At 47.7% G+C, this 142,307-nt stretch overlaps 5 protein-coding genes and 1 long non-coding RNA gene across 8 annotated transcripts in view; 3 read left to right on the top strand and 3 right to left on the bottom strand.

Moving 5' to 3' along the window:
* The window catches only part of LOC308358871 (uncharacterized protein), a 22,633-nt gene extending 1,989 nt beyond the window's left edge, over positions 1-20,644 (top strand). Inside the window, exons 2-3 of the mRNA XM_080829358.1 lie at positions 1,297-1,423; positions 15,926-20,644. Of these exons, the coding sequence (XP_080685484.1) occupies positions 1,297-1,423; positions 15,926-18,726 (2,928 nt within the window). The 3' untranslated portion in view covers positions 18,727-20,644. The remainder of the gene's footprint in view (positions 1-1,296; positions 1,424-15,925) is intronic.
* A 13,151-nt stretch (positions 20,645-33,795) lies between these two features.
* LOC308358869 lies at positions 33,796-41,699 on the top strand. Of its 2 annotated transcripts, XR_013968346.1 has the most exons (5): positions 33,796-33,995; positions 36,568-36,644; positions 37,814-37,931; positions 38,888-38,953; positions 40,015-41,698. It is a non-coding gene; the product is annotated as an uncharacterized lncRNA (long non-coding RNA). The 2 variants fall into 2 exon arrangements; XR_013968345.1 differs by lacking the exon at positions 37,814-37,931 and having other exon boundaries at positions 33,805-33,995; positions 40,015-41,699.
* A 2,195-nt stretch (positions 41,700-43,894) lies between these two features.
* LOC308358864 (zinc finger protein 418-like) lies at positions 43,895-71,262 on the top strand. 2 transcript variants are annotated; one of them, XM_080829344.1, is made up of 5 exons: positions 43,974-44,166; positions 66,823-66,967; positions 67,490-67,730; positions 68,682-68,808; positions 69,298-71,262. In XM_080829344.1, the coding sequence occupies exons 3-5, from the start codon at positions 67,698-67,700 to the stop codon at positions 70,572-70,574; spliced, it is 1,437 nt and encodes a 478-aa protein (XP_080685470.1). In that variant the 5' UTR covers positions 43,974-44,166; positions 66,823-66,967; positions 67,490-67,697; the 3' UTR covers positions 70,575-71,262. The 2 variants fall into 2 exon arrangements, with proteins under 2 accessions (XP_080685469.1, XP_080685470.1); XM_080829343.1 differs by lacking the exon at positions 66,823-66,967 and having other exon boundaries at positions 43,895-44,166.
* A 10,637-nt stretch (positions 71,263-81,899) lies between these two features.
* On the bottom strand, positions 81,900-108,281 carry LOC308358473 (uncharacterized protein; the record flags this gene model as incomplete). The annotated part of the gene is made up of 4 exons (XM_080828650.1): positions 81,900-85,266; positions 86,734-86,860; positions 89,823-90,061; positions 108,161-108,281. The coding sequence occupies 4 exons, from the start codon at positions 108,279-108,281 to the stop codon at positions 83,786-83,788; spliced, it is 1,968 nt and encodes a 655-aa protein (XP_080684776.1). The 3' UTR covers positions 81,900-83,785.
* Positions 108,282-120,057: 11,776 nt separating this feature from the next.
* On the bottom strand, positions 120,058-126,475 carry LOC308358863 (uncharacterized protein). Its single transcript, XM_080829342.1, has 3 exons — positions 126,220-126,475; positions 123,519-123,645; positions 120,058-122,206 (listed from the first exon to the last, which is right to left on the bottom strand). The coding sequence occupies exons 1-3, from the start codon at positions 126,250-126,252 to the stop codon at positions 120,810-120,812; spliced, it is 1,557 nt and encodes a 518-aa protein (XP_080685468.1). The 5' UTR covers positions 126,253-126,475; the 3' UTR covers positions 120,058-120,809.
* Positions 126,476-129,878: 3,403 nt separating this feature from the next.
* On the bottom strand, positions 129,879-131,801 carry LOC308358472 (zinc finger and SCAN domain-containing protein 4-like; the record flags this gene model as incomplete). The annotated part of the gene is given in 4 exon segments (XM_080828649.1): positions 129,879-130,198; positions 130,201-130,605; positions 130,691-130,856; positions 131,406-131,801. Coding segments are annotated over 4 exon segments (1,287 nt in total).
* Between the last annotated feature and the right edge of the window lie 10,506 nt (positions 131,802-142,307).

The following is a 142,307-nucleotide window of genomic DNA, read 5'->3' as shown; positions in this document are numbered from 1 at the left end:
GCTGATGAAGGAGGGAAGTGATCATGGTAACCATATGGGAGAGAGAATGGTCTGGTAGGTGATCAAGGCTTCCATGGGGTGAGGGACATGAGATGGCTGTGGGGGCATGGGAGTAATTGAGACAAGATGACACTGAAGCCAGGCTCCTGCTTATTCACTACCGAAGTTTCACTGGAATTTTATGGTGAGCTTTGGTGGAGTCTATGGTGTTAAGTCTTGATGGTAGATAGGTCTGGGGCAGACTTTAAAAAGTGGTGGCTATTGTGAGGACCAGGATGGAACTGTGGATCACATTTAGGAAGTGCAGTGTAGGTTATAGTGGTAATGCTGTTTGCAGGTTGGAAAGACTAGGGTGCATGCTAAGAATGATGAGCACAGGGGAGGGAGAGAAGTGATGGTGCGAATGGTGCGGGAGAGAAGATGATCCGGGAGGTGGCTAAAGCTTCCATGGGATGTGCGGGTGCAAGATGGCTTCAGAGGCAAGAGAGTAATGGAAGGAAGATGAAACCGAGGGCAGGGCTCCTGCTGATTCACTACTGTATGGATTTACCAGAATTTTGTCGTGAGTTTTGATGGGGTCTGGGGCGTTTTGGTCTTGGTAGATAAGATCTGGGGTAAATGTAATCATTTGTGAGAGTCCTTATGGCTAAGGGAGACTGTAAGGGAGGGAGACTCTAAGGACTGGGGTTTTAGGGCAGGTCGAGTGGAGGGTCGGGATTTGGGACTGCTGAGGGGACAGCAAGTGCAGCACGGAAGTGGAAGTGGGCCATGGGCATCTGTAATTTGTATGTACCTCTGGCTAGTATTGAAGTAAGGATCGGAGGTACAGAGGAGGCCTTCAAAGCAGAATCCAGGGCTTTGGCCAAAGTAGAGCTATGGGAGTGCAGCTGAGGGGACTGAAGATGTGAGAGAGGTACAGTTTCCAGAACAATGTGCACAACAAGAGGAGGTGTGAGCCAAGGGCCTCACTCTGTTGGAGCTGAAGGGGAGAGCATGAGCCCGCATTTCATTGTGTCTTGGGAGTCTCAAAATAGAGACCCTGAGGGAATGGACAGTAGGGACCCTCCACGCCAGGAGGAATTTGGATGACATCTCTATTCCCTCTGCCTGATGTTGCGGAGGGCAGAATGCACTGAATAAAGAGAAGCCGAAGATAGGGCGGGCGTTAGTGGCACCTAGGCCTGGCGTTTCTGAAGCGGAGAGCTCTGAAAGAGGGTGAGTGTGGGATACATGTGTGGTGAGATGGACTGTGGGACCTCAGGATGTTCATGGTTTCATCTGTCCCCATCATAACAGGATAGTGTGACCTTTGAGGACATTGCTGTGTACTTCTCCTGGGAGGAGTGGAGGCTTCTTGATGAGGCTCAGAGATGCCTGTACCACGATGTGATGCTGGAGAACTTTACACTTGTATCCTCACTGGGTAAGGCCCTTCCCCTCCCCAGTGGCCTGAAGTAGGCTCTGTTCCCTCCCCGCCCACCATCTCGCAGTGTCTCTCACATGTGGACCATGGGCATTGCTTGCTTCTCAGCTTTCTGGGTAATTGCTGTGTTGATAGGGCTGGTTTATTTGCACTGCCGTCTTCTCTCCCCGACAGCCGCTACACCTGCTATACTGCTATACTAAGGAACCCTCTTAGGAAAGGGTTCAAGGTTAGTAGATCTTTAGTGAGCTCCATGGATTCCACCATGCTTGGCCTTTGTTTGGGTCATTGTGCACAGATCCATGTCACTTCTGTATCCTAGCATTTGTTTGTTTGTTTTTAAAGTAAGCTCTGTAGCCTTGGGGCTTGAACTCGTAACCCACATGTCAAGAATTGCGTGCTCTACTGACTGAGCCAGACTCTGTTTTCCAGTTTTGGATCCCTTCTCTTAGCTGACAGTTCCTTGTGTCTGCTTATGCCAGCTTTGCATGCATTGTCATAGTCACTACTTACCTGAACCACAGGCTGCTTTTCAACACACTCCTGCAAGGTTTATAGTTTAGGTGCATTTTCTCTACACACACACACCCCCAGCCTTCTGGAGATAGAGAATTATATAAAAGTGCACAGGGGGTGCCTGGGTGGCTCAGTCAGTTGAGCATCCAACTCTTGGTTTCGGCTCAGGTCTGATCTCAGGGTTTTGAAATTAAGCCCTAAGTCTGGCTCCACACACAGCATGGAGTCGGCTTGTCCCTCTTTCATCCTCCGCTTGTGCTCTCTCTCTCTCAAATAAATATGTAAAATCTTTAAAAATATACATATTAAAAAAATTAAGTGCACAGTGTGATGATTTGATACATGCATACATTATAATGTAATTTCCACAACTGAAGTTCATTAACTATCTACCACCTTATAAAATAACATTATTTTTTTTGTAGAAATGCTTAATCTCAGTAGATTTCACGTATACCGGATCATTAACTGTAGCCACCATGCTGTATGTTACGTTTTCATAACTTTTCAATCTTATTTTTAAAAATTTTATAATATTTTATTTATTTATTTCAGAGAGAGAGAGAGAGAGAGAGAGAGCATGAGCGGCAGGGCGGGGGAGGGAGAAGCAGACTCCCCGCTGAGCAGGGAGCCCGTTGCCGAGCTTGATCCCAGGCCCCGGGGATCATGGCCTGAGCCGAAGGCAGATGCTTAACAACTGAGCCACCCAGGTGCCCCAAGAGTCGGACTCTTAACTGACTGAACCACCCAGTGTTCCTGCTTCTACTATAGTTTACTAAGTGTGTCCCAGAGCATTACGTCTAGAAAAAGAAATGTACATTTAAAAATATTTTACTGCTGGGGCACCTGGGTGGCTCAGACTGTTCAGCGTCCGCCTTCGGCTCAGGTCATGATCCCAGGTTCCTGGGATGGAGCCCCGCATTGGGCTCTCTGCTCCGCGGGGAGCCTGCTTCTCCCTCTCCCACTCCCCCGGCTTGTGTTTCCTCTCTTACTGTGTCTCTTTCTGTCAAATAAATAAATAAAATCTTTTTAAAAGAAATTTTCACTGCTGAAAAATGCTACCGTCATCTGAAATTCCAGCAAGTATCTTCTTTGCTCCTGAAGGCTCTTGCCTTGATACCGATAGCTGCTGACTGGTCAGGATGGCAGCCTGCATGGTTAGGGCAGCTGTGGCAGTTGCTTAAAACAAGACAACAGTGAAACTTGCTGTGTTGATTGACTCTTCCTTTCCTAAGTGATTTCTCCGTAGCAGCTGATGCTGTTCTGTGGCGTTTTACACACAGTAGAACTTCTTTCAGAATTGTAGTCAGTCCTCTCACACCCTGCTGCTCCTTTATCAATGAAGTTTATGTAATAGTCTAAATTCTTTGTTGTCATTTCCGCAGTCTTCATAGCATTTTCACCAGGAGTAGTAGATTGTATCTCTTTTTGAATTTCTAAAAAATTTTAACTCCAGTATAATTAAATAGTGTTTGTTTTTTTTTTTTTAAGATTTTATTTATTTGACAGAGAGCGATCACAAGTAGGCAGAGAGGCAAGCAGAGAGAGAGAGAGAGAGAGAGAGGAGGAAGCAGGCTCCCTGCCGAGCAGAGAGCCCATGTGGGACTCGATCCCAGGACCCTGAGATCATGACCTGAGCTGAAGGCAGAGGCTTAGCCCACTGAGCCAACCAGGTGCCCCTAAATAGTGTTTTTTAAACATGTTTTTAAATTTTAGATTCCATTTGAATAAACTTTACTTGCTCATCCATACAAAGCAACTTCTTATCCATTCAAAAAATTTTTTTAATTTTAATTTTTTAAAATTTAAATTCAATTAATTACATATAATGTAGTATTTGTTTTAGGGGTACAGGTGTGTGATTCATCAGTCTTATATCCATTCAAATGTTATCATGAACTTGTAGCAATTCAATCATATCATCAGGCTCCATTTAAAAAAAAATTATTTATTTGACAGAGAGAGATCACAAGTAGGCAGAGAGGCAGGCAGAGGGAGAGGGGGAAGCAGGCTTCCTGCTGAGCAGAGAGCCCAATGCAGGGCTCTATCCCAGGACCCTGAGACCATGACCTGAGCCAAAGGTAGAGGCTTAACCCACTGCACCACCCAGGTGGCCCTTTTCTTTTCTTTTCTTTTTTTAAGATTTTATTTATTTGGGGAGAGTGAGCAAGAAAGTGGGAGGAGGAACGGAGGGAGAGGGACAAGCAGACTTCATGCTCAGTGTAGGGCTCAATCCCAGGTCCCTGAGACCACGATCTGAGCTGAAATCAAGAGTTGGATGTTCAACCAAGTCATCAGATGCCCGCAGGCTCCACTTCCAATTCTAGTTCTCTTGCCATTTCTATCACATCTGCAGTTACTTTCTCTATGGATGTTTTGAACCCTTCAAAGTCATCCATGAGGGTTGACATCAACTTCCAAACTCCTGTGGATACTTTGACCTCTGCCACCCATGAATGGCAGCTAGAATGATGCATCCTTTCGAGGTTTCGATTTACTTTAACCAGATCCATCAGAAAAACCACTATGACACCCCTTGCCTTATACATTGTTTGTTTGTTTATTTGTTTCTTTGTCTTTTTTCGTTGTTGTTAAGATTTATTTATTTGAGAGAGAGGGAGAGCGCATGTGCATGTAGGGGGTGGGGGGAGCAGAGGGAGAGGCTGTGTGTGGAGCCTGACGCAAGGCTTGTTCTCAACAAATTGTATTTCTTTCTTTCTTTTTTTAAGATTTTATTTATTTATTTATTTATTTTTAAAAAAGATTTTATTTATCTATTTGACAGACAGATCACAGGTAGGCAGAGAGGCAGGCAGAGAGAGAGGAAGGGAAGCAGGCTCCCTGCTGAGCAGAGAGCCCAATGTGGGGCTCGATCCCAGGACCCTGGGATCATGACCTGAGTCACAGCAGAGGCTTTAACCCACTGAGCCACCCAGGCACCCCAGCAAATTGTATTTCTTAAATAATAAGACTTGAAAGTCAAAATTGGGGTGCCTGGATGGTGCAGTTGGTTAAGTGTCTGTCTCTTGGTTTCGGCTCAGGTCATGATGTTGGGGTTGTGGGATCGAGCTCCTCTCCCTCTACTCCAACTGCTTGTGTGTGCATGTGCACTCTCTCTCTCTCTCAGATAAATAAGTCTTTAAAAAAGTCTAAATTACTTGGGTTACGTGGGCTACAGAATGGATGTTGTGTTAGCAGGCATGAAAACATTAATGTTGTAAATCGCCGTCAGAGTTCTCAAGTGACCAGGTGCTTTGTCAATGAGCAGTAATATTTTGAAAGAAATCTTTTTTTCTGAGCAGTCCATCTCAGCAGTGTGCTTAAAATAGTAAACCATGTAATAAACAGGGTGCTGTCCTCCAGGCAGAGTAGATTGAGCCTAATTGGTAAGGGTCCTAGGACGTCCAGAATGATACAGGAGCGCTGGCCCCCGCCAAGAGAGTTGGCCCGTCCTTTGAAGCCAGGCTCGACGTCTCTAGCTCTGACAGCGCTAGATGCAGGGCGTCTTCCCATCGCAGGCTGTTCTGTCTGCTGTGGAAATCTGGTCTGCTCTGAGCTCGATCTTGTGGATCACTCGCCGCAGCTTCTGCGCCAGCACTTTGTACGTTGTGCTGCGATGGTGTGGCGATGGCGTCTTTCCCTCAACCTCAGGACCCAGCCTCTGGTGACTTCCAGCTGGTCTTCTGCAGACTCCTCACCTCTCTCAGCCTTTCTAGAAGTGGAGACAGGCCCTGCTCTGGATTAGGTTTTGGCTTAAGGGAGCGTTGGGGCCGCTTTGATCTTCTTTGCAGACCACTAGAACTTTTTTTTTTTTTTTTAAAGACTTATTTATTTATTTATTTATTTGACAGAGAGATCACAAGTAGGCAGAGAGGCAGGCAGAGAGAGAGGAGGAATCAGGCTCCCCGCCGAGCAGAGAGCCCGATGAGGGGCTCGATCCCAGGACCCCGGTATCACGACCGGAGCCGAAGGCAGAGGCCTTAACCCAATGAGCCACCCAGGCGCCCCAAATAAATAAAATCTCTAAAAAGAAAAAGAGAGACCCAACATTTACCATTTTTTGATGATGTTAAATGTTATATGGGTACAGTTCGTGGCCTCCAGAACAATTACAATAGTAATAAAGGTCTCTTCTGGAAACATTTGAAATATTGCAAGAATTACCAGAATTTGATATAGACATGAAGTGAGCAAATGCTGTTGGAAAGATGGTGCCAGGGCTCCTAGGTTGCTCAGTGGGTTAAGCCTCTGCCTTTGGCTCAGGTCATGGTCTCAGGGTCCCGGGATTGAGTCCTTCATTGGGCTCTCTGCTCGGCGGGGAGCCTGCTTCCTCCTCTCTCTCTGCCTGCCTCTCTGCCTATTTATGATCTCTCTCTGTCAAATAAATAAATAAAATCTTAAAAAAAAGAAAAGATGTTGCTGATAGACTTGCTTGCTGCAGCCTTGCGACACCTTCACTTTGTAAGAAAAACACAGTATTTGTGAAGCATCATAGAGCAAAATTGCTGTAAAACTAAAAAATAAATAAATATGCCTATACTCTCTGTTTCTGTGATTTTGGCTTTTTTTTTTTTTCCTAATTATTCCACTCACAGTGTACAAGGGTTCTTTCTACCTTCACTCTCACCAACACTTGTCTCTGCTCTTTTTCTTTGTTTTAATTTTTTTAAAATTTATTTATCTGACAGAGATCATAAGTAGGCAGAGAAGCAGGCGGGGCAGGGGTGGGGAGGAAGCAGGCTCCCTGCTGAGCAGAGAGCCCGATGCGGGACTCAATCCCAGGACCCTGGGATCATGACCTGAGCCGAGGGCAGAGGCTTTAACCCACTGAGCCACCCAGGTGCCCTTCTGGTCTTTTTGAAGGTAACAATTACCAAGTGCTGGATGATAAATCACTGTGGTTTCACTTTGCATTTTCCTGATGAGTGGGGAAGAGCATCTTTTCATATACCTTTTGGCTATTTATAGATTTTCTTTAATGTCTATTCAGGCTCTTTGCCTATATATTAATCTGTTTTTTTGTTACTGAATTATGGGAGTACCTTATATATTTTAAATGTTAACCATTATGAGGTAAAGCGTTTGCAAATATTTTCTCCCTTTATATATTGTTGATTGTTTCCTTTTCTATGCAGAAGATTTTTAGTTTGATGCAGCTTGATTTGACTTTATGTTTTTTTGTTTTTTTTTAAGATTTTATTTATTTGACAGAGAGAGAGAGCACAAGCAGGCCAAGAGGCAGGCAGGGAGAGAGGGGGAAGCAGGCTCCTTGCGGAGCAGAGAGCCCGATGCAGTGCTCGATCCCAGGACCCTGGGATCATGACCCGAGCCAAAGGCAGAGGCTTAACCCAGTGAGCCACCCAGGCACCCCTGACTATATGTTTTTGATGTAATTTGACTTTATTTTTGTCTTTGTTGAATGTGCTTTTTGTTTCCTGTCTGAAAACTCAGTATTAAGACCAGTGTCGAGGAGTTTCTTCTCTGTTTTTTTCCCCCAAGAAGTTTTACATTTTCGTGTCTACATTGAAGTCTTTAATACATTTGAGGTAATTTTTGTGAGTGGTGTAAGGTAGGGTCCCAGTTTCTTTGTTTTGTTTTGTTTGGCATGTACATGTCCAGTTTTCCCAGCACCACTTATTTTTTATTAAAAAAATTTTTTTAAAGATTTTATTTATTTATTTGACAGAGATCACAAGTCGGCAGAGAGGAAGACAGAGAGAGGGGGGAAGCAGGCTCCCCACTGAGCAGAGAGCCCCATGTAGGGCTCTATCCCAGGACCCTAGGACCATGACCCAAGCCAAAGGCAGAGGCTTTAACCCACTGAGCCACCCAGTTGCCCCTCCCAGCACCACTTACTGAAGAGACTGTCCTTTTCCCGTGTGTGTTCTTGGCACCCTTGTCAAAGAATAGTTGAATATATGTGTGTGGTTTTGTTTACTTCTGGGCTTTCTATCTCATTTCATGAGTCTGGATGTCTGTTTTTATTCCAGTACCATCGTGTTTTGTAGTATAGTTTGAAATCACAAAGTCTGGTCCCTCGAATTTGGTATTTGTGATCAAGATTTCATTGGCTATTTGAAGTCATTTGTGGTGCAAATTTTAGGATTCTTTTTCTGTTTCTGGTAAAAATGCCACTGGAATTTTGGTAGATACTGCATTGAGTTTTAGGTTGCTTTACGTAGTAGAAGCATTTTAATAATAATTCTTTCAGCCCACAAATATGGGATATCTTTCCATTTATTTGTGTCTTCAATTTCTTTCGTTGGTGAGCCACCCAGGTGCCCTGGTTTGCTGGTACTTTGTTGAGCTTTTTTACATCTATGTTCATTAGGGATGTTGACCTGTAATTGTGTTTTCTTTTTTTTTTTTTTTTTTTTTAATTTTTTTTTTTTAAATTTTTTTATTTTAATAAACATATAATGTATTTTTATCCCCAGGGGTACAGGTCTGTGAATCGTCTGGTTTACACATTTCACAGCACTCATCATAGCCCATACCCTCCCCAATGTCCATTTCCCCACCACCCTCTCCCGTCCCCCTTCCCCCCCGCAACCCTCAGTCTGTTTCTTGAGATTGAGTCTTTTATGGTTTGTCTTGTAATTGTGTTTTCTTATAATGCCCTTCCGTGGCTTTGCTGTCCTAATATTAGCCTCATAAAATGAATTTGAAAATGTTCCTTCCCTTTCAGATTTTTGGAAGAGCTTGAGAGTTTAATCCTTAAAATGTGGATAGAAATCATCACTGAGTCTATCTGGTGATGACCTTTTCTTTGTTGGGAGATTTTGATTACTGATTCAATTTCTTTGTGTATTTGGATTTTCTATTAAAATTCAGTGTTGGGGGTCGCCCGGGTGGTTCAGTCTGTTAAGCGTCTGCCTTCGGCTCAGGTTGTGATCCCAGGGTCCTGGGATGGAGCTCTGCATCAGGCTCCCTGCCAAGCAGGGGGCCTGCTTCTCCCTCTCCCTCTGCCGCTCCCCCTGCCTGTGCTCTCCTGCTCTGTCAAAGAAATAAATAAATAAATAAATAAATATCTTAAAGTACTCAGCATTGGTTGGTTGTGTTTCAGGGAATTTATTCTAGCTTATCTAATTTGTTAGTGTGTAATAGTTCATAGTAGTTTTTTATGACTCTTTGTGTTTGCTATCAGTTGTAATTTCTCCTCTTTTATTTCTGAATTAATTTATTTGAGTCTTGCCTTTATTCTAAGCTAGTCTAGCTAAAGGTTTTTCAGTTTTATCTTTTCAGAAAAACAGCTCTTTTTATTTTTCTAGTTTCTGTTTTATTTCTGTTCTGATTTTTGTGTTTTCCTCTGTTTCACTGACTTTGGTCTTAGTTTGTTTTTTTTCTAGTTCCTTAAGGTGTGAAGGTAGGCTGTTTATTGGAGATCTTTATTTATCTTTTTAGTGCTCACATTTATTTCTCTGAACTTTTCTCTTAGAACTGCTTTTTCACATTCCATATGTTTTGTTTCCACTTTTGTTTTTCTCAACGTATTTTTTTATTTTGCTTTTGATTTTTCCTTTGGCCAGTTGGATAGGCACGTGTTGCTTAATGCCCACATATTTGAATTGTTAAGCTTCCTCATGATTTTTTTTTAAAGATTTTATTAAAAAAAAAGAAATCTTGGGGCGCCTGGCAGTGGGTTAAAGCCTCTGCCTTCAGCTCAGGTCATGATCCCAGGTTCCTGGGATTGAGCCCCGCATCGGGCTCTCTGCGTGGCTTCCCCCCTCCCCTCTGCCTGCCTCTCTGCCTACTTTTTAAAAAAAAAAAAGGAAATCTTATTTTCTAAGTAGTCTCCACACTCAGTGAGGGGGTCGAACTCACAGCCCTGAGACCAAGAGTCACAGGCTCCACTGACTAAGCTTGTCAGGTACTCCCTCCTATGTTACTGATTTCTGGTTTTATTCATTGTGTTAGGAAAAGGTACTTGATAGAATTTCAGTCTTCTGAAGTTTAAGTTTTGTTTCACATAACATATGATTTACCCCAGAGAATATTCTGTGTGCTCTTGAGAATGTATATGCTGCAATAGTAGGATGGAATGTTCTATATATGTCTGATCCATTTGGACCAGAATGTTCAATTCAGATATATCCTTGTTAATATCTTCTGTCTGTATATCTACCCATTGTTGAAAGGGGGATATTGATAGTAATATTCCGTTGCTGTCTTTTCTGCCTTCAGATCTAGTTGAGTTTCCTTAATACTTAACTTAGATGCTCTGATGTGTCATGCATACATACCTACAATTTTTACATCTTCTTGGTGAATTAATTCCTTTATCGTTATATAATGACCTTTTTTGTCTCTTACGACGGTTGTTAACTTAAAGTCTGTTGTATCACCTATAAGTATAGCCACCCATATTCTGTTTTGTTTTCCATTTGTCTGGAGTATCTTTTTCAGTTCCTTCACTTTCAACCTTTTGTTTTGTTTTGAATTCAGCCATTGTATCTCTTTTGCCCTCTTGTTAATTATTGTCTGAGTGTTTTGTAGCACCTTTCTTCCTCTCTTGCAGTCTTCCCTTGCGATCTGAGGATTTCCCATGGTTTTATGCTTTCATTTGTTTATCTTTTGTTTCTGCTGTGGTTTTTGCTTTGTAGTTACCATGAGGCTTATTTAAAGCATCTTAAAACATTCTGTTTGAAGCTGATAACTTTTATTGCATACAAATCTTTTTTACTCACCTCCTTTACATTTTATGTTTCTAAATGTCACCATTTACATCTTTTTTTTTTTTAAAGATTTTATTTATTTTTTTGAGAGAGAGCACAAGCAGCGGGGAGGGGCAGAGGGAAAAGCAGACTCCCTGCTGAGCAGTTGAGTCCAAGGGGAGGTTGTGGGGGGTTCAACCCCAGGACCCTGATACCAAAGACAGATGGTTAATCGACTATACCACCCAGGCACCCCACATCTTTTTTATTTTGTAACCATTCACAGATTATTCTAGATAGTTATTTTTAATACCCTCATCTTTCGTCCTCCATACTGATGTTGAGTGATTAACACACTGTTGAAGTATTACAGTATAGTAGTGCCCTGTTATCCATGGGGGAATATGTTCCAAGAATCCTAGGGGATGCCTGAAACTTCAGATAGTACCGAAACCTTTACATACTGTTTTCTCTTACATGTATCTATATCTATATCTATATCTATATCTATATCTGAATCTATGTATTTATGATAAAGTTTAATTTATAAATTAGGTACAGTAAGAGATAAACAATAATAAATAATAATAAAATATATTAATATCAATAATTAATAAAAGTTATGTAAATGTGTTCTGTTTCTCTCAAAATATCTTATTATACCATGCTCACTCTTTCTGAAATGAAGTGAGGTGAATGACATGGGCTTCGTGACTTAGCATTAGACCACTACTGACCTTCCGACAATATGTTACAACGAAGTAGGGTCCTTTGTTTTTGGACCATAGTTGACTGTCAGTGACTGAAACCATGGAAGGTGAAATGAATAAGGACGGACTCCTATATTTTGAATATGACTGTGTAATTTCATTTATCAGTATGTTGTATATTTCCATGTTACTAATTAGCATACTTTCATTTTAGTTTGAAGAATTGTGTTTAGCATCTTCTGTAGGGTAGGTCAAGTGGTGATGAACTCCCTCAGCTTCTGTTTGGGAAAATCTTTCTCCTTCATTTCTAAAAGACAGCTTTGCTGGTAAAGTATTTTTGGTTTCCAGTTTCTTTCTTGCAGCATTTAGAACACATCATCGCACTTTCTCTTAGTAGTCAGTGTTACAGTGGAGAAGACTGCTCATATCCTTATGAGGGGAAGGGGAGTTCCCCTGTATGAATTTTTCTCACAGCTTTCAAATTCTCTTTGTCATTGCATTTTGACTTTTATCATATAGTTGACCTTTGAACAACATGAGCGTTAGGGGTACCATGCAGCCAAAAAACTGTATATAGCTTTTGACTATCCCCAAAACTTAGCTACTAATATCCTATTCTCCACCAAAGCCTTGCTAATAACATAACCCATGTTTTGTATGTTATATTTATGCTATATTTTTTTTAAAAGATTTTTATTTATTTATTTGACAGACAGAGATCACAAGTAGGCAGAGAGGTAGGCAGAGAGAGAAAGAAGATATGCTGTATTCTTACATTAAAGTAAGCTAGGGAAGAGAAAATGTTAAAATCATAAGGAAGAGTAAATGTGTTTATAGTTTTTTACTGTATTTATTAGAAAAAGTCTGTTTATGAATGAATCTGCACATTTCAAACCCTTGTTCAAAAGAGTCATCTGTAATTTGTTTTGGTGAAGTCCTCTTTGGTTTGAGTCTTTTTGGGGACTTACAAGCATCATGTTCCCGGATATCCATGTCTTTCCCCAGATCTGGGAAGTTTTCATCCATTCTTTTTTAATCCATTATTGTTTTTTTTTTTTTTTTTTTTTTAATTTACTTGAGAGAGAGAGAGAGAGAATGAGAAGGGAGAGGTCAGAGGGATCAGCAGACTCCCTGCTGAGCAGGGAACCTGATGCTGGACTCAATCCTGGGACTCCAGGATTGTGACCTGAGCCGAAGGCAGTCGCTTAACCAACTGAGCCACCCAGGTTCCCCAGTCCGTTACGGTTTAAATAAGATTTCTGTCCCTGCCTGTCTTCTTCAGGGCCCCCGTAATGCAAATAGGATTCTGTTTTCATGATGTCCTGTAATCCACATAGACTTTCTTTATTCACTCTTTTTAGTTGTCTTTTTCTAGTTTGACTGAGTGATTTCAAAAGACATATCTTCAGGGGCACCTAGGTGGCTCAGTCAGTTAATTGTCTGCCTTTGGCTCAGGTCATGATCCTAGGCTCCTGGGATCGAGTCTCCCATCAGGCTCCCTGCTAAGTGGTGGGGAGCCTGCTTCTCCCTTTCCCTCTGCCCCTCCCCCTGCTTGTGCTTTCTCTTTCTCAAATAAATAAAATCTTTTTTAAAAATGCACAGAGCACTATTAAAAAAGGAGAGGGTGCCTGGGTGGCTCAGTGGGTTAAACCTCTGCCTTCGGCTCAGGTCATGATCCCAGGGTCCTGGGATCAAGCCCCGCATCGGGCTCTCTGCTCAGCAGGGAGCCTGCTTCCCCCTCTCTCTCTCTGCCTGCCTCTCTGCCTACTTGTGATCTCTGTCAAATAAATAAATAAAATCTTAAAAAAAAAAAAAAAGACCTATCTTCAGTTTCCGACGATTTTGATTGATCAAGCTGGCTGCTGATGCTCTCTATTGCATTTTTCATCTTCCTTTCCTTTCCCTTCCTTTCTTCCTTTCATTGATTCATTCAAGTTGGGAGCAGGGAGAGGGAGAGGATCTCAAGCAGACTCCATGCTGAGTGCAGAGCCTGACACAGGTCTCAATCTCACAACCCTGAGATACGACTGTAGCCAAAATCAAGAGTCAAAACACTTAACTGGCTGAGCCACCCAGGCGCCCCTGCGTTTTTCTTTTCATTCATATTCTTTAGCATAACTTTTGTCCAGTATAATTAACATACAGTGTTCTGATTGTTTCAGGTATACAGTATAGTATACCATGATTTTTTGGTCCTTTTTTATATTTTCTTATCTATCTGTTGAAAAATCTTATATTGTTTATAATTGTTTTCCTTATTTCATTGAATTGCCTGTTATCCCTTAAAAAATGATTTTGAAGTCTTTGACAGTTCCTAGATCTCTATTTCTTTGGGGTGACTGATCAGTTACTGAGTTTCTTTGGGATGTCCTGTTTCCTTTATTTTTTTATTTTTTGTAGCCTTGCATTGATGTCTGTACATTTCGTGGAATAGTCCCTTCTTCCAGACTTTACAGGAAGGTTTTGGTGGGGAAGATCTTTACCCGTGTGTGGGTTACCAGCTTGGTGGGGTGTGGCAGTTCCAACTACGGCTTGGTCAGGAGGCTCAGTGTCTGTGCAGCTCTGTTACCTGAGATCAGTGTCATCAAACACTATAGGAGCCCTCAGTAGCCGAGGCATTGTGTCCACAGTAGTAGAGAATGCTACTGGAACCTCCTGATCTCTTTCTCCCACGGGAATGTTTTGGCTCTGGGGTTCCCTTGATGCCAAGTCCAGCTCTTGAGTGTGTGTGTGGTGGTGGTAGCATTGGTGTCTTATGTGCAGGCACCTGTGGAGTGTGTACGTGTCTGGGTTCTAAGAGTGTGAATAGACATGAAGCAATAGCGGTTCTAGGGTCCGTTTCGGAATAGCCTGCAACAGCGTTGACTTGCTGTGTGAGGTGCAGTTGTACTCTGAGCATTGATGGTGCCTGTGATTGGAGCATGGGTTCCCTCGGTGTCTCTGGGATCAGAGAAGCAGACTAGCCCACAAGGGCCATGGCTCTCATGCCTGAGACCCGGGCACTCAGGTGACAGCCATGGAGTCAGGTTATGGAATATAGGCAACCACAGAGCAGTTGCGGGCTGGGGTCCCCAGTATTGGTGGGGTTGGTGTGAGTGGCAGCTCTGGTTATGGAATGGAGCGACAGCTCCTTTTTTGGTGGAGGGGACAACTCAGTATATTACTCTGTGGCGGGTCCCCCATGGTGATAGCTATTGATTACCTTACTGCAAAAGCTGCTGGGATCTTCTGCAGAGCAGGCCAGTGGGGTCCATGCCTGCAAACGCTTGGACGCTCTGCTGAGTGGTCTGTGATGTTCTGCTGCTGTAGCAGGACTTGTTGGCGTTCTCCACAGCAGAGGCTGCTGAGGTCCCCTGCAGAGTAGGGGAATGCAGTAGCATCAGCCCTTTGGCTGACACAGCCCCACTCTTCTTCTTATCTGCCCACAGTCAGCTGTCTTCACTAAGCCAGTGTCCCCAGTGATCTTTCTGTGTCGTTATTCTTTCTGTGTTCTCCATTGTGTCACTGTAGTATCTTTTTTTTTTCCTAATGATTTTATCTATTTATTTGAGAGAGAGCATACACACAAGCAGGGGAGTGACAGAAGGAGAGGGAGAAGCAGGTTCTCCACTGAGCAGGGAGCCCGATGTGGGGCTTAGTCCCAGGACCTTGGGATCATGACCTGAGCCAAAGGCAGATCTTAACCAACTGAGCCACCCAGGCACCCCTGTGTTGCTGTAGCACCCTGATTTAAGCCTGCCAAGGGCAAAGGCTGGTTTCCTCTGCTGTTATACTGACATCACTCACCTTGCCATCTTTTGTGCTGAATAGCCCGGGACAGTGCTGGCTATTCGTTTATCCTCTTTCTCCCTTAGGACTTGTATTGTCCATGTCCCATGTAGTTTCTCAAGGCTTACAGGGAAGAATCCTTTGTGTATCACAGGATGGGCAGGACTCCAGACATGGCAGAGTGGACTCAGAACGGCGTGGTCCTGGTCAGTGGCTGGAGAGAGTGTCCACATCACACCAGGTCCCTCATGGTGATCCTGTCTTTATTCACCCACATTTTCATGCCATTTCCAGTGACCATGCTTCATTTCTACCTTTTCGTCTCCATTTTGACATTTTGCCGATTTGTCTGTTCTTCTCTCATTATTCCTACTATGACTTCCAGCACAGGGGTAATCTCTGCCTCTCTGGACTCCACATGTCTCCCATTTCTCTCATGTCCGTGTATTCCAGCATTGGCCGTGAGATGTTCACGTACCGTAAATTGACGTTGAACAGCAGGTAATCTGTTGCAGTTGGATTGTAATGTGCTTGGAGGCATGCTTTTACCCAGCCTCACATCAACGGTAGCAAAGGTCCCACCAAAGACTTGGCAGAGAAATGAGTTGTAGTCCTTGCCTCTCTTTCTTGTCTCATACCCTGTCTTTGTATCCTTCCCCTGGTGAGGTCTCCACCATTCTGTGACCTTAGGGGCCAAATAATGGACAGTGGCTGCTCCTACAACTGAATTTCAACCGCTGTGTCTGGAAAAGCATGGCATACACTCCTGCCTAGATAAGACGGATGCCTGTGTGTGCCGGGCTCACCCCGCGCTACGGCCAGCACGTGTTTCACCAGCGTTTCTCTGCCTTCAGGTTGCTGCTGTGGAGCAGAGGACGAGGAGGCCCCCTTTGCACAGAGCGCTTCTGTAGGCGTGGCCCAGCCCCGGACGCCCAGGGCCGCTCCGTCTTCCCGGAAGACCCACCCCTGTGAGATGTGTGGTCCCGTCTTGAGAGACATTTTCCACTTGGCTGAGCTCCAGGGGAAAGAAATCATCCAGAAACGGTTGAGGTGTGGGGCGTGTGGGAAACGATTTTCTTTCAGTGTGAAGTTGGAGCAGCAGGAGCATCCCGCGGGAGCAAAACCATTCAGAAGCCGCGTGGACAGGGCCTCTGCTGTCAAGAGCTGGGCATCCGGTGGTTCGGGAAAGCCCTTTACCTGTGGTGAGGTTGAGAAGGACTTGCTGTCTGGCTCAGGGCATCTGGGGCAAGAGGCCACTCGTACTGGGGAGAAGCCAAAGGAAATCACCCAGTGCAGGGCAACGTTACAAAGCAGAAAAAGTCATCACACCTGGGGAGAATGCAAGAATGCCTTCGGTCCCAAACATGCGCTTGTTCAGGACCACTGTTTTGTGTGCAGTGAATGTGGGAAAACATTCAGGTACAAATCTTCATTTGCCATACACCAGAGATACCATACTGGAAAAAGACATCATGAGTTTGGTGAATGCGGAAAATCCCTTAGGCAGAGCTCTTCCCTCAGTCAACATGGAAAGACTCACACTGGGTCCAGGCAATACAAGTGCAGCAAATGTGGGAAGTCCTTAAGCCACAAATCTGTCCTCATTCATCCCCAGAGATGGCACAATGGAGAAAACAGTTATGTGTGCAGTGAATGTGCAGAATCTTTTAACCATGGCTCCGTGTTGATACCATGTAGAGTTCAAACTGGAGAAAGGCCTTTTAAGTGTAGTGACTGTGCAAAATCTTTTACTTCTGTCTCTGCCCTCAGTTATCATCAGAGATCTCACACAGGAGAAAGGCCTTACGAATGCAGTGAATGTGGGAAATCTTTTATCTCTAGGTCTGATCTCCGTTATCATCAGAGAGTTCATTCTGGAGAAAGGCCTTACGAGTGCAGTGAATGTGGGAAATCTTTTATCACTCGTACTGCTCTCCGTTATCATCACAGAGTTCACACTGGAGAAAGGCCTTATGAGTGCAGTGAGTGCGGCAAGTCCTTTACCCGAAGAAATAACCTCATTATACACCTAAGGGTTCACTCAGGTGAAAGACCTTATGAGTGTAGTGAATGTGGGAAATCTTTTACCTTTAGCTCTAGCCTGCGTTACCACCACAGAGTTCACACTGGAGAAAGACCTTATGAGTGCAGTGAATGCGGGAAATCGTTTAACAATAGGTGGACGCTCATTCGACACCGGAGAATTCACACAGGAGAAAAGCCTTACGTGTGCAGTAAATGTGGGAAATCTTTTACCTGTAGCTCCACTCTCCAGTATCATCATCGAGGTCACCTTGGAGAAAGACCTTATGAGTGCGATGAATGTGGGAGGTCTTTTACCACTAGCTCTGCCCTCCGTTATCACCAGAGAGTTCACACTGGAGAAAGGCCTTATGAGTGTAATGAATGTGGGAAATCTTTTATTTCTAGGTCTGACCTCCATTACCATCATAGAGTTCATTCTGGAGAAAGGCCTTATGAGTGTAGTGAATGTGGGAAATCCTTTATCCGAAGAAATAACCTCATTTTACATCAGAGAGTTCACACAGGAGAAAGGCCTTACAAATGTAGTGAATGTGGGAAATCTTTTAACAATAGATGGACACTCATTCAACACCAGAGGGTTCACACAGGAGAAAAACCATATGTGTGCAGTGAGTGTGGGAAGTCTTTTACCTGTAGCTCCACGCTCTGTTACCATCAAAGAGTTCATGAAGGTAAAAGGCCTTATGAGTGCAGTGAATGTGGGAAGTCATTTACCTCCAGTTCCACTCTCCGTTATCATCAGAGAGTTCACACAGGAGAAAGGCCTTACAAGTGCACTGAGTGTGGGAAATCTTTTACCTTTAGTGCCAGCCTTCGTTACCATCACAGAGTTCACAGTGGAGAAAGGCCTTATGAGTGCACTGAATGTGGGAAATCCTTTAAGGATAGATCACAATTCAATAAACACCGGAGAACTCACACGGGAGAAAGGCCTTATGAGTGCAGTGAATGTGGGAAGACATTTAGCCAAAAATCTTCCCTGTCAATACACCAGAGAATTCATAATAGTGAACGGTCTTATGAGTGTAGTGCTTGTGGGAAATCTTTTACATCTATATCTGGCCTTGGTTATCATCATAGAGTTCATAGGGGAGAAAAGCCTTATCAGTGCAGTGAATGTGGGAAATCTTTTACCAATAGCTCAATACTCATTCGACACCAGAGAGTTCACACAGGAGAAAGACCTTATGTGTGCAGTGAATGTGGAAAATCTTTTACCAGTAGTGCTACCCTCTCTTACCATCAGAGAGTTCATGCAGGTAAAAGGCCCTATGAGTGCAGTGAATGTGGGAAGTCATTTACCTCCAGTTCCACCCTTCGTTATCATCAGAGAGTTCATGCAGGAGATCGGCCTTACGGGTGTAGCGAATGTGGGAAATCTTTTATCTCTAGCTCCAAACTACGCTATCATCAGAGGGTTCACACTGGAGAAAGGCCTTATGAGTGCAGTGAGTGTGGGAAATCCTTCAGGGATAGTTCCCAATTCAGTCAACACCGGAGAGGTCATACTGGAGAAAGGCCTTATGAGTGCAGTGAATGTGGGAAGTTTTTTACACGGAAATCTACCCTCTCTCAACATCAAAGAGTTCACACTAGGGAAAGGCCTTAGGTTGCAGGGAAGGTGTAATTTCCTATTCACTGTAACAACACTGCAGGGAACTCTGAGGAGCCATCTGTCTGCCCTGAGTCTCAGACAGCTGAATGTGCACAGTGGGATAATCCACGTAAGCTTCCATAAGATAGTAGGAAGCTTGTGTAAATATGCTGCACTTTCTAAACTGTCCAGGGCTCTTTCTAGATTTAGCTCACTGCTAGATTTTGTGACCAAAGCCTTTTCATCTCTCCTGACTGGCAGGTCCACAGGGTGCACCAGTCACCTCCAGAGTGTATTCAGGGAAGGTGACCTTCGTTCTCTCGTGAATTGGAACAAATTAGGAGTGACCTGAGCCCTTAGGGTCAGTTTCCCCATCTCCTTAACTACCTTGGGCATGGACCTGAATCACTGATGACCCAGGGAATAGGAGTTTGGCTGGCAGCTTACAGAGAATGACTATCTTTTTCAGGGACATGTTGGTTTTGTGTGACATTTGCAATCAGCTTTTCCAGCTTCCAATTCCCAAATGTTAACCGTCTGCCGCACGTTGCTTTGGGTTATGTGATGATCAAGGCCTTATTCTTTAAGTCCTCTTTAATCTTGATGTTCTGCTTACTCTCTGCGGTAGTTTATGTACGGATTTGGGCTCAACAAGCTTTGCTGGGTGAACTTTTTAGGAGTCTCAAATTGTCCATGCTTGAGGAGGGAGAGAAGGATGGCAGAAAATAGCTTGCCACTTTGGCCGAATTTGCATTGCTGCGTCACCACCTCTGAAAAACTGCAGGGCTTTCTGGTTTTCATTTGTGATCTGGATGCTTTGTGTTTCAGGAGGGGGCAGGTGTGAGACCCTCAGATGCTTCTGAAAGGAGCATGAATTTTTTTCACTTGCTGAAAGGAGGTCTCACAGGGGATGTCAGCACTGTTGGGGGGCTTACTAACCCCGGCTTTACACACAGCCATGTGCCCTGATGTCCACAACCTATTGGGCTCAGGTCACTGGTCGAAAGACCACAGTGGGCAGGAGAAACCATATTTGGTACAGAAACACTGGCTTAACAGGAAGCGGAGGAGGCTTCAGCCCATTGGATGGAATGTGCCTCTTCTAAAAATGCATCCGGACGAGTTTCTGTGACAGTGACTGTAGGATCAGTGTGTACGCAAATCTCAGGACCTCCAGGCGTATTTATCTTGTGTAGGTAAAGTCATTGTCGGAGAAAAAAATAAAAAATAAAATAATCAAAAGGTTCTGTGGTTTCCTCTCAGTGATGTTTGCCTCAAAGCCACTACCACAGAGGCGGGGAAAAAAGATAAAGGAGGGTCTGTGTACCTGGGATCTGGCACTTGTGACCAGGAAGCATTCCTGTTGACTTGTATGTAAATATTCTTCATTGTTCTCTACATTTGCTGCCACTGACATAATATACCCCCATAGGCATGAGAAAGAGGAGTCAGTGTGGGGTTGCCAAACCTATTTTCCAAAAAGAGTAGGACACAGACATTCTGTCTTGAGCCACTTTTAAAGCTTTATTGGGGTATAGTTTATATGTACTAAACTACGTATGTTTACAATATAATTTGCTAGGTTTTGACATAGTTATGAATTTCTGAAACCATAACCCTGATAATGAACATATCTGTCACATTATGTTTATCTCATGTCCTTTTATAATCTCCCCTGCCCCTACTGGTAAACCAGTAAACCACTGGTTTACTTTCTCTTACAAAAATGGATGGGTACCTTTGAATTTTTTGAATGTTTGGAGTTGAGTATTTTGTTGTTTTTATGTGTCCCAATTACTTTGAGATTCATCCATGATACTACATGAGTAGTGGGGTTTTTTGTTTTTTGCTGAGTAATATTTTTACATATGCCAGTTTATCCATTTATCTGTGTTTTTTCTAGATTTTGACTATTGAGGATAAAGCTAGTTTAAACATGTTTTATGTGAATGTATGTTTCTTTGAACTTCTGTTGGTAACATGACGTCTGGATCACAGGGTAGGTAAATGTTTTACTTTGGATCACACCTTTTGCATCTTCCCAGCAGGTATGAGAGTTCCATTTCCTCCACATTCTGAATATGTGGTTTAGCCAATCATTTTAACTTTAGCCTTTTTAATAAGTTTTTAGTGTTCTCTCAGTTGTATTTCTGTAAGGATTGACGATGGGCATTTTTCCCAATGCTCATTTACTGTCTGCATCTTTGGTAAAATGCCTGCGCACATCTTTTTCTTATTCTTTGAGCGTTGGCTATTTTCCCTTAGAAAGGACAATGAAACAACTGTGTGTGTGCTCACATGCACTGAACAGCTGTACCATTTTAAATTTTTTCTGCATTATTAACATGTTCTCCATCACATTTTTAAAAATTTTTAAAAGATTTTATTTCAGAGAGAGAGAGAGAACAGGTAGTGGAGAGGGGCAGAGGGAGAGAGAAAGAAGCAGACTCCCTCCTGAGCAGGAAGCCCAGTGTGGGGCTTGATCCCAGGACTCGATCATGACCTAAGCTGAAGGCAGACGCATAACTGATTGAGCAACCCACCCCATCACATTCTTTTTTTAAAAGATTTTATTTATTTGAGGGAGAGAGCAAGTGGGGGGGCGGGGGGAGGGAGAGGGAGAAGCCAACTCCCAGCTGAGCAGGGAGCCCGACTCAAGGCTCAACCCTAGGATTGTGACCCGAGCCAAAGGCAGACACTGAACTGCCCAGGCACCCCTCTCCATCACATTCTCCTTAAATCCAGTTGTTGAAGAATACAATAAAGCCTTGCTTTGTAGTGGTTACCATTTCCTGAGTTATCACCACTGGGGTTGGGCTGGAGCAGATGGGGGAAAAGGCTGCATCAGAATGGGCTGGGCTTTTGAGTCCCAAAGCCTGGCTGGGGGGTGATGTAGACGTCCCCAAGTCCTGGTCCTTGGTCTCGAAGTTTAATTCCTGGATTCCTGGTCATTGTAAGGACCCACAGGCAAATGCCCCCATCCAGGGCTTCAGTTTCATCCTATGTAAAATGGAGCTTAGGAGCTGCCCTATTCCTGGTCCATTGGAAACTGAAGATTTGAGATGTCCATTCCTCTGTAGGTCTACCTGTGGGGAGCATCCTAGATCCAGGCACCTGTAGCTCTCCCTGTTACCACCAGACCACTGTGCCCCCTGGCGTGTCAGGAATCGAGCTTCTCAGGAGCCCCTGATACAGGTCAATCCCCAAAACCCATCTGCAGGGAGGAGGGTCTGCACGGTACTGAGGTTTCTATGGATTTGGGGAATATCTGGGCAACTCCCCAGAGCTCCTTGAACCTCGGTTTGCTGACTATGACATAGAAGTGATGATGGTGTTTACCTTGGCTCCTGGGAGCATCAATAAAAGTAGAAAAAAAACACTGAGCCAAAAAACACTGAGCACTTACTCGTGACATAATTCCATGGGATTTTTAGCTTGTATGTTTTTATATTAAAATAATTATATTTCTATAACTTTCCTTTTCACAGTTCTGTGCTTAGCTCTTAGTTATTGGCATTTATATTGCATTAGTAATATCCTAGTTTTGTTCATTCTATAGAGTGCCACATAAATCAGTATATTTACTATGGAATTTTGTCCAATCCACATGTGTGACCTCGCTTATTTTCTCTTCTGAATCACTCTATAACTGAGACCAAGAGCATGCTCACCAATAGGTGGATTATCATAGAAATAATTTGATTCATCTTTTTTTTTAATTGAGAGAGAGAGAATGCCCCAATGGGGGGAGGAGGAGAGGGACAAGCAGACTCTGTGCTGAGAAGAGAGCCCCATGCAGGGCTTGATTCCAAGTCCCTGAGATGATCTGGGCTAAAGTCAGATGCTTAACCAACTAAGCCACCCATTCACCCTGATTCATTTTCGTATCTACAGAGAGAGCGCTCCTTATGGACCTCTGCTTGCCCTAATTGCCAGATTAATTCTCTTCAGATTCTCTAGACAAATTTGATTTATGATGCTTAAATGCACAATGATGAATGCTATTAAGGTATGTTATTCCACACAGCAGAGATTCTTGTCACATAGCTATGTTTTGTTTCGTTAAGTGTCCTTTGTTTTTCTTTCCTAAAAATTCAGTGTGAGTTTTACTTATTTAAAACTTAAACTGTTTAATATGATGTATGCAACAGATGACCACTTGGAAAAACAAATAGCATTTTTATTTTAATGAATTTTGTTAGCGTGCACAGGAAAGGTTCCAAATACATTTTTAAAAATTTCAGTGAAGTGTGGGTGATATAAAGTAGAAACGGTAAAGTAATAAATATATAACTCTGTTAAGTTTTCTACAATTAGAATGATTTTGAAACATTCAAAAACTTCATTCCACTTTAGTTTTGAATGTGTTAATGGTTAATTTTGAAATCAATGAAATTTTCACAAATTAATATATTGTATAGTTGTATCTCCATATACTGGATAATTTTCACAAAAATTGCCTGTTTTAAAGCTTTTCCTAATATTTTATGGCTTATATGGATACTGAAAATATTATATTCTTTTTTTACATTATATAAGTTATTTTTGCAATTAAAGTTTTTTAGTTGTCTTTGTATTTTGCATCAATTTTTATCTTAAAGTGACAAGCATATTTTATGGTTTTAAATTGGGGTCTTGTTTTGTAATGACTTGCACATTTCAAGCGCAGGTTTAAAAAAAATTTTTTTTAAAGATTTTATTTATTTATTTGACAGATAGAAGTCACAAGTAGGCAGAGAGGCAGGCAGCGAGAGAGAGGATGGGGGGAAGCAGGCTCCCCGCCGAGCAGAGAGCCCGATGTGGGGCTTGATCCCAGGACCCTGAAATCCATGACCTGAGCCGAAGGCAGAGGCCTTAACCCACTGAGCCACCCAGGCGCCCCTTTTCTTTTCTTTTTTTTTTTTAATAAGCTTAGGCTTTTTGTTTTCATGTTAGGGTTGCTGCAGCTTATTTTCTATTTGACCTGAGATATAAATGGAGATTCTTTGTTCCCTTCTCATTTGCAACCCATCTTAATATTTTATTCCATTATCTATTTTCTCTACAAGTTGATAATCAAATCGAATACATATATGTTTATAAAAGTTTACCAATATATAGATAACAGGGGTGTCCCCAGGCTATCTCCTGTGTACCACCAGCCTGTTCTGGTTTCCTTTCCAGAATAAATTGTTAGATTTAAATGTAAGATTTCTCAATAAACTTATATTTATTGCCCTTTAGAACACATTTCTTCTTTTAAACATTTTTTAAATTGAGGTATAGTTGACATGTAATATATTTCAGATGCACAATTTAGTGATTTGAAACAAAATTAACCATCATGAAATGTTCACTGTATGTGTAGTTACCATCTGTCACCAAAGTCATTACAATATTATTGACTATATTCCCTATGCTGTACTTTTCATCTCCGTGACTTGTTTTATAATGGCAAGTTTCTACCAATTAATCCCCTTCACCAATTTTGCCTATCCCCCTACTCCTTCCTCCCTGGCAATGACTAGTTTTCTCTGAGTCAATTTCTCTCCTTTGTTTTTTTAGATTCTACATGTAAGTGAAATCTTACAGTATCTTTCTCCATCTGACTTATTTCACTTAGCATAATGCCCTCTACGTCCATCCGTGTTGTCATGAATGGCAGGTTTTTTCTTTTTTATGGCTGAGTAATAGTCCATTGTGTATATATATCACATCTTTATCCATTCATCGATGGACAGTTTGGTTGGTTCCATATCTTGTCTGTTGTAAATAATGCAATAAATAAAGGGGTGCACATTTCTTTTTGAATTAGTGTTTTGTTTTCTTCAGGTAAATATCCAGGGGTAGAGCTACTGGATTGTATCATTTGATTTTTGGTTTTTTGAGGATCTTCAATATTGCTTTCCAGTGGGGCGCCTGGGTGGCTCAGTGGGTTAAAGCCGGTGCCTTCGGCTCGGGTCGTGATCCCGGGGTCATGGGATCGAGCACCGCGTCGGGCTCTCTGCTCGGCGGGGAGCCTGCTTCCTCCCTTCTCTCTCCGCCTGCCTCTCTGCCTACTTGTAAATAAATAAAAATAAAAAAAAAATACTGCTTTCCAGAGTAGCTGCAGCAATTTACATTCCCACTAAAAGTGCATGAGGGTTCCCTTTTCTCCACATTCTTGTCAACACTTATTTCTTGTCTTTTTGATACTAGCCATTCTGACTGGTGATATCTCCTTGTGTTGATTTGCATTTCCTTGTTGATTAGTCATACTGAGCATTCTTTCATGTTTGTTGGCAATCTGTATGTCCTCTTTGGAGAAATGTCCATTCAGATCTTCTTCCAATTTTTAACTCAAATTTTTAGGGGTCTTTGGTGTTGAGGTATGTGAGTTCTTTATATATTTTGGATATTAACCCCTAATTGGATACAGTAGCTATTATCTTTGCCTTTCTGTTTTGTTGATGGCTTGCTTTGCCATGAAAAAGCTTTTGAGTTTGATTCAGTCCTTTTTATTTTTGCTTTTGTTTCCCTTGTCTAAGGAGACAGATTCAGATAAATATTGGAGATTGATATTCATGCCATTACTGAAAATAGGCAGTTTTGAGTTTCATGGTTTCAGGTTTCATATTTAGGTCTTTTTTTTTTTTAATTTTATTTATTTGACAGAAATCAGAGCTAGGCAGAGAGGCAGACAGAGAGAGGGGGAAGCAGGCTCCTGCTGAGCAGAGAGCCCGATGCGGGGCTCGATCCCAGGACCCTGAGATCATGACCTGAGCCGAAGGCAGAGGCTTAAACCACTGAGCCACCCAGGCGCCCCTCATATTTAGGTCTTAAATTTAAAAAAAAAAAAAATTAAAAGATTGTTTATTTATTTGACAGAGGGAGAGAGATCACAAGTAGGCAGAGAGGCAGGCAGAGAGTGAGGGGAAGTCAGGCTCTCCGCTGAGCAGAGAGCCCCATGCAGGGTTCGATCGCAGGACCCTGAGATCATGGCCTGAGCTGAAGGCTGAGGCTTAACCCAGTGAGCCACCCAGGCACCCCGTATATTTAGGTCTTTAAACCATTTTCAGTTCATTTGTTCTGAATGGCGTAAGAAAGTGGCTCAGTTTCATTTTTTTTTCATGTAGCTGTCCAGTTCTGCCAATACCATTGATCGAACAGATTATCTTTTCCCTACAGCCTCCTTTGTCATAGATTAACTGATAAGTGTGGGTTTATTTTTGGGCTCTCAATTTGAATTAATAGCCCAGGAATATTAGCATTTGTGTCTAAAATACACAAATTGTCTTTTTTATAGTAGCTGCATTTATAATATCTAATCGTTCTACATAAAAAATGGCTTGTATCTATTTTTATTTAGGTCTGCTTTTCACAGTTCCTGATTTGTTTTTTGATTTCTTTCAATTCTTGTCACATTTCTTATTATTAATTTGTTTTTCAAATTTTTATTTCATTAAGATATTTTCCCTAAAAGACAATTATCATATGATCTCTCTGGTATGAGGAATTTGAGAGGCAGGGTGGGGGGTGAGGGTAGGGAGGGAAAAAATGAAACAAGATGGGACTGGAGAGGGAGATAAACCTGAGAGACTCTTAATCTCACAAACAAACTGAAGGTTGCTGGGGGTGGGGGGAGGGATAGGGTGGCTGGTTACGGACACTGGGGAGGGTATGTGCTATGGTGAGCACTGGGAACTTTGTAAGCCTGACGATTCACAGACCTGTACCCCTGGGGCAAATAACACATTACATGATAATTAAAAAAAAAAAAAAAGATACTTTCTCTAAATGTTTAAACAGCTGAAAGCTTCATATAGGATTACCATGAGATTTTTTTTTTTAACTTTTATTGCATTTTCCTAATTATCTTGTTAGTATTTCATAGGATTTTAAAAGGATACTAAGCCATAGAAATGTCAACTTTGAGTACTTCATTTGTTCTAATTCATAAATATGTCTCTAGTCTTAGAGCATTGACTATTCCGGACATATCATATCATCTGTCCTCCGATCCGTATCTCTTATGACTTCCAGAATAGACAGAGAACTTCTCCGGTAGCAATTCGTCATGCCTTCACACCTGCTTTTTCTTCCCACACAAAAGACAGGCTAGGCCGGTGGTTTCCTGACCACCCCCTACTCCGTTTTACCAGAGCCTTTATACATCTTCCTACCAGTTCCCGACAGAACCTTCCGCACCTGTTTATAATCGTTGCAGGTTTCACACCCTGGGCTTTGGGTTTCTCCGTGGTCTCCAAACTCAAGAACTGGGGAAATGGAATTTCATAGGAAACCACAACCCGGAGTGTAAGGGCCTACTGAGCCAGAGGGAGCCATTGGGGGACCGATCACTGAGAACATGTTGTGTGAGGCTGCACTTGTATCTTCCTGTTCATGATCTTCCCATGGGTCCCAGGGCCTTCAGGACTTAGGTCCCGCACCTCGGCCGCCCGCCAGTCCAGGCGTGACTCCGCCTCACGCTCTCGGTCCCCTGAGGGCAGAATCCTCCAGCCTCAGGCCCCCTCCGGCCTCCCGCCCAGCGGGCCCAGCTCGGAACCCGCTCCCGCACGCAGCCGGCCGGCGCCTCCCAGTCCCGGATACCGGGGCCCGGGCCGCATGGACGCGAGCAGGTGGCCGGCGCTCGGGCCTTTGGGGTCTGGGTTGGGGGACGGCGGGGAGGGCCCAGGGGACGAGCGCTTACCTCAGCCGGGTCCCTGGGCGCGACCGCCGCCATTCGACTGGGAGGGCGGGGCGGACACCCGGGCCGGCGGTCCCGGTCCAAGCCCCGGCAGCCTGGAAGGCGTCACCGAGCCGCAGACCCGCCTCTTTGCCGTGGGGACGACTCCCACGCCTTCACAGTCCAGTCACTTCGGTCTCGCCCCCGCACGCCCCAGAGCGTCATGGAGGAGGCCGGAAGTCCCGCCCCCGGCGATGAATTACCCCGGAAATGCTTCCATTGGCTCAGCTGCGCGCCTGATCTTCTGGGTAATGTAGTTGGCGGCCCGCCAAAGGCTGCGGGAAACCTAGAGGGAGGGAGGGGATTTGCTTCTTGTGAACTACAGCGAGGAGGCATAATTTTGAGGGAATACATGCACGGAGATTATTATAAACAAGATAACTCCTGATGTTTAGAGTGCACTTTTGAGCCAGGGTCCCTAAGACCAAACCAGTAGGTATAAAAAAGGCCTTGTGGAAAGAGTCACCTTTTAAGTCATCAAGTGGTTTGTTCTGTGATCTTACCCAGCTGAGTTTCAACCTCTGCAGGTGTTAATCCAGGTACAGTAGGTGGTGTTGGTCGTAGCACAGATGCCTCCTTGCTCAGCTAAAAGATATTCAACAGCTCTTCTGTTATTAAGAACAACTTTGGGGATGCCTCGGTGGCTCAGTCAGTTAAGCGTCTGACTCTTGATTTAAGCTCAGGGTAGGATCTCAGGGTTCTAGATCAAGCTCCCGCTCGCGTGCGCTCTCTCTAAATAAATAAGTAAAATCTTTAACAACAGCAACTTTAGTCAGAGTCTAAAGTTCTATTTTGGAAGCTATTGTCTTAGCAACAAATTCTATATCTTCCAGAGTTATGGAGGGGTTTCTTTTTTTTTTTTCTTTTTTCTTCTTTAAAAATTATTTTTATTAACATATAATGCATTATTTGCCCCAGGGGTACAGGTCTGTGTGTCATCAGGCTTACACACTTCACAGCACTCACCATAGCACATACCCTCCCCAGTGTCCATAACCCAACCACCCTCTCTATACCCTCCCCCCCGCAACCCTCAGTTTGTTTTGTGAGATTAAGAGTCTCTTATGGTTTGTCTCCCTTCTGATCCCATCTTGTTTCATTTTTTTCCTTCCCTACCCCCCAAACCCCCCACTCTGCCTCTCAAATTCCTCATACCAGAGAGAACATATGATAATTGTCTTCTCTGATTGACTTATTTTGCTGAGTATAATACCCACTAGTTCCATCCATGTCATTGCAAATGGAAAGATTTCATTTCTTTTGATGGCTGCATAGTATTCCAGGAGGGGTTTCTGATCATAACCATCTTTACATTTACTCCTATCACCAGGAACGTGTGGCCTTGCTAAGGGAAGCAAATCCTAAGCCATGAATGCCTTCTGGCAGGTATGTCTTGACAATGTAAATCCAGGGGAGTTGATCAATAAGATGTCCTAGTTTGCTTGTGAAAAGTTAGGGACACCTAAGAGGCATTGCCCAGCTGTGTGGCAGCTATGTAGGCATCCACAGGGCCGAGGAGAATGATAACAACCACAGGGAAAGACAGACCCTCTCAGAGCACAAACCGTTCTCATTAAAGTGTTAGTGTTCATGGATTCATTTGTAGGAATTGGTGTGTCTACCCATTCAAGCCAGGAATAATTTAGGTTTTTAGCTCATATGGAAAGAAAATCTCCCAGCATAAAAGAATGAGTCATTCTAAATACCTTGCAAAGATGTTTACTGCTGCTGTTTTCTCTTAGTGAGTAGGGGCAGATCTGAGCCTCCTATGGGAAGGCGATGGTGCAAATGTACAAAGACTTACATTAAGTCTTTGTGTCTAATTCAGTACATACAGTTATAATTGAAGAAAGGTAAAAAACAAGGCACCGGGGGGCGCCTGGGTGGCTCAGTGGGTTAAGCCTCTGCCTTCGGCTCAGGTCATGATCTCAGGGTCCTGGGATCGAGCCCCACATCGGGCTCTCTGCTCCGCAGGGAGTCTGCTTCTTTCTCTCTCTCTGCCTGCCTCTCTGCTACTTATGATCTCTGTCAAATGACTGTCAAATAAATGAATAAAATCTTAAAAAAGAAAAACAAAAACAAAAACCAAGGCATCGGTTGTTCTGGTCATAAATGTGAAACTTGGTAAGAGACTTCTTCAGGGGCAGCAGGAGTGGGGGTATTGATTGTAGTTAGCATTTACATTGGGAATAGAAGAGTAGTTGGTCACAAGGAGTACCAGGAAGTCTCTAGCATCATGGGAAGATTGGGATCTTTGATGGTGAATCCAGCAGTCTGAAAGGTTACCCCCTTTCTAACGGCCTGGGAGATACTGAAGGCGTTATCTTTCCAGGCCAATGCCACAGTAAAGGAAAGAAAATGAATAAAGATTTCATGCTTAAAATCTGAAGTCTTGATCTGGCCTCTTGGGTGGAAGCAGTCTACCTCAATGTCAGCTGCTTCTCTTGTTGGTTTTATTTGAAGGTCTCTAGCATCTATACAGGGCCAGAAGGCAGCTGGTGACTTTAGCTGTGAGAGGTGTATTTAAGGCTCAATGCCCTCTAGTTTTCCATTAGTGTCAGGGGTCAAGAGCACTTGAGATGGTCCTTTGCAATGGGGCTCAAGAGCTATTTTTCTCTTGTGATGTTTCCAAAATACCCAGTCACCAGGCTCTAGACTACAATGAACAGAATCATTTGAATTGGGAACAGGAAAAGCTGCTTTAACCTGTTGATGATGGCTTTAGCATAAGACATTAAAGTCTTACAATCACTGGTTATATAAGTGTACGATAACAAGGGATCAGCAGAAAGTGGGATCAGCCAATAGGCATTGGGTTACATTGGGTGACTATCTCATAAGGAGGGGGTTTTCCGGAGGGGGTACTACAAATGGTTGGCAGACTCAGAGGTAATTCCTTAGGCCAAGGGAGTATAGTAGTTTCAGCAAGCTTAGAGATTTTTTTTTAAGGATTTTGTTTATTTATTTGACAGACAGAGATCACAAGTAGGCAGAGAAGCAGGCAGAGAGAGAGAAGGAAGCAAGTTCCCTGCTGATCTGGGAGCCTGATGCGGGACTCGATCCCAGGACCCTGGGATCATGACCTGAGCCGAAGGCAGAGGCTTTAACCCACTGAGCCACCCCGGCGGCCCAAGCTTAGAGATTTTAAGTTTAAGGGTCCCATTAGTTTTCTGAACCTTGGCTGATGATTGAGAGTGATAGGGACAGTGATAATTCCAAGAGATTTACAAGGTATTCATTAAGGCTTGTATGATTTGCCCAGTGAAGTGTGTGTCTTGATCACTGAGATTATGGAAGGTATATCCCATGTGGGAAACATATTTTCTAAGAAACATATTTTCTAAATCTTTCTTTAAGATTTTATTTATTTGAGAGAGAGAGAAAAAGAGAGAGGGTGTACATGTGTGCGTGCATGTGTGTGCAAGTGCACACACACACACACACACACACGAGTAGGGAGGAGGGGAGAGAGAGAGGAGCAAGCAGACTCCCCACTGAGCAGGAAGCCAGATGCAGGGCTCAATCCCAGGACCTAGAGACCGTGACCTGAGCTGAAGGCAGATGCTTAACCGACTGAGGCACCCAGGCGCCCCTCTAACAGTTTCTTTGCCACTGTGAAGGTATCAGGTATCAGCTTTGTGGCAGAGGAAAGTTTCAACCCATCTGGAAAATGTACATATAATAACATGAACATATTGATAACCCATCCTACGTGCCAATTGAATGAACTCCAGCTACAGGTGTTCAGAGGATACAGAGAGAGGAGGTTGAGGCCTCTGGGAACAAAAACAGTTTTTCTAGAATATGGGCCTGATGGGTTAGATGTTGATGATAAACTGTTTATGTAATTTTTTTCTTAAAGATTTTATTTATTTATTTATTTATTTTATTTTATTTTATTTTATTTTTTATTTATTTATTTATTTATTTTAAAGATTTTATTTATTTATTTGACAGATCACAAGTAGGCAGAGAGGCAGGCAGAGAGAGAGGAGGAAGCAGGCTCCCCGCTGAGCAAACAGCCCGATGTGGGGCTCGATCCCAGGACCCCAGGATCGGGACCTGAGCGGAAGGCAGAGGCTTTAACCCACTGAGCCACCCAGGCGCCCCTGTTTATGTAATTTTTTAAAAAGATTTTATTTATTTATTTGACAGAGACACAGTGAAAGAGGGAACACCAGCAGGGGGAGTGGGAGAGGGAGAAGCAGGCTTCCCATTGAGCAGGGAGCCGGATGTTGGGCTCGAACTCAGGACCCTGGGATCTTGACCTGAGCCAAAGGCAGACGCTTAATGACTGAGACACCCAGGTGCCCCTTTGCAATTTTTAAAAAATATTTTTAAAAAGATTAAATTTATTTATCTTTAAAAGATTTTAAAAAAGATTTTATTTATTTATCTGTCACATAGATAGAGAGAGAGAGAGAGAGTGCACAAGCAGGAGGAACAGCAGGCAGAGGGGGAAGCAGGCTCCCTGCTGAGCAAGGAGAAAAATGTGGGACTCAATCCCAGGACCCTGGGATCATGACCTGAGCTTAAAGCAGATGCTTAACTGACTGAGCCACCCAGGTGTCCGAAAAGAATTTTTAGCCTTCACAGACTGTTGGTAAAAGTGAACATTCACATAAATAACCTGTAATAAAAGGCAGAATGAAGAAAGAATGTGAAAGACACAACCATGGGGTACAACATGGAGGAGAGGCCGGATCTACCACTTACTCCTCTGCAAACAGTGTTCATCAGGTCTCATCTGCTGCTCCCGTGTGAGCACTGTGTAGAGAGATATGTCCAGGTACTAGCGAATCCAACTGCAACAGAGCAGCTGGTGTTTAGGGACGATTTGAGAACATGTGTACATCTCATGACACAACACAACACATAGAGCTTAATGTTGGAGCACACTGCTGGTGGAGCAGTGAGGAGAGTGAGTGACACCAGTCCAGAGATGTGAGGATTAGCCCTGGAACTGGAAGTAAGAGAAGGGACAAGTAGTACAATTGAAAAGTCAGCAGAGCGAGAAGATTGGGGAAGAAAAGGCAAAAATGGGGTGTGGGCACAATAATGGCACCAAAATACTAGTTAAACAATAGATTTCTAGCACTGATTTGTATACAATCCTGATGTCACGTCCTCCTCCAGGGACTTCTCCTTAGGGCCAGACTTCCTCTGACCCCATCTTGCTGTGGCTATTTTTATATGCATCTTGTGTACTCCCGGGGGGGGGGTCTCCATTCCCACCCCCAAGATAAGTAACTGCATGGGACCTGGATGATATAATTATTAAGGGGAAGACAGAATAGAACAGCAGCTAACGCTGGTCAAGAATAGCTCAGGACAGGACAGCCTACAGGAAAGAAAACTATTGAAAAGAGAATTTCAGAGGGAGGGTCTTGCAAGAAGAGCCCTTGGTCCGAGTAAATCATGACTGAGCTGAGAGTGAATCCTTATACAACTATGGGCTTTGGGTGATGATGATATGTCAGTGAAGTTCATTAATTGTAACAAATTACTACTCTGCTTGAGGTATACCGGTAATGGGGGAGCTTTGGTTGGCGGGGCAGAGCTATAGGGGAAACCTCTGTACCTTTTGCTCAGTTTGCCGTGATCCTAAAACTGCTATAAAATATAGTCTATTACCCAAAAAAGATAGCATTAGTTAAGTTGTTCTCAGATTGAGCTGCTTCTCAGATTGCTAAAAGAAAGTGAGTATATCTTAGTATATGGAGTAAAAAAATGTGGATAGGACATAATTCAGTGTATAGGACATAATTCCCGATGATATAAGCAACTGAGAAATTTTCTGTGGGATTCAGATGCAGAGCTCCTACTTGTTCACCGGCTTCAGGGCAGTCTAACATTCTTCTTCTTTCTTCCCACTCATGGCCCTCTTTGGAGTTTTTTCTATTCTTCTGACCAAACATAATGAAACACTGAATAGCGCTTCAGTCCACAGCATTTGAAGAACAATAACATAACGTTTCCAGCTATTCAAGGACACATTTTATGACTGATTATGGGATGATTAGGCTGTTTATGTTAAGTAGATCTGGGAGCATCTCAGGTAAGATTTTTATCCTCTTGGAGTAGGCTGATTTTGTGGAGTCCGAAACAATGTCCTTTTAATGCGTTTGACATGGACAAAGCCTTCTCCCCTGAGGCAGGAATATCATTTTCCAGCTTCCCTCCTAGTGCCGCGCAGCCTATGTTGGATACTCTGGTTTATCAAGGGTGGAGAACCCGCTTTCCTGCCATCGCCGGAGCGCTAGGACTACATTACCCACAAGATCCTGCGTGCCGAGGAGCCGAAGACGCATCAGGACGAGCATATCTGCGCATGCGCATTGCGTCAGGGCGGGACTTCCGGCCTCCTGCTCTGGGCAGGCGTGTTTTGCGTTCTGGGGGATCCCTTCCGCAGGGCTGAGGCGTAGGTAACAGAGGGGAGTAGGCGTGAAAAGGCTCGCCCTTACCGCAGAGATTTGGATCCCGGGCAGCCCCGCTCCGGGCCGGGACCTGGACCGCCGGCCCGGTGTCCGCTCCGCCACCGAGTCCGATGGCGGCGGCCGCGCCCAGGGACCCGGCTCCGGTAAGCGCTCGTCCCCCGGGCCCACCCCGCCGGCCCCTACCCAGACCCCGAAGGCCCGAGCGCGGGGCCCCTGCTCGCGGCCCTGCGGCCCGGGCCCCGGTGTCCGGGACAGGGAGTCGGGGGTGGGCGGGGGCGCGTGTGGGAGCGCGGGCGGGCTGCGTGCGGGAGCGGGCTCCGGGCTGAGGGGCCGCCGGGGCGGGGGCTGCAGGAGGTCTGAGGCGGGAGGATTCCGCCCTCGGGACGGAGAGCGTGAGGCGGAGACGCCTGGATTGGTGGGCGGAGGTGCGGTACCTTCATGGGAGGACACTAGGCGCCAAGGGGACTTTGGCCAAAGGAGGGCCACGATCTCCATTAGCGTTTCAAGATTCCCCCAGGGAGTTCTAAAGAAGAGCAGTTTGGAGGTGGGAGATGAGTGCTCCGAGGAACTGGCAGGCTGAGTCTCTGTTCAGGGTCACGCAGCCGGTAAGACAGCATTGAGCCCCGAGGCCCACTGATTAGACAGCCAGCCTGAGCTCACTTGGCTCCAGGGCCTGGAAGAGTGCAGAGAGGCACGAGCCCATCATCCTTTCCCCCGTGGTGGCATTCTTCAAAGGCCTGCCTTTTCCCGCAGAGTCCCAGGACTGCAGAAGTACTTGTGGAACCAGCACGGGTGTGTAGAGGGTGTCCTAGTCGTTTACTAGCCCTGACTGACACCCAGATGTTCTCTGGACTCTTACGTGCTGTTTTCCTAGTCCTTGAGTCTGAAGACCGTAGAGAAACCCCAATCTCAGAGTCCTAAGTTGATGTCAGGGGTTATATGACGGTGTTCCCATTTTTGTCATCCAACATAAACGAGTGTTTAGGGTTAACCCAGGAGCAGGTACCAGGATGTGCAAATACAAGGAGGTAAAGCTGAGTTGGAGGTGTTCAGGAATCACAGGTTTCCTTTTATGATGTGAACAAAGAGCAGGGGAACACGTGTCAGGATAGGAATGACTGCCTGAAAAAATTGGGTGTCTCTTCTGGACGTCATAGAAGGTTTGGTCAGAAGAGAGAGATAATGTTAGAAAAGTCGAAAACAGTCTCCTGTAAAGCAGAGAATAGACCATGGAAATGAGGGAGGGACAAGGGAAATCAGGGCAAAGGCTACTACCATAAACCAGGTGAAGGTTAATTGACCAGGACTGTGGTTTAGGGTGGTCACATTTTTGGATGCAACCATGGACTCATGCTTTAAAATGGGAAACTAGATTTTTAATGTGGGTGGTGAGGGGGAGAAACAGAGGTATCAGGGATAACCCCAGGGTGTTTGATCTTTGCAGCTGTAGGGATGGAAGTTCCAACTGAGGAGGAAGTCGGTAGTAGAAATAATGTTCACTGGGGATATCAGGAGCTTTGTTTTGGCCATGTTTCGATTCAGAGGTATTTCAGAGACCACTGAGTGGAGGCATCAAATTGGCAGCTGGAAACACAAGTTGGGAAAGCAAAAAAACAGTTCAAATTGGAGACATTCAAAATGTGGTATTTACTGTGTGGACCCAAGGAAGTGACCTGTGGTTACATTTAGGAGGTACAACCTTCTTGTTGATTGGTGTGAAGCTGTTCATAGGCCAGGAAGTAGAGGGTAGGGGCTGAGCACTGGGTCTCTCGCTTGGGTACTTGAGTGATGGTATTGGAATTCATAAATGCCAATTAGGGAGATTTGTGCCCTTAAAAGTAGGGTGTATCAGATACACTAGTCTAGCAGGTGGCCAAGGCTTCCAAGATAAGAATGGACGTGAGAGAGATGCAGAGACAAGGGGTAATTGAGGCAAGATGTCACTCAGGTCAAAGCTCTTGCTCATTCACGTCTCTGTGGATTCCCAGTGATTTGTGAGGACTTTGGTGGGACCTGGGTTATGTCATTCGTACTGGTGGTATGCTCAGGGGGAGATTATGGTCGTCTGGGAGAATCAGTGGGACGGGGGTGTGTGACAAATGGACTGGGCTTTGAATGGGGGTTAGGTGGACAGAGACGATTGTCATTGCGGAGGGGACAGCAAGTACAGCACAGAAATGGAAGCGGGCCATGGTTTCGACCACAACTGGTTCTGTGTGGCTTGGTCTCAGGCATGGAACAGAGCCAGGGAGGGAGGCCTCCGTGGAAGGATTAGGCGTTTCCAATTCTAGCAGGAGCCATGGGAGCTCTGGACTAGTATTGGGTCCTGTGGGAATTTGCCAAGGAACTCTGGATGTTTTCTGCTAAGTTGTATTTCATGGCCTAAAATTAAGGCCCATTATTATGTGCTGCCTTGGCACCTGTTGAAACTCTGAGTGCCTGAGATGGCCTGAGTTCAGGTTCTCCTCCCCACTCTTGGACAGGTCTCCTAGCCAAGACTCCCCTTTTCATCAGGAGGACCAGAGCGTTCCTACTTATACCTTTAAAGTGTGTTTCAGTTCTCCACAAGCCCATGGAGTTCCTCGCACAAGCCCTTCACATCATCCTATGGGAACCAGATTATACCTCACCTCTTGATCTTGTAAAACTTGCCTCTCGTGGCCCCTGGTTGTTCACTGTACCCTTAGATGTTCTCTGCTCTTCCCTTTTTCCCAGGGGCTGGTCTGGCCTTCTCATATCGGGCCCATGGACACTGCTTGTTTCCCTGATTGCCTAAGCACGTGCTGTGGCTGGTAAGTCTGAGGTGTGTGCACTGCCCTCCCCCTGAGCAGCCCCAGCAACGGGTCAGGCATCTGGTGGTCATTGTAATTGATTGTTCTTGATTGCCCTCTCCCTGGCCCGGGGACACTGTCCAGATCTAAGGCACCCGAATACACCAGTTGCTACTTCTTTCCTCTAGCTGACATTTCTTCATGACTGTCCATGCCAGGAATTGCTAACACCAACGTGATTACAGTTATGGGGACCATGATCTCTTCCTGTAAGACTCTCCTCTAAAACACCCCACCCCCCACCCCACACCACCAGGCAATCAAATACTGAGTTGTTCTGGCCCAGTACTTTCTGCTCTTCTGTGACGTCTTCCCCTTGGTGATTGCATCATGCGGGTGCCACGTAGTTGCTCATCTTGGGAGTAGGTTGGAGAGCCTTTATGTGGTTCACAGACGGCTGTTGATCCAGCCACAGCAAGATGGGCTCAGGAAGATCCTGATCTGGAGGATTCGTCCCTGGGGGAGGGCGTAAATCAGGGCTGTGTTTAAGAAACAGAACATCCGTTGTGACAGAAATGTGTTCTGTGCGATTAGTATTTTGGTGCCTGTGGGCATACCTCATTTTCGCTCTTCCCTCACCAGTCTTGATCCTCTGCCTACTTGTCACTCTACATGTCACTTCTACTCTCATATCCTGTGCGTGACCAGTCCCTGCCTCTCTGGACTCCACATCTTGCCTGCTTTCCTCACCGCTCCGTCCGCAGTGCTGCCCGCATTGGCCGCTGCGCATTTTGTCATGAGGTGTGCATGTCTGCTCGAATAGGCCTTGAACATGAGCAACTCTATTGCAGTTGAATTTTTTTGGTCCTGGACTTACCCTTCTGCATAATGGGCATGCGTCATCAGGAACCAAGAGCTGGCTGGAGGTTTTTTGCCGAGAAACAGATTATAGACCCGGCTCTCCTCCACATGCCACACGTCGTAGTTGTGTCCTTCACCATTTGAGACCTTCCCCATTTTACGCTTTTTATTTCCCTGGAGCAAAGACACTCTGTCCTGAACTGGAACCAAATCTGTTTTGTAGATAATCACACAGACTTGTCCTGGGTTTGTCAAACACATTCTGGCGTATGGGTGGTCTGGTCCAACCAGAGTCAACATGGACTCCTCCAGCATTTTCTTTCATTCAGGTTGTTGGTGTGGAGCAGATGAGGAGGAGGTACCTTTCGAGCAGAGGATTTCTGTAGAAGTGTCAGAGGTCAGGACTCCAAGGCAGATGTGTCTGCCCAGAGGGCCCATTCCTATGAGGTATATAGCCTGGTCTTGAGAGAGATTTTGCGCTTGACTGTGCCAAGGAACACATACCAGCCAGAAACCATACACCTGTGGGGCACATGGGAAATGATTATGTTTTACTGCAAACCTTCCATAGTTCTGGAAGCAGGACATTGGAAAGAAACACTTCAGAAGCAGAACCTCATTCGTGAAGAGCTGCAAGTTCTTTGTGTCAAGGAAGCCCTTTATCTGTAGGGAGGTTGGGAAGAACTTTTTGACCAGCTCTGGGTCTCTCCAACAATAAGTCAAAGAGCAGTGCCAAGTGCATAGTGGCCTTACACGATATAGAAATTAATTGTAAATGGGGAGGATGCTTGAAAACTTGTGAGAACAAATACACATTTATTCAGCACCAGAGAGACCTTTCTAGAACACGATGTTACGTATGTAGTGCATGTGGGAAGTCTTTTACCAGAAGGTACCGCCTCAGTCACCATTGGAGAGTTCACACTAGGAAAGGGCCTTCGTGAGTATGTGGAATGTGGTAAATTATTTAGCATCAAGGCCGACCTCATTCCGCATCAGAGTTCACACTGGGGAAGGGCCTTATGTGTGTGGGGAATGTGGGAACTTGTTTCCTTACAGATCCAGTCTCTCTCTAATTACCTGAGGTTTCACACTGAATCAAGGCCTTATGAGCGTGGTGAATGTGGGAAATCTTTTAGCCAAAGTTCTGTGCTCTTCCAGCATCAGAATTCACGCTGGAGGAAGGCCTCTTGAGTATGGGGAATGTGGGAAATCTTTAAATAAAGCTCTGGTGCTCCTTCAGTGTTGGAAAGTTCACCCTGGATGAAGGCCTTCTATATGTGATGACTTCCCTGGCGGAGGCCCTGTCTCATTGACTACCAGGTAATTCACGTAGGAAACTCAGAGGATTAATGTAGATGTGCGGGGAGTGTGCTAGTTCTGTATTCCTTCTAATGCTGCAGGTGGCTTCTGAGGGTGCCATCTGCCTGAATTTAATGTCCTACATCAGAACAGCCACCAAATTCCAGGTATGTGAGAGGTATATATATGTGTGTGTGTGTGTGTGTGTGTGTGTATTTTTTTTAAGATTTTTTTTTTTTAATTTTTTTGATGGAGAGTACAAGCAGGCAGAGTAGCAGGCAGAGGGAGAGGGAGAAGCAGGCTCTCTGGTGAGCAAGGAGCCCCATGTAGGACTCAATCCCAGGACCCCGGGATCATGACCTGAGTGGAAGGCAGTTGCTTAACCTACAGAGCCCTCCAGGCGCCCCGAGAGATGTATTTTTAAACTGCCCAGGCCATTGCCAGATTTACGTCCCTCTGTTACGTTGTGGAAGCTTTTCTACTTCGCCTCTTTGGAAGGTGCTCAGGGTGTGTCTCATTCGCTAACTACATTGTGTTTAGAGAAGTAAAACTTCCCTGTTCTCCTGTTTGTGAAAGGATGAGTGAGAAACCTGATCATTCCTTTCTCATTTCTTTCTCTCTGATGAGTTAGGCCGTGGACCTGATCCAGTTTGGGCCCAGAAGACAGTGCTCATGATTTGAAAACATAGATTCCTTTTTCAGGGATGTTACTGGTTTCACATGACCCTTGTGATGGAATTTTCCAGCGTCCAAATCACAAACCTAGGAATAGCCTGTTTTCCATTGTTCTGGTTTGTGTGGTAATGAAGGCCTTACTTAAGGCACCTTTAATTTGGGGCTTCTATTCACTGTGTATGTGGCAGCTTGAAAACAACTGTTTGAGGGGCGCCTGGGTGGCTCAGTGGGTTAAAGCCACTGCCTTCGGCTCAGGTCATGATCCCAGGGTCCTGGGATTGAGCCCCGCATCGGGCTCTCTGCTCCGTGGAGAGCCTGCTTTCTCCTCTCTCTCTGCCTGCCTCTCTGCCTACTTGTAATCTCTGTCAAATAAATAAATAAAATATTTAAAAAAAAAAAGAAAACAACTGTTTGGGTCGTTCTGCTGAGAACAACTGAGTTCTGCTAGCAGGAGCATGTGACCAGCTTTTCTTGGGTCCAAACTTTGCCCCAGATAGGACAGTATTCGGCAGAATATATATATATGTTCTTTTTTGTTTTTGTTTTTGTGGAGGCCGAGAAAATTAAGGACATCCCACCTCAGGTTTAACCTTAGCAAGAGTACAGCCATCTTCGCTCCAGCAGCCATCTCAGGCCCCAGTGACCGGTCCAGGAAAAACCGCTGTACCCCGCCCCGCAACACCCCGGCAGCAGCTGATCAGCTTACTGCAGGAAAGCCTGAAATTTCCCCTCCTCCCCGCCCAAGCCTCTTGTAATGACACATAAATAGCCCTGCCTTAACTAGACTCGGGGTCCAGTCCCTACTCCGCTGTGTCGGGTATACTTGGACACGACAAGCTTAAGCTTGTCGAATAAACCCTCGTGTGATTGCATCGGTGTTGGCTCCTTGGTCTCTCGGACACGAAAACTTGGGCACAACGTTTTGTTTTGTTTTGTTTTGTTTGGCCTGGTCTGCACTGCTGCCCACAGCTTCCCAGGAAAGACTGCCGGGCATTAGGGTCCTGATTCGTTGCTTGGATGTCATGATACTCTGTAGGTTCAGAGGTCAGCCTGAGGAGGGTACAGTTGTGACGGACTCTGGTGTTCGTAAGAATTGTTTTCTTATTCAGAGGGGATGCTGCATCCCGCTCAGCACTGATAAGGGAAATCTATTACTTGGGTCCCGCAAAGCAGCCAAGTGCTCTGGTGTCCAGAATTCTTTAGGGTGGTGCCACTGGTTGAAAGATTATAGGGGGGATCATGATTGTTAAAACAAGCAAACAACCCCCCACCCCCGCACCCCCACACTGGATTGATAGGGAGTGAGGAGACTACAACACACTCGTTGGAATGGGCCTCCTTTAAGAGGGTGTCTGCAGGTTTAGTCACTATGGCTGTGAAGGATGAGCAGGTACAGAAATTTTCAGGATTTCCAGAACTGTGTATCTTGTGTAGCTGAGGGCCTTTGAGAAAAAATAATGTAGAGTTTTAAAGACTCATGTAGCTTTTTTGGGCGCCCTGTCTCAAGGCCATCGCTGTCTTGGGAGTAAAACCAGGGAGTTGAGAGAAAGGACATGTCTTGGTCAGTGATTGTGGCCTTAGCGCAGCAGCCTGCATTCCTTTCGAATCGAGTGGAAATGGCTTTCGTCGCTTTCGTCGTTCACTTTTATTTGTTATCCCTGGGGCATGAGGAGAGATGGAGTTGCAGAGCGGGATTTTACAAGCCGGTAGGAAATCCAGATTTTTACTTTGAACCGTTTCTAAAGTTGTGCTAAGGTATAGATGACGTGCAGTGAACTGTACGTATTTAAACTGAACAGCTCAAAACAAAACAAAACAAAACTGAACAGCTCAGTAAGCTAAATTCACTTAACCCAGGAAACTCATCACAATCATGAAAATGGCCCCGTCCCTCACTCCGTATTTATGTGCAGCACTTCAGTGGTGTCTCTCTCTCTGCCCTTCAGGCAACCATTGGTCTACTTTCCTTTGTAACAGATTAGTTTGCATTGTCTAGAATTTTCTATGATTGAAATAGTAAATTGTTTACCCTTTTTTTCCTCCCATGGGTGCCCTCTGCAGAATGGTTTGTGTTTTTTTTTTCAGATTCAGCATGAATACTTCATCATTTTTATATCGCAGAGAAGTATGATTTTCTATAAACTACCACTGCTTGTATATTCATTCATCTGTTTATGGATATTGACTGCTTTCTGGTACTGGTTGTTACAAATAAAATCACTACAGACATTTTAATACAATTTGTTATGTGGCTATATTTCATTTCTCTTGTGTTAATACTTCAGGGTGCAATGCTGGAATCAAGCTGGGTGAATATTAACTTTTTATGTATATTACATAGTGTGATAAGGGAGGCATCTTTGATAATGGGGTCATTGGGCAAAAACTTGAAGGATAAGAGAGATAACTACGTGGGTATTTTCAGAATAAGTTCTAAGCAAAATGTGCAGGTGGGTAGGTAGCTTCGGTAGTTGGAGCCCTCACAGGGCTCCTAAGCCATTGAGGACTCCAGCCAGGTTGGCTGTTAGCCTGACTCGCTTACTGCAGAGACACTCGGGACGGATGTGAGAAACTCTGGCTCTGCCTCTGGGAGTCTGCAGTTCTTCACTGTGGCAGACTACAAGGCCTGGACCTAGGCAGCCTCATTTTTCATCGAAATCTGGTTTCCGAGTTTAATTCCTAGACCTTTACCATTAGTGTCACCCAGTGATTTGTTAGAAATGCTCATTCTCATTTCAGAAACTGGCCTAGTGAAAAAGATTCTGTGGATCAAGACCTTAGAATCTGTGTTTTAGCAATTTTCCAGATGATTCTGATATAACATTCCATTGTACTGTTGTGGTTTCTGTAGACCAGGTCACAGTGCTTCTCACAATAGCAGGAGTCACCTCTAAATCTGCAGGATTTTTGAACTGATATTACAAAAGAAGGGATCAGTACAGGTTATGTAATATACAGACCATACTTCTAAGCACATTCATGTTATGTTCTTCCATTGTGCCTACCACATTCCAAGATGTTACATTAGGATTTCTTCTTTCATGAATTCTGTGACCTCCTTGTATATAATATAACCCCCAGGAGGGCAGGAGTCTTTGTCCCGTTGTGTCCAGATGTCTCCTTTGCATCTACAATAAGTTCTTGAAGCCAAACGCTCATTATTTGTTAGAACAGTGAATAAGCAAGACACTTTAGCTTCCCTTTATATTTTTACAAGTCGACCTATTCCTAATGTCCCTGTTAGCTTTCCCTGAATGTTGGTATCACTTACTTTCAGGAATGGATAAGAATCAAATTCAGGAGACAAAGTCATCAGAATGATTGTTTTAGTCACATGCTCAGCTTAACTATATCTTTTCTCAGACATCACTGCTACAATTTCTCTAAGATCTTCACGTTTTTATCATTCACTGGTATTTCCACTGAGGCATTTCCGACACAATCTCTGAATCGTTATAGAGCCATTGTCAGTAGCTTTGTGTAATTTGAATTTTATAGCTGTTTTTCTCGGATAATGTCAATTCCTCATGCAGGAAACTCCCTGTAATTGCCCGGGAAATGATAACCACTTTCCAGTAATGAGGTGAGCTCATAGATTTAAGTTACCCTCTGCATTTTGGAAATCAGAGCATCCTTTTGATACGTGCTAACACCTGTAAACCCTGAAGCCACCGTCCACTATCAGAATAGCACGTCTTTCACAGTTCTGTTGTTGAGATGTCAGATTTCCAAAAGGTAGTGACTTTCAGTCTATCCAAAAAGAGATACTGAATAGATACATGTGTTGCTATGTTGAACACAGTAATTTACTGTACAGTCAAGGGAGATACCTTCTGTGGTAATTACAGAGATCAGCTTTGTATTCCTGCTTCGGGGTAGTCCAACATCCCTCTTCGATATTTCCTGTCATGACCCAATCTGGTTTTTTCTGTCGTCCCTGATCAAACCTAGAGCGACTGATAAAACCAAGGGTAACACTGACTTCCTCGTGTATGGCTTTGAATTGCAACGTGACGTGTCGAGCCTGCATGACTACGGACGGTGAGCGTATTTGACTCTGTAGCCTTTGGGAGTATCTGAAGTATGTTCAGCTTCTGGGAGCAAGCGGAGCTTCACGATGTCCGGAATAACACGTCCCTGCACTCTTGGGGGAACAGCTACAAGCAACACACAACACTCCCTCCAAAACTTGAGTTCTCCTTCTTTAAGAAGAGACAAAGACCCTTCTAATCTCTTGGACTCATAAACGGCATCTCCCAGCGCAGCTCCTGGGTCGAAATTTGTCTGCGGGTTGGCCGCCGAGCACCCTCACCCACGGCGTCTGCATCCGTGGGAACTACATTACCCTGTATGCTCCGCGCCTAACGGCCGCCTCGCTGAACCAATGAAAGTTCACAACAGGCGTCCTCCGTGTGTGACACCGAACGCGGGGCGGGACTTCCGGCGTCCTCCTCCGGGCGGTCATTTTGGCTTCTCCCCTGTGTTCATCCGGGCAGAAGTTCCGGAGCGCTGGGTGTGTGCGAGGTGACTTGCGAGAGGAGTCAGAGGAGTCTTTGACCCCGCCATACAGAGGCGGGTCTGAGGCGAGGCGACGCTGCCCGGGGTGCCCCGCACCAGGGCCGGTATAAGAACCGCCTGCCCGCTCCCGGCCCCGCTCCGCCCACAGGCCCGGATGGCGGCAGCCACGCTGAGGGACCCGGCTCAGGTAAATGCTGCGTTTTCCGCCCCTCACCGCCACCCAGATCCTAAGCTCCGGTTGAGGGGCTCCGGTTGAGGGGCGCCGGCTCATGTCCTCACATCCCGCGTCACTCCAGGATAACGAGGCACTAGTAGGTGGGGTCCCGTTTCTGACATACGACTCTGAATAAACATGACATCTCAGCTTCCCGGTTTCGTTTCACTTGCGATTAGTTACGGGGAGCGGTTAGTTTCACTGTCGTGATTAGGTGTGGGGGAGTGTTGCAGGCAGAGGAACCGACCTGTGCAAAGGCGTGGACGTGCCGCTGAGCCGGGAATGTTCGGGACAGCTGGGGGTGGTTTTGCCTGCGGGGAGCAGTGTTTTGGGCGGAGTCTCACCTGGAGGAGCAGGCCGAGGGTGCTGCCTGCGAGCTCAGGGCTCTGGCAGCTGTGGATAACTGTAAACAAAGGAGCGACACGAATGACAGGGTTTCGAAGGCTTCTCGAAGGCTACTGATTGGAAAAACAGACGGAAGGACAGTGATGGAGACATTGAGGCATTAGGAGGTTGACTCTTTTTTTCGAGGACACAGAGCTAGTAAGACGAAACACTGAGCCGTAAAAGGTAGACTCCAGTCATAAATTCACCCGCTTACCGGCCAGGCATGGGTACACAGAAGAGTCTGAGCCCACTGAAACCCGACCTGTATTTATCTATAACCTGCCGGTCAAAACATGGCTACAGACGCACTTACGGAACGTACGCAGGTATGTGTAGGGTGTCCTGGTCCCTCACTGGCTCCTATTCCCACTCCTGTATTCTCCACTGTAGTGTGCAGGGACTACGTGCCATTCTTCCAGACCTTGGGTCTCGGGACCCTGGAGAAATCCCAGGCCTCTGCCCTGGGTCCATATGGGGAATTATATGGAGGTATCTCCATTTGGGGCACCTGATGTAAACAGGTGTGGAAAGATTATCTGAATACAGGGGTGTAAAAACATTTGTGGAGGTAATCTGGGAGCGTTAAGGAAACCATAGCTTCCCTTTCCTTCAGGTGGGAGCAGTAAGATGGGATTCGGGACAGGAGTGGCTGCCTTAGAATTTGGTAACCTGTACCAGAGGTGATGGGAACTTTGGGTTCGAGAAGGGAGACGTTCTTAGCCAGGTCTTAACAGGCTTCTTCCGCCTGCATGGTAGTGAACAGATTGTGAGGATGGGGGAAGAGGAAGGAAAACGAGGGTGGAGTCCACTGTAGTCCAGTTGAGGGTTCATGGGACAGTGGTGGCTTAGAAGTGGCTGGACTCCGGATCAGTTTTTATTAAGAGTCAGTTGGATTTCCTGATGTGCAAGGGAAGTCACATGATTGGTCTCTTTGTATTGCTGTATAACAAAATACCACAAGCTCGGGGATTTATAAATTTCAGAAATTTATTTCTCACAGTTCCGGAGGCAAGAAGTCCAAGATCAGGATGCTTGCATAGTCAGGTTTTGTGTCTAGTGAGGGCCTCCTTCCTAATTTCCAGCCAAAGGTCCCAGCTCCTAATACCATCAGTTTGGTTGTGGGGGGGCATAGAGTGTCAAAATACAAATTTTGGGGGTGGGGCATAAACATTTTTTTTCTGGAACAGCGAGAAAGTGAAGCACAGGATTCGGAGATGACCCGGAGGTTTTGATTTAAACAACAGGAAGGATGAAAATTCCAGCAGATAAGGGGAAATTCATCATAGAGTAATTTTAACTGGGGATATCAGTAACTTTCTGTTGGCTATTTTAAGATCTGAGGTGTTTCAGAGACCAGTGAGTGAGAGCATCAAGTAGGCAGCCAGACACCCACATCTGGAATTCTGGGGAGGGGTTCAGGACGGAAACATCCAACATATGGTGGCAACCGTATATGTCCAGGTAGGTGAGTTATATTTGGGAGGTGCAACCTCTGGGTAATGATGGTAAAACCATTTTCAGACTAGGAAAGGAAAGGTGGTGGCTGAGAACTGGGCCTCTTGCTTGGATATCTGGTTGATGGCTTTGAGTTTTCACATACTTAAGTTAGAGAAGTAAGTGGCACGGAGGGTGCAAATGTCAAGGACAGGGGGAGACTCAGAGCTGATGAAGGGTACTAGTAGAAGAGTGGACATGGGATGGATAGAGAGGCGTAGGAGTTGGCACATTAATACTCAGTCCTTGGAGCTAGTGTTTATTTCACTCAAAGGACTTCATGGATTTTGTGGCAACTTTGGTGGGGCCTGGGATATTTTATTCAGGTTGGAGGATTAGGTTAGGGGCAAATCTGTGAGAACTTCTGCAACACAGGTGGGTGACTGGCGGAGCTGCACTTTGAATGAAGGACTAAGTCAAAAGAGGAAAGTTCGGACTGCAGAAGGCACAGCAAGTGCAGCACAGAAATGGGAAGAGGCCATGGGTATCTGAAATCTGCAGGTCATTCTGGGCTGTGGTGGTTGTTGCGGGGAAACAGACTTAAGCAGGGAGAACTACGTAGCAGGCTTCAGAGCTGCCTCTGACGGTGAGGCTCATCAGAGGACCGATTGGATCTTGACTGGGTTTACAAAAACCTTTCTGGATACCATACAGGAGGCAACATGAGGCCAGGGAGATGCTGATGAAGTTCTAGAACGTAGGTGAGGTTCGGTGGGTGAGGTTCGGAGCCGACGGCTAAGAAAGAATTCTTAAGACGTCTCTCGTGCAAAAAGGTGGTTTATTAAAGCACGGGACAGGACCCATGGGCAGGCAGAGCTGCTCCCCCGCTATCCCGAGGAGTGGCTGATTATATACACATGAGTTGGGTAGGTGAGGACAAAGGGGATGATGTTAGTCTCTAAGGAATTTTGGAACCAAGGTCTGCAGGACCTTGAGGGGCTAGCTATTGTTGGGAGAAAAGTCATTTATAACTAGTAACTCGTGAGACCCTTTAGATGTATATCAGTGGGTCATATGCTTGGGAATAATTGCTGACACTATCTTGGAGGTTTAGAGATAAAGTTTCACACTTCTTCTATCAAGTGTCCTTGTTAGTGAGATTTAGGTTTAGAAGAAATTTAACTTTATTTACATTTCCTTCTACCTCAGCCTCCTTCAGTTTTTATGGAGGGGAGGGTGATGTCAGGGCTTGAGGAACTGAGTTATTTGTCTCTGGAAATTGGGCTGTTGTTAAGATAGCTTCTTTGTTGTAAATCTCTAGGACATTTGTAAACCAAGGGAGACTCCTGTCTTGCAGGATTGTGATCTCTGCAAGTTAACTGTTTGTTTTTCTTTTAGGGCAGCCAGGGGTGCCTGAGGATTGTCACACCTATTACCGAGGGGAGCGGGTGGAGAGGGGGTGCAAGGTGCCAGCTTTTGCTTTGTCCTCAGCCAGCCTTCCGCTCCCTCATCAATGCTTGTCCTGTTCTGTGGGGCGGGAAGTGGCTGTGGCTTCTAAAAAGAAGCAAGGAAGAGCCTCTCCAGGAAACTAAGATATTTAAAGGCGATCATATATGCTGTAGTTAACAGACACAGCACAGGGAATATGCATTCGTAGAAGAGATTTGAGTGACCCCAGGACTTAGTGAAGGTCTTCCCCTGCACAGGTGCAGTTCTTAATGACTGGAAGTGTTGGCTGTTTTTTCAGATGCCCAGATCTTGACAAAAGAATGCAGAGCATACAAAGAAATAAGGAAACATGGCTCAATCGAAAGAACCTGGAAACTAGCCCTATAAAAATGTAGGCCTCTGAATTACTTCACAGAAATTTAAAACGACTGTCCTAAACATGCTCAGTGACTTAAGAGAACACAGACAACAATATCAGAAAACAATTCATGGACAATGTAAGAATATCAACAGAGATGGAAACTGTAAAAGAGAACAAACCAGATATTCTAGAGCTGAACAATACAACAGTTAAACTGGAAAATTTACTAGAGGGGTTCAGTAGCAGACTTGATCAGGTAGAATAAAGAATCTGTAAACTTGAAGACAGGTTATTTGAAATTGTCAAGGCAGAGGAGTCACTCTTAAGGGACTTATGGGATACCAGCCAACTGACCAGTATATGCATTATGGCAGGCCCAGAAGCAGAAGATTGGGACTTCATTTGCAAAAGATATCCAACAGGACAAGTATCTAAAATAAAGAATATCAATAGTTACAATTTTTTAAAAGAACAAGCAAAAAATGTGAACAGATATTTCCAAAGGAAGTTATGGCAAAAAGTTACATAAAAAGGTATTGGAAGGGGTCATTATTAAAATGAAAGATTAAGCCCATAATGACTTAACCACTGTGCACTTTTAAAATCATTAAAATTAAGGGGTGCCTGGGTGGCTCATTCATTAAGCATATGCCTTCAGCTCAGGTCACGATCCCAGGGTCCTGGCATTGAGCCCCACATCAGGCTCCCTGCTCAGTAGGAAGCCTCCTTTTTTATTTATAAGCTGCTTTTGTTACTGCTGTTGCTTGATTGTTTTTGTTTTTTAGATTGCACACATAATTAAAATCATATTATTTGTCTTTCTCTGATTTATTATGCCACTTAGCATAATACCTTTTAGATCCATCCATGTTGTGAATGGCAAGATTTTTATTTATTTTTTTTTTTTAATAATCTCCATGCCTAAAGTGAGACTTGAACCCATGACCTGGAGATTGAGTCACATGCTCTACCAGTGAACCAGCCAAGCGCCTCATGAATTCATTATTTTTAATTTTTTAATTAATTTTTTAAAAAGATTTTATTCATTTATTTGACAGAGATCACAAGTAGGCAGAGAAGCAGGCAGAGAGAGAGGAAGGGAAGCAGGCTCCCCACCGAGCAGAAAGCCCGACTCGGGGCTCGATCCCAGGACCCTGGGATCATGACCCGAGCCGAAGGCAGAGGCCTAACCCACTGAGCCACCCAGGCGCCCCTCATTTTTTTTTTTTTTTTATGGCTGAGTAATATACTCTTGGGTGCATATATACACAGACACCTCACATCTTTTACTCATTCATCTATTAGTGGACGCTTAGCCTGGGTCCATATTTTATCTATTGCAAATAATGCTGTGGTAAACAGGGATGCGTATATCTTTTTGAATTCGTGTTTTCATTTTCTTCAGGCAGATACCCTGAATTGGAATTGGCAGAATTGGAATTACTGGATCATATATATTTCTTTTCTTTTCTTTTTGTATATATTTTCTTTTCTTTTCTTTTTAAGTACTTAAGTATTTATTTTATTTTTATTTATTTTTTACTAACATATGATGTATTATTTGCTTCAGGGGTACAGATCTGTGAATCACCAGTCTTACACAATTCACAGGATCGTATATATTTCATTTTTGTTTCTCTAGGGATCCTCCATACTGTTTTCCAGAGTGGCTGCACCACTTTGCATCCTACCTCCTCGCCCCCCCAACTCCCAAACACGCACAATGCACAAGAGTTGTCTTTTTGATACTAGCCATTTTGACTGGTGTGAGGTGATAAATCATTGTGGATTTGATTTGCATTTCCCTGATGATTAGGGATGTTAAGCATCTTTACATATCTGTTAGCCATCTGTATGTTTCTTTGGAAAAATGTGCATTTAGGTCTTCTACCAGTTTTTAATTGGCTTGTTTGGGGGGGTTTGGTATTGAGGTGTGTGAGTTCTTCGTATATTTTGGATATTAACTCCTTATTGGATATATTAGCAAATATCTTTTCTAATTTCAGTAGGTTGCCTCTTCATTTTGTTGATGGTTTGCTTTGCTATGCGTAATTTTTTTGCTTTGATGTAGTCCAATTCGTTTTTGTTATTTCCCTTTTCTGAGGAGATACATCTAGAAAAGTGTTGCTAAGGCTGATGTCAAAGAAATTCCTGCATATGTCTTCTTTTTGTTATATGGTTTCAGGACTTACGTCTAAGTCTTTAATCCACTTTGAGCTTGTTTTTGTGGATGGTGTAAGAAAGTGGCCCAGTTTCATTCTTTTGTAGGTAGCTACCCAGTTTTCCCAACACTATTTATTTATTTATTTTTAAAGATTTTATTTATTTAAAAAAGCTTTTATTTAAAAGCTGAAGCTTTTCACCATCGAATATGATGTTAGCTGTCATTTTTTTCAAACATGGCCTTTATTATGTTGAGGTATTTCTCCTCTGAACCCACTTAATTGAGTTTTTATTATGAACGAATGTTAAATTTTGTCAAATGCTGTTTCTGCACCTGTTGAGATGATAATATGATTTTTATCCTTCATTTTGTTAATATGTTGTGTTACATTGATTGATTTTCAGATACTGAATCATCCTTACATTCCTGAAATAAATCCCACTTCATTGTGGGATTGAATGATTTTCCTAATGTATGTTGAATTTAGTTTGGTAATATGTTGAAGACTTCTGCATCTGTGTTCATTAGGGATATTGATCGGCCTGTAATCTTCCGGTTTTGCGGTGTGTTCATCTGGTTTTGGTATCAGGGTAGTGGCTAACTTTGAGAAATGAAGTTGGAAGCATTCCTTTTCTATATTTTTGTAGTATTTTGAGAAGGATCGGTGCTAACACTTCTTGAAATGTTTGGTAGGATTCAGCTGTGAAGCCACTGTGATGAAGTCTTAGAACATAGGTGAGGTTCGGTGGGGTGAGTGAGGTCCGGAGCCAATGACCAAGAAAGAATTCTTGAGACATCTTTGGTGCAAAATGGTGGTTTATTAAAGCAGGAGGACAGGACCCGTGGGCAGAAAGAGCTGCTGCCCGGGGTTGTGAGGAGTGCTCCATTATATGCTTGCAAGTTAGGAGGGGATCAGGGATGGCGTAAATCATCCTTTTTTGGGAGCAAGGTTTCCAGGACCTGGAGGGGCTAGCTGTTGTTGGGGAAAAGGTGATTCATTACCAGTAACAAAACCTTTGTTGTGAGACTCTTTAGATGTATATCAGTGGGCCATATGCCTGGGAATGATTGTCAATGCTCATCTTGGAGGGTTTAGAGATAAAGGAAGCTTCCAAAGGAATTGTTAAAGTAGACTTGCAGGATCCTGGTTGGGGGTGGGGGGTCATCAGGCTATGATTGCCCTTTGCCCTTTGCAAAGTGTTAAGGTGGAGGCAGTTGAGTCCCTAGAGGAATGTCCCTGTGCCTGTTTCAAGGGTTTGTCAGTGGGTAAGGACATTTAATAATTTTTCTTCTGCCTGTTTCCCACATCGTTTGGGTCCTGGACTTTAGTTTATTGGGAGTTGTGGGTTGTTTGTAGGGGTGGGGTGGGGGGGCAGAGAGAGAGAGACTCTTAGCAGGCTCCATGCCCAGCACAGAGCCCAATGTAAGCACAGAGCCCAATGTAGGCCTCGTTCTCATGACCTTGAGATTGTGACCTGAGCCAAAATAAGAGTTGGACGCTTAACTGACTGAGCAACCCAGGCGCCCCCTGTTGGGAGTTTCTTGGTTACTGATTTAGTTTTGTGACTAGTAAACAGTCTGTACAAATGTCCTATTTCGTTGTGATCTGGTCTTGGAAGGTTATATTTTTCTAGGAAATTATCCATTTCTTCTAGGTTGTCCAGTTTGTTGGTATATAATTAATCCTTTATATTTCTGTGGTGTCAGTTGTAAGGCCTCTTTCTTTTCTTTTTTTTTTTTTTTTTTTTTTTTTTTATTTTTTTATTTTTTTAAATTTTTTTTTTTTTTTTTAAAGATTTTACTTATTTATTTGACAGACAGAAATCACAAGTAGGCAGAGAGGCAGGCAGAGAGAGAGGGGGAAGCAGGCTCCCCGCAGAGCAGAGAGCCTGATGTGGGGCTCGATTCCAGGACCCTGGGATCATGACCCGAGCCGAAGGCAGAGGCTTTAGCCCACTGAGCCACCCAGGCGCCCTTTCTTTTCTTTTTTAAGATTTTATTTATTTATTTGAGAGAGAGAGAGAATGAGAGAGCATGAGAAGGGGAAGGGTCAGAGGGAGAAGCAGACTCCCAGCAAGGAGCCGATGCGGGACTCCATCCCAGGGCTCCAGGATCGTGACCTGAGCTGAAGGCAGTCGCTTAACCAGCTGAGCCACCCAGGCGCCCATAAGTTCTTGTTCATTTCTGATTATTTGAATCCTCTTTTTGCCTTGATGAGTCTGTCTAAAAGTTTATCTACTTTGCTTATCTTTTCAAGGAACCAGCTCTTAGTTTCCTTAATCTTTTTTTATTGGTTTTTAATCTTTAGTTTTTTAAAAGATTGCATTTATTTATTTGACAGAGATCACAAGCAGGTGGGGGGGGTGCGGGGGGAGCAGGCTCCCTGCTGAGCAGAAAGCCTGATGTGGGGCGTGATCCCAGGACTCTGAGACCATGACCTGAGCCAAAGGCAGAGGCTCAGCCACTGAGCCACCCAGGCACACCTCTTTTCTTTTAAGATTTTTTTTATTTATTGGGCAGATAAAGAGTGCACGAGTAGGCAGAGCAGCAGGGAGAGGGAGATGCAGGCTCTCTGCTAAGCAGGGAGCCCGATGCGGGGCTTGATCCCAGGACCTTGGGATCACGACCTGAGCCGAAGGCAGCCGCTTAACTGACTGAGCCACCCAGGCCCCCCTATTTCATTTATTTTCATTCTGATCTTCATTATTTTTTTCATTCTACTAACTTTGGTTTTTTTTGTTCTTTTTTTAGTTACTTTAGGTATAAGGTTAGATTGAGATTTTTCTCGCTTCTTGAGGTAGGTCTGTATTGCTATAAACTTTCTTCTGAGAACTGCTTTTGTTTCCTCCCAAAGATTTTGAAGTCTTGTATTTGTTTTCATTTGTCTCCAGCTGTTTTTCAATTTCCTTTTTGATTTGACTACCTCTTTAGTAGCGTGTTGTTAAGCCTCCATGTGTTTGTGTTTTTTTCCATTTTTTTTCTTGTAATTGATTCTAGTTTCATACTGTTGTGGTTGGAAAAGATACTTGATATGATTTCAGTCTTTAAATTTATTGAGACTTGTTTTGTGACCTAATAAGTGATTTGACTTGGAGAATGTTCCATGTGCATTTGAAAAGAATGTGTATTCTTCTGTTTGGGGATGGAATGTTCTGTATATGTCTGTTAAGTCTGTGTGGTTTATTGATTAAAACCACTGTTTCTTATTGATTTTCTGTGTAGGTGATCTGTCCGTCGATGTGAGTGGACTGTTGAAGTCCCCTTCTATTATTGTATTCTTTTAGTTTCCTTTTGTGTCTGCTAATGTTTGCTTCATATTTTTAGATGCTCTTTTGTTGGTTGCATAGATAGTTACAATTGTCATATCCTCTTGTTGGATCAACTTTATAATTATGCAGTGCTTTTCTTTCTCTTTATTACAATCCATGTCTTAAACTCTACTTTGTTTATTATAAGTATTCCTACCCCAGCTTGTTTTTCACTTCCATTTGCATGGAATATGTGTTTCTATTCCTTCATTTTTAGTCTGTGTGTGTGTCTTTAGGTCTGAAGTGAGTCTCTCATAGGCAGCCTACAGATGTAGGCCACGTGTAGATGGGCCTTGGTTTTTGTTTTTTTGTTTTAAGATTTTATTTATTTATTTATTGACAGGGAAACAAAGAGAGGGAACAGTAGCAGGGGGAATGGGAGAGGGCAAAGCAGGCTCCCCACTGAGCAGGGAGCCCGACGTGGGGCTCGATCCCGGAACCCTGGGATCCTGACCTGAGCCGAAGGCAGATGCATAACTGACTGAGCCACCCAGGTGCCCCTATGTTTTGTATCTCTTTATTGAAGGTCTCACTGAACTCATCTACTTTTCTGTCAAGACCAGTGAGCGTCTTTAGGACCATTACTTTGAACTCTTTCTCAGGTAGATTGTTTCATTGCGTTCTTTTTTCTGAGGTTTTGTCTTGTTTCATTTGGAACATATTCCTCTGTGTTTTGTCTGACTGTTTGTTTGCATGTATTAGGTCAGTTACAGGTCCCGGTCTTGAAAGTAATGACCTTTTATGTAGAAGGCATTCTCTGGGTCCCAGTGGTGCAGTCCCCCCAGTCCCCAGAACCAGTCACTGTGGGGTATGTCCCCTGAGTGTGCTTTTTAAGCTCTTTTGTAACTGGTCGGGGGCTGCTCTGGGCAGGCGGGTCGGTGGGCTGGCCGTCAGCCCGTCTGTCTGCAGTAACCGGCCATGGTTCCTCTAAGCCCCCTAGTGGAGGGGGCTGGCCCCTGCTTCGGCTGGCTGAGATAACCTCGCTGTAGCCGCTGCTGGTGTGCTGGGAGAGGGAGGATTCCCTCCGCCTTGGGGCAGGAGTCACTTTGGAGAGGTGCCTGTCCCAGCCGGGGGTGCCCATGCTCTGCGGCAGCACAGGAGCTGCTTTGGGGGGGGGTACCTGATGGGGGATAGGTAGCTTAGGTGGGGCAGGTTTGCAAGGGAACACGGTGGGGGCAGCAGTGCTAGCAAATGTAGAGCGAGAGGGTCAGATCTGGCTCCCACAGGCATCTGGCCGGCTAGGCTGAACGAGAGCCCGAAGGGGGGTCTCCGCCCACGTCTTTTCCTCGGAGGCTTCTGCAGACGCTCGCTCCTCTGGCACGTGCTCCAAAATCAGTCAGTCAATCTTCACGTGTGACCTGGGTGCTTTTCAAACTGCTGCCTTTTGTGCTACTTTCAGACGGAGTGTTACAGTATGGTGGCCCCTTAAGAACAGAATCTCAGTTTCCCATAGCCTTCTGGCTCTGCCATTACCGTAGTTTAGCCCTGCTGATTTTCAGATCTCTCAGGGTTAAGCTCTGCTCGTTTTCAAAGTCAGACTTTACGGGGCTCATCTTCCTGTGCGGGTCCCCAGGGCCAGGAGGTGCCCTCTGTGGGGACGGAGCCTCTTACTCCTTAGGGAGGACCTGTGTGCCTGTGATACCTTCCCACTTGTGGCTTGGCGTGCTGGGCGTTTGGTTCTACACGACATCTGTAACCCCTCCTACCCTACTCGATTTGGCTTTTTTCTTTTTTTTTTTTTAAGATTTTATTTATTTGACAGAGACACATGGGAGAGGGAACGCAAGCAGAGGGAGTGGGAGAGGGAGAAGCAGGGAGCCTGATGTGGGGCTCGATCGCAGGACCCTGGGATCACGACCCGAGCCATAGGCACATGCCTAACGAGTGAGCCATGCAGACGCCCTCTATTTGGCTTTTGTATTCAGCTGTGGAATAAGTGTTCTAGTCTTAAGGTCATTGTCAGAGCGAGTTGTGTTATGTGTAGTTGTTGGCTGGTGAGCCATCCTCTTCCTACTCTGCCATCTTCCCCTGCTTTGTCTTTGGTATTTTTTTTTTAAAGATTTTATTTATTTATTTGACAGGCAGAGAGAGAGGAGGAAGCAGGCTCCCCGGTGGGCAGAGAGCCTGATGCGGGGCTCGATCCCAGGACCCTGAGATCATGACCTGAGCCGAAGGCAGAGGCTTTAACCCACTGAGCCACCCAGGCGCCCCATCTTTGGTTATTTCTTATAAAGGCACTAACGTCATCTTGAGAGTCCCAACCAGATGGCCTAATCTAACAGAAGTACCTCCCCATACCCTACCTTCTATTTCCATTACATTGGGGTTAGGGGTTCAACATACGAATTTGTGGGCACAAATCCATGATCTAATAGGAACAGAATATGGATATATCCAGCGTAGATGATTCTAAACAATTATGCTGAGTGGAAGAATTTAGACGAAGTGAACACACAGGATTGTTCCGTGTATTTAAGACTCGAAAATGTAAGCTAATCTGTTATCACAGAAGAGATCAGTGGTTTCCTGAGAATAGTGGCTGAATGAGTGAGGGATGTAGTAGAAAGGGTTATGAGAAAATTTTGGATGGTGATGAACATGCTTCCTGTCCTCATTGTGGTGATGGTTTCAGTGGTATATATCTGTGTTAAAACTCACTACAGTGTGTGTACACTTTATTTATTTTTTAAAAAGATTATTTATTTATTTATTAGACAGACAGAGATCACAAGTAGGCAGAGAGGCAGGCGGGGTGGGGAGCAGGCTCCCTGCTGAGCAGAGAGCCCGATGCGGGGCTCGATCCCAGGACCCTGAGATCATGACCTGAGCCGAAGGCAGAGGCTTTAACCCACTGAGCCACCCAGGTGCCCCTACAGTGTACACTTTAAACGTGTTCAGTTAATAGCTTCATAGACCCATAAAAATACAGATAAATAAAAAATACATTTACTCCTAGCAAGACAAAGTATCTGAAGAGAATGGTTAGGTTGAAAGCAATAAGGGGGAGAAATTGTAGCTGCTAGCATAGAATCCTGAAGAAGAGGGGGTTTCTTTTTTCTCTTCCTGTGTTCCGTGGTGTCAGTAATGCAGTGAAGGACACAGCGGACAACCCGCTAAAAGGATGGAGCCGTTGGCGTCACCGTCTTACCGTGAGCGACTAAGGAGGATCCAGCACCCAAAATCCCTCAATCCTTATGACCCTAATGTTGTTCCTAATGAGAGGGAAAGTTTGTGCTGGGTTTGGGGAGTTATAACACTTTCTAAGCCAACGGGATAAGTCGGATAATGTCGCCCTTACACATCTTGTCTCGAGGGTCAGATTACACAGCAAAGGAGAGTGCAGGTAGTAGTGGGTAGAGTTAAGGGAGCTAATCAACTGGCCTAGAAGTGGGCGATGATGCTGGATTACCTGAGCCCGCCCAGTGTGGTCAAACAGGTTCTTGGTTGGGGAGCCGATAGGCAGAAAATGGAAAGTGTCCAAGTGACGCGGGGTGAGAACAACTCAGCTCGCCATTGCTGGCTTTGAGATGGGAAGGGCCGTGAGCCCGGAGCTGCCGAGCCGCTCTGAAGAATGAGGGAGACGAACTCTTTCCTAGAGCCTCGGGAAAGGAAGTCAGCCCTGCTGACAACAGGGAGACTTTTTGGACTTTGGACTTCCAGAACTGTAATATAGTAAATTCGTATTGTTTAAGCAATAATAAGAAATTTAAAAGGCCAGTTTCATGTGTTAAAATTACACCCAGTTGAAATAGTGCATTAGCGGACTACTTAGAGTTGCCAGATTTAGAAGATAAAAATGCAGGACACTCAGTTAAATGTGAATTTTAGGTGAACAGTTTTTTTTTTACTATATGTCCCGTGCAATATGCCTTATAAAATTATTTGTTCTTTGCCCGAAACTCACATGAAGCTGGGTATCCTGTGATCTGTCAGGGAACTCAAGGTATACTAGAAAGCACTATGAGCATGTTTTGCTATTTTTAGAACCCTGGTTTTTCTCCATAATACGGATTTTTAGAACCCTGGTTTTTCTCCATAATACGGCATTTATCACTCCGCTGACTGCTGGTAGGATAAACAGGATGAGACCTGAAAGCACACGCGGTACTGGTGTGCAGGCTAAGTGTCCAGTTAGCTTCAGGCTATTGGGAAAACCTTAGGAATGACTTGGAAAACATTCTGGGGCCTTGATGTAGTTCTGCAAATGTACTACTTTGAGTCAAAACAACCAAATCTTTTATGATACACCGTTTGAGCCGCTTTAGGAGTACCTACCAGTACCCCTCCCTGTCCCTTCCCTTTCCCTGCCTACCCACAAACATGCAGACATGTACATACACACGAGAGTATCACGCAGGCATCCATACTAATGCTCATAGCAAACACACTTGCTGTGTGCTCATGAGAACATACATGCGGAACCACAGCAGTTTGCAGGGACACCTTTCTGTGATCTGAAATTGTCTGGAAATGGAGGTGGAGAAATCGGTATTCTCAGGTACTTGCTGCTGGCAATGCAAAAAGGTACATCTACCTTGAAGAACAATTTTTTGCAGGGTTTTTTTTTTAAGTTAGATATATGTTTACACATTACAACTCAGAATCCTAAGTTGAAACAAAAAACTATAGACAGTGTTTGGCTATATTCATGATATCTGGAACTGGAAATGATTCATATGTCCTGCATCTGGGGAGTCGATGAACCGTGGTACATCTGCGCAATGGAAGCCTGCTTGGCATTACAGAGAATGAACTACTGATCCCCGTCAAAACAAGGGTGAATCACAAATGCGTTGTTGTTAAGATTTTATTTACTAGAGAGAGAGAGACACAGCACGCACAAGCAAGGGGAGCAGCAGGCAGAGGGAGAAGCGGGCTCCCTGCCGGCAAGGAGCCCGATGTGGGACTTGATCCCAGGAGCCTGGGATCACGACCTGAGCCGAAGGCAGACGCCCAACCGGCTGAGCCACCCAGACATCCCACAAATGTGATGTTGTATGGGGCACCTGGGTGGTTCAGTCATTTAAGCATCTGACTCTTGATTCTGACTCCTTTGTGCTGTCAGGGTGATGGAATCGAGCCCCACGTTGGGCGCCGTGCCCGCTGTGGAGTCTGTCTGTCCTTCCTCCTCTGCTCCTCCTGCCCTCAAGTGCGTGCTCTCTCAAATGAATACACGAGATCTCTTAAAAAAACAAAGACAAAAACCAGTTCACTGTTTTGAGTAGAAGGGCTCTATCCTGTTTGATTCCCCTTATCAAACAGATAAGATGTGCCTAAAACCTGAGGGACAGAAAGCACGGAGGGTTTCAGACCTCGGGGGTAGGGAGCACAACTTTCTGCAGAGGGGGATTAGGACTCGTGGAGAGATGGGGCTGTTCTGTACATTTATTTTAGTTGGTGAATTTGTGATTATGCTGTCAAAACATGTCGAACTGTACGTTAGAGTGCGTTTTGCAGCATTTGGTGTTCTGGGAAATTAAAACATAAATACCAGAAAGAGTGGTGGTTGTTGTTTTAAATAGGGCTGTCCTGAAAGGACTTGGCAGCAAGCATTTCATGCAGCTGTTTGAGAACAAAGAAACCCCGGCAGACAGCTCTGAAGTTTGCTTCGGCAACGTCAGAGTGGTCCTGTTTAGCTTTAAGGAGAACACGTTTGTGAAACAGAAGTACTTTTCCCAAATACATAATCTGTGATCTGACATGCACAAGGCTAAAGGCTTTTGGAAATCTTTCCTTTTTCTTTGTGTGTAAAGCAGACTTCAGTTTCAGAGGGGCGCAGTGTCCTCTCCGTGGCGCGTTGTCATCTGTTTGCAGCTTGGCAGCAGGAGGCGTAATTCCTGCTTCTGTTTCTAGCCCGCGCGCTCCTTCCAGCGCCGCCCCCAGTCGCGGCCGTGGCGGGGGAGGGGGGGAGGGGGGGCCGCGCCCCCACCGAAGTGAGTCTTGGCGCACGCGGCGCCCATCCACACGCCAGCCGCTCGCTGCACAGAGCGGGATGCGGCTTAAAGGAGACTTCCACAGCCCCCAGCTCGGGTAGCACACAGGTTCCCTGCTCTTTAGAGATGTAAAATCCAGGGTTGCGTTATTCCTGTTCTAAAATTTCACCGTTCCCTTTACTAGAAAGACTCCAAGTAGCGATTTCCTTGTTAGTCTTAGTGCTGCCACCACCTTCAACCTTGACTTCATGTAGTTGGGGAATATTCAGGAAACCTAGGACCTGTTCCCCTAAATGCTCTTAATAATTGTAAGTATTTCAGTGCGCTCAGATAAGGAGCCCAGTCACCGCGGATCCGTCACTTAGAACTTCCCCAAGCCCTGGGCGCAGACGTCCCAGCTCTGGCAGCTTCTCTCCGGCTCTTAATCGCATCTTCGGGTTTCAGCTCTTGACTCAGTAGATCCGGTAAACTTTTGGCAGGTCCAGGAAATCTAAATGTTATTTCATTATGTTTCCAATATTACTCCCCTCTGTCCCTTGATATTCTGCTCCCATAACACAAAGAACAAAGAAATCACCATTTGAAAACAGTTTTTGCTTTCTTCCATAAAACCAATTGGTTTAACTTCTGTTATGTTAGTCAGAGAGCACACAAGCCTGGGGAGCAGCAGGCCCCCCGCTGAGCAAGAAGCCTGGTGCAGGACCCGGTGCAGGACCCGGTCCCGGAACTGTGGGATCAGGACCTGAGCCAGAGTCAGATGCTTAACCAGCTGAACCACCCAGAGGTCCCGGTTGGTTCAAGTCTCATTATGGACCTACGTTTATCAAAATACAACTGATTCCTCCCCTCTGCTTTAGGGTCAGTTACTAATGCCAGCTAAGGACTATGCCGCCCATGTCTTAACTTCTCTGGGCACTAGTTCTTTATGAAATCTCAGCACACTAACTTCTCTTGCACTGGGCTTGCTTTTGCAGTATCTCTCTCTCTCTTTTTAAAAAAAGATTATTTATTTATTTGACAGACAGATCACAGGTAGGCAGAGAGGCAGGCAGAGAGAGAGAGAGAGAGAGAGGAAGCAGGCTCCCCGCTGAGCAGAGAGCCCGATGTGGGGCTCGATCCCAGGACCCTAGGATCATGACCTGAGCCGAAGGCTGAGGCTTTGACCCACTCCTCTCTCTTTTTTTATATAGATTTTTTTTTTTTTTAATTTGACAGAGATCACAAGTAGGCAGAGATTCGGGCGGGAGGGTGGGGTGGGGAGCAGGCTCTCTGCTGAGCAGGGAGCTCTATCCCAGGACCCTGTGATCATGACCTGAGCCGAAGGCACTGAGCCACCCAGGCGCCCCTTGCAGTCTCTTTTTAAAGTAACACTCTCAGCACTGTTACCCTTTTAAAAATACCTGGGGCGCCTGGGTGGCTCAGTGGGTTAAAGCCTTTGCCTTCGGCTCAGGTCACGATCTCAGGGTCCTGGGATCAATCGAGCCCTACATCGGGCTCTCTGCTCAGCAGGGAGCCTGCTTCCTCCTCTCTCCCTCTCTGCCTGCCTCTCTGCCTGCTTGTGATCTCTGTCTGTCAAAGAAATAAATAAATAATCTTGGAAAAAAAAAACTTTCCCCTCCTTAATTGATCCAGTATATTTCCTCTTCTACCATTTGTCTCTCTCCACTTTTACTTTTAAGATAAATTTTCGAGCATTTTTTTTTCTCTCACTCGGTTACCTCAATTCCTATGTAGCTCTCCACTCATTCAGGGTTGGTTTGTTAGCCTCACAACTCCATTGTCATTAGCTGACTCCTGAATCCAATGGTGACTTCTAAGATTTTGTGTAAAGTTCCTCTCAGAAGGTTTTACCACAATTGACATTTTTTATTCCTGATTTCTTTTCCTCTCCCTTCTTTCCCTTGCCCATTAGTCATTCCTGAATTCTCAGACGGCACACTCATTTCTGATCTCATGCAGTGTCGTGACTATAAATAGCACACTGTGTAAATGCTAGAAAACTTCCAGATCTGTGTCTGTCACAGACCCCCACGTGTTCAAAAATTCCTCCTGCACTTCCTTGCAGTCCTTCCCTGGCCCCGGCCTTCCCAGTTTCAGTCAGTGCTAACTCGGTCTTTCTACTTGCTGAGGCCAAAAATCTAAGTGTCATGTTTCATGCATGCGTTCTTTAAAAAAAAAAAAAAAAGGCAAACTAACTTGATTTTACTTAACATACAGTGGTGCACTAGTTCAGTGTTGTACTAGTTTCGGGCGTGCAGTGTGGTCACTCGGCGATTCTGTACATTGTGCAGTGCTCACCGTGATAGCCCGCGTGGTACCGCCTGTCGCCGCACACTCCGCAGTACCGCACACTATTAGCTTTTATTAAAGGGTTATTTTAGGGGGGGCCTGGGGGGCAGATTTCTCAAGTAGACTCCCCGCTCAGTGCGGAGCCCTTTGGGCTTGATCTCAGGACCGTAATCAAGAGTCACTTAACCGAGTGAGCCCCCCCGGGCGCCCCCACAGTGACTGTTTCCGGATGCTGTACCTTTCATCCCATGACTTCTCATTCCGTAGCTGGAAGCCTGTAGCTCCCACTCCCCTCACCCATTTTGCCTGTTCCTCCAGAACCCTTGTTTTCTTTACGTGAAGGTGATACTTGGGGACAGTAGGTCTGTAAAGGTGTGCCGATAAAGGAGTGGACACCGCTAAGTAGATACATACATTAGAAAACACACTTTGGTTTTATTTTGTTCTCACTTTTGTTTAGTGAGAAGAGAGCGTAAGCAGAGGGTGGGAGAGAGAATCTTAAGCAGGCTCCATGCTCGCAGGGAGCCCAGGCTCCTGACCCCCCAGACACCAAGAGTTGGACATTCAACTGACTGAGCCGCCCAGGTGCCTTGAGAATATGCTGGTCTTCACAACATTGTTAGTGAAATGTTCTCTATCATTCAGTGGTTAATAGGAGTTATATCATTAAATTTAAAATTAACCTCTCTTGGGGCACCTGGGTGGCTCATATGGTTCAGTGTCATGGTTCAGTGTCTGCCTTCAGCTCAGGTCACGATTTCTGGGTCCTGGGATCGAGCCCCACACCGGGCTCCCTGCTCCGTGGAGTCTGCTTCCTCCTCTCTCTCTGCCTTCCCCACCCCCTGGCTCGTGCACTCAGTTTTTCTCTCAAATGAATAAATGTTAAAATCTTTAAAAAATTAACTTTGGTTAGGGCCTGAGGTTTGATACACAGTTAGATTTTATTTTTAGCTTAAGTATAGATTCACAGGAAATTGCATAAATAGTATGAAAGTCCCATGTTCCCTTCACCCTGCCTCTCCAAATGACATCTTAGCTATAGATCTTACTCAGGTGTCGCCATTTTTAACTTGCACGTGTGTATTATTACAGTAATTTGCCCGTATGTAGAGATTCACATCACCACCAGTGCAGTCAAGATAGAAAACTGGTCTGTGACCACCAAAACTTCCTCCTGCTGTTTGCACTCACACCAGCTTACCCTCCGTCCCATCCCTGTCCTCTGAAGAGCACTGATCCGCTCTCCATCTCTATAGTTTCATGAACTGCACATGAACATGGGCTTCCGATGAAACCGAACATGCGAGAGATCCATCCAGCTCAGTGCATGTGTCGGTCATTCACTCCTTACTACCGCTGAGTAGTATTCTGTTGTACGGGTGTTAAAGAATTTATTCAGTTACTCATCTGTTGAAGGTTGTTCCTAGTGTTGTGCTGTATAATGAGTAGATGCTGTGAACATTGATTCTGAATATAAGCCTCTTTTTTTATTCTTAGGAATTTTATTTCAAAATACTTAATCATAAATATATGAAAGGAATTTCATCCTGTTTACTCCACTCCCCCCCCCTTCTTAATTGGATACCATTCTTCTACGTTTTAAAAAAAAATCTAGTATATAACCACACAGATTGATTTTCCATACAATTTTATCTTTTTTTATTTTTTTAAAGATTTATTTATTTATTTATTTTTAAGATTTTATTTATTTGCCAGAGAGAGAGAGAGTACACACAAGCAGGCAGAGAGGCAGGCAGAGGCAGCGAGAGAAGCAGGCTCCCTGCCGAGCAAGGAGCCCAACGCAGGACTCGATCCCAGGACCCTGCTAAGTTGATAAGGTAGTTTCAGCTAACTTAGATCTGAATGTTGTCTTTCCCACCTAGACTAGAGTTGGGGTCCTTGGAAATTCCTCACCCTTTTCTTCGGACATTCCTGCGAGAGCGCCAGTTTCATTGAGAAGCAGAAACCTAAGCATTGGGGGAAATGTGTGCATTTTCCCTGGGCTGTTGCAGACAAATCGAGCAGCTTAGGAGGTGTGGAAAACTGACAGCATCTGTGATGTTGATGTGTCGTGTGCTTGAGCCTCATGGTCTGGGCTTGACTCCACACTGTCCTTGTCCTTGAGAGATACACGCCAGAGGGGTCAGCCCCTTCTCAGCAGTGACTCTCCTCCTGTGAAGCCAGAGCCATAGGCACCATCCTGATCCTGGCGAGTGTGTTTGACTCTTTTCACTCACTCAGCTGATATTTTGTCCTCTTGGATAACCCCGATACCCTGGGTGTGAATCCACGCTCCGGGGCATGAACATCTGCCTTCCTCTTTCTCAGCGTCTCCACAGTCCCTCTTTGTACTTCATTAGCAGTGACAGACAAAACATCTTTTTCCCAACAGAGTCTTTGGGCTCTAAGTTCTCTCTAGAACACACAATTGTTTTATTTAGTAACACTTTAAAAAATCCTTGTAGTCTCATAAGCTATGCCAGTGAATCTGGGAATTTTGCATCCTGTGTTCAGTAGCAGTTGTAGGATACAAAAGGAGCCGTTCTGTAAGCAGTTATTCAAAAGGAATTTCATGAAAATGTCATGTATGGCTTTTTGAGGTCTGGGGAGTTTGACAGTAGAAATCCAGTGCTGATTTGAATGAAAACGCTGGGTGAAAAATGTTGCATGTGAGGGGACAGTGTGGGTGGACCGCGATGACTGTGAATGTCTACAGTGTCTAAACGGCATTTTTCATCTGTTGCTGTGAATGATGGAGGAAAGATTACATTTATTGTGCAGGGACCTCTTTCCCTTTACACTCTGAGCAGGAGAGAGAGAGAATGTGGTTTTGCGTAGTTGGATCTCAGTTCCAGCTGTCCAGGTTCTGAGGGAGGGAAGGTTGTCAAGACTCCTTTTCTAAGAAGTTGCTGCGTTTGCCCCATAATGGATGCTCCAGGAAGGCTCCTTTCTGCCCGTGCTGCTGCTCGCACCCGAGGGGCATGTCGTAGTCCCATCACCAGCAACACAAGAGGCGTGGGTTTGGTTCTACACCAGTGCGATAAAGCAAGTCAAACGAAGTGTTTGGTTTCGCAGGACATATATAATAGAAGTTATGTTTACACTGTAGTCTTTTAAATGTACAAAAAGCATTAGGCCTTATTAAAAAAAACCAAAAAACAAAAAAACCCCACCTAACCAATATACAGACCTTAATTAAGAAATATGTTCCTGCTGGGGCTCCTGGGTGGCTCAGTGGGTTAAAGCCGCTGCCTTCGGCTCGGGTCATGGTCCCGGCGTCCTGGGATCGAGCCCCGCATTGGGCTCTCTGCTCTGCAGGGAGCCTGCTTCCTCCTCCCTCTCTGCCTGCCTCTCTGCCTGCTTGTGATCTGTCTGTCAAATAAATAAATAAAACCTTAATTTTTTTTTTTTAGATTTTATTTATTTATTTGACAGACGGAGGTCACAAGTAGGCAGAGAGGCAGGCAGAGAGAGAGGAGGAAGCAGGCTCCCTGCAGAGCAGAGAGCCCGATGCGGGGCTCGATCCCAGGACGCCGGGACCATGACCCGAGCCGAAGGCAGAGGCTTTAGCCCACTGAGCCACCCAGGCGCCCCAATAAATAAAATCTTAAAAAAAAAACAAAAACAAAAACCAAAAAACTGTGTTCATTCTTAAAAAAAAAAAAAAAGCGCTAAGAAAACACTCACCTAAGCTTTCAGCAAGTCCTAATCATTTTGTTTGTGGCTCAGGGTGGCTGTGGCAGTTTCGTCAGACAATGAAGTTTACCCTGCAGAGGACGAGTCCTCTCACGAAACATTCACCGTAGCCCTTCCTTATCAGCGGTCACTTTGGCCGTCCTCGGGCATCTTTCCCGGGAGTAGTTCCACCGCAGGCAGCCCCGGGCAGTGCCTTTCTCTGGTCGTCCATGAGATGGTACGGTGCAGCCTTTCAGTCACACCTTCTCTACTTCTGATTCTCCGCAGCTACTGGTACTTCTTCTAAGTCCCCACAGAGTCATCCGTGAGGGTTGGAATCAACCTCTTCCAAACTCCTGCTCATACTGGACTCTGCCGCCCATGAATGGCTACTAGAATGAAATTCCAGAGGGTTTTCACTTTACTTCCGTGGCCTTACAAATTGTATTTTTCATAAGCAGTAAGACTTGAAAATCAAAATTACTCCTTGATCCATGGGCTATGGAGCTCTTGCGTGGCCAGGTATATTGTGGACAAGTGAGCAGTAGGTCTCAGTCAGTAAACCAGGTTGTAAACATGGTGTCTCCGCCCGGCTTTGTTGTTCCAGAGATTGAGCCTAATTGGTAAGGGTCCCAGGACGTCCAGAATGATACAGGAGCGCTGGCCCCCGCCGAGAGAGTTGGCCCGTCCTTTGAAGCCAGGCTCGACGTCTCTAGCTCTGACAGCGCTAGATGCAGGGCGTCTTCCCATCGCAGGCTGTTCTGTCTGCCGTGGAAATCTGGTCTGCTCTGAGCTCGATCTTGTGGATCACTCGCCGCAGCTTCTGCGCCAGCACTTTGCACGTTGTGCTGCGATGGTGTGGCGATGGCGTCTTTCCCTCAACCTCAGGACCCAGCCTCTGGTGACTTCCAGCTGGTCTTCTGCAGACTCCTCACCTCTCTCAGCCTTTCTAGAAGTGGAGACAGGCCCTGCTCTGGATTAGGTTTTGGCTTAAGGGAGCGTTGGGGCCGCTTTGATCTTCTTTGCAGACCACTAGAACTTTGTATCAGTTGTCAGGCTGTTTTGCTTTCGTACCGTTTGTTCCCTGGAGTGGCACTTTTAATTTCCTTCAAAGACTGGTTTTTTGCATTCACAACTGGGCTCCATTCAGCCAGCTGTTGGGCTCAAGAGGCCTAGCTCGGCTTTCAACATACCTTCCTGGAGAAAATGTCCATGACACTTCCTCTCACTTGAACGCGTAAGAAGTTGTACTCCTGTTACTAGTAGGCATAATTTCCGTAATTTGGGGTGTCAGGAACCTGAAGGTGGCGCAGTCAGAACAGATACCAGCATTTATGAATTCCAGATGGCCCTTTGGATAGGGGTTCATCACCTGGAATTGTCAAACCTGTACATTTTTCCACAAGAGACATAAGCTTTAGAGCCCCAAAAATCTTGGTGCACTTAGTGTTTTTTCCCCTCCCAGAATGTAGTTGTTTTGGGAATGTTCTTCACACACTTGTGGGAGGGCTTGTCCACTGAGAGGCTCTTAGCATCCTTGACGCCCTGTCATTCATATACACACAGATTAGGGACGCTCTTTGGCACCTCAGTTCAGGAGTATGTTTTTCATCTCTTTAAACCCCCTAGACAGATAAAATACAGTTTTATTTGCTGCTTCAACTCCATGGCACTCAGTAGCTCGGAACTACCCCCGCAGCGGTGAGCGGGTCCCGCACGGAGTCCGGGAAGCCAGAGAGGACAGTTACGAATCTCTGACGGGACACGGTTGATGGTTTGGAGCTTTACCTTTTATAACCCACATCCCTTAACAACCCGAGCATTCGCAAAGTCGGGAGAGAGCCCCGAAGTGAGAATTGGGTTTCAGAAGCTTTAGATCCCTTAGCATTTTCCTCAAGGGGTCTCCCAGACTCCTGTTTGTGACTGTAAAACTGGACCAAAAGACCAGAATCCATGGATTTCCAGCGTTGGACAAAGGCACGCCATGGGCAGTGAGCCTGGAGAAAACAGGTGTGGGAGATGAGGTCGCCTTCCCCCCCCCACCCCCCCCAGAGTCAGACACAGTTGTGATTCTGAGTGACTCTGGAACACTAGGTCCATTTGCATCTGTGAGCTTTGGGGACAGCGGGAGTCGTCCCTGTAGCCTCCGGGAGCGTGCTGTGGGGGAGTCTAAAAGCGCATCGGTGTTGAACATTCTGGGGATCATCGCGACTCCCCAGGAATCCGGGCACAGCGCCCCTCGCAGAGCAGCTGCGGCTGTGTTCCGGGAGGTCCTGACGCGTGGCACCCCTCGCAGAGGCCTGTGGAGCGCTGAGAACGGCATTGCCCAGAGGACCCTGTGCCCGGCGCCGCCAGCGTGGAGCCAATGAAGGTCCAGGAGACGGGCTGTTCGCTGTTCGGCAGGTCCAGAGCGCAGGGTCGGGCCGAGGTGACTGGGGAAGCACGAGAGGAGGCGTCCCCGTGGCCCTGGGCCGCTGCCGGTCCTGCTCTTCCCGCGGAGTCCCATGGCGGCAGCTGCGCCCACGGACCCGGCTCAGGTAAACGCTTGTCCCCGGGGCCTGAAGCGGGCACCTGCTTGCGTCCCTGCGGCCCGGGCCCCTTCCCGTCTGCCCCACCCCGGCGAGCGGAACGCGAGGTGGAGTCGCGGGGCAGGGTCCGAGCGGGAGCTCCGAGGGCCCCGCCTCTACAGGTGACGCACTGTGGCACCGACCTGTAAGGGAGAAGCTGCCGAGGACCCGGAAGGACAGCGGCCCGGAGGTGACGGGCGGCGGCGGCGGCTGAGCCGTGGGCGGCCCGGGCGTCCTTCCCTCACCAGGCTCACCGCTGCCGAAAGTGGGAGGGTTGGGGTGGAGGCTACAGAGATGTAAATCCCCAGAAGCCCCAGAAGCCGGAGAAACGGTTGGGCTTTCAACTCCTTTTTAAAGTAGAACCAGATTCTCGATCGGGAAGAGGGAGGTGGCGAACAGGTGGAGCCCTGGCAGGGCCCTCGGTGAGGGGTTGCGCCGCAGGCGCCTGCGGAACTCCGGTACTGAGTCTAGTCCTGCCTTGGACTTCTCACACGCAGGTAGGGGACAGGAGAGGGCCGCTGGTTTGTGGCATCCGTACCTGGAGCCTGGTAGAGGAGCTTAATTTAAGGGCAGAGGTCGTGAGCTGCTAATTGCGAATTCCCCGTATCTGGGTATTAAAGGGAGGTTTTTCATGGAGGCTCTAGTCCAGTATGATTAGTGTCCTCGAACCCAGAAGATGAAAGGCTGCCCTGGGAAGTGGGGTCCCTCTTGCCGAGCACTCGTGATGCCAGTAGCTGTGCAAGGGGGGGTGGGAGCTGATGGGTATTAGGGACTTAGGAGCCGAGGTTGGACCTGGTGGCTACCCTGGGGAGGATTTTAGGGACATTGCCTGGTTGGGGGCTGGTGCACGGGGCTGAGACCTAGTGAGAAGGGGCACCGAGGCTTGCCTGTTTGTGGTTTCATCTCTCCCCCTCCTGGCAGGGTAGTGTGACCTTCGAAGACGTGGTTGTGTACTTCTCCTGGGAAGAGTGGGGGCTCCTTGACGAGACACAGAGATGCCTGTACCATGATGTGATGCTGGAGAACTTCGCGCTCGTGATCTCACTAGGTAAGACTCGCCGCCTGCCCGGGGCCGGACTTCTTTTCTCACCTTTGGATTGTGGGCAGAGACCTCACCGGGGCCGGGCCAGCTCCTGCCCGACAAGCAGCAGCCACTCCTGCCCAGGCCCAGCGCGCGCTCAGGTTTTCTCCCTCCTCGTTGGCGCCGGCAGTTCCGTGGAAGAGCGGGGGCGCATCTTACTAAGAGATGTTCCTGCGTGGACCTGCATCTGGTATTGTTTCGGGCCACGCTCGGACTTGCTCGTCCTGTCCCAGCCACTTCAGCTGGGGATCAGAGGGGTCGTCCAGGGTGCTCAGGCCCGTGCCCACACCGCTCCTCCCCCAGTGGCTTCTGGTCCCCTGCAGCCCGCTGCGGGGCAGAGGCATGAATTAGAGGCCGTGGCTCCTTCCGATTGTGACTTGAGTCCCAGGGCTCCGGCCCATTTTACCAGCCTGACCTGGGGGATAACAGAAGCTTCTCCCCCGCGTTTGCTTTCAGGTTGTTGGTACGGAATGGAGGAGGAGGAGGAGGCCCTTTCGGTGCAGCGGGTGTCCGTGGGCAGGACTCCAAGCCCAGCTCCATCCGTGTGGAGCGCTCAGCCCTGTGAGAAGTGTGTCTTGCTTGGGAGAGACATTTTGTACCTGGGTGAGGACCAAGGAGCACATCGTGGGCAGAACTCCATCTGCAAGGCGTGTGGGAAACTGTGGTTGGGCGCAAATCTTCAGCCCCAGAAGCACAATGAGGAGAAGCCGTTCAGATGGGACATGGAGCTTGTGACAAGGTACAAAGTGCACGTGTCAGGGCAGCCTTTCCCCTGTGGGGGAGTTGGGAAGGACTTCCTGGCCATCGTGGGCCTGCTCCGGCACCAGGCCACTCTCAGAGGAGCCGAGCCTCACGGCAGCTTTGAACATGGGGACTCCTTCCAGGGTAGAAAAAGTCCTCCCCAGTACAGCGACCCCGGGAAGTCCTTTAGCTATGACTGTAAACTTTTCCAGCATCAGCAGCTGCACCCGGGAGAAGGTTACCACGACTGGGACAACTGTGAGAAGCCTTTTAACCAAAGCTCCATCCTTAGTCAGTGCCCGAGAGCTTACCCGGAAACGAGGTCGTACGAGTGTAACGAATGTGGAAAATCCTTTAGCCAAAGCTACAACCTCATTCAGCACCACAGGATTCACACTGGCGCCAGGCCTTACAAATGCAGCGAATGCGGGAAAGCCTTCAGCTTCAAGTTCAGACTCGTCCAGCACCTGCAGATTCACACTCGCGTGAGGCCTTACGCCTGTGGCGAATGCGGGAAGGCCTTCAGCTACAGCTCGACCCTCATCAAACACCAGAGAGTGCACACGCGAGAAAAGCCTTACAAGTGCGGGGAGTGTGGCAATTCCTTCAGCCAAAGCTCCAACCTCATCCAGCACCAGAAGATCCACAGCGGAGCAAGGCCCTACAAGTGCAACGAATGTGCCAAGTCCTTCAGCTACAAGTGCAAACTCGTTCAGCACCTGCGCATTCACACCGGAGAGCGGCCTTACGAGTGTGGCGAGTGCGGCAAGTCCTTCAGCCACAGGTCCACGCTCAACCAGCACCAGAGAATTCACACGGGAGCCAGACCTTACAAGTGCGGGGAGTGCGAGAAATCCTTCAGCCAGAAGTCCAACCTCATCCAGCACCGGCGAGTCCACACGGGCGAGAAGCCTTACGAGTGTGGAGAATGTGGGAAATCCTTCAGCCAAAGCTCCCACATCATTCAACACCGAAAGCTTCACACCAGATAACCTCCTGCCTGCAGCCGCGGGGGACGGGCTCACGCGTCCGGCGCTCGGACCGGGGACGGCAGTGCAGCCCACGGGGAGGCCGGCTCAAGGCCTAACCTCCTCCCGTGACTCTGGGATTTCACAGGAGACTCGCACTGGGAGGAGGGGTCCCCCCCAGACCAGGTTTGGGGGCCTCTGGGAGCCCGGCCACCTTCGTCAGCGTATAAAATAGGGCAGGTTCTCTGGGCCCTTGGGGGCCGGGGGCATCACACAGCAGCCCCTTCTTCCTCATTAGGTAGTTTTGACAGCTAAGGGGGTTTGAAAGTCCTGGTTACCTGCGGGGCCTCCTAGAGTGCCCTGAGAACAGCGTCTCTTCTCTGTGCCCCCCCAAGAGTGGTTTATTCTGCAGGGCGTGTGGGAACGTACTGCAAGGGAATCATGTGCCTTCAGGGGGAGGGTTCAGCTTTTGTGGTGTCTGGTGATGTGAAACCTGCATCCCGGATCTTATATAAACTCTATCTGCAGGATAGGGCTTACAGAGGCAAGAAACAGGTAAATAGGATAGAAATTCTGCAGCTGGGATGATGCTCTTCTGCCCAGTTCCTGAGCCAGAGAGAAGCTATTTGGAAATTCTCAGTGCTGCGTGAGGCAGGAGGAGGGGACCCCGCTCTCCATTCCATTTTTTAATAAAGCTTTATAAAAAGTTAAAGATACTGGTAGACCGCATATATTTAAAATTGTAAGACAGTAATAAATCAATCTATATGGCTTCTTCCTTGTGACCTTTTTCAAAGTCCCTCCCCACCATAAGTTACCAGGGAATTACACAGGGATACTCCAGGATCTAGTTCATCTGTTTCCCTCCCTCCCCCAATAAAATGTATGTAAACAAACACCCCCCCCTTAACTGGGGGGGTTATTTACAAATTGTGTGGTATAGGAAAAAACAGACTTCCATCTTGATAATATTCATCACTGTATTATGGACAAAATACTTTTTTCTCCTATTGAAAAACCATCCCCCAAAATGATGAAATGCCTGAGGACTTGTAAAAAAAGCAAAACACAAAAAACACTCCAAAACCTTAAAGAAATGGGCACAACCGAGCACTTAGTTGGGTTGGGTGCAGCATTTTTAAGTCGCTAAAGGAAGCACACTTTTCTGTCTTACCGGGCACAGGCCTACCCTCCCAGCAAACCCCCTCACTCGCGCTCTTCAACAGGGCTTGCTCCGGCTTCCAAGATGGGCCTTGGCATGAGGAAGCCACCCCTGGGCCACACTCCTTTGAGTCCCAAACAGCCAGGACTGCATCCACCTGCACCCCTGGGTGGGGACGCCCCTTGGGGAGGGGGGCACATATCAGAGCAGGCACACCTGGGCTTCACCCCCAACCCCAAGGGCAAGCCTTCAGCACGAGGTAACCACCCCCCACCTGGAACTCACAGCTGCGTCCCTCTGCCACTGGAGGCCAAGCCGCAGTGACCACCTCTGAGGCATGCACGGTGGGGCCAGCATGGACACCCTCTTCGTCCCCCACACACACCGGGGAGCAGGAAGAGAGAGGGACCCACAGAGGCAGCCATGAGAGGGGGGACGCAGTGCAGGGTCCTGGCTGGGGAAAGAGGATGCAGCCACCCGTGGCCTCCGGGGGCCCGCACAACCCGCCCCACGTGTCTGCTCACGTACTGATGAACGGGCAGCCCAGGAACGGACCCCGGGCTGCCACCGCCACGAGCCACTCCGGCCCGCGGCACACACAGTGCCCCCCTCAGCGAAACCCCGGGCACGACGCCGTGCGGAGGTAATGGGGCTCCCAGGGAGCAGGCTCATCCTACAACTCCCTCCCCCACAAACTGCCCAGGCCGACTCACCCCCAGCTAGGAGGTGCAGACACGCCACCCCCAGGGCTCCCGCCTCCCTCGGAGCCGTGCCCCGGGAAGGACCAGGCCCCTCCCAACTCCGCAGGACCACACCGCTGCGACCCGAGGTGGAAAGGGCCCCACCCGGAAGGGTCTAAAGCAGTGGGGGCTAGAGTACCTGGCCGGGCCCTTTCCACAGTCCCCCCGCGGCCCCCCCACCGGCCACGCTTCTGGGGGCCACTCCCGTCCCTCGGGGCACCCGTTTCTTGGCCCTGCACACCACGGAAGGAGCAGGGCTCCGGTGGGGAACCCGGGCGCAAGCCGACGCGGCGCAAGGTCGAGGGAAGAGCCAGGCAGGCGGGAGAAGGGGGCGGGATCCGGACACACGGCCGAAGGACGGACGTGGAACCGACCCTTCACACGCCCCGCCGGAGGCTGGGAGAGGGAGGACGCACCCCTCCCGCGAGCCCCGCCGCCGCCTCCGAGCTCCCACCGCCCCCAAAACCCTCGATGGGCCCCTGGAGGCTGCAGCCCCCTGAGCGGATAGACAAAAGGCAGGACTCATGATACACACATCACCCACCCGCAACGGGGCCTTTCGCGGCGAGCAGGGGCCAGCCGGGACCTCCAAAGTTGGCTCAGCCAGTGGAGCCCTAGTAAGCCACCCTATCACCCCGAGGGGGTGGGGCGGGGCTGCGTGCCACCGCTTGCCCCTGACAGCTGGCTCTGGGGTCACACACTAGTTCTCACTGCAGCCTCCCGCATCCGGATTAACCGCACCACGTGCACCAACAAACCCAGCACCCGCAGCGGCCAGTCCAGTCCCATCGGTGAACAGCCCGGGTGGGGGCCGCGCTCCCGCACTCAAGCCACTGGTCTACTCCCGCGCCGGGACCCTGCTTCACAGCCACACCTCCAGGGCCGCTGCCGCCTTGTCACAAGGCCCCCCCTCTTTCAGGACACAACCAGGAGAAAATCTTTGCTTACCCGTTAAACTTCCGCTCTCAGGAAAATCTCCCCCCCCCCCAACCAACCCTTGCACAGCCCTGTATTGGGACACGCGTCCCTCACCAGCCACCAAACTCAAGCTCCAGAAAACTCCAACACAAAATCCTAGTCTCCCCGTTCACAGGGACCCGGCTGCGGGAGTCCGAGCCAGCCTCGGACGACGTTCTACTGACCCGCCTGCCCTCCAGAGCCAGCAAGGACCCCGGCTGCGGCGGCAAAGCACGAGGGAACGGGCCACAGCTGACCCCGAGCGGGTCCTCGTCCACGCCCCCCACCCCCGGTGTCTGGCTCAGACTCAAACCCCGCAGGGGGCCCGCGACCGAAGGATCTCAGGCACTCCCCTTGGGAGACAGGGACCTCTGTCCCCCCTGGGTCCGCGCCCAAGAGAACGAGGGATCAGGGCCCCTCCTGCATCCCTCGATGCAGCGCTCGGTTCTCAGGCTCCCGCCACCGGAATAGGACGCGGATTCCCCGCCACTCGGGACCCGTCTCCCCCAGAATCAAGAACTACCATCGCGATGCACAACACGGTAATCCACGGGGGCTGGCAACCTCAGGGGCATGCGACCACCCGGAGGTCCCGTCACCGCAGCCGCAGGAGCCCACGCCGGGGCCGTGGGGGGCTCAGCCGTCAGGCGCCGGTCTGCGGGGCGCGCTCCCGGGGAGAAGCCAGCCAAGAAAGCGGCCTGCGGGTTCTCCCTCGTCTGCTGACCCGGTGTGGGGAGAGGGAGCGCCCCCTCCCCCGAGGCTGCCCCAGGGAAGCACGGACGCCAGATCATCCCGTCCAAGCCAGCATCTCCACGGACCAAAGTCAGGCCCAGACCCTGCCCCTCCCCCCGGGAGCGGCGCGACCCCCGCTCAGGAAGGGGTAGACATGACCGGACCCCCGGGCCGGCCTCTCCCTCCATAGAACGCGCAGGGGACACGTCCCTGCCCCACACACGGCCCGAAAAAGAGGCCTTGGAGCGCGGCCCCAGATCGCAGCAAGGCCGGAGAGCACGAGACCGGGGAGCGGACACGGGGCCTGCGGCCAGCGTCTCCCCGGGTCCCTCCGGAGTCTCGGGTCCTGAAGGCCCTATAGAAAGCGGGAGGCGCCTCGCGCACCCACAACACTGAGTTGGCCTTCGGAGACCCTGCACGTCTCCAGACACAAAAGCGACCAGGCTCCAGGGGCTGCCCGAGAGCCCCGCGCACACCCCAACACGCGTGCTGTTACAGCAGCTGAGGAGAGTCCGCGGCGATCGGAGAAACGCACCGGAGGGCCCAACGCCGGGAAACCGCGGGCTCACACCTCCCCAGCGGACTTGGAGGCGCCAACCCCGGCACCCTCGAGGTCCACGCTCCCGTGGGACCGCGTCCGGGAAGCGCCCCAACGAGGCAGCCCCCCAGTGCTCGCCAGCCACCCAGCGGGACTGGAGCCAGGAGCGGCCGAGAGACCCCACCGCGACGCAGGTGTGCTGGAGACAGACCCCGCCGCACCGGAAAGGAGACCCGCACGCGCGCCCCCCGGCGGGCGGCCCTGAGAGACCCTACCCTGCCTCGGAGGCAGCGACACGGTTCCCGAGGGAGCAAGTGGTGTTCAGCCCCCGGGGCTCCATGCCGAAAAGCGGCCGCTCCCCACGGCGTGGCCCAAGCGCCCACGCAGCACAAAACAGAAGCAGCGGCAGGGATGGCAACGTCCAGGGGCGACTAGCCTGCTCTGGGACCACCAATCAGGGCCCGAGAGACCCAACCACGCGGGCTGCGCACCCCAAGATGCCGGTCAGCCCGCGGCCCTCCTGGGCTCTGGGCCCGACTGGGAAGCCGCGTCGCTTCGGGGTTCATCCGTGCGCCCTGCAGGCCCGGACGGACATCGCAGTCCCACGACCCGAATAACCGCCCAACACGCCCCTCGCACAGCTGCCGCCGTTAACCGGCTGCACCCGCGCAAGCCTCCGCGCGCGGCGCCCTCCCCACGCAGGCACAGACTCCCGCTCACGCACCCGGGAGGAGGTTCCGGGGCCACTGGGAACGGGTACCCCGTGGCGGACGAGGGAGCGCACAGGCCGCAGGGGGGCCTCCCTCCCGCGAAGCTGCCGGCAAGACAGCATCCGCTAGGCTGGAGACCCCTGCCCGCGCGCGTTCGCGTGGAAGAGCGAGGCGGCCCGGCTCCTCCCCCCTGCCCGCGCATCCGGCCGGCGGGGACGAGCGGGGAGAGCCGTGCCCCGCGCCGCGAAAGCTCGCCTTCCGTTGGCCTCGAGCCGGGCCCGGGACGAAGAGCGTGTTCAGCACAGCAACCGGCTCAACGGGCAGAGCGATCACCCCGGCCCCGCTTCGGTCCCCAGCTCTCTCTCTCTCTCCGCCGAAAAGGGCCGCTCGTGTAGACACTGCCCGTCCTCCGCCCAAGCACCCAACACACCGCTGGGGGTCCGAGAGTTGTGACCGCCATCGGCCCCTGCGACACAAAGACGCCACAGCCCCGTATCCAAGGCCACGGACAACCCGCGCGAACAGCCCAGACAAGAGCACTCGGTCTCCCGCTCAGCGCTCCCACGCGCGCTCCGAGACGTAGCGGCTTCCGCGGGCTGCCCAGGCTCCTCACCCGGCTCCGCGGCCACAAGGGTCCGCGCCACGCGAGAAAACCGCTTTACGCTCGGGGACGGCGCTGCCGCAGGCTGGGAGGGGCTCTCGGAAGTGGGGCTCGGCTCCCGGTCCCAGCGCGACTCCCCTTTCAGAGCTGGAGCTTCTGCGGGACCCGGCGGACTCCAGCAGCGCCGAGGACGCGGCCCTCGGAGGACGCCGGGTGCCGGAGAGACGCGGAAACCCACCCCTCCCCGTAGAAGCCGGGCGCTGGGGGGACGCGGAAACGCACCCGTCGATGAAGACCGAGTGCGGCGGAGGCTAGACACCCCCGTCCCCCCTTCCCATGCAGAGAGGGGCCCATCCACCCGTGTCTCCGGAGCGGAGCGTCGGCTCCACGGAGACCCTCCGACCAGGAAGGCGGACGCCCCACGCCCCTTCCTTCGCAGGAGGCCGCCCGCCCTCAGCTCCAGAACAGGGACTCGGAAAAGCCGTGGAGGCACCACCGGCCCCGCGCGAAACCGGGCAGGCCCCGGACACGTCCCAACCATGCGTTCCGCGCCAGTCTTCTAACTAAGCCAACAATTCGGAAAACGGCGGCAACGACAGAAACCCAGGCGGGAACGCGCACCGGCGCGAGCCGAGGCCGGCCCACCCCGCCCACCCGTCGGGACTTGGAAGAACTTCCCGCGGGGAGAGCCTCCGGCCACCGGGGCCCACGCGGAGCCGCAGCCCGGCCTTCGGCGCCGTAGCCCGCCCCCAGCACGTTCCGGGCCGGTCTCCCCCTCCGGAGCCGCCGGCGTCTGGGCGCGGGGCATCCTCTCCCGCGACCCCGCAACGTCACAGTCCGCTCCCGCGGGCGCAGGAACGCTGGGCGGCCTCCCGAGTTCTCCCGAGTTCTCCCGAGTTCGCCCCGCAGGCGCCCCCGCCCACCACCCCACGGACCTGCGCATCCAATCTCCCGCGAATGGTGGGCCGCGACGCGCGGGCGAGAGCGGGACGATCCCGCCGGCGCCGACGGCCTCCTGGAACTCGGCGCCGGGCACCGGGGTCAAATCCCCTCCCTCGTCGGTTTCGCCGGAGCTCCGGGGGGGGACGTACAAGAGCGGCCACTGGGTGGCGCCCGACAACCGGCCCGAAGGTCAGCGGGACGGCTCTGCACCGCCGGCCGGGGAGGGCGCACCGCCCGGGGCCGGGACGTCCGAGCTCCTCCCGCCCCACCGCGGACCGCGTCTCCCCGCCCGGGGCGGGGTTAGCGTCCGCCCCGAAGTCCCCCTTCTGCCGGGGGGCCACCTTGTGATTCCAGGTGGCTGCCAAGAAAGGGACAGACGAACGCAGGGAAAGTTCCTCGGAACCTGCAGGCCTGGACTGCGGGCGTGAGCTTCCCGAGCAGCCGGAACGCTTCCGCGGCTCCCAAGAGGACCTAAACAAAATTGGCGGGTGGACACTGTAAAAATCCATGCACATGCTCGCAGACTGACCAGGGATGGAGGAATCACTGTAATCCTATCATTTCGGGCCGAGAAGGTCTTTCTAAAGCATGACGACAAAGCCCAGAAACCTCAAAGAAGTTGATAGACCCGACCACATTAAAGCTTAAACAAGATCCTTCTCTGCATATACAACAAGGAAATACAAAGACAACAAACATACCTGGAAAACATTGGTGCAAACTCATATATAGTTAGAAAAGTATCAATTCCGGGGTTACTTACCATAATGATGAGAAAATGGAAGAGGAGCAATTAATAGCTGGTTTACTAAATATAGTATTTGCCCATCCACGCACCGCAACGCTCCTGTGTATGTTTGCAATGAGGTAAGTGCTGCTGAACTATTCCATGGAAATAAAAACGCTGTAGATGGGCGCCTGGGTGGCTCCGTGGGTTAAAGCCTCTGCCTTCGGCTCAGGTCATGATCCCAGGGTCCTGGGATCGAACCCCGAATCAGGCTCTGCTCAGTGGGGAGCCTGCTTCCCCCTCTCTCTGCCTGCCTCTCTGCCTACTTGTGATCTCTGTCTGCCAAATAAAGAAATAAATAAAATCTTTAAAAAAAATAAAAAGGTAAGACTTCAGGTGTGCCTCGATTGGGCAGCTGTAGGCGGGCTATACAGAAGATATGCATCCTACGTGATTGGTTAGGGGTACATTTCTGGCCTTCTCTCGTTGGTATTATGTTGCCAACAAGGACAAAAATGAAGGAATCTGACCATTATTAATCACGTCCTGGCCCTTCAGTGCCATCGTTACTGGGGTCATCCTTTGGCATCCTGAATTGTTGCAAGATATAATGGTATGATTTCCTACAGGTTTCCCTTCTAGACGGCTGGCATCTTGGGCTGGTTACACAGATTCATGGGTCGGTTACCAGAGACTGTGGGTCTGAGTTCTATCTTTCTATTCGGTCTGGCCATGGTCCATTTCGATGTTCTCTCACCTCCACCCTGGTCTTTCTCTCACTTCTGAGAAGTTGACCAATTTGGAGAAAACACAAAATTCAAATCTTCACTGCATCAAGATTCATTTCATCTTCATAGTGGTACTGCGAGGTTGGCTTGACCTTTTTATTGACCTTTTTTATTGTTATATCATCACGGTGATCATCCAGTAACAGTGCAGTTGCCTAGAGGCATTTGAGACTGGACAAACAGACGAGCATCAAAAGTAAGCGCAATTCATAGTCCCTTGTCTGTTTCACGGATCCAAGGACAAGAAGTATTAGCAATGACACAGATTCCACCATGACTAGCCAACAAGAAATCTAGAGCATTGAGACTGCCCATCACCGCTCGTGTCAATGAGTTGAGACAAATGATTACTACATCTAGGGCAGAAGTGGTGTCATTTAAAACTTCTGCCAAGGCTACTGACAGATTTATTAGTCTTTTCTATTTGTATGATTCCCACTGACGGGAACACTACTCACGTCATTCATGTAAAAAATGAGTCACTAATTCCCTCAGTGTGCTGAAGAGTAGAACAGACCTCGTGTTGGAAATCACACTTGGACTGGATTTCCAAAATCGGTAATTTATGTAACTAGGGTCTCTCACGTATGGACAAGTCTTTTTTTTTTTTTTTTAATGGACAAGTCTTAAGATACTATTCCGAAAGTACCTGAGGCGTTAATCTGAATCCTGTGGGCCCTCACCACAAAGGAAGTGGTTATCTGTCACAGGCACAGAGACATCTGGGAACAAAGAAGTCTATCTTGATATAAGGTCAGAACCTAGGGCTTACATGACTGGGTTACATTTTTGGATCTCTACCAAGATGGATACCGGGTAGTAGGTATTGGGCACCTTGCCCTATGAAGATTATTGAAATCAAACTTAGGATCGCCCTGAGGTCTGATCAATAGATTGAAATAATCGGTTTTTTTTCTGGGAGAGAGGGACACTAGCAATGTCACACACCGATTTATGTAAGATCCATGTCCATGTGTGTGCAAGTGGAGATGCCATCTGCTGTAACTCCCTATGGTCTCATCTGATGCAACCTGCATGGCCCAGAGTTTCATCAGGGTGGGCTGCTGAAGAATGGCGTATCCAGCATTTTAGTAAGATCGAGGGCAGTGGCTGCTGTAGGGATAATCGAATAAGGGTGTTAGACTGAGTATGTTCTGATGTAACCTAACCTTATGATAGGAAGGAACAAACGAGTAAAGGGGCCATTAGTGGTAATGACAAGGGGTCTGCAGAAAATGGGAAGTGGAACAATGACTGGCAAGCAGATTAAAAAAACCAAACAGTAATTTCTTAAATGTCTTGCTCCGAGGTATCGAGTGGAAGCAGTTATCTGTTCCAAAGGTCTTGGGTCACCTGTCTGCTTTTGAAGATCAGCTTACAATCCTCAGCTTGAGGTCTTGGATGAGTAGCCTTAGCTTTCCAACTGTGTGGAATTCTGGATTTCTTTAGTTGTGAACCGTGAACCAGCGTGACCTCTTGGAATTTCTCCGCTCTATTTGTTGCTAACAGGCCCTGATGGGTTCCTTCCCATAAGATTCAAGAGCAGTTACTCTCTGAGGTCTTCCAACAGATGGCATTTACTAGTTGAGAATCATGAAAAGGCTCTTTAAAGCATATTTTCAGAAGGCGCCCTTAATCAGTTAGTGATGGGACTGAGTATGGTACATGAGTCCCTGATAACATTTGCCATGTCTGCATATAGCAGAGCAGGACTAGTACTAGTAATGAAATCCCTAGACACATGCATGAGTCTTCCATTTAGTAATTCATAGGGGGATAAATGAGTGACTGGACGACATGGCCATAAGGGCTAGAGAGAATACCTTTGGCCAGGGGAGCTCAAAGGTTTCTGAAACTTTTGCTGATGTTAACAGTGGTCAGTTCAACTTTCCTAGAGGATTGTGAGTGATAAAATAGAGTTTATATAAAGTGTGACATGACCACTTAATGTAGATGTAAACAGTGGGATGACGCAGGGTTGGAAACAAAATCAACCAGCTTTTCAGTGACTATAAGAGCAACAGCTTTTCAGCAAAGAAATGCTTTAACCCACTCTGCAAATGGACATGCAATAACTAAAACATATTCAAGTCCCATGGAGGACAGAAGCTGGATAAAATCCATCTGAAGGTGTTCAAGGGGCCCTTGAGGTGTGACCACCACTTATCCAGGGCCCCATGGTGATGTGTGCATGGTCCAAGCCGTGCAGTCCCTATTTGTCCCCCACTGGCTTGGGACTGTTCAATAGGGATCAGAGCTTCAGGAAGAGCCAGGTGGGAACCTTACCCACCCCCTCACTTCAACCTCAGCCCCTGCAAGGCCTGTCAGGTATAAACACCCCAACATTCACCCCAGTGGTATTTTGCCCCCCCTTTTCCAAAGGCTGCTGATCCCGCTCCCCACCCCTTAAGACAACTATCACTCTTAAAAGTTCTCCATCTGAGCCCCCTTCCTAGGCCATGAGCTCTTTACATCCTCAAAGAGCCCTGGAGGCGGTTCTGGTGATGATCTCCATTTTATTTACATGGCTGGAAACTGAACCTAGGGGGTGGTTGGGCGGCAAATTTCTCTTTCTGACCTCCAGCGAAAGGTGGGGATGGAGGAATCAATTCCAAGCCCATCTCTCCTTCTGGTCCCAACCACTCTACAGATTGTAATCACCTCCTTCCTCTGACCCTAGGGTGCCCTGCAGACCCTCTCCTTCCCAGATGCGGATGGCCCCCATAAGATTTGCTAAGGCCACCGTAACACATTACTTTGGAGTGGGTGGCTTAAACAACAGAAGTGTATTTTCTCACAAATCTGGAGGCTAGATATGAGAGATCAGAGTGTCAGCAGCACTGAATTCTCCTGACACTTCTCTCCTTGGCTTGTGGGTGGGCATTTTCTTCCTGTCTTCACATGATCTTCCCTCTGTCTGTCTGCGTACCAATTTCCTCTCGATGACACTAGTCACAGTGGATTAGTGTCCACAGTATCGCCTTTATTTTACCTTTTTAAAAACCCTATTTCCACACTCAGTGACATTCTGAGGTACTGGAGATTAGGACCTCAACGTATCATTTTGGGAACATACAATTCAGCCCATAACTAATACATCTTTTCACAGGGAGCTATCAGGGAAGAGTTCTCATGAGAATGACCTCATTTAAACAGTCCTGAAATTGCAGCCCTGTAACTCAGGCATTGTGCTCTGAGGTATTAACACAAGAGAAATGAAACATACCCATATAAAGAATCATAAATTTAAGAATCAAATGCCTATAATAAGTGATAAAGCCCCAAACCAGAAACAACTCAAAATTCTGAAAAAGACGAGTAAATAAACAAATAGTGGTTAATCCACAGAACATTACATTTCTTGACAATATCAAAATAATGAACTAATTACACAGGTCCATTGACAAATCTCAAAATAAATAATATACCACATAAGGACACGCAAGGGAAAAAAAACTCAAAACATTTTATTTTCAATCATGTAAAATTGCAGAAAATACATATTAATCTACGTAGAAGAAAGTGAATCAACGTTTGCCTGGAGGGCAGAGAGAAAGGCATAATAATTAAAGGGCACGAATGAATACAGGGTGATGCATACGCACATTGCTATGACTGTGATGATGGTTTCACGGGTTTATATGAATGTCAAAAATCATCAAATGGAACAATGTAAATATGGCCAATTTATTATTTATTAACTATTCCAAAAAGGCATTACAATATAAAAAAAGTTTTCAAAAAAGAGTTTGGCAAACCCCACCATATCCCTCGTAAGGCCCTGGGAGCCGCACCTTGCCTCGGCGGCAGCAAATACAGGAGCACAACAAAAGCCACGTCCGCCTGAGTCACCGGGAAAGCAAGCTGCGTAAAGCCTGCACTGCTGGACTGAGATCCTCCTTCCTTCTACCTTTGTTTTCCTTCCTGTGCTGCAATGACCTTAAGGTGCACATTGCAGAGAAGCTACAGGAATCCATAAAACTGTTAGACTCCTTTTTAGAGAGAAGGCGTGCAAGTGAGAGAATGCGGATGTGTGGGGGTGCACAGGGAGAAGGGAGAGGATCCCAAGCAGGCTCCTCACTGAGGATTGATCTGTGTGCAGGGCCTGATCTTACAACCCTGAGCTCCTCACCTGAGTCGAAACCAAGAATCGGACACTTAACCAACTGAGCCACCCAGGAGCCCCCCATTAGATGCTTTTTCTAAGGCCCTCAGCTACACAAGATTCATAATTCAGAAGGATCTGAGAATTTCTGTACTGGCTCATCCTTCCCAGCCATACTGACCGAACAACAGCAGGCAGCCTTTAAAAGAGGCACATTTTAGCCAGTTTGTCGTGTTCTATTGGCCTCTCTGTTAATCCACCGTTTGTGTACAGTTTTGATCCCCCTATCCTCTTTCAGCCAGTGACACTACCACACAGAATTCTGGGCATTAGAGTACATCACTCCTTTGCAGGGCCTGGGAACATTCCCTGCACCAGCGCTGGGCACAATGCAATAACCCCTGCAAACAAGAGAACAATTCTATGTTGTTCCCAGAAGTACCAGAGGTTGTTACAACTGCCCTCTCTTTGGGGCAAGTGCCGACACCATGAAACATCCTGCATCCAGGCTACAATCTAACCACAAAACCTTACAGAATCTTCTTAGAAGCCTTGGGCAACAATGCAAACAAGGGCCAAATTAGAGAGAGGACTACCATCCTTCCATCCCCTTGGAGCACACAAAGATTGGGGCGCCCACAGCACCTGTTAACTCCTGTCATTCTGAAACCACCCCATGAAGTGAATCTAATCCTTAAGATAAAGGTGACTTACACAACAAGGCCTTTGTTATAACATAAACCAGAATACAGAGGAAGGCTGTTCCCTGGTTGGTGAGTTGGAGGCTGCAGATTTCATCACAAGAGTCATCAGACCAATAATATCCCTTAAAAAGCTGACTTTTCAGGCTACCAGCAGAACTCAGATGGAGTCCTCTGGAACACAACGGAGTCATCCACGCCCTAACTAATCAGAGAGAAAAGAATGAGTACCCTGGCTTTTCACATTTACCCAGGGAATGGGAAAACACTAAGGTTTACTTTGCTGAACACGTCACTGTGGCTAAACGACACACATGCGGGCACCCGCAGGGGAGAGGTGAATGGTTGCTGCTACAGAATCAACGTAATAAAAACTCACATGGGCCTGAGCTGAAACATGCAACACGGTTCTACATACCTGGAATTTATTTTGATGTCTGGATGTATGAGGCTCAATTCAGGCAGATGGTACCCTCAAAAGAGATCTCCTCGACGTTGTTATACTGAACAAGGAAATGCATTTGCTACATATCTAAGTTGTATTTCCCATGTGAACTGTGTGGTAATCAATGAGGTAAGGGCTTCGGCTAATGGCTTTCTCACTCATATTTATAATGCCCAATCCACTATGAACTCTCTGGTGTCGAGTGAGGCCAGAGCTCTTACTGAAGGATTTCCCACATTGGTTACACTTATACGGCCTTTCTCCAGTGTGAACTCTCCGGTGGTCACTGAAGTTGGAGCTTCGCCTAAAGGACTTCCCACACTCACTGCACTCATATGGCCTTTCTCCAGTGTGAACTCTCTGATGCTTAAGGAGTGCAGAGCTTTGGCTAAACGATTTTCCACATTTGCTGCACTCATAAGGCCTTTCTCCAGTGTGAACTCTCAGATGGAGAACAAGACTGCAATTCTGGCTAAAAGATTTCCTACATTCACTGCACTCATAAGGCTTTGATCCCGTGTGGACTTTCTGGTGTTTTAAAAGACTGGAATTGTAGGTAAAGGACTTCCCACATTCACTGCACTCATAGGGCCGTTCTCCAGTATGAACGGTATGGTGCTGCAGGAGTGCAGAGCTTTGATTAAAGGACTTCCCACATTCACTGCACTCATAGGGCTTTTCTCCAGTGTGAATTCTCTGATGTTGAATGAGGTTGGATCTTTGACTGAAGGATTTGCCACATTCTCCACACTCAAATGGCCTTTCTCCAGTGTGAACCTTCCGATGGTTATTGAGGCTGTAGCTTTGGCTGAAAGATTTCCCACATTCACTGCACTCATAAGGCCTTTCTCCAGTGTGAACTCTCCGATGCTGAAAGAGGTTGGAGCTCTGGCTAAAGGATTTTCCACATTCCCCACACTCATAAGGCCTTTCTCCCGTGTGAACTCTCTGGTGTTTAATAAGGCTAGAGTTATGGCTAAAAGATTTCCCACATTCACTGCACATGTAACATCTTTCTCGAGGGCGAACCCTCTGGTGTTGAACGAATGTCTGCTTGTGGCTGAAAGCTTCTGTGCCGTCTCCCCAGGGGTGGTGAGTTCTTCCCACGTGGAAGGCCGCCCCCCATTCAGTTCCATTGTTAGACTTCTCTCCGGTATGTGTGGCCTGTTGCTGGAGGGTTCCTGAGGTGGCCAAGAAGTCCTTCCCAATCTCCCCACAGATAAAGGGCTTCCCTGACACCGGCAAGCTGCAGCTCTCGGCCACTGAAGCTCTGCTCATGTGGTTTTTGAAGGGCTTTTCACTCATGTGCTGCTTGAGCTGCTGCTGAAGGTTTTCACCGAAATAAAATCTTTTCCCATGTGTCCCACCAGTGTACAGTTTCTCACTGAATTGTGTTTCCTGGTGTTCAGCCGTGTGAAAATTGTCCTTCAAGACCAGACCACACACCTCACAGGGGTTGGCCTTCTGGGGGAAAAGACCTGTCTTGGGAGTCCTGACCTGTGACACTCTTTCTACAGAAACGCTCTGCTCAGAACGTGCCTCCTCATCCTCTGCTCCATGCCAACAACCTGAAAGCAGGAAATGCTGGTGAAGTGCACGGTGACATTCGTGGGTAGGCAGCCACTACCCAGGTGTGTCTAACAAACCCAGAAACGAGTCCATGAGATTGTTTATAGGATAGGAGGTTTGAGTTCAGGCTGAGGCTGAGATGCTTAGCTGTACCGGGCCACTACCGATCACAAAATGTGGGCTCAGGGGCACTTGTGAGGTGAAATAAACACACTGAGGAGAGACAAGGTCTACACATAACTTTCAACAGGACATAGTCTGTCACATAGAAGGGTGTGTTCAGGCTCAGGAAAATTCGACAGTGAAAGAGAGACTGTGTGTGCAAGAATCTGTGTGCACCGCATGACACAAAACACAGGAGCCAATGAGGAGAGGCCCCACATGAAGCAGTGATTGAAATGGTCAAGATGTACAGTTCAGGGGCACCTGGGTGGCTCAGTGGGTTAAGCCACTGCCTTCGGCTCAGGTCATGATCTCAGAGTCCTGGGATCGAGCCCCGCATCGGGCTCTCTGCTCAGCAGGGAGCCTGCTTCCCCCCCCCCCCCACTCTCTCTCTCTCTGCCTGCCTCTCTGCCTACTTGTGATCCCTGTGTGTCAAATAAATAAATAAAATCTTTAAAAAAAAAAAAAAAAAAAGATGTACAGTTCAGAGAGGTGCGGATTAGCCCTGGGCGGGAAGTAAGAGTACAAGTGATGACCAGCAGTTGACCAGTCACCTATGTGTGAAGACCGGAAGGAAAGGCAGGTATGAAGTCTGGGGGCCACGGTCATTACCAACAAAAGACCAGTAACGAATAGGAAGTTTCTGGTATGATGTGCACACAGCCCTGATGTCTTGCTCTCCCCTAGATGTCACTGTTCCGAGCCGGGCTGTGAACCACAACGGACTCTCCACCACAGCCCCGAGATGAGCAGCTATGTGGCCCCTGGATGATCCAGGTGCTAATAAGGGGAAGACGTGAGAGATAAGGGGCCAGCACTGGCCAAGAACAGCTCAGCACATGCAGCGCACAGGAAAGAAAACTATTATAAAGACAACTTCCAAGGAGGATCTTGCAAGAACAGACCGTGATCTACATAACCATGATGGTCAGTGATGGCAATTTCTGGCCCAAGAAGGAATGAGGAAATGTCAGCTGGAGGAAGAAAGTGGAACCTGGGATACTCGGGTGCTCTGTAACTGGAAGTCACCTGCCAGAGAGAGGGCAGCAAAGTGGGAGCCACTGGGCTGACTGGAACACTCCTGACCCTGGTTCCTTCCCTGGGAGGCTTGGGAGTCGCAGGTGCTGGGGCTGCTCAAGGAGGAGGCAGGGCACATACCTCAGCCCAGCCAGCAACACTGCCACTCAAGGAAGTGGAGAAGGAAGCAGAGACCACAATCCTGATGGGAGGACAGACCAGCCCTTGGGGAAAAAGGGAAACGGAGAGACTAGCTCAGGGGACAGAGGCAGGTGTGAGGACCTTACCCAGGGAGGTTATAAGCGCCAAGTTCTCCAGCATCACATCCTGGTACAGGTGTCTCTGAGCCTCATCAAGAAGATCCCATTCCTCCCAGGAGAAGGACACGGCAATGTCCTCAAAGGTCACAATACCCTGGCAAGATGGAGACAGATGAAACCATAAACAGCCTCTCCCTCAAAGACGACAATCCATCCCCTCCACATCTACCCCTCACCCATCCTTTCCTAAGCATCCAACACAGAAGAGAAACCAGGCCCTAGCACCAGTGGTGCCACTGTCTCCTCACAGGCCCACTGATCACGGGCACCACCCATCAGTAAGATGAGGCAGGCGGATAACAAGGTACCAAACAAGGGTCTGGCACAGAGGCATTCACCCATTTCTGCTACGCAATTCCCCTAGTACCGACAAGCCACCCAGCTCTCAAGCCCAGGGCCCAGGGGCATCAGGCACACTCCCTCCACAAGTACATATCATTCCTTAGATGGCACATTCCCACGTTGCAGACACTGCCACCTGCCTGTGGCTGCCACCAGCTTCTTGCCCTGCATACCTTAGGCAACTCTCTGGCCTTACAGTTATAGATGATTTCATTTCAATCACCTCCTCTTCACCCCATGGTGAAGAAGGGACTGTGTGCTAGGGTGACAGGGATGGCCAAACACAGAACACCTAACACTGGCCACATGAGGTCGAGAGCACTTTTCTAACCATATATATTCACAGCGTGGGAGAGAAGGACGCCACACTGGGCCACACGGGGGTGACAGTCTGGGAAAGAGTTAACAGCTGGTGGTTGTGAGATCCAAGCTTTGTAATATCGACACAAAGAGGTACCCGTTTCCCCTGGGAAGATGCCACTGACTTATCTGAGGAATTCCATGGGCAGGTAAGGAGCTGAAACCAACTAGAGAGGGATAGGCCCCTGAGCCCCTCGATAAAAACGGTATTTGGTTAGATCTTAGTTCTGGGGGCAGAGTGGGGAGCAGAAGCAGCACTCTGGCCACCTGAGCCCCTCAGAGTTTTCAGACATCAGTGTCACACATAATATCGGGTCTTGGTTTTAGACCTTGCACCACAACCTGACGACAGCATCTCTGCAAATTCGAATGGGATTGAATGTGACTACTGACTTCCCAGGACGCCCACTAGCCTCACAGCCCCAAATCCTCCTAAGAAGCCTTCACTGCTCGGGTCTGTTCCTTGCTTCAGACGTATGGATCTCAGACACCCACGGCCCTATTCCACGAGGTGCTGCACTGCCATCCCCAAAGCAGTCACGATCTTCCTCTGCCCACCTAACCCTCATTCAAAGCCCAGCTCCATTGACAGTTCACCCCAGGCCTTAGTGACTCTCACAAATGACCACATTTGCCCTTGACCTTATCTTCCTGGCTGAACGAAACAGCCCAGGCCCCAACAAAGCCCTCACAAAATCCTGGTGAGTGCACAGAGCGGTGCAGAGACCAACTCTGGTCTGCACGACATCTCACCTCGGTTATCCCTTGCCTCTGTGTCTACCTCATTCGCGTCCACTTTTGCGTTGGAAGCTTGGCCACCTGCCAGACTACCCTGTCCCTGACACACACTCCTTTCAGGGACATATACCTGCTTCATTTGTGTTTGTGAAGGCTCTACCCATCACCCGGGTACCCAGACAAGAGACGCAGTCCACAGTCCCATCCTCCCCTGCCTGGTTCCCCATTAGCTTTATAATCATAACCTGAAGATTACCCCTCCTGATCGGTAACATCCTGAATCCTCCAACCTCAACCTCCCTCAGATTCCCACACCTATGTATACAAGTGCCCACATCATGCATCAATTCAGTCGTCTCTGAAACACCCCAAACTCTCAATATACCTAAATCAAAGCTCCTAACACCCCCTCCCCATAGTGAATATTACTACCACATTCTTCATCTTAGATGATGGACCCTCCAGTCCTACAGCTGCTAAGACCTAAAACACTGGGGTCATCCCTGAGTCCTGTATTCACTCCTTCTCCCTTATCAGAGAATCTAGTTGCCCATTTACTTATCTTTTTTTTTTTTTTTTAATTTTATTTATTTGACAGAGAGAGGAAACACAAGCAGGGGGAGTAGAAGAGGGAGAAGCAGGCTTCCCGCCCAGCAGGGAGCTGGATGCAGGGCTCCATCCCAGCACCCTGGCATCATGACCTGAGCCAAGGCAGACGCCCCCTAGTTGCCCATTTAAAACACGCATCCAGAATCCAACACTTTTCCTAAGCCACACCTCTAGTCCATTAACTCTCACCCCGGCTTTGGCAGCAGCCTGCAGCCTGGTCCTCCTTCCTCCTCCCTGTCTCGCTGTCTGTTCTACACTCGGCAGCCAGCCCAAATCTGCTAAGACCTTAAGATCACTTTCTCCCTCTGAGTCACACCTCCCATCACTTCCAGAACATACACCAACCTCTCAGTCATTCTAGTCTTGATTCCAGCCCTCTGCTCTTTGTTCCCACCTAAAAGGACACCTGCGGTTTTCTGAACACTCAGTTCAGTCACCTGTAAACATATGCGTATCTCGGAACAAGTGCCTAGTGCATCGGTTGCCAGAAATGGGATCATTTCTATATAAAGCCTGAGATGGACTTGGGATCCTCTGTTTGGGATTTCCCTAGGGCCCCCACACCCAGGCCTAGGGGAACAGGCCTTAAGCGCCCCAGGACATCATAATCCAGAGAATATGCAGGCGGTGGCCAGGGCCACCAGCGGTTGAGACACCCCCCCACCAGCCTGTGTAAGTTCCACAGCACCTCTGCCGCAATGGGAAACCGTGCTGAGGCTGGCAATGGAGGGACGGGGTCCACGCCAGGGTTCGCTGGGCTCCCGTCACCCGTACCTCAGGTGACCTCCCGCGGCTCAGTGCTGTGCCTCAGTGCTGTGTCCCCTCTTGCCAACTGTGCCGCCTGAACTAAGATCCAACTTCCCAGGGCCTCAATGTCCTCTTCACTGCCCTCGGTCTGCTCTCCCTCTAAACCGCCTTCGGGAAACTTTTAAATCCCAAACGGAGATCCGGTCCCTCCCTCGGCCAAAGTCCCCTTGGCGTCCAGAGTCCTCACGAAGGTCCCGCACCTCGGCCCGCCAGCGCAGGCGTGGCTCCGCCTCACGCTCCGTCCCCTGAGGGCAGAATCCTCCCCCCTCAGGCCCCCTGCAGCCCCCGCCCCGGCGGCCCCTCAGCCCGGAGCCCGCTCCCGCACGCAGCCCGCCCGCGCTCCCACCCGCGCCCCCGCCCACCGGCGCCTCCCTGTCCCGGACACCGGGGCCTGGGCCGCAGGGCCGCGAGCAGGGGCCCCGCGCTCGGGCTTCGGGGTCTGAGTGGGGGAGGGCCAGGGGGACGAGCGCTTACCTCAGCCGAGTCCCTGGGCGCGGCCGCCGCCATCGGACTCGGTGACGGAGAGGACACCCAGGCCGGCGGTCCCCGTCCCGGTCCCCGCGCGGGGCAGCCCGGGCGATGTCGCCTGCCGCGGACCCAACTGTGTGCGGCGGGAGCAGCGCCTCCCCTCGCGCCTTCTCGGTTAGTCACCGCGAACCTGAACCTGCGCTTCAGAACATTAGCGGACGAACAAGCGTGAAAGAGGCAAAAAGACCGCCAGGGCGATGAGGGCGGAAGTCCCGCCCCGACGTTAGGCGCACACGAGTGGCGACTTTTCCTACCTTCATTGGTCAGAGGTGCAGTCCATCGACGCGCGCTCTTCTGGGTAATGTAGTTCACAGACGCACAGGACGAGGACAAGACATTCCCATTGGCCTCTATCTAGGAGGAAAGGGCACGTCCCCTTAAGCGCTCTGGAGATTGGGGTCTTCCGTCCCAGGCCAGAGGGGAAGTGGTGCCTGCAACTGATCACAAAGGTGTTTGTAGACATTATTTCAGACCCCTTGATTCTCAGCGTGGTTCCAAAGCTAAAAACGTTTCATATGCTCCCAAAGGCTACAGATCCAAATGCACATATCATTCTATAGAGTCATTTGTATCTAAAATATGTCCCTGGAAGCAGAACCTCGTAAACGTTATCATCCCACAAGTCAAATACACCCAGTAGCATTAGAACAGTTTTGTTGGTCTGGACAAGGTAGAAATACTTTGTATAGGGCCATGACAGAGAAGATAGAGGATGAATGTGAGGCCACCCTGAAGCAGGAGTTTAAAAAAAAAATGCACCCATAGAAGACATCTCTCTAATCTGATCATTAATTTTTGCATCCAATTCATTGAACAATACTTTTATCCATTTAATATCTTACTTTATGTCCTAGCATAAACCCAGTTCCTTGTAGAAATCTAACATCCACCAAAAAAAGAACAATGTAATAAATGTTGTTTGGGAAGGCGACAACAGCTGCAGTGTTCCAAGATGGGGCATGTGTACAAAGGCTGCTCTCCTTTCCCAAGGAATTGGGGTACTTAAAACCAGGACATCTCATTGTCTGGAAGTGATTATCATTTCTCCTGCAGGGACTGTTTTCCACAGGGAATTGGTATTACCTCAGAACTACAGTTGCAAAATGCAAATTACAGAAAGCTATTACCAGTGGCTATGTAGTGATTCAGAGGTGGTGGAAGACAGAGCTTTGATGAAACATCAGTGGATGGGGGAAGAGTTAAGACCTCAGAGAAGATTTAGCAGTGATGTCTGAGAACAGGAATATTTAGGTTGAACACATGACCAGAATGGTCACTCTGATGAAAACATTGTGCAGTATCAGTGGAGGAAAGAAACAATGTAGACAGAGTAGACAGAATTATACAAATACACAGAGAAGCTGAGGCTTACTGTATAGTGTTATCCTTTTAGAATTGTATCTGCACACGTGTGTGTCATTCTGTCTGGGTCCTGAATTCAAATTGGTTTCTAGAAAAGTTGTTTGTGGTAAAAAATGAAGACATGCTCTGTATACAGATCTGTACTATGCTTTTCTCACTTAACTATATATCTTGGACAGCCTAAAGCCACTTCCTCATTTTATATCTGCACGTATTAGACCTAAACCCGACTCTTTAAAGATGCTGAGCATTTCACTGTCCTGCTCCATAGCTGGCCAACTAGTTGGTCCAGTTAATCTCTCTCCTATTTGCCCCCAAGGTCCTTCCTCCAAGCCCACAGAAAACTCTGCAGAGACTTCTAGGTTAGTCCCTTGTCTACCTGGCCACTCCTAGAGGTCTCCTGTACTGAGAACTCGGCCAGGTATTAAAGGTATTAAGGCCAGGAGGCTGGTGACACTAACACAAGCCTCAGGTTCCAGATCCCTATGGTTGGGGTGCTGTTCGGTCTTGGTGCACTCCTTACAGTCCAGAAAGCAGAAGCAAGGTCCACATCATACTCGCTGTATCCTGAGTGCTGTGCCTCAATGCTGTGTCCATAAGAGAGTATAGCTCAATCAAAGGATAGTTCACCTGCCAGATGCATACCAAGCCAATAAAGGACTGACCCCCAGCTTCCAAAGTGAGGAAAAATTGGCTACTTATGGGTGCGGCACCACCAAGGAGAACAGGGAGCTAACGCTCAAACTCCTGAACTCCCTGATGGGAGGAGGGATCTCTGGAGGTGGACGCTATTGACTGGGAGCCCATGAAGTCATCTTAACAGATGCTGGGTGTTCTTTCATCTGGTCCCACGGAGGTTTGTTCTATCTCATAAGACTTAAAATCTGAAAAATAGGGTCACCTGGGTGGCTCAGTGGGTTAAGCCTCTGCCTTCGGCTCAGGTCATGATCTCAGGGTCCTGGGATCGAGCCCCACATCGAGCGCTCTGCTCAGTGGGGGGTCTGCTTCTCCCTCCCTCTCTGCCTGCCTGCTTGTGATCTCTCTCTCTCTCTGTGCCAAATAAATAAATAAAATCTAAAAAAAAAAAATCCCTACAGATTTAGACAGAATGTCTTTTAATCCCAAGAAATGCAGGTACACGTTTCTGTACAACACAGCAGAATGGTGGAAATTTCTTACATATGAATCAAAATCACGTGGAAGCTTGTTAAAACAGATACTTGGGCCTGATCCGCAAAGTGCGTGATTCAGTATATCTGGGTCTGGGATTCAGAATGTGCGTTTCAAAAGTCCAGAGGTGACACTGTGGGCGAAGGTCCAGGGATCAAACTGTGAAAATCAGAATTCTAGGAACGGTGAGGTTGACTGGTCCCAGGCCCCACCCAGCCCCCCACGGTGATTTGCAGGTTCTGAGAAACAGAGCCAGGATTTCTCACACACATGCCCTGAGTGTTATCTGTACTGAACGAAGACAAGGAAAGGCCAACTGGCCGTGAGTCCCAGGCCCTCCACTGCTGAGACCCATTTGCCTGCCCCGACGGAATAACCTAAACAACTGTTTTATACTGCCCAGAGCTTCCTGCAAACATATCCATGAGGCTCACCCCTTAATTTCAACTGTTTTCTCCTCTGACTAAAGAGGCCCCCTTATTGGGCTGAGTATTATTACATTCTATACTTAGCTCTCAGGAGACTCACCTTGTCTTCCCTTCCACTTTGCCTGCCACTTTCTGGCATAGGACATATTTCTTCAATTACTCTTTTCGATTCCTGGTCTTTCTTTCTCGAAAACAACACAAGTCCCAGAATGCAAGGGTCTTTGTCTCTCTTAGGACCCAAAGTCCTCCATGCACCTAGAATAAGCGCCTAAAACCAAATTTTTGTACACTGATCATCAGGGAGACCAAAAATAAACATTTCTATTTCCCTCAAATTGTATACTTCTGCGTACTCTAAATGTCCCCTTTAACTCTTTTTCCATGAGGTTATTGCTCAGACTTTACAAGAATGGAGATTTGCATTTTGGAGACAAAATTTCAGATTGATCATCCTGGTCATATCCGCAGCTTGTTCGGGTGTGTTCTCAGCCATCACTGCTAAAATGTCTCTGAGGTCTTACATTTTCTCACCTTCTACAGATGTTTCACCAAAGTTGTTATTATTATTTTAGATTTTATTTATTTACTTGACAGAGAGAGAGATAGTGAGAGAGGGAATGCAAGCAGGGAGACTGGGAGGGGGAGATGTAGGTTTCCCACCCGGTAAGGAGCCTGATGCAGGGCTGGATCCCAGGATCCTGGGATCATGACCTGAGCCGAAGGCAGAGGCTTAACCACTGAACCACCCAGGTGCCCCACCAAAGTTCTTTCTGCCACCAACTTAGAAGCACTACATAAACATCGATATTAGCTTTTAATTTTACAACTGTTTTCCTGAGATTATATCAATTCTTCAAGTACAATAGTCCAGGGGCACCTGGGTTGCTTAGTGGGTTAAGCCTCTGCTTTCAGCTCAGGTCATGATCTCAGGGTCCTGGGATCGAGCCCCGTACCTGGCTCCCTGCTCAGCAAGAAGCTTGCTTCTCCCTCTCAATCTGCCTGCCTCTCTGGCTACTTGTGATCTGTGTCAAACAAATAAAATCTTAAAAAAAAAAAACTAACAGTCCATGGATCATCTCGAAATGACAATCAGTTTGCAGCAGTGGAACAATAAATTTAAGATATTCCCAGTATCTCCAGGTAGAAAGACTCTGCGGACATGCTTCAGCTTGGAACACTGCAGCCACCGTACCACACCAAAATAGCACTTTTCTCATTGATGTCTTTTTAAGAATAATATTATATTCCTAAAAGGAACTGAATGTAATCTGGGTATCAAGTAAGGCATTAAATGGATAAAGTGTTTCTCAGTGAATGGGACAGAATAGTTGACTCTAAGGAAGATGTTTTCTTCAAAATACAAAGATCTGTTAAAGAAAAATTATTGGGTCACCTGGGTGGCTCAGGCGTCTGCCTTCAGCTCAGGTAATGATCTCAGGGTCCTGGGATCCAGCCTGTCTGGCTTGCAACTCAGGAGGGAGTCAGCCCACACACAGACTCTCTATCTCAAATAAATAAATAAAATCGTCAAAAAAAAGAAAGAAAAATTATTATTATTATTTTTAAAGATTTTATTTATTTGTCAGAGAGAGAGAGAGAGCGAGCGAGCACAGGCAGACAGAGTGGCAGAGGGAGAAGCAGGCTCCCCACCAAGCAAGGAGCCCGATGTGGGACTCGATCCCAGGACACTGGGATCATGACCCGAGCCGAAGGCAGCCGCTTAACCAACTGAGCCACCCAGGCGTCCCAAGAAAGAAAAATTATTAAGACACTTGATGAAAGAGTAGTGAAGACTTTGTTCAGGAGCATTTCCAGAGATGCAGGGACAATGGGAACCTGCAGTAAGGGGAGGCCACACTGACCTCCTTTAGCCATAGTTCTAGCCTCATTAAGCACCGAAAAGTGCACGCTGGAGAAAGGCTATAGGAGGACAGTGACTTTGGGAAACGGTCACTGGGTCTTCCATTTCAGTGACCATTCAAATATTCACACTGAAACGGCTCTATGAGTATCTGAATGTGGGATATTCTTTACCTACGAGTCCAAACTCCTAAAACGCTACCGGGTCCCCCTCGATGAAGGCCCGTGAGTGTGGAGAATGTGGAAAATGGCTAACCAAAGGCTAACCTCACCACACTCCAGAGAACTCACAGTAGTGAAAGGCGTTACAAAAGCCTTGAAAATGAGAAAGCCTTCTACTGAGGGACTTGACCTCATAGGAGTTCACAAATTTCAAACGGGACAACTACCTTAACTGTGCAGGTATTTATTTGATGAGTGTAACAGCACCGGAGGAAATCCCTCACGCAGGTGCCATTTGCCTGTGTTGACGTTCATACATTCGAACATCGACATAAATCGCAGGTATGGAGCAGCTGCACTGCAGTCTTTGAACCTGCCCAGGGCCATATCCCAGTGTCAGGGCAATTGCTGGAGGATTAATGAGCAGCCTGAGCACTTACTCCTTCCCCACTTTTCTTCTCTGAGGAGAGGGCCTGGACCTCACAGTTTTGTCCTAGAGGACTGTTGGTGATTTGAAAAGGCGGACGGCATATCAGGGATGTATCGTCCTTGTGAAACTCTGAAGGCATTTCCCCAGCCTCCAAATCACCAACCCAGGAACAGTCTGCCTCCCATTGCTCTTGCTGTACGACAATAAAGATCATATTTTTTAAGCCACCATTAATCTTCTGTTCACTCTGTGTGTGTTGGAATTAACTGCGTTTGTGGGCATGAAGGGGTGAAGAGAGCTGTGTGCCTCAGAAGGGACTGTATGACGGCGGAAGACAGCTCTGCGGCTCTGGCCTGGTTTGCATGGCTGCTCCAAGACTTTGAGGGACGACTGCAGGGCTCTGTGGTCCTGAGTTATAGCTGGATGCCAGGATGTTTTGTGGGGTCAGCGTCTCAGCCTGAAGTGGGGGGTGTTGGGTGTTGCTGTTTTACAGCCTTCAGTGCTTTTGAGCAAACGGTCTTGTTCTCTTACTCACGGGGGTTATTGATGGTGAAGGAAGTCTGTTCTCCAGGCCCAGCAGCAGCGCCAGGGGCGTTGATCTCCTGAATTCTGTAGCCTAACCTCACTGGTTTTAAGATTATCAAGACTAGGGACACCTGGGTGGCTCAGTTGATTAAGTGGCTGCTTTCGGCTTGGGTCATGACCCCAGCGTCTTGGGATCGAGTCCCACATCGGGCTCCTTGCTTGGTGGGGAGCCTGCTTCTCCCTCAGCCTCTGCCTGCCATTCTGTTGCCTGTGCTCGCTCGCTCGCTCGCTCTGACAAAAAAATAAGTAAAAACCTTAAAAAAACAAAATGATTATAAGGACCAGGGGAATGATCGTTGGTCCAGAAACACTGGATTAACAGAGAGTGCAGGAGACCAGGTTGCAGTGTACCTGTTTGGAAAGGGCATGCACAGTGTTTAGGTGGGAGGACTGCGAAGGATGAGCAGGTAGAGAAATTCTCAGGCCCCCCGGATGGATGTATCTTGTGTAGGGCCTGTCAGGAGAAAGTACGCTATAGGTTTTGTGGATTCCTTGGTCCCTCTGGGTTGTCCACCGAAGGCATGGTTGTGCATGGCAGCGAAGCAGGGACAGGGACGGGAGAGATCTCTTGGTGCAGCCTTGAGGTCTTTGTGACTCAGCCAGTATCCATGTTGAATGAACTGGGAATGCCTTCATGGCTCACCTGTTTGTACAGGTGTCTTCTGATGAGGAGAAAGATGGTGGAGTCCGTACAGTGGCCAAACCTAATCTTCTAAAGCGTAGAGAACCCAGACTTAATTTGAACCGTGTGTTGTTAAGTTTCAGTAAGGTACAAATGACATGCAATGTCCATCATTAAATCGTACAGTTTGACACTGACTTTCACATAAGCCCATGAAGCCGTCAGTCATGATAATGCAGCTTTCCATCACCCCCACATTTCCTCTGTGTTCTTTAATAATCTCTCCTCGAGGCGGCCGCTGACTTTTCATTATAATCAATGAGTTTGCACTTTCTAGAAATTGTATGATTGAAGTTGCGAAGTGTTGTGTCCTCCTTTTCCTTGGGTCCCCTCGTGAGACACATTTATTTTACAGTTCCTCAGTGGTGCTTACACGAACAGTTCACTGTATCTACGAGATATCCATATAGCACTATTTATTTACTTATTCATCTGTTCACGGGTATTTTACGTGTTTCCACTTCTGTGGGCTGCAAGTCAATCTGCTGCAGAAGGGACGCCTGGGTGTCTCAGTCGGTTCCAAGTTCCACCTGCTGGTTCGGGCTCAGGTCACCATCTCCTGGTTGAGACTGAGCCCAGCGAGCCCGGTGTTGGGCTCCGCCCTGAGCGTGGAGCCTGCTTAAGATTCTCTCTCTCACTCCCCTCTGCCCCAGCCTCCCTCACCCCCACTGCCCCCCCCCCCCGCCCTGCTTTCCCATGCGCAGTGGTGCTTTCTTGCCCCTAAATAAACAACTATTTTAACATATGACAAATGTTATTAGTGCTCCATTTTCTCAATTTGACTCACAAATGTTGTTTCTTAAGCCACGTGTATTGCAGTTCAGATCCAGGATGTTTCCCGACGCCCTACAGTAGCTGTCTCACATGTCTGTTAACCCACGGGTCCCACTTGCCTTGTTACTGTTGGCTGAGGCCCTTGTTCATTAGAGCTTGTCGCGTCCTGGGCGCTGCCTATCGAGTCTCCGACGCTGTCCCGCCGACCACCTGCGCCCACAATCCTGCACACTAGCTAGTGAGGAGACAGGTGATGAGGTTTGTCCCCGCAGGCGTGTGTGGCGGTGACTGTCGGGATGTGGAACGGGATCTTCCTCCCCGCGTGGGTCCTCTCCGCACTCCACTACCTGAGACGTGTGCTCACCGGCACCACCATGCAGTTAATTCTGCCTCTGTCCACCCAGAGACAGCTTCCCATGGCACGGGGTAAGGGCTCAGTCCCACAGGATGACTGTCCCCTTCGCATGCCAGGCACACGTCCAGGCACAAAGCCCCCTGTGCTTCAGACTGACTGGCTACAAACCAGAGGCTCCCCGACCCTCCCTCCCTCTCACTCCATTACCTTGCTGGGGTGGCTCCCGGAACCCTGGGAAGCACGTTCACAGGCCGATGAAGAAGAACACGGGGTGAGGCGCAGAGGGGCCTCCAGGGCAGGAGCTTCTGTCCTCAGGGAACCTCAGTGTGCCACCCCCAGGCGTGTTCACAGACTTGGGGGCTCCTCAGCTGTCCCTGTTCCGGAGTATTTACAGAGCTTTCATCTCCAGCTCCAGCCCCTTCCTGGAGGCCAGTGGGTGGGGCTGTGAGTTCCAAGCCTCTAATCCCCGCCCTTTCTGAGGGCCACGCCCCACGCTGCTTCTGCTTCGGGACCCCACCCTAACACACCTCTTTAGCATAAATTCAGGTGGGCTCCAAAGGGGCTCCTTAGGAATGACACAAGGTACTCCCATCACTCGGGAGATAACAAGGGTTGTAGGCGCTCTGTGCCAGCAACAGGGCACCGGGGACCAAGACCAGATATATTTCTTACACCACATTATTGAATAGATATTAAGGCGGAATGTGATGTGCACCAGGAATCAGCTAAGAAATTACAAAGACTTGCAGGAAAAAATCTCACCCGTGTTATACAAAAAGCAGATAGAACCCATTACATACATATTTAGAAGAGAAATAGACCGTGTCCTCAAGTAAGGTCACTTGAGAGCGTCATCTTCACACAGAGTTTATCCTAACTTCATGTTTGTAATTGGGGTGACCATGTGTGTTAGTTTATTCACCTTATTCAAAGGAAAAAGAAACTTACTTGCATGACAGCAAGTACTTTCTGGAATTAAACAACACAGGTCACGAACACAAGAGTAAGGGAGCTCTGGTGGCCAAAGGCCTGTGTAGTCTTCAAAGGGATTAGGAGGTGCTTATAATTTCTCTAAACTAAATGTTGTGAGAAAAGAGAGGGGGAGAGTCTCTCCTCTTAATCAACAGGGAGAATTGAGACTCTTATTTTTAATCTGCATTTCACATAGCTGAAAACACAGAGGACACCTGACATTCTACCAACTGACGGATCTACCTAAGAAGATACCCTAACGAAATAATCTCTCAGGTAAGCAACTTGGGAGTCCAATTTGCATTCGGAAGCCTATTTGGAAGAAGTATAAAATGAGAGCCACAGGTTAACCAGAATTATTCCTTTTCGTCCTGTGTATAAACAGTATTTGCAGGGTCCACTTAGGAACTCTGGCATTAAGTACTTTATTATACGCTCAAAACATCCTCCCTGGTATTTTGTTTTCAACTCTGTCTCTCTTTATCCTATTTGCAGACCTCCTGTTCTTAGTCTCCTTCAATCTGCAGAATTCTGAGCTGGCCAAAATTCTTAAGTGTCACTTGAGTATATACCTTTGTGCAGGAGACACATATCTGGAGAATGGACACTCAACTTGGTTTTGTTAAAGTCTGTGGCATCATCAAAGACTTCTCAAATTCCACAATGGAGAAGAAAAACTTGTTGAATCATTCATTCATGTCTTCTGCATACACATACAGGAATCCCTCTCCATCATTGATTGCACCAAGAGATGCAAAAACATGATTGGAACAAGTCTAAAGACCTGATCTGGAAAAGATTTGAAAGTTAATGAAAACTTAAGGCCTAAGATCAAATGAAAAATAAAACTCATTTCAAGTCTCCTTATTGATATATGAAGAAGGGAGTGTCTTAACACAGCATGAAGAAAGTTAACTACTAAGTTTCTAATGCTTTACAAGGGATGAGCTCTTCACACTGCCAAAGGTATCAGGCTCACAGTTATTTTACAGAAAAAATTGTCAAGCTGTGATTCTGAATCATCGCTCCACTTCTAGATCATCAGATAAGCACCACCTCTTCTCAGGCACTATCCTCTTTGCAATATTCTTCCCGACACTCTACACTCAGCGAATGTTTTCTTCATCCTCAGTCTAGTTCTTCTTGTACTTTATCATATACACCTAGCTGACCTTCCAGAATTTATAACTTAAATTGCATAATAATTTGTATAGATGTAGGTTTATAGATTGTATTGGATAGTACACAAATTTGGCTTTTTTTTTTAAGATTTTATTTTTTATTATTTATTTGACAGACACAGATCACAAGTAGGCAGTGAGGCAGGCAGAGAGAGAGAGAGAGAGAAAGAGAGAGGAAGAAGCAGGCTCCCTGCTGAGCAGAGAGCCCCATGTGGGGCTCGATCCCAGGACCCTGGGATCATGACCTGAGCTGAAGGCAGAGGCTTTAACCCACTGAGCCACCCAGGTTCCCCAGCTTTTTATTTTTTTAAAGATTTTATTTATTTATTTGACAGAGAGGGAGGAAACACAAGCAGGGGGAGTGGGAGAGGGAGAAGCAGGCTCCCTGTTGAGCAAGGAGTCCAGCTTGGGGCTTGATCTCAGGGCCCTAGGATCATGACCTGAGCTGAAGGCAGATGCTTAACGACTGAGCCACCCAGGCGCACCCAAATTTAGCTTTTTAAAAAAATTCTGCCAAAGCTACAAGGCATGCAGGGAAGTTTTTTTTTTTTTTTTTGCAGGGAAGATTTTTAGAAGGTGAGCATATTAAATGGAATCAAGAGATTCAATCAGCCAAATAGAGGATATGGCAAATTTTGATGGACAAAATGCTTATAACTTTATCCAATAAATAAAAAAGAACTGGCTTCCTTATTGCCCACAGTAGCCACGGTGGCTACGAGTTTACTGCAGTGGGCTTCAGGTGCTCTCCACCTGTGGCTTGGTGAAGACTGTAGTTCCTGTGTGACACAGTGGAGACCATGGAAAAAGGCTAGTTATCATCACACCTTCTGGATTCCAGGATACACGTTTTTTCATTGAACGTAATGAAATTCTACAATTTTGTGAGTGGGATTCCAGAAGCAACCGGTATAACTTTAGTAAATTGCACTAATTGGTGAAGCTGAGTTAGCAGGAAATCCAGAAGGCTTTATTAGAACACCGGCAATATTTCAATCCATCAAGATGGACTGTCTACTTTCTCTGATGATCCTGAAAATAATTATGAAAAAACAATGGCTATCCTGCAAATTAAAGCTGGACTATAGTTAAAAGAACTGGTACGATTAATGTGTGATGGTCCCTGGAAGAAGTATCTGAGCCTTCATAAGGCACTTACTGATCAGTCTTCCAAAGGAACTCATAACAAGTAATCTTTTATTTCTCCAAACACGAAATGTGTTGTCTTCAGAGGAAAATAAGTTAATAAACATAGTCTGTATTCTTGCTCTGAGATGAAAGGAAAGATCCTTTTCCATTGCTGTTTCTCAGTGTTCAGATTAAGGTTTTTGCATGATTTCAATCTTTTATTTTTCCATTACCTGTATCGAAGTATAATTGGCAAATGAAACTGTAATACAGTTAAAGTGATGATTTCATATATGTATACACTGACAAGGGAAGATTAAGACTTTTAATTTGGGAACTTCAGCTTTGTATTAAGAAAGTTAAAAAAAATTTTTAAATGCGGAGAAATTGGGATTTGTAAACTTCTGAAGAAGTAACTTTAAGGGGCACCTGGGTGGCTCAGTGGGTTAATGCCTCTGCCTTCATCTCAGGTCATGATCTCAGGGTCCTGGGATAGAGCCCCACATCGGGCTCTTTGCTCCGTGGGGAGCCTGCTTCCTCCTCTCTCTGCCTACTTGTGATCTCTCTCTGTCAAATAAATAAATATGTTCTTAAAAAAAAGGGGGGGGGCACCTGGGTGGCTCAGTTGGTTGAGTGACTGCTTTCGGCTCAGGTCATGATCCTGGGAGTCCCAGGATTGAGTCCCGCCTAGGCTCCCTGTTCAGCAGGGAGTCTACTTCTCCCTCTGACCTTTTCCCCTTTCATATTCTCTCTCTCACATAAATAAATAAAATCTTTCTCTCTCTCTGCCTGCTGCTCTGCCTATCTGTGATCTCTCTGTCAAATAAATAAATCTTTAAAAATAAATAAATAAAAGGGGCGCCTCGGTGGATCAGTGGGTTGAGCCTCTGCCTTCATCTCAGGTCATGATCTCGGGGTCCTGGGATCAAGCCCCACATGGGGCTCCCTGCTCAGCGGGGAGCCTGCTTTCCCCTCTTTCTCTGCCTGCTGCTCTACTTGTGATCTCTCTCTGCCAAATAAATAAATTTAAAAATCTTTAAAAAAAAAAGGGGGGGGCGCCTGGGTGGCTCAGTGGGTTAAAGCCTCTGCCTTCGGCTCAGGTCATGATCTCAGTGTCCTGGGATTGAGCCCCCCATCGGGCTCTCTGCTCAGCAGGGAGCCTGTTCCCCTCTCTACCTGCCTCTTTGCCTACTTGAGATCTCTCTGTCAAATAAATAGATAAAATCTTTAAAAAAAAAAAAAGAAATAACTTTGAAACATTCATGTTTTATTTTTTTTTAAATACTTTATTTATTTATTTGACAGACAGAGATCACAAGTAGGCAGAGAGGCAGGCAGAGAGAGGGGGGAGCAGGCTCCCCGCTGAGCAGAGAGCCCGATGTGGGGCTCGATCCCAGGACCCTGAGATCATGACCCGAGCCAAAGGCAGAGGCCTAACCCACTGAGCCACCCAGGCGCCCCTAGAACATTCATGTTTTAATTGACAAATGGAAGCAGAGAAGTCTAACTGTGTTAAGTACCAGGAGGTACAGTTGATACATATGTTTGTACTGTAGACAGACATCTGCACTATTCAAGGGCAACTCAGAATTTTTACAGAAGAAATTACAGAAGAAATATTGAACTATATAAAATTATTAACACCTTAATTAATTTTTCAGTGAACAAAATAAAAGAGGTAAGGTGAATACTCAAAAGACACATGCATTAAAAGCCATACAATTGGTATGATTGCATTCAATCTGCCTTCAGTAGCTAATTCAATCAATAAAATTTAGCACAACATTTATATTTAAATTTTTGGTATGTATTCAAATTATCAGTTATGAAAGGCCTAATATTTTTGAAATTCTTAAGAGGTTATGCAGTGACATATCTACGTTTATATGTAAAATAACCCGCCAGTATGCATGGGGATAGAAGAACCACAACGAAAATGATGATGATGGAAGGCTGTGTGTGATAGGATTCATGGGACTTCTTAGCAGTCTTATTCACAGATATATATGTAAATAGCCATTACAAAAGTTAGAATGTCTCCTTGTATCAATAATTTTATATGTTGAAAAAGATGAATTGGAAAGGGGAGGAGGAACTTAGCTTCAGGAATGCAAACATGTATGAAAACATCAAAATTTGTATTTAAAATGTGCAGTTTGGGGTTCCTGGGTGGCTCCAGTGGGTTAAACAGCTGCCTTCAGCTCAGTTTATGATCCCAGGGTCCTGGGATTGAGCCCACATCAGGCTCCCTGCTCAGTGGGGAGCCTGCTTCTCCCTCACCCTCTGCCTGCAGCTCTGCCTGCTTGTGCTCTCTCTCTATGTCTCTGTCAAATAAATAAATAAAATCTTTAAAAAAATAAAGTAAAGGGGTGCCTGGGTGGCTCAGTGGGTTGAGCCTCTGCCTTCAGCTCAGGTCATTATCTCAGGGTCCTGGGATCGACCCCACATCGGGCTCTCTGGACGGTGGGGAGCCTGCTTCCTCCTCTCTCTCTGCCTGCCGCTCTGCCTACTTGTGATCTCTGTCTGTCAAGTAAAGAAAGAAAAATCTTAAAAAAAAAAAAAAAAGGTAAAATAAAATAAAGCATGTGTGGTTTAAGTCAAGCATACTTAAACTCTTTTTACAAAACAAATATTTAGGGGCGCCTAGGTGGCTCAGTCAGTTAAGCATCCAATTCTTGGTTTCAGGGTCTTGGGATTGAGCCCGTTGGGCTCCGTACTTAGCAGGGAGTCTGCTTTCCCTCCTTTCTCCCTCTCTCCCCCAACTCATGCACACTCTTTCTCTGAAATAAATCTTTAAAAAACAAAACAAAATAAAACAAAAACAAAAATACCCACAAATATTTAAAACTTGCCACTTACTGGTCATTTTACACTTTTATTACCTATGTTCTTAAAGTTATCTGTGGTCACGCTCTCAGTACTTTGGGAATAGAAACACAATGAGTTGCTATTGGCGTATTTTACCAACTCCGTGTTCAGTGACATCACCTCAGCAATTTGACATTTACCATGAGGGCTACCATGGCAACCAGGGGTTGCCAAAGATTAAAACCTAGGCCTGATTTAATGTGTTACTAAGTTAAGAAAGCAGAGGAGAATATGCTGATGCAGATTAACATACTCATAAGTCCGGAGCAGGTGGGCTTTCAGTTGTGAGGACAAAAAGTTGAGGGAGAAAAATTTAAATTTTTTAGAAAATTTTCTAGAAAAATTGTCTCAAAAACAATTGTTCCATGTAACAAATACAGAAGTACATAAAAAGAAAACAGGCAAAAGATTACAAGCACAAATTTTATCAAAGAAGATAAACATAGAACAAATAAATGACAAATGTTCAACATTACGAACACTTTGGGAAATGGAATTAAAACCAAAGCGACTTACCACTACATACTTGTTTCAAGGATGTCACGGAACTTGAATTGACATGTGCTACTGGTGGGAAGGCCAAAGAGCATAACCATTATAGATCAGTTTCCCACTTCTTAGAACATGAAGCGCTCACCTCCGCTCTGGCAGTTTCAGTTATTACAAGAGAAATAAAACATATCCACATAAAGAAATGAATGTAAATATTCACAGGAGCTTTATCTGTAAACACCCCAGACCTGGAAATAACCTGTATGTCCAGAACAGATGCATGGATAAAGCCATTATCCATAGAAGAGAATGCTACTCGGCAGTAATACAAAGAATTCTAACGTACCTCACGTTCAAGGGTTTTCTCCAGTGTGAACTCTCCTGTGTCTGAGGAGGTTAGATTTGCGACTAAAAGATTTCCCACATTCGCGGCACTCATAAGGTCTTTCTCCAGTGTGAACTCTCTGATGTTGAATAAGGCTAGCATTTTGGCTAAAGGATTTCCCACATTCCCCACACTCATATGGCTTTTCTCCAGAATGAACTCTCTGGTGTTGAATAAGGACAGACCGTTGCCTAAAAGATTTCTCACATTCACTGCACTCATAAGGTCTCGTGCCAGTATGAATCCACTGGTGTTGAATGAGGTCAGATTTTCGGGTAAAGGATTTTCCACATTCGTTGCACTCATAAGGTCTTTCTCCAGTGTGAACTCTCTGATGTTGAATAAGGATAAATTTGCGGGTAAAGGATTTCCCACAAACACTGCACCCAAAAGGCCTTTTTCCAGTATGAACACTCCGGTGTTGAATGAGGTTAGAGAACTGTCTAAAGGACTTCCCACATTCACTGCACTCATAAGGCCTTTCTCCACTGTGAATTCTCTGGTGTTGAATGAGTTCAGATTTGCAGCGAAAAGATTTCCCACAATCACTACACTCATAAGGCATTTCTCCACTGTGAACTCTCCCATGTCGAATGAGGTTGAAGATCTGTCCAAAGGATTTCCCACGTTCACTGCAATTATATGGCCTTTCTCCAGTGTGAACTCTCTGGTGTCGGAAAAGGCTCGAGCTTTGTCTAAAGGATTTCCCACATTCAATACACTCATAAGGCCTTTCTCTGGTGTGAACTCTATGGTGTTCGATAAGGTTGGATTTGTAGCTAAAAGATTTCCCACAATCACCACAGCCATAATGCATTCCTCTAGTGTGTAGTCTCTGGTGGTGAATGACTTTAGATCTCCGGATAAAGACTTTTCCACATTTGTTGCATTCATAAGTTCTTTCTCTAGTGTGAATTCTCCAGTGTTTTATGAAACTGAAGTTATGGGTAAGAAATTGTCCACATTCTCTGCATCCGTAAGGCTCTTTATCACTGTGAATTCTCCAGTCTTTAATAAGGCCAGAGATCTGGCTAAAGAATTTCCCACATTCACCACACTCATATGGCCTTCGTTCAGTGTGAATTCGCTGGTGCTGCACAAGTCTGTAGTTGCAGATGAAGGCTTTCCCACACTCGCCCCCCTCATAAAGCCCTTCTCCGGAGCAGACACTCCGATGTTGATCAAGTGCACAGCTGTGGCTGTTAGCTTTTCCACACTGACCCCCGTTGTACTGACTTTTCCCGCTGCGATAGGCCTCCCCACTCTGGTTGCCACCGTGTGGCTCCTCAGTGTTGGAACTGGTCTGGAGCTGAAGATGTCCCGAAGTGGCTGGGGAGCGCTCTCCAACCTTCCTACATGTGGAAGGCTGCCCTGACACACAGAAGTTGCAGCTTGTCACACACGAGGCCCTGTCCACATCTCTTTTCCAGGGCTTCTCCTGACTGCCACGCCTCTGTTGCTGGTGAAGGTCTGCATGGAAAGAGAAGCATCTCACACATGTGGCACTCAAGTATGGTTTCTGCCAAGGGTATACTGTTTGGCGCTCAGCAATGGTGTGAAGTATCTTTCGACACTGGGATACACATCTCACAGGGCTGATCTGTGCAGACAGACCTGCCTGAGAAACCCTGATCTGGGACTCTCCTACAGACAGTCTGCTCAGAAGGGGCCTCCTCATCTTCCATCCCATGCCTACAACATGAAAGCAGAAATGCTGAAGAAATGCACATTGACTTCAGTGGAAGCAGGGAAGCCCCATTTCAAAGGTGTGTCTGACACAACAAGTTGCGTCCAGGTGATTGCTCTGAGAACAAGGTAGCTGGGGGCAGGTTGAGGTAGGGGCTGCTTGGCAGTACTAAGCCTCTGAAGAGACCAGAAGAGGAGACCTCAACAGACAAGACACTAGCATAGGGTGCACCACATGGAGGAGGGGCCCCTGCCTCCTCATTCCTCCTCCAGTAGGACCTTATCTGCCAGCGACACGGGCACACTGTGTGGGAGGCTGGCTGTGGCCTGTCCCGATAAAACTCAGCTGGACCTGAATAGCAGGCTCAAGGGAAACATAAGGACATGTGCACACCTCCTGACACCCCATGCAGGTCACTGTCGGAGGACATCGTAACGGGAGCAGTGCAGAGGAACCGGCAGCCCAGGAAGGCCACCAGGGTGTGAGGAGCTGGACAAGTCACCGAAGTGTTACATACGCGGGAGAAGAGGCAGAAACAACACGTGGCTGGTGGTGCACGCACCAAAACGCTACTGAACACATGGCAAGTCGCCGGTATGATCTGAACACAGCCCTGATGTCATGCCCTCCCCCCAGCTGACACTGTTGAGGGCCAGACCTCCTCTGAGACCATCTTTGCCACGTCCGCCCTGTAAAACCAGTGTTTTCCCTGCACTCTCCACTGTGTAACTCCTCAGAACCTGAATGATGCAAGTCTTAATGAAAGACGCACAATGAGTGGCCCCCACTGGCCCCGTGCAACTTGTCATGCAGTCATATTCAGGAAAGAAAACAAAAATACAATTGAAGGAGGGTCTTACAAGAACGGCCCATGGTTCATGTGAATGATGACCATGACATGGCACAAGCAGTTGCAAAGAACTGTCAGCTAGAGGAAAGGGGCACAACTGGAAGCCAGGGATGTGGACACAGTCACCCAGCCAGGGAGAAGGCAAACAAGGTGGGATCCATTAAGTTAACTTCAAGACTCCTGACTTCCAGGGGCGCCTGGGTGGCTCAGTGGGTTAAAGCCTCTGCCTTCAGCTCGGGTCATGATCTCAGGGTCCTGGGATCGAGCCCCGCGTTGGGCTCTCTGCTCAGCAGGGAGCCTGCTGCCCCCTCTCTCTGCCTGCCTCTCTGCTTACTTGTGATCTCTGACTGTCAAATAAATAAATAAAATCTTAAAAAAAAAAAAAAAAAAAAAAGACTCCTGACTTCCAGACCCTCCCCTGCACTTTTTGAAGTAACAGGTATGAGGGATGCTTGGGGAGTTGATTGCTCCGGGCACTATACACAGCTCAGCACTGGGACCCACAGCACACATAACAAGAAAGTCACGGAAATGAGCAGAGCCCACGGTCCAGCTGTGGGAAAGAAAGAGAGAATTCTGGAGAAAAAAGGAAAAGCAGGACATCACTTCAGGACACGAGGAGCAAGGTGACAGTCTTACCCAGCGAGGCCACAAGTGCCAAGTTCTCCAGCATCACACTGCAGTACAGGCGCCTCTGAGGTTCATCAAGGAGTCCCCACTCCTCTCGGGAGAAGTACACGGCCACGTCCTCGAAGTTCATATCCTGTTGTAATGTGGACAGTTCATTCTATGATCAACATCTCTCCTAGGAGTCCAAGTTCATTATAACCCCACCTTCCACATCTACCCTCAGCTCAGTCTACTCCACACCTCAGAGGAGATACCAGGCCTGGGTGTCCTTGGAGTCACCCCACACACTCCTACTGATACTGTGTCTTCCCACAACAACAGGCAGACGGACAGATAGACATCTGAACTGTGGACGTGGCATGGCAGTCACGCTGCCTCTTGTCAGTATAGTCGGTGTCATAAACACAGGTTAGGGAGAGAAGCTGGCTATAGGGAGGGGTGTGCACAATCTGACTCTTGTCTTACCAGGCAATACCACCAAAGACTCCCGAATCATCCCTCCAAGATGCAAAAAAATGTGGCAATATCCTTCATCCTTATGACCCCAATTCTAGGGTCCTGTGGTCATGTGTTCACACTCACTCTCTTTCTGCCACACTTCTCACAGCTGCACTCCCACAGCTACAGCCCCCTCCTACCCTATACCAGAGTCAGTTCCTTGGCCTTTCTACATGTTACTCAGCATATATGGCCCAGAAAAAGCCTTGCAGTTCCAAGTAGGATCAAATACCACTCCGGACTGATGGTTCCCACTGACAGAGGAAGCCTTGAGTGCTACTAGGAAAGCCTCCCTCCCTGTTCTTCCTTTAACCTCACTACCAAGAATAATACCAGATTTCAGATACCCATGGCTCTCCTCCACCTGTGTGCCGCATGCACTTGATGTGCTCTCTCCAGTCACACTGTCCTCTCTCCATCTAACCTCATCCAACACTCAGCTCCACTGGCCTCGCACCCTACCTCCAGTCAGTCTCATAAATGACCGCTTGTGCCCCAAGCTAATGCACCAGCCTGACCTGAACACCTAGGCCCCACCAAGGGACACAGTGAAATCCTGGTGAGTCTGCAGAACAGGGAACGAGCAGCAGCCCCCATCTCAGCGCCATCTTGTTTGAACTACTCCTATGCCTCCACACCCATCTCCTGTCCACTTGTCCCCTGGAGCTCCTGGCCACATACCAAACCATACACTCTCCCCTCCTTCTCTATGATCACTTCTCTCCCTGATCTGTGTTCTGACACCCACCCCCACAGCCAGGGAGCCAAGCAGGAAACCTAGTTCTCGGACCCACCCTCTTCTTCCTGGGCTACTATGGCCATTATCCTGACCAGGATTCCCCATATCTACAGCTGCTCCCTGGTCCACATACTCTCCACCTTTTGGAGAAGTCCACATCCCAAACTCCTCCTCTGAGTTTCAGAGGCGCACACACTGTTCTCTGAACATCTACTCTTAACGGACCAGAAAGAAATCTTCTGATATCCCCGATGAAAATTACTCTATGAACTTCCCCAACTCAACTGATGGAGCTTCCATCCTTCCATCTGCCAAAGCCAAGCCCTCAAGTCATCCCCCACGTCTCTCTACCTCAAAATTGAAAACCCAGAAAGCCACACCTAGAACACTAACGCTGATCCCGCCGTTTCTCCACGGCCACCACCCTGCTCCGGCCACCATCGCAGTCACCCAGACTACTGCAGTAGCCTCCTCCCTTCTCTTCCTACCACCAATTTCACACCTCTACTCCTCTCCACGCTGCAGCCCCAGGGAGCCCCATGAGACCTGGGTCAAGTTACATGCCTTTACTCCTCCAAACCTCCCAGAACACCCATCACCGGGGTGTCCAGACCTGACTCCTGCCTCACTCCTCCCAGTTCCCATGGAAAAGAAAAGACACCTGCAGGTCCCTGAGTCCTCCAAGCCTTTGCACATTCCGCTATGTGCTATGCCTGGGATCACCTAGCCCAGCCTGCGACCTGGTGACCTCAAGAGGACTGCATTCCTTCTGGGCTTCAGGCCTCGGGGCAGTCTCGCTGGTGAGGTGATCTTTACAGAAGGCACCTTTCCTGTGCCAACTGTTATCACCCCTCTTCCCGCCTGCTCATCCTGGGAGCAGCTTCGGAAACGTGGGAGAACCCGACTTCAGACGCTGTCCCTCTTTTGCTCCCCCCTGGCTCCGGCGTTCTGAGAATGAAAGAAACTCCTGAGGCACAACTTTCCCTCACACTCTCTGCTGCCTGTAGACACAAGAGCCTGGGTCTGCCCAATGCTCCCGGGTCAGTCGCACCTCCAAGTCCGGGCACGAACCTGTCCCCTCAGCCCGGGGCCCGCTCCCGCGCGCAGCCCGCCGGCGCTCACCCCCGCGGCCCCGCCCACCGGCCCCTCCCCGTCTCGGGCACCGGGGCCTGGGCCGCAGGGTCGTGAGCGGGCGCCCCGCGCTCGGGCCTTTGGGGTTGGGGACGGCGGGGAGGGCCCGGGGGACGAGCAAACGTTTTACCTGAGCCGGGTCCCTGGGCGCGGCCGCCGCCATCGGACTCGGCGGGCGGAGCAGGGCTGTGGGGCAGGGAGATCTTGATCCCAGCCTGCTGCGGGTCACCGCCTCCAAGCCTCAGAGCGGCCTCTTTGTAGCGGGGACAACGCCTTCGTGTCTTACGGGCCGGGGGGCTCCCAAGCCTCAGAGCGATCAGACTGCGGAAAAGCCAAAACGCCCGCCACGAGGTGGGCGCCGGAAGTCCCGCCCCGACATGGTGCGTCCGCACGGAAACGCTCCTGTCCTGGGCTTTACTGGGTCAACTCCGCCTCCGTTAGGCACATTGCCTCCTGGGTAATGTAGTTTCCTCAGCCGCACAGGTGGTTAGAGTGTCCGAGTCCTCGACCTCCGCCAACAAAGGTTTCGTGGCGCCACGGGTGTCTGAGAAATAAGAGTCATCTAGCCTTCGGGGAAAAGAAGTTGTTTATTCCCTTTTTCCCCCCTTAAGATTATTTATTTACTTGACAGAGAGAGACACAGAGAGAGGGAACACAAGCAGGGGGAGTGGGAGAGGGAAAAGCAGGGTTCCCACGGAGCGGGGAACCGATGTGGGCCTGGATCCCAGGACAGAACCTGAGCCCAAAGGCAGCCCCTTAACGACTGAGCCACCCAGACGCCCTGTCCTTTCTTAAAGGGACAGTTCGCAGACATCTGGAGAGTTGTCTGCAACTGATCCTTGTTAGAGACATTTCAGACTCCGTGAAGCTCAGATTTGTTCCTTAGGCCAAAAGTATTTCAGTTATTCTCAATACTACAAATTTAAATGGACACAGTCTCTTTCAGACTCAAAATGCATCCACTCTTAGCTAGAATTAATAAATATTTTCTTGCCCATCAAATGCATGTGATCAGAGGAGTTAGTCGATTTTGTAAATCTTTGGTCAGAGCCATGACTTGGAAGAAACACTGATGTTCAGGCCGCCCTGAAGTGGGAGGAGGAGGAGTTACCTCTGCATCTGGTTCCCGAAGAGAAACTCTTTCCCGCCTGTATATTTAGTGATCATGTCCAAATCACAAAGCAACACTACTTATTCATTATTTCTTCATATCTTAAGATATATTCAAATCCTTTAGAAATCTGACATCTATATCAAACGGAGAACAACTTACTAAATTCTGTTCGTTATGTGATAGCGGCTACAGCGTTCGGGGGCAGAATGCGTGGACAAGAGCCATCTCAACACCACTGTCTCATCTCTGTGCTGAGGAGGGCTTGTTGTTCCTTCAAGTGATTGCCGGGACTGTTGTGCATGAGGAACTGCTGATATATCATAAAAAAAAGTTGTGAAATGCAAAACTGCAGAGCTATTAATAATGGTTATGTAATTACTCAAGAACAGTGGCAGAAATACCTCTGGGGAAATATCAGCGCAGGATGAAAAGAGTAAGACATCAGATAATTTTTATCAGGACAGGCTTAAGTCTGAGAAGAAACAAGAGTTGAGCTGGAGTGCCTGGATGGCTCAGCTAGTAAAACAGGAGGCTCTTGATCTTGGGTTGTGAGCTTACTTAAAAAAAAAAAAAAAAAAAGAGTTAAGCTGAGTCCAATCTTGGTATTGTGATTCCTTTTAATCAGTTTCATCCTGGTGGATTTGTAGTCTTTCTCATTGTAGTTTTAACTTTTAATTTCATAATGGCTAGTGTTCTATAATTTTTCTAGGCCTAATGACCATTAAAAATGTTCTTTAATGAAGATTTTGCTCAAATACACTGCCATTTTATTTTTTCCCTTTTTCTATGATTTTTTAAAAAAGATTTTTCATTTATTCATTTGAGAAAGAGAGAGCACACAAGCAGGAGGAAAGGCAGATGGAGAGGGAGAAGCAGACTCCCTGCTGAGCTGGGAGTCAGACATGGGGCTCAATCCTAGGACCTGGAGATCATGACCTGAGCTGAAGGCACCCTATTATTTCTTTTATATATATTATTTCGGTTAGATGTTCACAAATGTGTATATACCACTCTGTGTTGCAATTTTTAATAAGCATTTTTTGAGCTATTCTAATGTTTTTAGGGTCATCTTTACTTTTACTAGCAATTCTTCAATTCTTCAATACGCCAATGTTTTAGTTCATAGTCCTTTTATTCAGTTTTCTCTATTCAATTTAATGTTGAGGTTCTTTCTCCTGACTGAATTCTAACTAATAACAGATTCATCCTGGCAGTAGTCCTAGGAAATAAACCCCTACAGATGGGATTTAGGAATTGGTTGACCAAGTCCTTGGGCTTGAATCAAGTGCTGAACGCCTAGACAATAGGAAAGGGGATGCTTATGACCCAGGGCACGCAGTAACATCCACGCAGTAACATCGTAACGAATCTATCAGCTCGGGTTGACTATGATGAAGCAGCAACTGCAGCACACGCCTGGGACTGAGTGGGCGCTGCACTGAGTATTAAGGCAGTCATGGTGACTACAAGGAGTTTGGGCTGCGAAGGATTTGAATACACATCATGGCTTACAAAGTGAAAATGGTAAGCTCAGGGACCTTATCTCCCAGCCGAAGTCCCCGTATGAGAAAGAGAGATTCTATGATAGCCCTAAAAGAAACTCTGATGTCTGGAGCTGCAGGATTCCTACTGCTGAAAATGGAAGCATTACATCGATAACTCACGAAGTTACAATGACCATTGAATACACAGTCTCACAATGTTTCTCATGTGAAAGGGCACTGGCTGATGAAGTGCGATTCTGAATGCTGGAACACGGACATCTGGCTGGAAAAGAAACTGACAATATGGATTCTAAGTTAACCTGAGTTTCTCTTACCAGGTGTCTGAAGAGACGAGCCTTCCTCTGCTAAAACTACCTGGGGCAGATGGCCTGTCCAGCAATGCTAATTCTCTACGAGACTCATCACAACAACCTAAAACTAGTATCAACTCAACATGATTCAGAGAAATAAGAGGAAAGAATGGCTTGATTAAAAAAGAGACCCTCACAGACCCCAAACCTGCAACCCTCCTGACCTGGAGCCCACTATGCTTTGGGTCATGGAAACGCACCCTACAAGCTTGGCACAGCTACCAAGTTCTCCTCAAGAGAGCATGAAGCTGAACTGAGCCCTCTGGTGTCCACCTGCAGGAAGGGAGATGTTCTCTGTCCTCAGTCCCTTCCCTGACGCCATGCTGCTGGAGAAGGTCTCCTCTCTCCCAGACACCTTGGCTACTCAGTTAGGATTAACTGAGCGAAGAGTAATGGGAGTTTGTAGATGTAGGGAGGGCACTGCCAGCCATCAGATATGGTGGAGCCCAGTGAAATGTTGCTGCATTCCACCCCTAAGCTAGGATGTTCTTGAGTATGAACAGGACTGACAAAAAACAAACTTGGCCAAATATCAGGTAGTTGTCTTAGGACCGGATACACTGATTAACAAATGATGCTACCTTAAATATATCGTAAACCATTGGGCCATTACCTGAAAATTGTCCACATCAGGGTAAAGAACTTTGGGACCATCTTACCTCACAGACACCCAAAATATAAGTATTTTTACTTATATAAAAATCACCACATTACAACACCTTCCAAGGACACTTCTTATTTCCTTGGGAGTTATAGACATGACTGATAGTAACTAATGCCACAGATTTTTTTAAAAAGATTTTATTTATTTATTTGGCAGATCACAAGTAGGCAGAGAGGCAGGCAGAGAGAGAAAAAAGTGGGAAGCAGGCTCCCCGCAGAGTGGAGAGCCCGATGTGGGGCTTGATCCTAGGACTCTGGGATCATGACCTGAGCCAAAGGCAGAGTCTTTAACCCACTGAGCCACCCAGGCGCCCCATGCCACAGATTTTTAACACAACTGGGTTGAATGCCCGTTTTTCAGGAATATGTCTCCTCCACAAAAAGTTATAAACTGAGGGACACAGAAATTTCAGCCCACCCAGAATACCATAATGGTAAGGAAAAGAAAGGCTACAAATAGAATGAGGGACAGGATTTAGCAGGATTCATTGAGGAAATACTAAGCTCATTGTAAATTACCTAATGACAGAGTTCCCAAGTGGAACTCCAATACTGTTTACACACAGGACAAAAAGGAAATAAAATTCTGATTAACCAATGTGCTTCTTTCTACACTTGTTACGAACAAGCTTCCTAATGCAACTGAGACTCCGAATGGCCCACCTGAAAGATTATTTAGGTCCATCAGTTACTAGAATGTCAGCTATACTCTGTGTTTTCAAGTATGTGAAATACAAATTAAAAAAATAAGAGGCTTAAACTATGGAAGGAACCTAGATGTCCATCAACAGATGAATGGATAAAGAAGATGTGGTATATATATATATAATGGAATACCATGCAGCCATCAAAAGAAATGAAATCCTGCCATTTGCAACGACGTGGGTGGAACTAGAGGGTATTATGCTTAGCGAAGTAAGTCAATCGGAGAAAGACAACTATCATATGATCTCCCTGACATGAGGAAGTTGAGAGGCAACGTGTGGTGTTTGGGGGGGGGAGGAAAGGAATAAATGAAACAAGATGGGATCAGGAGGGAGACAAACCATAAGAGACTCTTAATGTCACAAGACAAACTGAGTGTGGCGGGGAGGGGGGAGGGGGATAAGGAGAGGGGGGAGGGGGATAAGGAGAGGGTGGTGGGGTTATGGACATTGTGGGGGGGGTGTGATATGGTGAGTGCTGTGAAGTGTGTAAACCTGGCGATTCACAGACCTGTACCCCTGGGCTAATAATACATTATATGTTTATAAAAAAATAAATAAAAATTTCCATTAAAAAAAAAAAGAGGCTTAATTCTCTTTGTTGAAAATGGGGAGGGGCCCCTGGGTGGCTCAGTGGGTTAAAGCCTCTGCCTTTGGCTCAGGTCATGGTCCCGGGGTCCTGGAATCGAGCCCCTCATTGGGCTCTCTGCTCAGCGGAGAGCCTGCTTCCCCCTCTCTCTGTCTGCCTTTCTGTCTACTTGTGATCTCTGTCAAATAAATAAATAAAATCTTAAAAAAAAAAAAAGAAAATGGGGAGGCGCGCCCCTCAGTTCTGTCACAGCATTTAGCTAGAGAACATGCAAACACTTCCTTATCTCTTTAAAGCATCTCTTTAAAGACTAGACCGGGCTTTTGCCAATCAGGCCTCTTTTTCCCCCAGATGCGGGACCAGGATTGTCTTTCTTTTTCTTTCTTTCTTTTTTTTTTCTTCCAGGATTATCTTTATCAGCAAATGGGAGCCAATTTCTTTAAGAGGGAAAGAACTTGGGGTGCCTAGCTGGCTCAGTGGGTAGAGTGTGCGACTCGATCTGGAGATTATGAGTTTTTGCCCAACGTTAGGTGTGGAGCCTACTTTAAAAAAATGAAAAGATCTTGGGGCGCCTGAGTGGCTCAGTGGGTTAAACCTCTGCCTTTGGCTCAGGTCATGATCTTAGAGTCCTAGAATGGAGCCCAGCATGGGGCTCTCTGCTCAGCGGGGAGCCTGCTTCCCCCTTTCTCTCTGCCTGCCTCTCTGCCTACCTGTGATCTCTCTCTCATTGTGTGTCAAATAAATAAATAAAATCTTTAAGAAATGGAAAGATCTTGAGAGCCATCATTTTGAAATGCAGGCATCAAGGGAGATAGCAAGTCTGTCTTTCAGTTCCTGTGGGAGGACAGGAACCTAACTTTGGTGAGTGCAACTACTTCCTGTCATACAGATAAAAGAAGTTTGTTTTGGGAGGCCTGGGTGGCTCAGTCAGCTAAGCTCTGCCTTCGGCCTCGGGTCATGATGCCAGGGTCTTGGGATCTAGTCCCACATCTGGCTCCTTGCTCAGTGGGAAGCCTGCTTCCTCCTCTACCTCTGATTGCTGCCCCCTGCTTGTGCTCTCTGACAGATGAATAAATAAAATCTTCTTTTAAAAAAAGAAGTTTATCTCTGGATAAACTCAATAAACTAACACGCATGATACCCCAAACAAGGTAAAGTTAGGATAATTTTTGTGTGATAAGTGATGCTGTCAACTGACCTTACCCAAGGACTAGTTCATCTGAAAACATGAGCATAGTGGGTTCTATCTGCTTATCTGGGTAACGGTGATATTTTTTCCGCACAGGTCTTTGCAAATTCTTACATGATTCTTTTTTTTTCTTTAAGAGATTTTATTTATTTATTTGAGAAAGAGCGCTCCAGCAGGGGAAGGGCAAGTGGAGAATCTAAAGCAGATCCATAGTGAGTGCTGAGGCCCATGTGGGATCAATCTCAAAACCTGAGATCATTCCTGAGTGGAAATCAAGAGTTGGATGTATAACCAAATGAGCCACCCAGGCACCCTTCTTAGCTGATTCCTGGTGCACATCACATTCCGCCTTAATATCTATTCAATAATGTGGTGTAAGAAATATATCTGGTCTTGGTCCCCGGTGCCCTGTTGCTGGCACAGAGCGCCTACAACCCTTGTTATCTCCCGAGTGATGGGAGTACCTTGTGTCATTCCTAAGGAGCCCCTTTGGAGCCCACCTGAATTTATGCTAAAGAGGTGTGTTAGGGTGGGGTCCCGAAGCAGAAGCAGCGTGGGGCGTGGCCCTCAGAAAGGGCGGGGATTAGAGGCTTGGAACTCACAGCCCCACCCACTGGCCTCCAGGAAGGGGCTGGAGCTGGAGATGAAAGCTCTGTAAATACTCCGGAACAGGGACAGCTGAGGAGCCCCCAAGTCTGTGAACACGCCTGGGGGTGGCACACTGAGGTTCCCTGAGGACAGAAGCTCCTGCCCTGGAGGCCCCTCTGCGCCTCACCCCGTGTTCTTCTTCATCGGCCTGTGAACGTGCTTCCCAGGGTTCCGGGAGCCACCCCAGCAAGGTAATGGAGTGAGAGGGAGGGAGGGTCGGGGAGCCTCTGGTTTGTAGCCAGTCAGTCTGAAGCACAGGGGGCTTTGTGCCTGGACGTGTGCCTGGCATGCGAAGGGGACAGTCATCCTGTGGGACTGAGCCCTTACCCCGTGCCATGGGAAGCTGTCTCTGGGTGGACAGAGGCAGAATTAACTGCATGGTGGTGCCGGTGAGCACACGTCTCAGGTAGTGGAGTGCGGAGAGGACCCACGCGGGGAGGAAGATCCCGTTCCACATCCCGACAGTCACCGCCACACACGCCTGCGGGGACAAACCTCATCACCTGTCTCCTCACTAGCTAGTGTGCAGGATTGTGGGCGCGGGTGGTCGGCGGGACAGCGTCGGAGACTCGATAGGCAGCGCCCAGGACGCGACAAGCTCTAATGAACAAGGGCCTCAGCCAACAGTAACAAGGCAAGTGGGACCCGTGGGTTAACAGACATGTGAGACAGCTACTGTAGGGCGTCGGGAAACATCCTGGATCTGAACTGCAATACACGTGGCTTAAGAAACAACATTTGTGAGTCAAATTGAGAAAATGGAGCACTAATAACATTTGTCATATGTTAAAATAGTTGTTTATTTAGGGGCAAGAAAGCACCACTGCGCATGGGAAAGCAGGGCGGGGGGGGGCAGTGGGGGTGAGGGAGGCTGGGGCAGAGGGGAGTGAGAGAGAGAATCTTAAGCAGGCTCCACGCTCAGGGCGGAGCCCAACACCGGGCTCGCTGGGCTCAGTCTCAACCAGGAGATGGTGACCTGAGCCCGAACCAGCAGGTGGAACTTGGAACCGACTGAGACACCCAGGCGTCCCTTCTGCAGCAGATTGACTTGCAGCCCACAGAAGTGGAAACACGTAAAATACCCGTGAACAGATGAATAAGTAAATAAATAGTGCTATATGGATATCTCGTAGATACAGTGAACTGTTCGTGTAAGCACCACTGAGGAACTGTAAAATAAATGTGTCTCACGAGGGGACCCAAGGAAAAGGAGGACACAACACTTCGCAACTTCAATCATACAATTTCTAGAAAGTGCAAACTCATTGATTATAATGAAAAGTCAGCGGCCGCCTCGAGGAGAGATTATTAAAGAACACAGAGGAGGGCGCCTGGGTGGCTCAGTGGGTTAAGCCGCTGCCTTCAGCTCAGGTCATGATCTCAGGGTCCTGGGATCGAGTCCCACATCGGGCTCTCTGCTCAGCAGGGAGCCTGCTTCCCTCTCTCCCTTTCTCTCTGCCTGCCTCTCTATCTACTCTGATCTCTCTCTGTCAAATAAATAAAAATAAAAAAAAAAAAAAAAAAGAACACAGAGGAAATGTGGGGGTGATGGAAAGCTGCATTATCATGACTGACGGCTTCATGGGCTTATGTGAAAGTCAGTGTCAAACTGTACGATTTAATGATGGACATTGCATGTCATTTGTACCTTACTGAAACTTAACAACACACGGTTCAAATTAAGTCTGGGTTCTCTACGCTTTAGAAGATTAGGTTTGGCCACTGTACGGACTCCACCATCTTTCTCCTCATCAGAAGACACCTGTACAAACAGGTGAGCCATGAAGGCATTCCCAGTTCATTCAACATGGATACTGGCTGAGTCACAAAGACCTCAAGGCTGCACCAAGAGATCTCTCCCGTCCCTGTCCCTGCTTCGCTGCCATGCACAACCATGCCTTCGGTGGACAACCCAGAGGGACCAAGGAATCCACAAAACCTATAGCGTACTTTCTCCTGACAGGCCCTACACAAGATACATCCATCCGGGGGGCCTGAGAATTTCTCTACCTGCTCATCCTTCGCAGTCCTCCCACCTAAACACTGTGCATGCCCTTTCCAAACAGGTACACTGCAACCTGGTCTCCTGCACTCTCTGTTAATCCAGTGTTTCTGGACCAACGATCATTCCCCTGGTCCTTATAATCATTTTGTTTTTTTAAGGTTTTTACTTATTTTTTTGTCAGAGCGAGCGAGCGAGCGAGCACAGGCAACAGAATGGCAGGCAGAGGCTGAGGGAGAAGCAGGCTCCCCACCAAGCAAGGAGCCCGATGTGGGACTCGATCCCAAGACGCTGGGGTCATGACCCAAGCCGAAAGCAGCCACTTAATCAACTGAGCCACCCAGGTGTCCCTAGTCTTGATAATCTTAAAACCAGTGAGGTTAGGCTACAGAATTCAGGAGATCAACGCCCCTGGCGCTGCTGCTGGGCCTGGAGAACAGACTTCCTTCACCATCAATAACCCCCGTGAGTAAGAGAACAAGACCGTTTGCTCAAAAGCACTGAAGGCTGTAAAACAGCAACACCCAACACCCCCCACTTCAGGCTGAGACGCTGACCCCACAAAACATCCTGGCATCCAGCTATAACTCAGGACCACAGAGCCCTGCAGTCGTCCCTCAAAGTCTTGGAGCAGCCATGCAAACCAGGCCAGAGCCGCAGAGCTGTCTTCCGCCGTCATACAGTCCCTTCTGAGGCACACAGCTCTCTTCACCCCTTCATGCCCACAAACGCAGTTAATTCCAACACACACAGAGTGAACAGAAGATTAATGGTGGCTTAAAAAATATGATCTTTATTGTCGTACAGCAAGAGCAATGGGAGGCAGACTGTTCCTGGGTTGGTGATTTGGAGGCTGGGGAAATGCCTTCAGAGTTTCACAAGGACGATACATCCCTGATATGCCGTCCGCCTTTTCAAATCACCAACAGTCCTCTAGGACAAAACTGTGAGGTCCAGGCCCTCTCCTCAGAGAAGAAAAGTGGGGAAGGAGTAAGTGCTCAGGCTGCTCATTAATCCTCCAGCAATTGCCCTGACACTGGGATATGGCCCTGGGCAGGTTCAAAGACTGCAGTGCAGCTGCTCCATACCTGCGATTTATGTCGATGTTCGAATGTATGAACGTCAACACAGGCAAATGGCACCTGCGTGAGGGATTTCCTCCGGTGCTGTTACACTCATCAAATAAATACCTGCACAGTTAAGGTAGTTGTCCCGTTTGAAATTTGTGAACTCCTATGAGGTCAAGTCCCTCAGTAGAAGGCTTTCTCATTTTCAAGGCTTTTGTAACGCCTTTCACTACTGTGAGTTCTCTGGAGTGTGGTGAGGTTAGCCTTTGGTTAGCCATTTTCCACATTCTCCACACTCACGGGCCTTCATCGAGGGGGACCCGGTAGCGTTTTAGGAGTTTGGACTCGTAGGTAAAGAATATCCCACATTCAGATACTCATAGAGCCGTTTCAGTGTGAATATTTGAATGGTCACTGAAATGGAAGACCCAGTGACCGTTTCCCAAAGTCACTGTCCTCCTATAGCCTTTCTCCAGCGTGCACTTTTCGGTGCTTAATGAGGCTAGAACTATGGCTAAAGGATTTCCCACACTCCCTGCACTCGTAAGGTCTTTCTCCAGTGTGAATTCTCCTGTGCTTAATGAGACTGGAGTTTTGAGTGAAGGATTTCCCACACTCAGTGCACTCATAAGGCCTTGATCCAGTGTGTACTCTCTGGTGTTTGAGGAGACTGGAACTGTAAGTAAAGAATTTCCCACATTCACTGCACTCATAAGGCCTTTCTCCAGTGTGAACTCTCCGATGTTGAAGCAGTGCAGAGCTTTGGCTAAAAGATTTCTCACATTCGCTGCACTTATAAGGCCTTTCTCCACTATGAACTCTACGGTGTTCGATGAGGCTGGAGTTTTGAGTAAAGGATTTTCCACATTCACTGCACTCATAGGGCCTTGATCCTGAGTGAACTCTCTGGTGTTTTATGAGACTGGAGTGGTAGGTAAAGAATTTTCCACATTCGCTGCACTCATAAGGCCTTTCTCCCGTGTGAACACTGCGGTGTTGAAGGAGTGCAGAGCTTTCGCTGAAGGATTTCCCACACTCACTACATTCATACGGCCGTTCTCCAGTGTGAATTCTCCGATGTTTAATGAGGTTAGACTTGTTGCTAAATAATTTGCCACATTCGTCACACTCGTGAGGCCTTGCTCCAGTGTGAACTCTCCGGTGCTGAATGAGGCTAGAGCTCTGCCTGAACGACTTCCCGCATTCCCCACACTCATAAGGCTTTTCCCCAGTGTGCACTCTCCAGTGGTCACTGAGGCTGTAGCTCTTGCTAAAAGATTTCCCACATTCACTGCACATGAAGCATCTTTCTCTAGTGAGGTCTCTCTGGTGATGAGCAAATGTGTGTTTGCAACTGAAGTCCTTCGTGCCTTCTGCCCAGCTGCGTTGCGGTTTCCTTCCATGGGAGGACGCCCCATACTCAGTCCTCCTGTATGACGTCTCCCTGCTGGGTGGGGCCTGATGCTGGAGGAATCTCGAGGTGGCCAAGATGTCCCTCACAACCTCCCCACAGGAAAAGGGTTTCCCTAACACACAGAATTTGTAGTCCTTCACAAAAGAGGCTCTGCCCGTGTTGCTTCTGAAGCATTTCTCTCCAGTGTGCTGCTCCTGGTGCGGAAGGTCTGCATCGAAATACAACTGTCCCTTGTGTGCCCCAATACTGTAGAGATTCTGTCCACAAAGTGTTGCCTGGTGCTCACTGGACAGCAAAAGGTCTCTCAAGTCCTGGCCACACACCTCACGAGGATGGGCCTTCTGGGGAGACACAACTGCCTGGAAAGTCCTGATCCGTGACGCTCTTTGTACAGAAACGCTCTGCTCAGGTGCCTTGTCATCTTCTGCTCCCTGCTTGCAGCCTGAAAGCAAGAAATGCTGGTGAAGTGGATGCTGCCTGTGGTGGGAGGGGGCAGCTACTATGCAAGCTCCAGATGTGCGTCTAACAGACCCAGGAACCAGTGCTTGGGATGGTTTGCAGGACCAGGGAGATGGCTCAGGTGGAAGATGGGGCTGCTCAGCGGTACTAGGCTCCAAAGAGCAGAGAATGGGAGAGGCCTCATGAGGTGAAGGATGCAAGCACACCCTGTGTGACCCAGAGGACAGAAGTGGTCTGCAATTTATTCCTCTGCCAACAACTTTCCAAAGCAACCTATCTCCTGCTGACACACCTATTCCGTGCAGAAGGGTGTGTCAAGTCCCAAGGAAATAGACTGTAACCTGGCAGGTGGTTTTCAGAACTGCTTACACGGGCACACCTCATGGTGCAACAGCAGCCAGTGTGCAAAGTGCTGAAGATGGCCTGGTGAGAAAATGAGTGGGATAGGGATCCCAGAAATGTGAGGTTAACCCCACACCAGAAGGAAGAGTAGAAGCAAGTAACAGGGTTGACAAATCGGCAAAGTGCCAAGAAAAGGGAAGAAAAGACAGAAATGAAACGTGGCCCCTGGCATCAGAATACTAGTCAAACAAATAGGCTTCTGGTCTGATGTGAACACAGCACTGACATCATCTCCTCCAGGTGCCACTCTGCAGCCTTTGTGTTGTATGTGCATCAATGTACCTACTGTGAACCACCCTGGGGTCTCCAATCCAACCCGACTCCCACAATCAGCAAGCCCACGACAACTTCATGATACAAATTCTAAGGAAAAGACAGTTGAGTAGCCATCAGTATCCCAGAACAACTCAGCACACGACAGCCCATGGCAAAGAGAACTAAATAGTCTCCAGAGAAGTCTGGAGGAGAGTTTCATGAGAATAGCCCATGGTCCATAGACATAATAATTTTGTCAGAGACAGCAAGTCCTGGCACAGGGAGGCAAGAGGAAGCCTCAGCAGAGAAAGGAAACAGACATGGAACATGCAGGTATCTTGCATCAAGACAAAGTCACCCAGTCAGGGAAAGGGCAAGTAAGGGGATATCCATTGGGTTCACTGCAAGACTCCTGACCCTGATTCCTTCCCTGAAATTCAGCAGGAAAGCTGCTGCTGGGGCTGTTCAAGGAAAAAGGGTGGCACACTGACCTCAGCCTTACCAACCACAGCACCTACCCCCGGAATTGGGGAAGGAACCAGTGGCTCATGGTCCCTATGTCAAGACAGACTGCTCCTGGGGACCAAGGGAAGGTCAGAGACTAGCTCAGGCCACAGGGATGGGGTTGAGTGTCTTACCCAAGGAGGTTATAAGTGCCAAGTTCTCCAGCATCACATCCTGGTACAGACATCTTTGAGCCTCATCAAGGAGACCCCATTCCTCCCAGGAGAAGTACACGGCCACGTCTTCAAAGGTCACCCTGCCCTGGCAGGATGGGGACAGATGAAACCACAGAAAGATCCTCTCCCAAGAACCCACATCCCTTTTCCCACCCACATCTACCCTATGCCCATCCTCCCCCGATCATCCCAACTGAGAGGAAAAACCACACCCCAGTGCCTGGGTGCCATGATGCCACTGTCTCCTCATGGGCCCACTGATCAGAGGGTCCTGCTGACACAAGAAGACGCAGGTAGACGAGTGAATATCTAAGTTATGGACCTGGCACAGAGGGATCCTCCTGGCCATCTGGGTTATTCTGCTGAAAACCAGGGCCCTGGCATCAATGAGGCATACTCCCTCCCCAAGTACACATCGTTCTCAAGCCTGAATTCCACAGCCACATGCCTATGGTCACCACACCTCATTGTCCCGCACCACAGAAATCTCCCTGGGCTCCCCCACACATCACTGGTATTTTTATCACCTCCTCTTCACCCCACTGCTGAGGGCAGGAGTCCCACTTTAGGGTTATGGGGATGGCCAACACATGACACCTGACCGTGGACAGAGGAGATGGACAACACTTTAGTAATCACAGATATTCACAGCCTGGGAGAGGGACACCACACCCCACACAGGCCTGCATGGGGTGGCACTCTGAAAAAGAGTGAATAACCAGGAGCTGTGGAATGCAAGCTTCATAGGATTAAGAGGGTGAGGTGCCTCCTGGTTCCTGTAAGAGGATGGGATTGGCTTGTCTGAGTAACTCCATGGGCTGGCAGGGCACTGAAACCTATCCAAAGGGATAAGCAGGAAATGCACCTTTGATGAAAAGGTTGTTGAATTAGTAGGAGACCTTCCCAACAGCAGAAGAGTGGGGAGGAGAACTTACACCCAGGCCTTGAGTTACTGCACCTTGCACCAGACAAGGTCCTCCTCCACCTGTGCTGCACGTGACCACTCAGCAATCACCATCTTTCTCTGTCCATCCGACCCTCTTCCAAAGCAAGGCTCCTTGGTGGCCTACCCTAGGCTTAGTGACTCTCACAGATGATCACATCAGCACATCACACGTGACCTTATTCCTCCAGGATGAGACACCCCAAACCCTACCACAGTCCTCACAAAACTCTGGTGGAGTTCAGAGTGGAGAAGCACCAGCAGCACAGGCCCAAGTGTCATCACGTCTTCTGAGCTTCTGTGTCCCTCTCATGTCTACTCCTCTGCTGGAAACCTTGGCCACCTGCCCAAGTATCCTGTTCCTGACGCACTCTCCCTTCATGGCCACTCACATCCCTCATCTCTGAAGTCATACCATCTTCTAAGTATCCGGTCCTGGTCCTCCTTCCTCCCCCAACTTCCTGGCACAGTAACACTTTTACCACCACAACCAGAAGACTCACAACTTCTCACAATTGGGACCCACAGCTCACTCACCTGGGCCCACATGGTAGCCATGATGTTTTAAGATGTTTCCCTTCTGAACCGCTCCGCAGAGTTCCAGATTGGTGTGTCTTGCTGCTCACTCAACGCATCCACTCAGAACTCTCCAGAACATCTCCCACCAACATCACTCACACTACCAACTCCCTCATCTCAGTCAATGGCGCTTCTATTCTTACAGCTGCAGATACAAAAACCCTACAGCTATCCCTGAAGCCTCCCTTTCATCCTGTCTTGGTCCACATTAGCAAATCAGTGGTCACTTTTTCAAAACACATATCCAGAATCCAATGACACCTAAGCCAGCACTCTGGGCCAGTAACCCTCACGGAAACTCTGATGACAGCTTCCACCCCGATCTTCCTGCCTCCTCCGGCAGCCCGCAGTCTACACTCCATGCTACAGCGGGATGGATCCTATGAAGACCTTGGTAACACCAGGTAGCTGCGCATACCCAAGCCTCGCAGGACCACCAGAGGACACGCCCAACTTCTCAGGCAGTCACTCCAGGCCAGACTGCTGTCCCCTGCTCTTTGCTCTCACCCGCCAGAAAACAGAACGGTGCGTTCCGAACAGGTGCAGCTGAGTGTTAACTCGGGCGTGTGCACACTCCGCTACCAGTCCCCGCATAGCCGTGCACGCACACTGGTTGTCGGAAACGGAAACCCCTTCACAGAACTCCCGGCGCGGGCCTGGGGTTTCCCCAGGGTCCCCAGACTCAAAACTGGGGGAATGGCACTTAGGAGTCCCGGGACACAACAGCGCAGAAGACAGGCGGGTGGGGGTCGGGTCAGGCCACCTCCCACTCGTTTGTGCTGCCTCTGTAAGCGCCTCTGCAGCGGCGGGAACTGGGGAGAGCCCAGCCTTAGACCAACAAGACCCGGGGTCCACGGGCTCAAAGCTCCCTGTACCCTCGCCCGGCCCTGAAGACCGGGGAGGCGGCAGCTCAAGCTCCGCACCTCAGGGCTCAACATCGCCCCTCACGACGTGCCCCCCACGGGAGCCCGTTCCCGCGCGCAGCCCGCCGGCGCTCACACACACGCCCGGACACCCCCGACTCCCTGTCCCGGACACCGGGGCCTGGGCCGCAGGGCCGCGAGCTGGCGCCCCGTGCTCGGGCCTTCGGGGTCTGGGTGGGGGGCGGCGGGGAAGGCCCGGGGGGCGAGCGCTTACCGGAGCCGGGTCCCTGGGCGCGGCCGCCGCCATCCGACTCGGTGGGCGGAGCGGACACCGGGCCGGTGGTCCCGGTGTCCGCCCCGGCGAGAGGCAGCCCGGGCCGCGTTGCCGAGCTGTGGATCCGCGAACGTGCAGCGAGGACAGGGCCTCCTCTCGCTGCTTCTCGGTCGCGTTAAGTCAGTACGGACGCAGAAGCCAGACCCTCTCACCGGGCGCGCAAAACCGACAGCAGCTGTCATGGCCGCCGTGCGGAGACAGCCGGAAGTCCCACCCGCGCGGTATGCGCACGCGCGGAAGAGCCTCTTCTGAAGCGTTCACTGGACAGCGACGCTGTCGCTCGGCTCCAGGCATGCTGGGCGGAGTAGTCCCCACGCCTGTGCCGCCGGGAGTCAAGGAGTTGGCGACGTCCGGCGGCGAAGGGTCGGCGTCTGGTGGGAGTGGTGTTGGGCAAAGGCTGATGTGCGGCTTCGCTTCCTTTTTGAGAGTACACGATCGTGCTTCTTTGCAGTGCTCTCTGCAGCCGACCACCCAAGTGTGTGCAGACATTTCGGACCCAGCGAAGTCAGCAGAATCCCGGAGGCTAAGGATGTCTCTCTGGATCCTCCCAAAGGCCGCAAACCAAACAGACACATCATACAGTCCGTCAAACACTGATATGTCCACGCCTAGTGGAAGCTAATAAACATTATCTTTTTTCAGTTAGTGTCTCATAATGGTACACTGACTGCTGCGTCACCCCTTAGCAATAGGCAGGTGGACAGACGGGTGGCACTTAGGCTCTGGACCTTCTGCGCAAGACCACAACACCCCCCGCTTTCCAGGCAGTGTTCCTGGAGTTTCCCAGATCGCCTTTCCCAGACACCACCATACCCGGGCTCACCTTCACTGTGATGGCACTGAGGGCCCTTGGACAGGAGTTCACACTTCCTCCCCACGTGCACATCACTCTTCCTGCCACACCTGTCACAACTGCACTCCCATAGCCACAGCCCCTTCCTGTCCTACATCATAATCATCTCTGCCTCTCTGATTGTTACTCAGCATATGCTGCCTAGGAAATGTGTGGCTGAATCAAACAGGACCAAGTACTATCCCAGACTCTGATTTCCCCATGACAGAGGCAGCCTTGTCCTAATATGGTCTCCCTCCCTGTAGAGGGCACACTACAGACACACTCACACTTCTCCTTTTCTGAGGGCACCACTCTTTTCATGAGAACCTAATGCTGATGGGCTCTCTTGAGGATTATCTCATTCAACAGCCCAAAAACCAGACAGTGTGGAGGGACTATGATTCCAATTTTCAAAGAAGGGATCTATCTCTCAGAGAGGGTAAGGGACTTCCACAAGGCTGCTCAGCTGTTACACCGCTGAGCTGGGGACAGTTAGGTTACACTGCCCTGGACCCACTCACCTTGCTCCCTTCTGTTCTTCTCCAGTGGAAATTTCCCAGGACTTGGGCCAGGATTCCCAAACACCTCACCTGCCAGACTGTCTATGGAGCCTGGGACCACCAAGTAACCCCACCCCAACATCTCCACCTGAGGCTCTCCACATCGTCAGTGTCACCTTAGACCATCTGTCCCCTCACTACTATTGGCAATAGTTCCTCCCCACGGAGGGAGGAAGCCTAAATATGGCTCCTGTGGCCCCTCCAATCTATGCCCCCATACTAAGCTATCACCCAGTTATCACTGTCACTATTACAGTGTGAGGCCCTGAAGGACTGAGAGTAGCCACTGAGACCCTCACATATCCCTGCCGGCAGCTATTGCAGGAGACTTTAGCTCTTCCTCACCGTTCTTGGTAAATTGCAAATTGTTAAAACAATGGCTGCTAACCTGCTAGAAATTTTCCATTGCTCCCATAAAGCCCGTAAACCTCCCACCTTCCTCTCCCAACCAGACAGGCTTCTTGGCCCTGGAGACAAGCATTTCTGTGTAAAGACTTCTAGGCTCCAACTTGTCCCCCCCCACCTGTCAATCTTTAAACCTGTCTGAGCCTCCAGGCTGTACCAAGGTATGCACCCAACGTTCTGCTCTGACTCCCACCATCATCAAATATACAGAGATGGGATAGGTTGTTTTCTCTAGGCCAGACTATCTCCACACCCATTCCCCTCATCACACTTGGTCCTTGGAGACTGTGCAATTCTGTGTGTTGTTTGGGCATCCATATTGCATGCCTGTCTCATGAGTCTCTTTATTTGTGCATTTGTGTTGCCAGGCTGTGGTGAGGTCTGGAAGGGTCCCCAGTACAGGAGCTTCTCTCCCCATGGAGTTGGGGGTGTGTCACTATCCTGGCACATGGTTGTTCACCAAGTTCTCCAAACTCTTGTGTGGTATGATTGATCATTAACCCAATCTCTAGCTCCTCTCCACTTCATGGAGGGTGGGGCTGAAAGTTCTAAGCTCATGATTTGGTCTTCCTGGGACCAGTCCCCATCCTGAAGCTATCCAGGAACTGCCTCATTGAAACGGAAGACATTCCTTTCACCCAGGAAATTCCAGATGACTTAGGGGTTCTGTATCAGGAACCAGTTAGAAGACCAAGTATTAAAACAAATGATGTTACTAGTGCTCTCATCACTTAATAAATTACAAGGGCTTTAGGAGCTCTGTGCCTGGAACTAGGGACAGAGACCGACATATATATTTTCTGTTATCTCACAGCCTGCTTCACAGAGGTCTTTCCAAACAAAAGCTTTCCCTTGTACCAAGAGGTATGTGCAAGAATATTCACAGTAGCAAAGCCCTGGAGACAAACCGGGAAAGAGGACAGATAAATGTTCCTCTCCACACAGTGGAGCATTATCTGCAGCTCCATAGTCCTCTTATGGAAGCAGTGAGAGAAATGTCACAATTTACCCCAAAGAATACCCCCTTCTGTGATTCAAGCCATTTTCATACGGTACCTTCCAGTTTGTCAGTGTAATTGAGCCCAGTTTCCTAGCAGAAACCAACTCACAAATGCCTTCCAAGTAACCAGCACAAGTAAGTGCTGTGGCCCCAGCTGTGCACAGAATCTTTCCATTTCCTCCAAACTGCCCTTTCAAAGTAGTTCTGCAAATAAGCTCCTCATTCCCCCATACCTGCCATTTCTGGAAGAAATGAGCAGAAATCATTTTACCTTTCCTGGTGTTTGTCAATAAAACAGCATTCTGAGACTTGCGGTCACGAATCACATCAGGTCCGGTTTAGCTGTTAATGTTTCCAGTGTATCACAGAGATGTAACATTTGAATATAAAGGTTCCCTTTTACAGGCTGGGGCCTATTTCTGGGTTTCTGCCTCTGCTTTCCACCTTTTCCCGCTCATGTGGCCCAGTAAAGACAAAGGGTGAGGACAGAGGGCAGGGGAGCAGGAGGGGAAGCGTCCCTCGACCACCGGGAGCTGCTCTTCGCGTCCCGCGGTTGGACGTTCCCGGGTTGCAGCAATCGGCCCCGACGCCACACATCCGTGCGCTCGTGCCGCGGACCCTCTGGCCGCCTGAAACCCGTCCGCCACCTCTCCGGGCACGTGAGCTACTCTAGCGACGAACGAGAAAGCCCCCCTCACCTCACGTTGCAGGGAAGACAGCACGCGCACAACAGGATCAGGAGACGACGCGTTCCACACGGGGAGGCGCCACGGAAACGCACGCAGCGGCGCTCGCGCTTCTACGTCAGTCCACGGCGCTGCCCCTGAGGAGGCCCCCGGTGTGCGCGGAGGCCCCGCGGTCGCTCTCCTGGTGAGCGTGCGGGTGGCGGTGGTAGGTCGACGACCGGCGGCGGCTTCCGCGGGAGGGAGCGCTCGCGGGGCTTCTCTCCTGTGCGGATTCTCTCGTGCGCCAGAAGGTCGGTTCTGTGGCTGGAGGATGCTTCACACGTGCTGCACGTGAAGGGCTTCTCTCCCGCGGGAATCTTCGGACGCGCGAGTGGGTCGGACGCTTGGAAGAAGCCTTCGTCACACTCGGCACAAGGAAATGTCCTCTCGTTCTGTGTCTTCTCTGACGGGCTGGCGGCCGAGACAGACACCGGAAGAGCCGGGGACTCTGTTCACACCTGGGTGAGTTTCGGGTTTCGCCGCGTCCTCCCTGCCGTCCCCCGCGTGTGCATTTCCCCTCAGTTCTCCGGTGGGTGGGAACGGGCTCAGGGCTGACCTGGACCGGCCGAGAGAGAAGCCCTGGTCCCCCCTCCGTAAGGACATCGTGATAGGAGGGTCCTTCCAGGGCCCCTTCCTGGGACCCGGATGTCCCCAGAGCCGCCCTTCTGGAGCTAAGCGGATTCTTCAAAGAGACACTGTCCTCTTCCCGGGTAATGAGCGGGGAAGGTATTTCACTGCTTTGACTGGTAATACTGTCATTGACGTGATAAATGTTGTCACCATTTTCTTTAGCTTTCTCTCCTGTGGGGGAGAAAGTGACTCGGTGAAGTCGTGCCCAAGAAGGAGCCGCATGAATCTCTCTGGTACCTCGGCTTACCCCACTCACCCTGTCCTGTTTCCAGGGAAGTACCCTGGGGAGTCCAGGAGGGTGTCCCCATGTTCTCTTCTGTTGAGGTCCCTGCTGACAACTGTTTCGTGAAATAAACAATGACTTCTCTTAAGGGTATATTCTCAGAAAAGAGGGCTTCTTGTCCCTGCATGTGGATGTGGACCTGTAAAAAAAAAAACAAAAACCACCTCATCACTATGGTATATGGATCTGTTGAGTGACAGAAGCCTTTGTAGAAGACCTTCCCTCATGAGGCCTTCCCAAGATCCCACTACCACATGCTGCCACATCCACTATTCTGCCCTTACCCTCGCTGGCCTTAAAGTTCACGGTTATTTCTAATTAGTGTGCCATTTTCAATGAAAAAAGACGAATACTCAAGATCTCTGAGGGAAGAATGAGCTTGTGTTAAGGCATTTCTCCCCATTCTTGAGGTTTCTGCTCTACTGTCAGTTTCTTAGTGAGTCCTTCTACCATCTCACTGGTTAAAATCAATTAATATGTTGGCTCTTCTATGTCCTACTGAACAGATGCCTATAAAACATCTGCTCTCATTTTGCTTACTTAGCATGGCAAAGGGTCTCTTTGGTGAGAACTAGTAAGTGTGTCTACAATAACCCTTCCTTCTCTACCCCCATGCAATTACAACAGGCTGTACTTAATCCTTACACACCTCTGACCCTCACGCCAGGAGCTGAAACCCTCTACTCACTAATCCAGGTTGCTTCATGCCATCATCAGTCATATTTTCCATGAATTTCTCCAGATTTCTGCCACTGGCCTTCCATTTCTCTTTCAACATGGCCCTGTCACTGCAGTGACCATTGATCATAAACTGTTCCAGGACCAAACGAGAAGTAATTTCATCCTTGCTGTGTTTTTCTGGCTGCAGCCATGAGTGAAATAACTTATAGAGATTTTGCAGTTCCTGCCTTGCACATGAGTTATTACTGTTTTGTAATAAACTGAGCTGCGTCCTCGGGAACTCACAGATCTCCTCTTCCTCCTGAATGGCTTGTCCTTGACTGGGTTTATGCTCTAGGTTTTCTGACTCGGGATCGTTCCTAGATGGTTCTCCCTGAAATGAGATTCTGAGGTCTAAAGCCATTCTTAACAGGAATTCTCAGAGACATTCAACTTTAGATATTCAGTTCCTCCTGATTTGTTTCTCTGGAAGTCTGTTGTACCAGCTCATAGGTACCTAAAGAGTGCAAGCTAGAAATAGAAGAGATACAGAACTAATTACAGCACAGGCATAATTTTTAAAAATTCAGTTTCAGATAAGTTCATGCATAAATTCTACTAGACATGTAAGAAAGAATGCTAATCTTACACAAACTCTCCCAGAGCATAAAAAGTGGGAACACTCCCCTTTTAATGAGTTCAGCAACTCCCTAATAACAAAAGTTTATAAGTACATTAAAGAAAGGTACACTACAGGTCAAGATCTCTCACAAATGGTAGGTGTAGAAATGGAAAGCAAAACATTTGCAAATCAAAACCAGTGACATATATAGAAAATAATAAATCACAAAACAAGTGGGGTTTCCCTTCTTTTTTTAAGTTTTTAAAAAAATTTATTTATTTGAGAGCGAGCACATGCACAGGGAGTGGGAGAGGAAAGGTTCCCGCTGAGCAGGGAGCCCAATGCGGGGCTTGATCTGGGATCATGACTTGAGTGGAGGGCAAACATTCAGCCTACTGAGCCACCCAGGTGTCCCAATTGGGGTTTACTTTCCAAATGAAAAGTTGGGTTAAAATTAAAAAGTCAATTACCATGTGAATAGAGTTTAGAAAAACACAATATAATCATCTCCTTGGATACATTAAAGGTGTTTAATGAAAGTTGGGGTTCATTACCAAAATATATTAGTAAACTAGGGATAATGAGAACTTCCTTGATGTCATAAAGTATATGAAATACACCCAAACTCATCCTTAAATGTTTTCTCCTTAAAACTGAGAGATGGATGGCCACTACCAATTCTATGCAACATTGGACTACTCTTTATTTTTTTTTTAAGATTTTATTTATTTATTTGACAGAGAGTACAAGTAGGCAGAGAGGCAGGCAGACAGAGAGGAGGGGACGCAGGCTTCCCGCTGAGCAGAGAGCCCGACGCGGGACTCGATCCCAGGATCCTGGGATCAGGACCCGAGCCAGAGGCAGCAGCTTAACCCACTGACCCACCCAGGCGCCCTGGACTACTCTTTAGTCAGTAAAAAAGGCAAGAAAATATATCAAATATCATTATTTTATACATGCCCTGCTTTTGTTTCCAAAAAAGTATCAAATATTCTACGAATATTAGGCAAGGTGAATTTTTGCAAGATGTCTGATACAAGACCAATTTGCCAAAATCGTCTGGATTATATTATGACACTAGCAGCTGAAAATTAAATTTAAAAAAATACTCAACTCTATGTATTGCCATTAAACATAAAATATCTAAGAAAAATTCAATGAAAATGTGCAAGCCCTCTAAAGAAATACCCAATATTACAGATATTATATGTATAAAGAGTAGCCATGTTTGTGGATTGCAAGACTCAATTCCAACTGGAAAAAATCAATTATCCGCAAGTTGCTATATAAATTCAATGCTATGTCATTGGAAATCCAACAAGTGGTTTGTCTGTGTGTGTGTGTGAACACTGACAGCTGATTCTAAAATCATGGCTAAGAATAGTCAAGACTAACTAAACATAATAAAAAATAAATTTTAAAAAGTAAAATAAAATAAAAAAATAAATTAGAAAAAAATACCCAAGATAATTCTGAGGAATAATAATGTTTCAGGATTTACATAATCACAAAACAAAACTGATTATGAGACTATATTCATTAACACTGTGACCATGGCACAAGGATAGACAAATAAGGCAACAGGGCAGAATGGTAGCCTGATGTAGATTGTTATCTATACGGTCACCTGTTTTCTATAAAACATGACACTGAAGTGCATGTGCTGACAGGAAAGCTTATTTTTTGTCTTCAATAAATGGTGCTAGCTCAACTGAATATTCATAAAGGAGGAAATTCATCCTGACCCCCATCCTACCCCATTTACAAAAATTAGTTCTAGATGGGTTTTAGAAATCTGAGAAATGTAAAATAAAGCTTCTAGAAGACCACCTGGAAGAATATATATAAGAACTTATAGTAGAAAAATCTGTCTTTTAGACAATACAGAAAGAACTCAGCAGGAAGTTCTTTTTCGAAGGAAAAGACTGACATACTGGACTACATTAAAATGAGAGGTAGTGTTCATCAAGTGAAGTCATTTATTCATTTAAAAAATGCAGCACAGTAGGGAAGATATTTTCAATATATAGGTAAAACACAGAATGAGTTTGCAAAAACTTTTTCAAATCAATGGGACAGAAGACTGATTTCTAGCAAAATGGTCAAAATATTTGTCAAAGGCAGATATCTTATAACAAAACTACCATAGCATGCTATAAAATACCGCCAGAAAGACAAAAATCAAATAGACTGAGTGTTGACATGGACTGGAACACCTAGAACTCTTGGTCACTACTGGTGAGTACTCACTGTGGAAATGTTGCGACTGGTATCGACTAAGTCTGTGTTTATGTATTCAGGATGTGACCGTCAGTGTTACTCCAGGGCATTTATTCAACAGAAAAATGTACTCACCTACATCACAGACATATCTGAATGTTTATAACATTATAATTCATAACATTCTCAAATTGTAAACAATCTAAGTGTCCAACATTAAATGGAAGAGATTATCATTAACTCATAGGGTCATATGATTATTCATATGACTAGCACTGATCATTGAATGATCAATGAATGATCATTCATTGATAGCACTGAAAGTGAATGAACTGTTTCCTACAACATGAAATAGCCATAAATCAAAATGTTGAATGAAATAATGCAGAAACCGGGGCGCCTGGGTGGCTCAGTGGGTTAAAGCCACTGCCTTTGGCTCAGGTCATGATCCCAGAGTCCTGGGATCGAGCCCTGCATCGGGCTCTCTGCTCGGCAGGGAGCCTGCTTCCTTCCTTCTCTCTCTGCCTGCCTCTCGGCCTACTTGTGATCTGTCTGTCAAATAAATAAATAAAATCTTAAAAAAAAAAAAGAAATAATGCAGAAACCAAAATATACATTTTGTTTATTCCCACTTATGCCACATCAAAAGCACATAGATATTATCAGTATTATTTAGGATGTTGGTTACTTTTGGAAACAATAGTAGATCCCGTGGTAGGTACATGTATGAAGGGCTCCATAGAAGGACCCCATCCCAGAACTAAATACGATTCCTGGGATGCCAGACTTCCAGTTTCAGCTGGCAACATCCCACCTCCTGATCTTGGAGGTGGATATTCAGAAGTGTTTCTCTATAAAAATCCACCAAGCTATCTACTTTCACTTTTTCGTTTTCTGTATGAGCATTCCACTGCAATAAAAATGTTCAATTTTAAACAGCAAATGGAATCTAAAATTATAATTGGACATATAATTGAATAAAGGCAATGATCTGGTACAAATATGATCCACCAGTTATTGTAAGACAAGAAACTCTTAGAAAAAGTTGAGAATAGAGTGAATGAAATAGAAGAGACAGATGGGAATCCATACAAATGACCTCATCCTGTGTCAAAACCCCTCCTACAGGAGTGCCTGGGTGGCTCAGTAGGTTAAGGCCTCTGCCTTCGGCTCAGGTCATGATCCCGGGGTTCTGGGATCGAGCCCTGAGTCAGGCTCTGGGCTCTCTGCTCGGCAGGGAGCCTGCTTCCTCCTCTCTCTCTGCCTGCCTCTCTGCCTACTTCTGATCTCTGTCTGCCAAATAAATAAATAAAATCTTAAAAAAACAAAACCCTCCTACATCAGACACGAACATTTGTATGATGCATCTGCCCCACCCACGGTCCCCCAGCTATGCTCACTGTGTCAGTCCAATGATACATTTCTTTTTTCCTTTTTTTTTTTTTGAAGATTTTACTTATTTATTTAACAGAGAGATCACAAGTAGGCAGAGAGGCGGGGGAACCGGGCTGCCTGCCCAGCAGAGAGCCTGATGCCAGGCTCAATCCCAGGACCCCTGGATCATGACCTGAGCCAAAGGCAGAGGCTCAACCCATTGAGCCACCCAGGCACCCCTCCAGTGATACATTTTTTTTTCAAAGATTTTTTTTTTATTTGAAAGAGAGAGAATGAGAGAGAGGGAGAGAGAGTATGAGAAGGGGGGGTGGGTGGAAGGAGAAGCAGACTCCCCACTGATCAGGGAGCCTGATGCGGGACTCGATCCCGGAACTCCAGGAGCATGACCCGGGCCGAAGGCAGTCGCCCAACCAACTGAGCCACCCAGGCGTCCCACTTTTTTTTTTTTTTTTAAGATTTTATTTATTTATTTGACAGAGAGAGACCACACGTAGGCAGAGAGGCAGGCAAAGAGAGAGAGAGGGAAGCAGGCTCCCCGCTGAGCAGAGAGCCCGATGTGAGACTCGATCCCAGGACCCTGAGATCATGACCTGAGCCACCCAGGCGCCCAGTGATACATTTCTTTTTTTTTTTTTTTTTAATTTTATTTATTTATTTGAGAGAGAATGAGTGAGAGAGAGCATGAGAGAGAAGATCAGAGGGAGAAGCAGACTCCCCAAAGAGCTGGGAGGCCGATGCGGGACTCGATCCTGGAAGCCGGGATCATAACCTGAGCCAAAGGCAGTCGCTCAACCAACTGAGCCACCCAGGCGCCCCCAGTGATACATTTCTTAGGAAACTTTCTCTTCACTGTTTTTTTCCTATTAACAACTATCCTTCCTTGTGAAAAACATTTGTCCCTGCTTCACTGCTTTTTTCAAAGTTACAGTGTTACGTTGATTCATTTCTAATCCCTTCCACTCAAGTGTAGGATCCAGTAGAGATCAAATTGAGTTTGCATTGCTCAATATTGATTTCTGTCTGCACATCACTGTTACCTGGAAAACTGCAGGCACACCACTGGGATGTCAAATGAATAACAGATTTAATTCTACTTCTATATTATTGCTCTATTTTAGTGTCCCTCGCCCATTTTGTATATAGTTAACATTCCAAAGATTTTTTTTTTTTAAACAAATTTCAGGGACATCTGGGTTTTTGAGTTGGTTAGGCATCTGCCTTTGGCTTAGGTCATGATCCCAGAGTCTGGGATTGAACCCAGCTCAGCAGGGAGTCTGTTCCTCCCTCTGCCTCTGCCCCCTCCCACTACTCCTGTCCCAGCCGCTCTCGTTTGCTCTCTCTCAAATAAATAAATAAAATCTTTATTACAAAAAGCAAATTTCATGCCACAAAAATCAGAAAAATATGAGTGGCAGGATTAAAATGTGGGCACACAAAGACCTAATTAATTTGTTAGTCGATGTCATTTCATGATTTGTGTCAAGCTCTGATCAGACTAGCCAGCCACCCTGATGCCATCAGTTAATGAGGCAGCGGATTCTGGAAAAACCCAATAGGAGAAAGTTGAACACATTCTTAGCTTTTCCTAATTCATTTATCACAAAGCTTCAAGTCAACCTTTCTAAAATCCTCAACCGGTCAGGTCACACTGCATTTTATTCCCTCTATTCCTCCTTCTAGCCCTCAAGAAAAATACCGAGACCTTCTTGGTCTTGCCAGGGCCATCTCTCCCCTCCAGCCCCACCTTAGGTGTTGTGGCTGGTTCTTTACATCCACGTACATCAGCCTCCCTCCCTTTCTCTCCTTTCTTCTGTAGAAGCCAAACCCTCTTCTTCATCTGCCCCTCCCCCCAGGTTCTCTTTCTGGATTACCTTACATTTGTAGACATCACTTACTCCTACATAGACACAGGTGTAGAGCATTATTAGAGCTAAGACCTTGGAATTAAAACCTGACTGTCACGTTAAAAGTTCTCATCAGGGGCGCCTGCATGGCTCAGTCAAGTGTCTTGGCTCAGGTCATGATCCCAGGGTCCTGGGATCAAGCCCCAAATCAGGCTCCCTACTCATCAGGGAGTCTGCTTCTCCCTCTCCCTCTGCCTGCTCCTCTGCCTACTCGTGCTCTTTCTCTGTCAAATAAAATCTTTTTAAAAAAGTCTCATCACAGGGACCCCTGGATGACTCAGTCCCTTAAGCACCTGCTTTCGGCTCAGGTTGTAAACCCAGGGTCCTGGGTGATCACAGGGCTCCCTGCTCAGTGGGAAATCTGCTTCTCCTTCTGTCCCTCCCCCGTTAATTCTCTCTCCCTCTTGCACACTCTTTCTCTCACATAAATAAAATCTTTAAAAAAGAAAGTTATCATCACAAGAAAAAAAATTGAAACTATGTAAGATGACGGACGTTAACCAGACTTACTGTGGTGATCATTTTGCAATATATACAAATATTGAATAATATGTTGTACTCCTCTAAGTAACATAATGTTATACATCAAAATTATATCTTAAAGGGGCGCCTGGGTGGCTCAGTGGGTTAAAGCCTCTGCCTTCGGCTCGGGTCATGATCCCAGGGACCTGGGATCGAGCCCCACATTGAGATCTCTGCTCAGCAGGGAGCCTGCTTCCCCCCCCCCCCGCCCCACCTGCCTGCCTCTCTGCCTACTTGTGATCTCTGTCTGTCAAATAAATAAATAAATAAAAAAAATCTTAAAAAAATTATATCTTAAAAGAAAGCCCAGGCTGGCAGGGTTCTTAATCTGGAGTCTGGCATTCATGAGCTTTGTGACTATAGGCACACTACCCATCAGTCCTTGTCTATATCATGGGGGCTCTGATCTCTGATGACACCCAGCACCCAGAGTTGGGATGGGAGCTAAAAGAGTTAATACATATGAAGCCCTATTGGAGCATTTGCTGGTGCATGATAAGCACTCAGTAAAGTCTGCTGACACCTCACTTTTAAATTTTAGCTCCTACCCACTCGTACCAATCTGCTGTTGGCCAACATGTCCAGAAGTTGTAATAAAAATGAATTACTAGGGCCTGGGTGGCTCAGTGTGTTGAGCCTCTGCCTTCGGGTCGGGTCGTGATCTCAGGGTCCTGGAATCGAGTCCCACATCGGGCTCTCTGCTCAGCGGGGAGCCTGCTTCCCCACCCCCCACTCTGCCTGCCTCTCTGCCTACGTGTGGTCTCTCTCTCTATCAAATAAATAAATAAAATCTTTTAAAAAATGAATTACTAGAGGAGCGCATGGGTGGCTCAGGGGGTTAAGCCTCTGCCTTTGGCTCAGGTCATGATCTCGGGGTCCTGGGATCGAGCCCCGCATCGGGCTCTCTGCTCGGCCGGGAGCCTACTTCCCCTTCTCTCTCTGCCTGCCTCTCTGCCTACTTGTGATCTCTCTCTCTGTGTCAAATAAGCAAATAAAATATTTTTTTAAAAAGGAAAGAAAGAGCTTCATTTAAAAAAAAATGAGTTACTAGAGGGGCATCTGGGTGGCTCGGTGGGTTAAAGCCTCTGCCTTCAGCTCAGGTCCCGATCCTGGGATCGAGCCCCACATCTGGGTCTCTGCTCAGCAGGGAGCCTGCTTCCTCCTCTCTCTCTCTGCCTGCCTCTCTGCCTACTTGTGATCTCTGTCTGTCAAATAAGTAAATAAAATCTTAAAAAAAATGAATTACTAGAAACATAAAATTCACTCGATAACAGAGTCATACAAGAAGACTTTCACAAGGAGAGGTCCCCTGCAATCAGGCCAGATTTTATAGAGAAGTTGACAATAGATCGTCCCCCACACTTGAGGGACCCCTATAACTTTGCACCTAGGAATTTTCCTCCCAGAGCTGTGCCTACATACACATGCATGGATATTCACACACAGAAAATCAGAAATCTTCCTTTCATCCTGCAAACTCACCTCAAGAAGACTGAACCTCAAACTGGGCAATCCTGGGCTGAAAGCGGGCAGCTCTGTGACTCACTCTCCACGCTGGATTCATCGGACCCGTCTTCCTAAGCCTCCTCCCTTTTATAGGGTGTGGGCTCAAGGATGCACTCACAGATGTGATTGGATAAAAAGGCTCACTGATGAAATTCCTGATGGAATCTTCATCTGACTCCAGCTCCACCTCTCCAATACCTTATCACAGAACAACCTGGAAGGGCCCCTGGGGGGCTCAGTTGGTTAAGTGTCTAGCTTCCGCTCCGGTCCTGATCTCAGGGTCCTGGGTCCTGGGATGGAGCCCATGCCTGCCTCTGGCCCGGGCCCCGCCCCGGCTGGAGCTCAGACCTCCATGCTCAGTGGGGAGTCTGCTTGTCCCTCTGCTCCTCCCCCTGCTCCTGCTTTCTCTCTCATATAAATAAATAAATAAATAATTAGGTAATCTTTAAAAACCCCAAAATATCCCTGCTCAGGGACAACGGACCACAAACACTCTCTTTTTTAAAATTTTTTATTTTTTATTTAAATTCAATAACATATAGTGTATTATTAGTTTCAGAGATAGAGGTCAGTGATTCATCAAACTTTTTTTTTTTTAAGATTATTTATTTATTTATTTGACAGACGGAGATCACAAGTAGGCAGAGAGGCAGGCAGAGAGAGAGGAGGAAGCAGGCCCCCTGCTGAGCAGAGAGCCCGATGTGGGGCTCCATCCTAGGACCCTGGGATCATGACCCGAGCTGAAGGCAGAGGCTTTAACCCACTGAGCCACCCAGGCGCCCCTGATTCATCAATCTTATATAATATCCACAGCTCATTACATCACGTGCCCTCCCCCACCCCACCCCAGCAACCCTCAGTATGTTTCCCATGACTAAGAGTCTCTTACGGGGACTCCTGGGTGGCTCAGTCGGTGGCAGAGTCGGTGACTCTGCCTTCGGCTTGGGTCATGATCCCAGGGTCCTGGAATTGAGTCCCACATCAGGCTCCCCGCTCAGTGGGGCGCCTACTTTTCCCTCTGCCTGCTCTGCTTGCTGTTCTCCCTGCTTGTGCTCTCTCTGTGACAAATAAATAAATAAATAAAATCTTTTAAAAAATAAAATTTATTTGAGAGAGAGAGAGCAAGAGAGAGAGAGAGAAGGAAAGCATAAGCCAGGGGGAGAAGTAGAGGGAGAAGCAGACTCCCCGCAGAGCAAGGAGCCTGATGTGGGACTCGATCCCAGGATCCTGGGATCATGACTGGGTGTGAAGGCAGACACTTAACTGTCTGAGCCACCCAGGTGCCTTGGAACACACTATTTCTGCAATGAAATGTAACAACACTGCCACAGAATGGAAATAGAAAGATTAACACTAGTCTCACATAAATTGTGGCCAAGTTTTGTCTTAGGTGAGTCTCACACAAACTTGCTAATACTTTCTAATTTTCTGAGATATGTGGATGGCAAGTGTGGCAGAGAACAAGGCTAATGTTCTTTCTTCCTGTGTCAATCCTAGGCTGGTGAGAAGGGGACTTACACCTCCAGGAGCTGCTCCTAGTCCAGAAAATAGACCACAAGGGCTGAGACTAAGGTCATTTCAATGGAAAGGGAGAGATGGATTCTTATTTTATGTTGAGAAAGTGCATGATGTCTGAGACTCATCTGTCAGAGATGGAGGAGTTACAACGGGGAGAGATCCCTGGTTTGAAATGTGGCTGGGTGGGGTGCAGGAAAAGTGGCAGGAATAGATTTTTGGAAAGCCAGCATTTCTGTTTCCTGACACTTTGTAGTGGGAACGACCGCGAGTACAGGATGAGGGAGAGTTGGGGAAGCAGAAGGGACGGCAGGGGAAGGGAGCCATGGGGCAATCCAAACATCATGTCTGTCCTTTCCTTTCAAGCCATATCCACAGTGAAACCACCCCACCTCACACTGTGCAGCCCCCACCACGCCTCATTGGTGGGGTCCGCTCTTGTCGTCCTGCCAGTTTTCTGTCCTAAAAAGTAGCTGTCACAAGGACCCTGTAGAAACCATCTGACCATGTCCTTCCCCTGCAGAACGCCCCGATGGCTTCCAGAGTCACTCTGCCACAGTGCAAACCGCCCCTGGTGAAGACCTCCCCACACCCTAAAATGTCACAGACTCACGGTTTCACAAAAATGCAATAAAAGTGAGTTAACAGAAATGCAAAGCCAAAGAGAAAACAAAGGCATACAAAGTGTAAGGGCTTTTATGTCACCAGATTCAACAGACATAAAACGTCTGTAACTCGTCCTGAGTTTTTACACTTGCTCTCTGCTTAGGTGCTTTGCTCGCCAAAGGCGGGAGCAAGTGTGGAGAACGGCAGGGCCCCCAGACCGCTCCAAGAGTCACAGACACAGTGCGAAACCAGCTCCTGCCAGCGGCCCAGAGATCCTGTCGATCCGGCTTCCGTGGCCTGTCTGCCTCAGCGGCCCCCCCCACCCCGCCACAGCCTCACGGGCTCCCACACTTCTCCCCGGCAGCCTCACTCTCGCCTTCGGTCTTTACCTCCCCCTCCCTTTGCTCCTCAACTTCTGTCCAGGGCTGCAACGGACGTGTTTCCTCCCACCTTGGGGCCCCACTCCCATCAGGCAGTCTCTAGTCACCCTCTTTGCTTTGACCTTCATCAGACAAACTATATTCTTCTTACTCGTCTTGTTTATCACCTGTCACTCCCCATAGAATTTAACCAACTCACAGACAGAAGATTTTTTTCTATACTCTATCCGGAGTGGTTTATATAGAGCCGGGCACTTGTA

The sequence above is a fragment of the Martes martes genome, assembly GCF_963455335.1.
Source record: "Martes martes genome assembly, chromosome: 17".
Taxonomy (NCBI): Eukaryota; Metazoa; Chordata; class Mammalia; order Carnivora; family Mustelidae; genus Martes; species Martes martes.
Note: the sequence above shows the minus strand (reverse complement) of the source record. Positions and strands in the feature narration are given on the sequence as shown.

Excerpts from the sequence above, each read along its gene's own strand:
- LOC308358864 (XM_080829343.1), top strand. The coding sequence starts at position 67,698 with ATGGCGGCAGCTGCGCCCACGGACCCGGCTCAG. Across the intron at positions 67,731-68,681 it reads CGCCCACGGACCCGGCTCAG|GGTAGTGTGACCTTCGAAGA; the intron begins GTAAACGCTTGT and ends CCCTCCTGGCAG. Across the intron at positions 68,809-69,297 it reads CGCGCTCGTGATCTCACTAG|GTTGTTGGTACGGAATGGAG; the intron begins GTAAGACTCGCC and ends GTTTGCTTTCAG.
- LOC308358863 (XM_080829342.1), bottom strand. The coding sequence starts at position 126,252 with ATGGCGGCGGCCGCGCCCAGGGACCCGGCTCCG. Across the intron at positions 123,646-126,219 it reads CGCCCAGGGACCCGGCTCCG|GGCAGGGTGACCTTTGAAGA; the intron begins GTAAGCGCTCGC and ends CCATCCTGCCAG. Across the intron at positions 122,207-123,518 it reads GGCACTTATAACCTCCTTGG|GCTGCAAGCAGGGAGCAGAA; the intron begins GTAAGACACTCA and ends TCTTGCTTTCAG.